This window comes from Pelecanus crispus, chromosome 15, assembly GCF_030463565.1.
Source record: "Pelecanus crispus isolate bPelCri1 chromosome 15, bPelCri1.pri, whole genome shotgun sequence".
In the NCBI taxonomy this organism is placed as follows: Eukaryota; Metazoa; Chordata; class Aves; order Pelecaniformes; family Pelecanidae; genus Pelecanus; species Pelecanus crispus.
The window spans coordinates 5,414,124-5,558,302 of NC_134657.1; the positions used below are offsets into that span (position 1 = coordinate 5,414,124).

The 144,179-nt window shown below is 46.0% G+C and overlaps 3 protein-coding genes across 3 annotated transcripts; all 3 read right to left on the minus strand.

Annotated features, from left to right (window-relative positions):
* Positions 1–3,403: 3,403 nt before the first annotated feature.
* Positions 3,404–24,944, minus strand: PIK3CD (phosphatidylinositol-4,5-bisphosphate 3-kinase catalytic subunit delta). The gene is made up of 24 exons (XM_075721511.1): positions 24,716–24,944; positions 24,051–24,124; positions 23,517–23,680; positions 21,788–22,016; positions 21,116–21,345; positions 20,080–20,259; positions 19,271–19,420; positions 18,861–18,950; positions 17,396–17,617; positions 14,146–14,242; positions 13,620–13,750; positions 12,612–12,671; positions 12,231–12,398; positions 11,272–11,393; positions 10,956–11,099; positions 10,144–10,243; positions 9,084–9,262; positions 8,778–8,881; positions 8,077–8,155; positions 7,654–7,821; positions 6,738–6,861; positions 4,848–4,993; positions 4,463–4,595; positions 3,404–3,871 (listed from the first exon to the last, which is right to left on the minus strand). The coding sequence occupies exons 3-24, from the start codon at positions 23,655–23,657 to the stop codon at positions 3,734–3,736; spliced, it is 3,135 nt and encodes a 1,044-aa protein (XP_075577626.1). The 5' UTR covers positions 23,658–23,680; positions 24,051–24,124; positions 24,716–24,944; the 3' UTR covers positions 3,404–3,733.
* Positions 24,945–61,752: 36,808 nt separating this feature from the next.
* TMEM201 (transmembrane protein 201) lies at positions 61,753–91,895 on the minus strand. The gene is made up of 11 exons (XM_075721520.1): positions 91,792–91,895; positions 85,263–85,383; positions 84,428–84,622; positions 82,340–82,516; positions 81,339–81,730; positions 80,663–80,866; positions 69,963–70,180; positions 68,256–68,327; positions 67,096–67,386; positions 66,477–66,608; positions 61,753–66,041 (listed from the first exon to the last, which is right to left on the minus strand). The coding sequence occupies exons 1-11, from the start codon at positions 91,893–91,895 to the stop codon at positions 65,944–65,946; spliced, it is 2,004 nt and encodes a 667-aa protein (XP_075577635.1). The 3' UTR covers positions 61,753–65,943.
* A 5,333-nt stretch (positions 91,896–97,228) lies between these two features.
* On the minus strand, positions 97,229–115,779 carry SLC25A33 (solute carrier family 25 member 33). The gene is made up of 7 exons (XM_075721531.1): positions 115,730–115,779; positions 106,464–106,643; positions 102,621–102,698; positions 101,024–101,124; positions 99,821–99,887; positions 98,203–98,486; positions 97,229–97,524 (listed from the first exon to the last, which is right to left on the minus strand). Exons 1-7 carry the CDS (start codon positions 115,777–115,779, stop codon positions 97,322–97,324), a joined length of 963 nt encoding a protein of 320 aa, XP_075577646.1. The 3' UTR covers positions 97,229–97,321.
* Between the last annotated feature and the right edge of the window lie 28,400 nt (positions 115,780–144,179).

A 144,179-nucleotide genomic window follows, 5' to 3' on the forward strand; every position in this document is an offset into this window, starting at 1 on the left:
TTTTTAATTGGATGTAAGAGATACAAGCATCTTCCTACTTCTAATTTAAATTGTGACACCCAGCACCCTCCTAGCCTGTGAAGCATGAGGCTATATAATCTGGCACAGGAAAGGAAAAAATATCCTTATACTACTTAAAACAGCTAAAAAAAGTCTGATGGTTTACTCTCATAATTTGTTGACCAGTTCAGTTTCATAATACTCTACTTCTAATTGCAAATATGGATTCACCGTTTTAAGATTTAATTTGAAACCTGAGATCACTAGCTGCTGTTCAGTTCCAGAAAACAGTGAGTAATATTCTAGACTCGGGAGAACCACATCAGCACAAGTCATTTCTAGCATCCTGCGGAGAGCTCCCCTCACAGAGGACAGTACTCAAAGACTACAGAAGTCTCTTCTGCTCTGGTCTCTAGAAGCAGCAGCAGGTCTGGAGTGCTGGCTCCAGTCGAGCTGGTGGTTTGTTTCCTGCAGGTCAGTTTGTAGGCGCTTACCCGCTGCTGTTTTCCTAGTGTTGTGGTCAAATGCACAGCTACGGGAAGACACAAGGCTAGCTTTCGGTTCTAGCTAACTAAGTAGGGTCTGTAACAGACAGTACAGCAAAAACAATTACTTGCTGCAAACATACTTCCAGTACTACTTGCTATTAACCAGTACGCTGAAGAACTGTTACAAGGACTGTGTTAGTAAGTAATTTGGATCACTTGGAAGAGTACAGGCCACTCTATCTTGCAGTATTCTGGCCACGTCTCAGTCACATCATTTGAAAGGTGTAGAAAAACAGGATCTCCAAGGGTTATCTGGAGTTAAAATTAGTTGTTTTCTGTAGCACTGCTGCTTCTAGTAACTGGTGCTCTACGAGAGGCAATCTGGTTTATATTAATATATACAAAACAGTATAGCATAGCATAACATCTTTTATGAAAAGAAACAATAAGTACTTTAAATCAGAATTTAAATTAGCAACAGCGTAACACTAAATCATAATCTGCTTGTAGCTGTTTGTATTTCAAGGTAATGAGGGAAAGGTTTATTAAAGGTGTTTCATCATCTTCCGCTCACTGACCAGTATTACCTACTACTATTCCTTTCTGCTTAAGGTAGAAGTTACTTTTTTAAGGCAGTGTTAACTCAGCTATGCAGCTGATGAATAAGAAATATATTTGAACTTGTCCTCTTAAAAAAAAAAAAAAAAAAAAAAAAAGGCCATAAACAGCCAGGATAGGGCAGCATTCTTTCAATTTTAATGTACAGGGGTACCTGATCTTAAAGTATTAAAAAGAGCTGGAAGTCAGGAATGAGTGGTACCTACATAGAATCATAGAATAGAATCATAGAATCGTTTAGGTTGGAAAAGACCTTTAAGATTATCCAGTCCAACCATTAACCTACACTACCAAGTCCACACTAAACCAATCAAGGGTAGACCAGAGTAAACCATGTCCCCAAGTGCCACCTCTGCCCGTTTTTTGAACACTTCCAGGGATGGTGACTCCACCACCTCTCTGGGCAGCCTGTTCCAATGCTTGACCACCCTTTCCGTAAAGAAATTTTTCCTAATATCCAACCTAAACCTCCCCTGGCGCAGCCTGAGCCCATTTCCTCTCGTCCTATTGCTAACTACATGGGAGAAGAGACCAACCCCCACCTCACTACAGCCTCCTGTCAGGGAGTTGTAGAGAGCGATAAGGTCTCCCCTCAGCCTCCATGCTGGATGCAAAAATACTATGAAGTCAAATTTACCCCAAGACAGGGAAGATTTATTAAGAATAAACAGGCCAGTTCGGTCTCTGTCCTAAACTTGCTGGTTTTGTGGGAATTTTAAACCAGACATGAAATCTAAATTTACATGAGAGTAGTCTGTCATTTGAGAATACGTGGATCTCTTGTCACTTGAGAAACAGGATCAGAAATGCCTGTATTTTTTTTTTTTTTAACCTACATAGTAAGTAGAAGAGTTTAAAAACCAGTAACAGTTCTGTGCATAAAAGAAAATTGCTCAACCTAGTCAAGGGCATACAAATAAAATGTAGCATTCAACTCCAGGGGTGTCTTGAAAATTAGACTATGCTATTCTTTAAAAGGCAGGAACAATAGCACCTCCTGGAACCTGATGCTGTGGAGAACGTTGGGGAATGGAAAGAAGCACCCCAGGGAACTGCCAAGGGAAGCGGGTACTGACCACGCTCGTCCGCCTATCTTCCACCGTGACCCCCAGGCAGCCTGCCTGCGCACCTCGCTCTGCTCGTGTGAGGCACCGCGCGGTAGCAGTGACTCCTGTTCATCTGTCCCTGCGCAACACCAGTGCTCAGAACTGCTCACCAGGTGAGGACACCAGCTGGAGACAAAAATATGACACATGAGTAGAAATACGTGACCGATTACAGCACCTTGTGGGAGATGGGACAGCTTCTGCTTGGGAAGGAGACAGAGGCAGCAGTGAGAACGGGAGGAGGCTGGAGGAGACAGTTTGTCCTGATTTAGGTACCAGCACAGATGACTGCAGCTCGCTCTTTGGCTGAACCCCCTACAGACACACAGCCCTTGCACAGCAGCGCTAATAACAGACGAGGAGTCGCGTACCGTGGTTGAGAGGAGGAAGAGTGTGGAAAGGAACAGGGAATAAATTTGTAAGGAGAGCCGAGATGCAGCTTAGGCTAAGCGAGTGTTTCAGTGTTAAACCCACTCAGCTGGCACTCCTCTGGCCTTCCCCAGGAAGGCAAGCTGGCCGTGTACCTTAGGCACAGAACGGTACCGTCCATCCCAGCTGACGCTGGAATTACGGTGCTGTATCCCAGGGATTGCACAGGCAGAGGCCAGTGCCCTGCGTGCACACGTCACAGGGAAACCAGGTGGCAAAGCAGCTCTAACGTACCCCAGCAGGAGGCACGGGTAGCAACCAACATTACATGCCAAGCTTGAAAACGCAGTCTTACTGTTTGCAGGCTTAAAACCAGAATAAACGCAGAAACTCAGGAATTGCTTGAGGCTCAACTAAAGTCCAACTTAGGAAAGCAAACAAAAAGACCTAACCCACTGGCCAATCCAAGCCTGTTCTTGTGGCATCAGTTTTTTGGCAGCAACGGAAGGGTTCCAGTTCAGTTTCAGAACACACTGGCCTCTGTGGCAGACAGAAAGGAATCTGACAGCATGGATATTTTTACCCTGTCACAATGCAGAGTAAAACAATTTGTCCACGTCTGCTTCAGTGGTGACTTAAGCTGGCCTACCTTGGTACACACAGGGTAGGAGGAGCGATCACGTGCTGAAGTTAATGCCTCTGAGCTGTAATGGTAGGGACCTAGAAGATGGGCTATAGTACAAGAGCTCCAGGGCTAGTACGTTCTCAGTGTTGAGCTAAGTTTTCAATAAAATAGACACATTAACACACTGGAAGGATGTTACAAATGCCTGAACTCTTCCATTAGAAGATGTATTTGAAGCTTAACAAGTTCTTAAGGATACAGTACATCTACCTACCTTTCACTGTATGCAGTAATTTTATTGCCTCATGTCTCTCCCTTGTCCCCCAGAGATCTAGAGCAGACATGATTATGCAGCTGATGACAGTCCAACAATTTTTCAGTCATGCAGAAATGTCTGATCTCTGGGAACACAGGTGCAGGATCTTTGACATGGCAACGTTCATCAGTCTTTAAAAACCTGTGTACAATTGCTGGACTCAGTGCAGGTATTACATTCTCTTGGGGCAAGTGTGCAGGCTGACGTTGCTCTACTGTCTGTTATCTTTGGATACGTTGTGTGCCAGCCAGTTCACTTTGGTTTTCCAGCTCTCTCGTAGGGCTTCATTAAACTTCAGTCTGAAGTGCTTCAGTGCCTCCTCATCTGTTTTCCCAAGAGCTAGGGAATCCTGAAGGTAAGAGGCAGAAATCAGCGTAGCCTCACTGGAAGTGCAACTAAACAATTAACTGCTCGACTACCAAGATGTTTGCTCACTAAGAAATCACTCCACTGAAAGGAGCACCAAGTAGGCAATAAGTAGCCATTAATTGTTTTTAATAGTTACTGTAGCTGCACGAGGTTTTTTTCATTCTGATAAATGCATGCATCCTACTCTTACATTGAGCGTAGGGAAACAGGAGGGGTTTTAGTGCTCTTGTACAAAGCTGCTGTCTTCCAGTTGGCCAGGCCTCGGTGGTTATAATTTAAGAGGCAAGCTGGGAACAGGAAATGATACGCAACCAAAGAGCTCTGTCTCCTTCCCCGCAAGCTGGTTCTAAAGGGTACCTACTGCCTTTGCGCTGAAGAATATGAAGTTATTTCCTGAGCACCAGTATCTGGCATTTCTGATGTCCTGCACATGAATGCTGGGTGTCTACTCATGACTTTTGGAGCTCATTTGCTTCTAAGAGCATGCCCTCCCACACTGCTCTCCTCTTCCTCACTGAGCTACAAGATCAGGTATTTGGTTTTAACCATATCTGGGCTGTGCTTCTCTTACCTTTAGGTACTGAATGTCTTTATTGCAGCTGAGTTCTGGCAGGCCGGCAGCTTTCATCAGTGCAAACAAGTGCAAGAAGAGAAGACCATGGCGCCTCAGAATCATGTAGGCTTTTTCACAATAACCCCTGAATCTGTTCAGAAAGGAAGATGAGGCAAAGGAATGAAGACTGCAGGCTATGTCAGTTTATAAAGCAAGACCGCGTATTAGTCTGAATCCTGCTGTCTGCACTGATGGCTACCACGCTCTTTCACCTTCTCTAACAGGTAGATAATATTTACTTTCATGTGTATAGACAGCTATAGGCTACATATCATTGCTGGAAATAAATTCTGGAAATTCAGAGCTCGAAAAGCTTAGGTCGGGTTTAACTGCTAACACTTACCTTTCGAACTTCTCACTGTTGTTAGTTTTTCCTTGCTGGATGACATGCACAAAGTCGTAGGTTAAGATGAAAGGAACTCGTTCTCTATTAATACCAAATTTAGTCTTGAAATTCCCCAAAAAGTGACCAAAATCAATGTGGAACAGCTGAAAATAAGGAAGAAAAAAATTGTTTTCAGAATAGTATCTATTTTAGCTGATCAATGCTGAGTCCTCTTCACAGTTCCTGTATTCAAAAGGTACTGCCCACAGGATTTTAGGAGGGACGCAAATGACCCCTACCATGGCACTGCTTTGGGAAAAGAGGCAATATTTACTTGCCAAGATGTTCTCTAGTGTAATTAGGTGTTGGAGAGGACAGAAAGGGTACTTACCTCTTCAATACTTGGTGTATCTGAAGAAATGTCTGGTTTTGTAAAGCCTTAGTGTGTCACCAATAGAAGCAGAAAGAGAACTAAAACGGGCACCCGACCAGGGCAGTCTGCAGCCCCAGACAGCGCATGGAAAGGTGTCCTGTTTTGACGCTGCTACAAAATATTACGTGCTCAGGTAAGGAGCTTTATTTTCCCCCTCCTTTGCCCCCCCCAGATACCAAGCACAGTGAAGTCGTTGCCCCACTGGTGCAGTGACGGGAGGGAGGATCGTGCACAGAACCTTGCACGCTGGGGCAGTTCTGCAGAGCTGTGAGCCCCAGCAGCGCAAGCCCCAAGGCTGGATACCGCAGGGCATCAGCTCCCTCAAGCGGACAAATCACTGAGCGGCCTCTGCGCCGCAGAAACGCGTTTGTAAGCTCCCTGCCCAGCATTTTTTTTTAATGGGGAGAAGAGGCAGCACTAAGTAAGGGCTGCTGCTCGTGACAGCCCGGGGAGGGAGGTTAGCGTCTCCTTAACAAACGACACCGTGCCTCTGTCCCTGCTGTGACCCCCAAGCAAAGGCACTACTGGGTTTCTCTGACCATGACTGCTTGATTTAGGGAAAGAAGATGTAGAGGAGTGGGATGCTACGCAGAAACGGTGCAGGCAGGCAGCTGCGCATACCTGAGAGACACGAGTCTCAAAAGAGCAGCAGTCAATTTCTTACTTTCAAGTATTAACTAGCTGACTTCACTGGACCTGCAGGAGACTCACCTTGCACCATCTAGCACACAGTTGTTTTAGGCTTCGTAGAAGTCACAATTAAATGAGAAAGATAGCTTAGACTTCCCCTTTTACCAAAATTTTACTGATGTAGTTTAGTACATGTCCTGTTAGCAAAGGTTTGGGGTTTTTTTTTCCCCTAGTTTTGCCCTTTGCCTTCCAAACAGTGCATGAGAAGATATAAACTCTGGTAGCTATTCTTGTGGAATAGAGAAGTAAAGGAATCAGTACAGGTATCAATGTGAAATTAAAACCACGCTGATCATTTGCATTCAATTGGGGGGGAGTACCAAAACAAAAAACCACCACCAAAAAAAGCCCAACACAACAAACACTTTTTTCCAGGAGGAAGACTATAAATCAGCTTGGGTAAGTAACGGAGGATCTTACCTAGCAACTACAAGCAATTTGTGACTCTGCTGAAGCCAAGTAAGTCTCCAGACTGATAAGTACAGTGCTTGAGTTTGCATCTGCAGACAATTTTAGGTCTGAGAGGTATGAAGTGCTCCACTGTAATTTCAAAGTGGATATTAACAGCGGCAGCCGATGGCTTACAGAAAGTAATTCCAATTATAGAACTGTATTTACCCTCTTAATGATAGAAGCTATTGAGAATATTTGTCCGGTCTGCCTCCCGGCTGGAAGGTGAGGTACGTTCCTTAGCCGTAAGATTGCACCGGGATGTGTCTGTCCATTGCTAAGTAGCATTCCTGCCCCTCTTCCAGTACTTCAACAGCAACAGTGAATCCCCATACCTGTCCAGTTTCCCGGATCATGATGTTATCACTGTGCCGGTCACCTATCCCCAGCACGTACGTTGCCACGCAGTACCCAGCACAGGAAAGAGTGAACTCCTCTATAGCTTGTTCTAATGCATCACTAAAGAGGGTAAGAAAAAGATGGAAAGAGAATTTTACTTTGAACACCAGTACTTTATCACTGGGAAAGTTGTTTTTATAGCTTCCCCCATGCAAACCTGCAGAAGAAGGGAAGGGAATCACGTGTTTGAATTTCTGTAGTGCTCTCCAGAGGCAGTATTCCCATCCATGCTTTGCAATAACGACTGTCTGTAATTGGAGAGGTCCGGATAAGGTTGTGTCCACAATCTCAACAAAAATGGTTTAGTCTGAACTAAATTAACTCATTTCTAGCTCTCCACAGATCTAAAAGACAAAGTGGGCTCCTAGAATGACTCCTGTCGGTGCCCTGCCACACCAGAGTAGCACTGATGCATTGCTGCTGTTTCTGCATCTAGTAAAATCCCAGGCTATGCAGCTTTTGTGCTGCTTTCTTTTTTCACCTCCCAGTTTTGGCATTACTCCTTCTGCCCCCTCTTCCAGCTGCCATCATGCTGACTACCCATCTCTGGAGAAAGTAATAGGACCAATGGGAAGAGCAAGGTTTGGATCCAGCCTGTGGACAGTGCTACCTTAAGCTATCAAAGATCAAAAAAGCTTTGCAAACAGTAACCCAGATGCCTCCATTTCTGCTCAAGACCCACACAGATCCACATGATGCCTTCCAGAGTGCCAGGCAGTGAAGCAGCCATAGATATTGTGGGACAGCTTGGAAATACGCGTAACTGAAGGAAAAAAAATTGACTAAAGCAGAAGTGTCTCCAGATGGAAGGAAGCAGTAAAGCAGCACTGAGTAAAAGGTAAGCCCACTTACCCTGGGTTCTTGGATTTTAGCCAGTTCAGCAGTGCATCCTTGTTGAAGGCTGCAGTGGCCACCATGTTGCTCTTGTTCAGCTGGATGTTGGCAATGGTGTCTGAATGCATGACTACTTCTATCAGTCCAGTCTTGTCTCCTGTGGAGAGGCAGCCATAAGGGGTCATCCTGCAGAGATGAAAGAAACCCTTCCACTGAAATCTTGCCCAGAACTGGGTCGTGTTGACTTTTAAGCTTTCCCTTGTCTGCCATACCTACTCCATACCTACTCTGTATTTCTATTCCTCAGTACCACAAAACCTGACTAGCTGCTCACAGAATACTAGGTAGACCTGTCGGGGACAAAATGAGCTTGCAGACAAAATGGCCTCACCACACATGATTCATCACTGCAGTAGGACAAACTGCGTGCACATTACTCACCTCAGGTCCAGGCCCTCCTGCTTCCACAGGATGTCCATCAACTGGATCATCTGCAGCGTCAGCATGTCCTGACGAAGATCTGTGCAGCATTACAAAGGAAAAAAGGGTCATAAGTACCTCCCATTCTCCCCTCCTCTTGTGCTCTGCAAGCAGCACTTGTTCTGCCCCTGCAGCAGGCTGCTAGAGGGGCCTGTGCCTTGTTTGTCACTTGCTAGGTCCAGCTAGTAAAGAGCATCAGACAGAGCAATGTTTACTAGCGCAGCAATAGTGTGAAGCCACCATGTTAGATACCTTAACTCGGACATGATTATGCTAATGGCAGTATAAGCCACTTCACTTTGCCAAAGCTCTTCCCATAGCAGTCAATGTAGCACTTTAGAAAACGTCTGTCTGGACACCAGTGAGCAGCAGCCACTCCAACCCTACAGAGCTTGGCCTGCTGTAGCTCTTCCAGACCTCACATCAGTTTCCTTTTCACTGTGCAAGGGTATGCAGCTGTTATTGTGCTGAAATCTTAATGAAGAGGGCAGCAAGTGAAATACAGAGGAGACTTTATTATATCTCCAGATTACTGACAAAAAACTCAAACACTTTGATGGTCCTCATTTATAAAAATCTTAATGGTCCATATTTAGGCCCATTCACCACAATAAATATTTGAAACTATTATGCCTATGAAAACATATCCTTTAAAGACTTACCATCTCCATTTTTAAAAATAATACCCACTCCGCCTGTCTCTTCATTATTAAACACAATCCATAAAGGTTTCATTTTGGAGTCCATAAAGGTGCATTGATCCACACTAGAGGAAACAAAAATATTACCGTCAGTGTTTCCATCTATTAAAAAAGTGGCCATCTAAGCTGCCAATTCAACAGCATCCACAAATGCCAACAGACTGGTGACTTCCATGAGAAAAGAGGATCTTGGGGTAACCAGAAGCCTGGCTCTACCGCTGAGCAAAGCCTGTGGCACAGATTAAGAGGTGCAGCTATCTTCCTTACCAAACTTCAGCGAGGATAATGTTGGGGTTCAGGGGGGACTGGAGGTGGGAAAGTGCTTCAAGGTAAGTTTCCTGCTTCATGCACACATGCATCAGCTCCTTGGTTTGAGGCTTGGTGGCCTTCTGAGAACTCACTTTAACAAAGTCATTCAGAGCTTTCATCTTGTTGAGTGCTTCTCCCTGAAAAAAGGGAGGGGTGGAACAGGGTTAACAAATAGGAAATGCTTTGAGAAAGTTTAAAAACTATTAAAATCTACCATGAAATGTAAACCTTGGTTGTATCTCTTACCTTCTCTTCAACTTGTGGCAATTTCACACATTGCAGCAAAACAAATTTAGCAGTATCTGCTTGAGGGAGATCCATAATCATTTATGGATATTCTGCTGGGCACGAATGCATTGCAAGGTAGTGACTGCAGTCCTAAATACCAGGAATAACGCACATTATCGAGCACCCAAAGGAAGAAGTGAGGTGCACTGGCTAGAAAAGTGAGGATGAGACCTACAGCCCCTGCCCTGCAATGCTTTTGGGGAGTTCTGGTTATGCAAAAGTGCCTCTCAGTCTTGAAAACAGAAGCAGCACTGGTTTGTGGGCACATCTTAGATATGACTCCATGTATACATGAGTCCCCCACTTCTGAATTAGGTAGAATGATCCTTGAAAGATAATAGAGAAGTTTTAGAGAGTGGGTAAATAGCAGGATTACCTCCACACAGCAACTGAAGGAAAGAGTACAGTGCTCTGAATCAGACAGCCAGTTGTGATCAGCTCCTACTAAATGGCAACTAATTCAACTCATCTAATAACAGCAGTGGCCTTTGAACATTTCAAACCATTCTAGACACATAGCGTAGCCTGGGATGCGTGTGGGTGAGTAAGAGATGAGCAAAGTCACATGTGATGAGGAACTCCAGGCTCTTAAATAAGATATGCCAAAAACAATATAGCAGTTGAAAGGCTTTTTTTGCATTACTGATAACAGTAAGTTGGAGAAGCTAACAGCTGAGAACCAGCTCCAAGCAAGAGGGAAGTCAACCTTGTGGCTAAAAGCAATTTTTACCTGTTTCATCAAAACTTTCATATGGTGGGTACTGCCTCTGCAGTATGCTTCCAGGATCAGGCCAAACCTCAAGGCGACTGCAGGAACATGCATTTCTGACCTAGGGGAAGAAGGGAGGTTAAAGCAATTCTGACTCACTGCAGCGAGTGACTAATTCTGCCATTCATGCAAGCACAAGGGCGGGGGGAGCGGGGAGAGGAGGGTGCAGAATATTAGCTGCTGTTTAGATTCTTTCTGTGTACTGGAGAGGGGAACCTGCCCCAGAAGGTGATGTAGGAAAAAAACATTGCTTGAAGTGATAAGACATCTTTCTGGATGACTAAATTGCTATCCCCTCCTTTGAGAACATTACTTAAGGAGCAAGAACAGTTCAGAGCCTATGGCTCAGAACTGGCAGGTGGCCACTGATGTCCAAAGTAAATTTCAACTCACAGGTGTGTGTGTGTGTATATATATATATATATATTTATATATATAAAATTCTGAAAACAGAACCTAAGCCAAACACCAACACCAAAACAAAAGAAAAAATAACAAACAAACAAAGATTGTGTGTCCTCCTGGAATAATCTTTATTCAGTTGCCCAAGTAAAAAACAGCAGTTCCTGGGTTTTGATAATCACAGCAGGAAATCTCACCAATGTTTTGATGGAAGACACTAGCTAAAGGACAGCCAACAGCCTTTAAATAAATACCCTGGCACCTATACATACAGACATGCTTGCTGTCTCACTTCACAGAGCAATGAGGAAACCAGTAAATGCTGGTTTCACTTGATTACTGAGAAAAAGCCCAAAACATTTGCTCTTTACCTCAGATGCCAGAAGAGGAAGTGGCCGATCTTGCGGTTGGATAATGCCCTGTCCAGCAGGAACTTGGTTAATTCACAGTCTAAATAGGATTCATACTTAAGCACCTGGACAAGCTGTAGCAGGTATTGGAATAATTCATGATCCCTGTGGACAGAAAGGAAAAAAAATAAAAGAAAACCTTATCTACTGCAACAAGCAGTATCTACTTGCAAAAACTGTAAAGACAAGACTGTCAGCCTTGTTCACGGGCCCCCCTGCAGCAGCCCTAAACATGAACAGAAAGGGGTTCTGCATAGCCCTACTGGTGAACACTTACGTCAGCTTCTTCAATGAGTTGATAGCAAAGGAACCAACATAACGGTCGGGAAAGCTAAAATCCAGCAGCTCCAAGGCATTCAGCACAGGCAGCTCTGGCCAGGTCTGAAGCAGGGAAATCATCTGTAAGGGCGGGGGGGAGGGAGAAAAGAAAAAAAAAAAAAAAAAAAAGGAACAAGATTTTTATGACAATGGATAAAAAAATCTAAAAGTCTACTGATAGACGAGCAGCTCCCTTGTAGGGGGTAAACCCTCTATTTAAGTCACTATTTATAGATGCCTCAGAGCAAGTTTGCAGACACCAGCTCACAAAACATCAGTCTAAACTTTCTAGGACGGCTGACAGGAGGAGCCATCCAAGTCCACAGCAGGGTTACATTTGCTGTACCACAATTAGTGGAAAAAGCTCTTTGGGAAAAGCACTTTTCTGCAGCATACTAATGTAGACTAGAAAGGGACTTCTAGAAGGTCCTGTCAAAGCTCTTGAAGTAAGCACAGCTGCTCACGAGCAGCACAGAGACCATCCCTACCTGCTGGCTGACATTCTCAGTGGAACAGATTCACCAACCCCCCCGCAAGGCAGCTTGTGTTGGTCTCCCACTATCAGTTAAGAATACCCAATCTAGATCCTATTCCTGACATAAATTAAACAGATTTTTTTTTTCTTGCCTCCAGCTTCTAGACGGAATAAGCAAGACCTTGTAGGGACAGCACACAGAGCTAAACAGAGCCCACAAGAGCCAACCCTCACCTCATCTGGGTACTACCCAGCGTATGTGCACAGCGACCAGGTTGAGAACAGCAAAAATCTTTCTCAGCCTCAGTGATGCCAAACCTACCTGCACAGGGGCACTGCAAAACATCCCCTGCTAAGCAGGCCTCCCAGACACCACATGGGAATGTGGACACTGTAAGACGGATCAAAAGGGGAGCCTTGGCTGCCAACCCCAGCATCCTCACCTGGGCAACATCGTCATGCTTGTTCCATTTGGTGATGATAAGCAGCTTTGCCAAAGCTTGTGGGTGCTGGTCACGGATATCGTATCTCATCTTCCACACCAGGTCTTTCTCATGCTCGTACAGTTCAGTGTGGCTCCTCCGCTCCAGTATCTCCTTCAGTTGCAGCTTCTGCTCATGGGAATCACAGGGAAGAGCATACACAGGGCTCAGCCTCAACCCAGAGGACTTGCTCAGCCCAGAGAGACCCTGTAGGACTGTGGCAAGACCCAATTTGCTGAAAAAAGCTGGTTGGGGTTAAGGCAGAAACATATAACTTGATCTATGAAACCAGGCTTGCACACAGCCTACACGTGGCTGAAAAACTGATGCCAGAAGACTCACCTCCTCAGGATCTTCTGGTGCAGCGCGGGGTGGTTCTCCAGTCCTCCCCAACTCCAGCAGCTGGGACACAAATAAAGAGTCTGAGAAAGGCTCCTCATTTCCTCTGTACTTCTAGCTCACCAACACTTCAGGCATTTGTGCTGCATTAGAGATCAGTCACTGGGCACCTCTGGAGAAGGGAATCACGCCTCTCATGGCCCGAGTGTAGGTAATGTACTCAGAGGCGTACCTAACCGGTGTACCCCTCTGCTCAGAGGTGTAACCTAACTGCCCGTAGAGCCCCTTCCCTGGTAGTAACAAGACTGAAGGCATGAGTCCTTCCCCCTGAAAGGGCACATCTGCACACCCATACAGTTTGTGAACAGGGGCTCTGGGTCACCGAGCTCCAGGCTGACACGAGCCATTCCAGATTCTTAGAACTGGCGTGTGTTTGGCAAGCAGGCAGCGCTGCACACTGGCACGATCTGTTAAAGGTTCTGAGCCAGAACATGCATCATGGGAGAGCATGCGAGTATGTCCCTGGCAGAGCAGATCTCCTCTCCTTCCTGTAACAGGCACATTTCTTCCTCCACTTGAAGTGTTTGGCCAGTTGCAGCGACAGATGGAAAATCCCCATACCACATGGCATGTTATCACTCTGTGCTGAAAGGCAGGGAGCTGTCTACTTTCACTCATTTCCTCTTTTATTCCTCTTCCTTCCTATAGCCTAATGCTGCCTGCAGTTTGAAAGTCCTCAGTTAAACACTTTTTATTTAAACAAATGCTCACCTATGAGAGCAGCTTTACCTCAGTAATTCACAGGACTTCACAGCTTGGAAAAGTATTCACTCAAAGGTCAATTAGTTAAGAGAAAAAGTCAAATTTTCAATTAACAATATCTATTCATCAAGTTTGCTTGTACCCGGTCCCTGTCGACAGCCGCCCAAGAGATGGTGACGCTGTATGCTCCTGCACCAGCAAAGCTAGGGAATTTCTGTGCCTCCCAAAAAAAGCGTACATGACCCCTACCTGCTCAAATGATGGGTAATACACAGGATGCGATGCAACGCTGGGGAAGCAGATGACCAAGGCTGCTGCACTTTCTGTGTTCGGGTTGCATTGTACCGTGCCCATGGGGTTCAGAAGTTCCCCCTTCTCATCTGAAAAGCAAAGTGCGTAAATCAATGAACCCTAATCTTCTGAAGCAATGGTCCAGAAAGCAGAGCACAGACTGCTTCCAGCTCTGTCACCGGACATTGCCTGGCCCTAGCAGCTCCCTTCATTCTCCTGACCTCTCACGAGCAAAGTATACATGACATCTTCAGGACAGCAGCGACCTCTTATGTCATATGTGCAATGCCAAGCAAAACAAGGCCTTCATCTTGGCAGGGCTCTAGATGCCATCGCAATACAGAACGGTAATCGTACCGGGTCTGCTAGTCCGAACGATTACAGCCCCTCCTACAAACTAGCGGGCAGCAATGCAGAGTGCAGGGCGTCTCCTGTCATTGTGGTGGAGACTAAAGACACAAACCAAAACTATCTCCTGACATACCTGGAAAGGAGGACCACATGTGCAAGCAGCACTCCCCTGTTTTCAGCTGGTCCTTATAGTCAAAGAGCATGACATTCACCCAGGCAATTGGGCAGTCCTGCAAAGCAAAGAAAGCAGCTCATTTGGGAGCTGTAACTGCAAAAGCTGGATGAAGGTAAGAGAAGAACTAACAAGAAAGTGAGATATCCCCATGCAAAACAAACCCCTCACAATAACCAGGAATAAGACGTTAGCTAATCTTGGTCTTTTCCAAATCTGCAAATTGCTACACAGAATGCTACAGGCAGGTAACTTCCCATTCGAGGGTATGTAGGCACCCCCTCACCAAAGAACTGCTGTAAAGAACATACCACCCCAGGTAGCCATGCCTGTCTGCTTAGTTTTTAAGTTCTCCTAAACCAGAGTGCAAGATGGCATCAAATTCAGATATTTGCCAAAACCTGGGGTCTTTTGTGTAGTGCTGAATGGCACCAAACACCCCCCACAAATACATCTAAAACTTCATCACCCAGTATTTTGCGTAGCTGAAGAATCTCTTAAGTTTCCGGCAAGGCCTTACAGCTCTACACTTGATGTTTGAAGGAGCTTTGACATATATACTTCATATATTTCACAGTTTGAGAAGAGGGAGGAGAACCTTAATTTTGAAATAGGGAACACAGAGTTAGCACAACTTCAGAAAACTAGGCAAAGAATACTAGATATATCTGATAGGGGGAAGAAAAGGCTTGGCTCCTTTGTACGATAATAAACACTATCTACAGAAATCAAACTTTACACTGCCAGTCCCCCCTCATACCGCCCAAAACAAAACCCACAAGCCCAACCCAGTCACACAAGCCAGTCTCATTTTGGAGGTGGGGAACTCCAGCAAGTAAAGCAACTGGGACATAGCCAAGAAAGAGAACCTGTCTCCCTGCTCTAACCCAGTTCCCCACCACCAGAACAGACAGACATATTATTCCACAAGTGACCTAAGATTTCCTGCAGTCAGGTTGCCCAAATGGAACAGTTTACTTCATATAGCAGTTTCAGCAACACCAGCATTTCACTCAGCTGCGCAGAAAACACCAAGGCTTAAGCACACACTTAAAAAATGGACTTGCAAGGAGGTGGTGAGGCAAAATTCTAGTGAGACACACCCGCAAACTGTAATATTTGAAGGGAACCACAGTGACACATCTTCTTGTTCCACTGAAACATTCTAGAGAATGTATCGGGCTTACCCCGAAGGTACACCAAAGGACTTGGTGGAGATAGCAAAGTCAGCGTTTTCCCCTAATGCGACAAAATGAATCACTTCCAAATGGCCTCTTCACAAACCTTCGAGTTGATTCGATTAGACTAAGTATCTTCAGTAAAATCCCATTTGAGACATCAGCTTCTAGATCATAGGGAAAAGCCAAACAAAATACCACCACCAGCAATAACCTTTTCTAACAGAGTAAATGACATCAGACCACGGCACAGAGCCTGCCAAAACGCGAGGCAAGATTGTTGGTGGATAAGGTCCAGCAAAGCAACGATTCATCACTGTAAGGACAGAAATATCTCCTGCATGACTTACAGAAACATTGAAAGCCAACCCTCTGGGTGACATTAACCCTCTGACTCATCTCAGTCTGCAAGCATGCCTGTTTTTGCGGTGGTAAACGAGTTAGTCCCACCTATCTGCTCTGGACAGTCTGCACAGACAAACAACACGCATGTAATTAACCTCCGAGTACCATAAGCAAAGCAAGCAAAAAGATTATTAATAAAAAACAAAAATCAGGGCCCACTGTGACTGTAACCTCCTCTTACCAATCATTTTAAATGAGATCTGGGCACCTTACGCAGAGCTGCAGCTGACCATGTGGAAAAATCCGCTTCTGCAAAGCTCAGCTCCAGCAAATACCGTGATTTTATATCAAGAGCTCACCAGAACGCACCCACCTTTCCCCAATACCAGAACACACATGAACAAGATCCTCTTAACAACTCAGCTAACCAGGCTGGTTTTGTTTTGTCAATCAGAATAGCAAGATTTCCTTGTGACTGCTTCAAAACTGAAAATCCTTCCAGTGTGACCACAAAAACGCAGGCTGTGAATGAATCAGAAATTCTGTTCAACAAAAGCCTCCAGCAGCAGTTGGAGTTCTGTTATTGTTAAGTAAAGAAACAACAATAAAAAGGTTGATCCCGGTCCTGGCCTCCAAATGTTTCCAGTCTGAAGTCTCCAACCCAGAAAACTGGTCCACACAAGCAGGACTCGTGGGTTGCCTGTTGCTCCCCAGACATTAATGCACTGTAACCCTGAGAACCCTATTGCTGTCAACACAACAAAGCTCAGTGAACCTCCCAGCAGTGAAAAGGAGCTAGCAGAACTGAGACTAAAATCTTCTGTGATCACATTTATCAGTCCCTCATTTCTCTGCACTCTAGCAAAGATGGCATGACTAATCCTCTGTTTAAAGCATGGTAACTGTTTTTATGGCTGCAGAAACAATAATTTGCAGAGGAATAAATGCATTTGTTGCTCATAAAGAAAACTCTTCACATGCAAAGAGCTAGAGGCATCATGCTTAAGTTACAACACTGGGAAACCAGCAATTCAATTACAGACTGCACTTAAATCTGCTTTTAGTTACTGAATTACTAATGGACTAGAAGTTTTGGGATAGTGATGAGGGAAGTGAGAAATATCACTACATCTCTGATTCAGAAGCTCAAAACAAGAGCTTCCAAAGCGATTTAGCACTTTCCATCCTCAGTTTGCAGCATCTGAACAGTAACCTTGAGGATTGTGCACTTTCATTTTTACCTTATCTAAAGCTTTGCTGTAACCAGTGTTTATATTCCTCATTTTCTTCCCCCTTCTTAGCTGTTAATTTGGTCCATGGGGGATTTGCAGGAAAGAACTTACTAGAAAGAAGATGCAACACAGAAGATGGTTTAACCTCAACTACAAAACAAGGAAGTTGCGGAACAGCAAAACAGAGACACTAACACAAATGATTCCTCATGTGCATCCTGATACTGGGTATGCTTCTTAATGGTCTTTCTGGACAAGAAATTACATTTAAACAACCTTTCCTAGAGGCAGCCATTCCTCAGTTTCCTATTCCTGTTGAAGACGTTACTGGCCATCACTCTGTAAGCTCTTTTATTAATAAAGTCTTCTGAAAGCAAAGGGCATTTGGTTCAGAATGGTGTTGCGTGCCCTCCAGCACTGGCAAGCCCAGCTCAGTCCCACACTGGCTTTACTTACAGCTTTTTTGGACTTCTTCTTGGTGGAACGTGCCTTCTTTGCCTTCTCGATGACAGCATAGAGGGCAAAGCAGAGCCGCGCCATACGGGGAAGATCACAGATGTTAATATCAAAATCCAGCCTCTGCTTCCACACTGGCTCTGAGCACACATTCACTTCAGAGCTCGACACTGTCTTGCACAGCATCTCATTGCCATGAAAGAGACCTGCTTGCACCACCAGCTAAGGGAAGGAGAGATAAGACAATACCATGAATCCACAGGGACTTGACCTGTTTGCTGAAGACACATGATTAGAAGAGCAATGGGACAGGGCATCCACTCCCCTGAACAGGATGCCCTACTCCTTCCCAATTCATTGAGACATTAAGTTCCTTAATCTTCCTCTTCACTCAGCTTCAGTAAGGGCATTGTTATCTTTTTACTTCATGCGGGCTTGCAAGAGCTGCTTAATCATTGCAAAATGCTTGGGCAATCCAGTGGTAAGAGTACTACAGGTTTCATCCTGTAAACCTAGGCAATGTAAATATTCACCAAACCTTGCCCACCAGTTTGCTGCAAAAACTCAGGAACCTGTCACGCTGAGAAAGCAGGGCAGACACCAAGAGCTCGGCAAATGCTTATGCCAAAGAGGAGGCAAATCAACATCACAGGAGAAGGGCACGTGCAAACAGCTGTGCCCCAAAACAGGCCTGCAGTGCAGTGCCAATGGCGAGCCGTCTGCGGGCGCACATTTGCCTGGAAATCTACACTGCTCTTGCAGTCTGCCAGATTGCTGTCCAGCTGATAGGCCAAGCTCATCCCCAACTTTACCTCTTGTCACAGTATTGCTGGCTAGTCTGAGTCACAGGAGTCCTCCCCAGGAGAAGCTCCCTGCAAATGATGGGGCACTGGGCAGAAGAAATGACTAATTCATCACCTGCCTTTATAAAGCCTCGCCCTGCAGAACACTAGTATATGCGATATATACTTGCCCCGTTTCCTTCCTTTCCCAGAGGGCAGCCATTCCCCTTCTCCTCATTCGCCTGCTCCCTGCTTCATGGCAAACACCTTGCAAATCCCAGGGCTTTGCTACATCATGCTTTACCAGTCACCGCCTCTCCCATCATTCTCTCTTCTCAGACCTGAATTTCCTCTCCTCTGCTTTTTGCAGACTTCCCTGCCTCTCGGCACCACTGTCAAGCGGTATCACTACAGAGCAGCAGCTCTGCTTGCTACTCAGAAACTTTTGCAGGGGAGTGTTTCTAAGAATGCATTGCTCCGTTGCTGGGCTGCTGGCTAGCAAGTTCCCTTCCCCTTCCTGTTGTGCTGCAGTTTAGAAACTGCCCAAAGGCTGAACGAAGCACAGTGGAGGATCAGATGAGAACAAGCTGTTGGCTGCTGCTTTCCTCACCACACAAACAAGACAGATGCAACTGGGAAAGCCAAAACACAAAACCAAAACCCCAAACTGAGTCAGTACCTACCTTCATTCTCTCATCTGCATTGACTTTGCTGCCTTGCACCAGCTCAATGTAGAAAGGCTGCTCTAAGGACCAGAGAGAACCATAGTTTGGCTAGAAAGAGAAAAGGGTTCCGATCAGAAATAGATGCAACAAAGACTTCTCAAGCCAGCACCAGACCTCATCTCTCATCACGTGCTTTTTGCTCCAACAGAAAAGAGCACTGCATCGCAGATGGGCAGCATGAAGTCTGTGACGATGAGGGAAGTTTGGGGGGGGCTGGAAGGCTGACTGGACATTCCCAGCTCTTAGATCCTGGCTAGGAACCTGTCCTGAGAAAAGCAGGGAGAACCAGCTGCTGTCCCAGACAAGATCAGCATCTCCATCAATGGATATGCCGAGGGTGACCCCGCTGGGTCACTGTCCCCTTTTACCTTTTTCTTAGGGAGTGGGGGAGGCTTGGCAGCCATCTTCGGGGGGCTGGCAATACAGTTGGCTTGCTCGTCTCTCATAGCAATGATAGTGGAGGAGTGTACCATGGTCAGGTGGGGCGTCAGGCCCCGGTGCAGGCAGCTGCGAATATACTGCAAAGAGAGGGCAGAGTCAGCACGGACAAAACAGAGCCAGGCAGGCAAGAGCAGTCAAGCAAATCAGAACTGGCTGAAGCAGAAACAAGTGGGAAGAGGAGCAGGGAAAGGACACAGCAACAATCAAAACTCAGTTTTAATTTATCTCCTCTTGCTTTATAGAGCTGCAACTCACTGGACTCATGTTGCCAGAACTGAGAATATGAAGTGCCTTTTATAGCTGGCATTTCATCAACTGACTCAAATGGCTGCATTAAGGGAAAACACTGAGAAGGATTCAGCACTCCCAACAGCAGCTTGCCCTGCCAGGGGAACACAGGATACAGGATTACTTGCCCAACTTTCAGCAAGAGAACCCCCAGCCCGCCATGCAAGCAAACAGACATTTCCAGAACCATGATCTATAAATGCATTTACACAGCATTTGGTACCCAGGGACGGGCTTAGATCACAAGCCCCCAAAAACGTAAGGATCTGTTAGGTTGCTAGAAGTATCCTTTGCCCTAAGTAGCATCCAGGTCCTGCCATTGATGTGTTGCATTCCTGTAAAATGCACTGCCTCCTTGACAGAGGATAACACTTCTCAGTCCACCCTCCCAGCAAGGGGACGCCATATGGGAACAGACTCATTGAGAAAAGCAAGACACAAGGCTCACCTGGAACTGGTACAGGGGGTGGTTCCCATAGAGATATTCACATTTCCCATTCACCTGCAGGGTGTAGTCCTCTGGGTTCTCCACTGTCTCATGGCGGAAGACAGTAGCCTGCTTCTTGATAGCATAGCTCATTAATGTGATGGGGAACTCCTTTGGGGAGATCTGGAAAGTGAAGCTCTCCTGCAATCCCAACAACACAGCATACACTGTCAAACACCAGCAAAGGGCTGAGATCAGCACAAGGAGCAGCAGTAGCTCAGTGGATAGGTAACGACATTCCTGCTGCTGACAACAGAGAAGGGTAGGAAGGCAGCATTACCCCCACACACACACATATTAGCAAATAAGTAGGGATGCTTGCCAAACTGGGCAGGAGCATGTTTCAGCAGCGCAAGCGCAAGGCTGGAAAACAGGAACTTCAAGTCCAGTTTAAGCAGAATCACCAGTTCACATGGTTGCTAGTTATTAAAAATCTTCCCACTGTCATTCCACCAGCAAGGCAGAGGGTGGCTAGGGTCACCATGCTCAAACACACTGCTCTGGAAGGCCCTTCTCCTACGGGGGTGGCTCCTGCTTCATGCCCAAGGCACAACATGCAAAAATCACATTAACCAAGGGTAGCAGGCAAGAACAGGGGCCCATGGGCAACTCAGACCGACGCCTGCAAGCAGTGTATGCTGAGCATGAGCCGAGCAGACTCTTGGGCTTCAAAAGGAAAGGCACATATTGGATTCTGTGCTCCTCTCCTACCCAAAACCAAAAAGCCTTCCACCACCACATGTGCATGCAGCAACCTCAGCTACCAGCTAACCAGTACACCCAACGCATGTTCAAGAAGGGGAACAGCTCCCTTGGTTGGAGGCTCAGTCTCCCTCCCAACCATCTCCACAGGCAAAGGAATCTGGAGAATGAAGATGAACACTGAACACATGGAAACACTGTCCACACACACATTATTCTGTCTCCAAATGCCCAAAGGTTCCCAAAGGGAAAGCACAAACCAGTTAAACATTGTCACAGAAATTTTGTGCTTTACCCCGCCAGACTGAAACTTGACATTGACAAAAATGTTCTTGGTGGGGGTATGTAGAGGGCCAGTCCCAAGGCCTTTGGCCATAGGCTCCAGCTGCAAGGGGAAGTTGTACTCCATCCAAGCTGCCCAGCTGAGCTGCTGCCGCTTTGCTGCTCTCTCCTCACAGAACTGGCACATTTTGGTGCGAAAATCGTTCACCTCTGGATCCTGAACAGAGTCAAACTCATGCAAACCTAAGTGGAGAGTAAGAGAGAAAGACTAAGCATCTGCACCCAGTGGGGGAAATCAGCCTTTGATAATCAAGTGTCTGTGAAACAGTCTTCCTAAACACATGCTTAGTATTTGGCCAAAAGGACAAGGGTCAGCCAAGCTACTAATGATTGCTTATTTACTATGTACAACTGCACGGACTCCATTACTGTAGCCCTCTGCCAGCAGGAAAGATCACCCTTCTTGGGTCTGCAGACACACTGGTCCCTTACCAGATCAAAGATCACCCTTCTTGGGTCTGCAGACACACTGTTCCCTTCCCAGATCAGAGACCAACTTGCTAATTTCATCTCCTGCATAAGCAGGGCTCCATCACTGTTCCATACGTAGCCAGGCTGTCTGGGACAGAAGCACATTTCACCTACAGCCAACACCCCTGCCGATGCCCATGATAGGGGAACTGACCTTTTCCAATGAGCAGGCTGATCTGAGAGTTAATAACCTTCTTGACTCTGTCTCCTTCTCGAGCCACGAGCCGCAGTACCGGTAGGAAGGGCTGGATGTCACAAAGCCGCCGTTGCTCATCCTCCAACTCTTGCTGTTCTGCTGTCTGGTTGATGCACGTGAAGACATAGGCCTCGGGATCACTGAGCATGTGGTACAGCGGCTCATACTGAGCATGCCTCCACACCACCTGCGCCAGACCAACAGCAGGGTGAAACTACCGCTGCACGGCCAGAACCTCGTCTTCCTCTTACTGTCACCCCACAACTTCACTCTCCCAAGATACACCATTTAGCGAAGGCAATGCACAGCCAAGCCCTCTCACAGCATTCCTGGGCCTGCAATCACAGGCTGCTTTTCGGCCAAGTCTGGTGGCTCCAACTCGTGCTGAACTGCTGGATAGATTTATCTGCAAATGCCTTTAACTGACTTTTTTTTTTTTTTCGTGCTTGCCATTTGTTTCAGGTAAAGTAAATCCCTCAACCTCAGTATTTAAATACCTCCCACCTAAATACCTCACAGTAAGTACCTGCTGACTGCTAGCCTTGTGAAAGAGAGGTATTACTCCCACTGGAAGCAAAATTGGGATAAGTAACTCGCTCCCAGTAATGTGAAATCTGTGACAAGAGCCAAGAACTTTTCTGAAGTCTTCTCAACACTATCCAGTTCCCAGAGATCCTTCGCTCCCAGTGGACGGCACTGCCACATGACTGTTCATATTCCATTTCTTCACTCTCATCCTAAGCGCCTGCTATAGGAGACAAAACTCCGGAATAAATGGGCCTCTGGGCTGAGCCAGCATGCCTACTGGCTGCAAAACACAGACTTGTAACTTAACAGCTGGAACCAATCAGCTCTACTTAACGGGGTTTTTTTTGTTGGGTTTGGGTTTTTTTACCTGAAAATTGCAGCATGAGAAAACTTGGAATAATCTGGCACTGTGCTTCTGTCCCTTGTGATCTGTGACTCATCTAGGCCAGGTTGCTGCTGCAAAGAAAACCTTTCCCACTGTTTTCCTTCACTCTCCCCTGCCCCTGCTTCCCGCCCAGGGAAATGAGGAAGCAGCTACATTTTGTTTACATGTGGTTTCACTACAGCATTTTATTCCTCAAATGAAGCACTAAGAAAAATCCTCTCTATCATTCCTGTTCCAAATTTTCAGTATTCAGTTTCTGTGAGGCAAGAGAAGGCTGGGCTTGCATCCTGAATACTTTTGAGTCAGTCCAGCATTTGTATTTGACTATTTGGGGGTGACTTCTCTTACTTGCATATGCATACACAAGAGCTTTCGTAATGAAAAATCCAGCGTGGGGACTGGTTGGGTCAGGTGAGCAGTAATTGAACACACAGTCCATGAACCCTGCGTGGCCAACTCAAATCTGCCCTCGCTCCGTAGTTACTCTAATTCTCACCCCAAGGTTGGACAAGTACCCAGAGGATCAAGCCTGACACCACTGGCACCAGCACCCTGCTGCTGGCAGTCTCAGCGGCTGGATGTGAGTTTAATGCGTTGCAGAGGCTGTCACGAAGGAGGGGCTCTCACAGTGAGCCACGAAGAGCTGCCTGAGAGCAATGCCGAAGAAACCCAACTTGCACTGAGTTAAGCCCCAACACATTTCCCCAGATGCTCCCCAAAAACAGACTCCTTGTTCCAGGAATTGCAGATCAGACTGTGGAACAAGGCTGTTACCTGCTTGATGGTGCCCAAGCTGGCATTGCAGGACACAGAGAGGTTTAAATATATGCCTGTGGGCAGCAGAAAGTCCACCTGGATGTTTTGGTTTTCCCCCTTGGACCAGAATTCCATAGGGCAGTAGATGCCTGGGGGCATCCTGCTCACTTCTTAGCTACCACCTGCAAGAAAAGGGAAAAAAGTCTGTTGCTGTTGACTACATAGTATCTCCCCAGATCTGTGCTGGGCTCTGTAGAAAGTTAATGTGCAAAAGGACCCAAAGAAAGGAAGGTTAGCATATCCTCATAGCTCAGGAAAATATGCACCTTAGTCAAATTTCCAGTCCAGTGCCTTTAAGCCACAGAGGCATTCTTGCTATAGAACTCGCTTCTATTTCAATGCAACCCTTTCTTAATCTCTTCTAGACCGGGATTAACATCTACATCTGTATTTGACAAAGAATTTAAAGAATTATCTTCACTTGAGAACAAAGGCACTTGTCCCGATAGCTCATCTACGACCAAGCAGCCAACAGAAACAGTGAGTCCCTACCCCTGGCTTTGTAAGGCAATCCTCAGGCCACATGCTCCAAGCTCCACTTTGTTTTTCCAGAGCTCAGTTCCAGTCTGTAAGAGGGAGAAAGAGATGTTGCTGGTTCTGAGTATGCATGCATTTTTATACACACAAACAAATAATACTCCACTGTATAGCCCCCTTCTGCAAGTACAGGAAAAATGAAATCTAAGGTTGAGGCAATCAAAATAGGTTTGTTAATTCCATCTGCATCCTTTCACTTGGCAGGGCTCTACAAATTATTCTCAGTACATCCAAAGAACACAAATAAGACAATAATAATCTGAATGCTATCAGGTACAAACTGTTGTTTTCAAACACAGGATAAGCGCATACATGAACAGCTAAAACAAAAGGCATTCAGCAGAAGCCTATCGTATGGTTTCTTTCTTAAAGACATGCAATACCAAAGGCAGAGAAACCCTCACGCTCCATCCATTTGCCTGCAAGCGAAATAATGCAGCACCATAAAACTGGATCCAGTTTCCCACACAGATGACAGGCGGCAGAGTGTGGTGTCCCCATGAGCAAGAAGAGCTTGGAGCTGTTAGCACTAGCTCCTAGCAAGACACGGGTAAGTGGCTCTAACTCCCTTCAACCACCTCAGCAGAGAAACCAGCTCACCTAAATTCCCTCTCACTTACCAGGCCGTTTTTCCATCAGGTCAGCAGAAAAACATGCCAGTAGTACAGCCTGGAAGGCGCTCACATAGCCATGGCTCGTAGCTGCTGTGGAAACCAAGGCTTCAGCCTCCTGCCAGTCTGACTTTTTGCTGGTTCTAAATTCAGCCCTGTACGTGTCCTGGGCAATTCTAACAGTATCACTTACCCTCAGCCCATGAAACCGGTACAAAATTTGCTCATTCACAACTTAAAAATATGTCTTTGCAGCTGTCAGACAGTGTACAAACTTAGAAAGATACTGAGCAACACGCTGCTGAAGATTTGGGTCTCCCAAATCATGAAGTCCTGCTGGCAGCTTCTCATGGGCCAGCCCTATGCTTCAGTACGACAAGAAGCCCAGCACCTTATCTGCCCGTGCCTGGGAGCACAACACTTCCCCATCAGCAGTGAGGTAAGGATTCCCAGAAATATGAGCTATGTTTTATCTGTCCTGCTTCCTCAGAGCACATGCTGTATCACACAGAGACCGGATACAGAGACCACAAAACCACCCATGTGCCTTAAGAGGGAGGGGAGTAAAAAGGGGAGGAGGCAAGGTTTACAAGTTTGAATAAAGCAAAACAACCTTGCCTCATCTTCTGCTCATTATCAATAAAACCAGCAAGTTTGTAGAATATCTGCTACCTCAGCCTTTCCCAATGGTAACAAAAGCAGCAAACTACCACGACTCTGCTGACCAGCAGAGATGGAAGACACAACAACGGCTGAACTGCTTCTTTCTGCTGAGGATTTCTACCTGATGCCACATCCCAGCAGATATGAAGTACCTGAAGTACCTGTCTAAGCTATCAGCACTACAATGTCAACTTCAAGATGCTCAATACCTGGTCTTTCCAAACTCACTGATTATATCCTGATGTAGAGGGATTTTTCCAACAGAACCTGGAGTGGATATGCCAAAGGAAAAATAGCTCTGGACTTGCACTGCCTCTGATACTTTGTTTACCAAGCCTCTCCCCTTCCCATTGCTAAATTCAGAATGCTCTACTGGTTGGACCTCAGATCTGATCCAGTGTGACAGTTTTTACATGAAGCAAGCTCTGCACAGATTAACACTCCTGCACCACCCCACTTTCATCTTCCCTTTTGCCTTGGGAAATTAGAACAAGAGTTCTCCAGGCTGTAACTTAACTTGCACTATCTTGACCTCATGAGTAAAAGTAATTACAATTCCCTTTTGCTCTGGGTCATTTTGCCATTTGTGAACAGCCAAATGCAGCATCACTCCTTTTTGCCAGGATTTATGCTACTGGGGTTGTTTGAGATATACTCTTTGTCTTTCACTGCAGCGGTCTTTAAAAAAAGAATTCCCTACCGCAGCTGTCAATTTTTAAAAGCCCCAGAATCAACTCAGACTTTCACCCTGGTGGGTAGACAGATTGTTGTTAAAAATCCCATATTGTGGTAGGGTTCTGACCTGTAGATCTGGTAGCCCGAGGTTCAAGTTAATCAACCCACCACACTTGACAGAAATTAGTTCACTGCACAACTTGCGTATCTCTCAAAGCTAGGGCAAGCAAGGGTGAGAGAAGTTTGTGTTTTAGTGGGATGCAAACCCACAGAACCAACTTCAAGCAAGTACATACGCTTTCAAAGACCCCTGCTTATCAACACCGGGCTGCAGCCACCCACTTTCTACCGTAAGACGCCCCCAGTCCTCACTCTTCCAACTGCAATACACCCCAAAACATAGAATCATAGAATGGTTTGAGTTGGCAGGGACCTTAAAGGTCATCCAGTTCCAGCCCCCTGCCATGGGCAGGGACACCTTCCACTAGGCCAAGTTGCTCAAAGCCCCATCCAACCTGGCCTTGAACACTTCCAGGGATGGGGCATCCACAGCTTCTCTGGGCAACCTCTTCCAGTGCCTCACCACCCTCATAGTGAAGAACTGCTTCCTTACATCTAATCTAAATCTACCCTCTTTCAGTTTAAAGCCATTACCCCTTGTCCTATCGCTACATACCCTCGTAAAAAGTCCCTCTCCAGCTTTCTTATAGGCTCCCTTCAGGTACTGCAAGGCTGCTATAAGGTCTCTCTTGCTAGAATACTTCCACATTCCCCCACCTACATCTTCCTATAATACTTCTTCCTTCCCCACCAGCCACATCTCCCACAACCCTCAAACACTTGCTTCAAGTGCAAGGCAGGCACGCTGCTGCCTTCCGACTCCAAGAATGCCAGACAGTTTAGCAGGACAGGATGCCCATGGTGCTTGGCACCCCAGGGCCTAAGCAGCAGAACAGGCAACCAGAATGCACAAAGCTCTTGGTCTACAGCTGATGCTACATACATTCCATCCAAGAGAGATAGACGTCAAGACTGACCAGCCAGCTGATCTGTTTGGGTGGCCAAACAAGTCATAACAAGGTGTACACCCAAGTCAGGGACGTGGCCCTCCTGCGGGCGAAGTATATTGCTCTGTGAACTTCATGCAGCCCCTGAACTGGAGGTACGCACAGAACATTTGAAGAAACGTCAGGGCCTCAAACACCTCCTCATTCATCTCAGGCAGCAATTTTTTTCTGGGCCTGCTTCTACACAAGCCTACCTAAAAACCGCCCCGTGGTTTGTACGTGCTTGGGCAGGACACCTAAGAGCACAAGCTGTGAAGGCTGTGAGTGACAGGCTGTCTACAAGCCCTGCAAGCGCACTGACTCCAGGAAAGGGTATCGCACAGGCAGGAGTTGCCGGGGCAGCATCTCGCTGGCAGTGCCGCTGGCACATGAAAACAAGATGCAGTTTGCTCAAAACATTATTCTGTTGTTTCCCAAGACGCGCACGGCCTCAGCTGCCCTAAAGAAAGAACCACTCTTTCTATCCCACAGGGAAGCAGTAATGGAAGCTCTTCTCCCAAAAGAAGCAAGCACACTTGATGGGAACCTCAGATCTTGCTAAGAAAATGTGAGGAGTGACCAGCCCCAACCCAACAGGAGAGCCCAGCAGTGGGACAAGCAGCGTGCGGACTGGCTGATGTACAGCATGGGCTGTGACTACCATCTGTGCGGGGCCATCACAGCTGCATCTTTCAGTCTGCAGATAAACAAGCTCTCAAACTGCACAGCACAGTATCGCTTTAGACTTCTCAGAGCGTGTAAGAGGAAGAGAAATGCATGCTGTCACACAACACAGGTCCCAAAGCATCAAGCACACGCCCAACAATAGATTTCCATGGATCCAAACATGAAGCTATTCCCCACAATTCCCACAGAATTCAAGTATACTCCCCTTTTCATATGTAATCCTGCACTATGAAATATTTTTGTAAGGGGAAAGTGAAAATCTGTGCAAGACAGACTTTCTCAGGAAACTAGGAATGAAATACACATTGACCCATTCCATACTGCCCCCGCCTCTGGTTCAGACCAGTCCAACAAGCAGCAAAACCTCCTAGTAGTGGACAATTGCTCCATAATCCCTCAGTAATTCTGAGATGTGGAGTCATTTCCTAGAGGAGCAATCAGGAAAGATGCATCCACTGGTACCAATCACTTCCTTGCCAAGAGTCATATTTTACAATGCCCAGACCTCTTCATCACCGGGTAGAAAAAGAGGTGGAAGAAGATAATCACGAGACAAAATACCACGTTTCAGACAAAGGCAAGTCCTCAACTTCCTCTCCCTGCTTTGCCTCAATTCATTATTCTGCAGGAAGGCTACAGACTGCTTTGCCCTCCTTAAGGCTTCTCCTTGCATTAATTAGCGTGAAGGTAATAAATATCTATCCTTCCCAAAGAGAAGAGATGACCAAGGCAGAGCTGACAGGCACATGGGACTACTCCATGCACCAGCCTGCCAGGACAGAACATAAAACCCCAAAGTTACTGGATGCCATATAACAAATATAGGCACAGCATCAGTAATAGGAGGTACCACATGTTTTGAGTTCGCACACCCTGAGGAATACACAGTTACACATAAAGGCAAATTTATGCAGAGTGTAACAGACACATTTGAAAGTACCCAGTCAATATTTAACAAGCCAGCAGTCAACATAAAACACACTAACACAAATCTCCTGTTATGAAGTTTATCAACCACAGCTCTGGTGTTTACAACATACAACTGCTATTGAGAGAAAAAAAAACAAAAAGAAAAAGCAAAAAAAAAAAAAGCAGCAAAATAGCAAGATTACACATGGAGTAGCGTTCCACAAACCTCTGTGAGGCTGCAGCGTTAGACAGACACGGAAGCTCTAACGCCCACAAACTGATTACAAAATTACTAAACCCCAGGACTACAAAAATACCTTTCAAGTTTATAAGAAATGAGTGGCGCAGAGCTCACAGGTGATGCGTGTAGCGTGGGAGACAGCAGGAAGTCACTTTCATTGCAGGCATCGACTTAGCTGGGGGAGGAGACCACGGGAATTTTTATGTACACACGTGCTTGACATGTCTTTACCACATAGTCAATAATACACTTAGTAGATCTGAATCAACCCCAAGCTTTCACAGGCACAGGCCCATTTCAGTGACCGTTCTGAAGGTGTTTTAAGCTTGGGCTTGCTTTTTTGGTAGGGGTCACGGGGTAAAACAGGTCTGCTGTACACTGCAGGCAAGTCATTTGAGCATTGACAGACTGAAAAATTAACCCAACAAATTCCCCTCCAAGAACAGCCTGGGAAAACTCCCGTAGCAGGTAAGCAAGCCTCCAGAGACACACAAGCAAGTCAAACTGTGACTGTATGTGGGAGTTTTGCAGGGGACTCCCCCCTTGCTGTGCTAGCTGGATACTCGCACCCAGGTGCCAGCCACTTAATCACACAGAAAAAAACATGCTGTATCTGCTTCCCTTGTGGCATAATGTAAAAAATTCCTGATTCAGGTTCCAGTCCATTACATGGATGCAACCAACAGAAGCTCTTAAGAAGACTGGCCTTTACAGCTCTGCCTGCTGACAAGTATTGACAACCTAGCTCTTTATCCATCTAAAAATGAACACAAGCTGGTGAGAGGTGCTAGAAACACAGCCTCAGGGACTGCCGGCCTGCAGAGGTGCAAGTGTCTGCTGTGCTGCCCCGTTCACCCCAGCTGAGCAGGGACCTCCAACGCAGCTCAGACTTGATGCTCTAGCCAGCCTGCAGGATCCACAGCAAGCTGGACTGAGAACTCGCAGCCATCCCCTGCAGACTGCCACCAAGAGTGACTCTGAGCCCGGACATTCAGCTAGCAGCAGCCTTTTATGCCAGAAGGACAGCTTTGCTGCCCTCTTGGATACCTGCTAACATTCATTTTAGAGGTAGCATTAATAGGATAGATTTTGCTCTGGTGTCAACAAAAGTGTTTCCTTTACGACTTCCATTAAGCATTCTGTAAAATACGGATCGGTGTCTCAGCTGTGCTGTTAGGCCATCGCTGCTCTTTCAGTTCCTGTGACAGTGTTGCGCCTTCAGTATAGACCTGAGTTGCACCAGAGCTCTAACTGTCTCTGGTTCCTCCTTCAACACATACACACAAGTGTAGGACTTGGCCCATGAACTAGGCAGGAAAAAGCCAGGACCCCTTGAAATGGTATGAAAAGCATTCAAGTACTGAACGACCCCTAAAATCAATGCTTTTGTATCTGCGGGGTTCATTTCCTCAAACCCTAGTTTAGAATATTCTAATCTCCCTTATTTGGTTCACTGTAATAAGACTTCTACCTCTACCAAATATAAACAACAAGTAAAGGTTTTTGCATGTTATCAGCTTCTGTTTTCTACATTGATCTCTCACATTCTGCCACACAATTCCCTGCACCAATTCATTCATTCTTTCACCAGTAGTTCCATGCTCATCCAACCCTACACAGCAGACACATAGCTACATTGGTTCAATAATGCCTTATATTAGAGATTTCCAAGTCCCTGATTAATCACCTTTACTTTACACAAACCATTAGACTGAGACAGACATACAATTGAATCTGCCCAGGGTACCTGGGCAAGGGATGAAAATGCACACACCTAACTCTTCAGGCCTCTCAAACACTACAGAGCATCCCCATCCCTGCCAGAGGGGCTGATATAAACCAGCATTTACGTACTAAAACCAGCATCTTCCATGCATCAAGATGTCAGCAGAGAACCATGGATTTTTCCACCTTCCGAGGAAGCGTTCTAGCTATCTGGAGACTACAAGTATCAGGCTTTGAACAAACACTGGATCCAAAGAATCCCCTGGCTTGTGCCCTTCCCTTTATGAAATAAAGGCTCCTTTACTTTGAGCATTTATATTGCTCAATGCACGCCTTACACACACCCCGCCCCCCCCATAAAACAGGCTCACAGAGAAAAGTAATGGGAAGCAGAACTACACTAATGTAATCTGAACTGGAGCTAACCTTGTTTGTGTGCAGGGCTAATGATGAAAGGGGCTGTCAGCAAGGGAAGAGATAGGAAAGCAGAACGTACACCTGGTGATAAAAACAGGCTGCAGTTCTGTGGGGCTCCCAGCTCCAGAGCCACTAGAGAAGGAGCATCAGAGGGATATACCATCATTCAAGCTCAGCAGGACCTTTGATCCAACCACAAGTAATAGCCAGAGGGAGGGAAAGAGGAGCTTAGGTAAAGCAACTTAAGAGAAATGGAAATGTAAAGTCATACCTCATTCTGGAAGTAAAACAGTATCACTAGAGAGAGGCAGAGGAACATCAGGGAGTAAAAAAAGCATCTGATGGGAGGAGAACCTTGCTCTGGTGGAAACTTTCGAGCAGCCCTTTAGGCAAGTTCAGAGTCAATCAACTGTGCACTGTCTGAGGAAGCATCTAGTGGGAAACAGTATATTTAGTGGTTAAAGCATGAGCTTGAAAACTGACAACCTGCAAAGTTCCATTCCCAACCCCGACAATTGTTTGATGCATGACTTCAAACAGCTAACTCCTCCGTGTTTCAGTTTTCTCATACGCACAAGTATATCTCACGAAGGACGCCGCAATTCTTAAACGCTGGCAAAGTGATTTGGGATCTTTGCACTCTTTGCTGTTACTGCTAACACAGGCATAGCCTGGGAGTTGGAGAACATTGTGATAAATGAAAGCTTCTAGCTGAAGAAGTTGCTGAAATTAAGTCTTTTGCAACTGGTTCCATGAGCGGGCAATGCCAGAAACCCAAGCAGAGCTTGCTGATGAAAACAAAAACCAAGCCATACATTTGTAATGACCTTCCACCACTCCATTCAACTTCCTTTACTTTCAGGTTCCCATCTCAAGCGCGTACAGCACACCGTACTTAGGTGTTAAGAGACTCTCTTTAGAGAGCTCTCAAAGACCGTCACACCCTGCCAAAACACACAATCCAAAGCTAACCCATAGTAGAAACACACACTGCTGTTAGCAACAAACCTAGGCAGCACAACTCCAACGTCAAAGGCGGCACGGATGGCAAGATGCTGCCAAGCATGCACAAATCTCTGGGTGACTCCTCATCGCAGCGACAAGGTGCTGGGTGCCAAACCTTCCGGGTAAAGACCTGGCAGAAATCCTAGCAGGACAAGACCCCGCCAGCACCCCGTGCAGCCGCTCAGCAAGCGACACGACACGACACGAGCGGTTACCGTCCGGTTCCTGGCCAAAAAAGACAGACCGCTGCCGTCCGCCCGCCTTGGAAACTGAGAGGGGTGCTGCTGCCAGCACATCTATTCCTGGGGGGGGGGAGGGGGACGCGGCTTCAAGGGCCGCCCCCCAAAGCAGCTACAATCGACGCTCGCACATTACCGAGTCTTAAAATATCCAATTTTTGTAAAGCAGAAGCGCTGCTTCTGAACGAAGAACGCAGCCCGCCGAAGGAGCCCGCGGAGTAACGGGGATCTGCCCAAACGGCACAGGGGCACGGGCGGGGGGCGGGCACCCCCCCCCCCCGCCGCCGGCACCGCGCCGAGACCCCCGGGGCCGCGGCGGGGGGTGCGCGGCGGCCCCGGCCCGGCGTGGGGACAGGCGGCCGCTCCCCGGGGCCCCGCCGCCCCCCGCCGCCCCCCGGCCCCGTCCCGGCGCTCACCTGCGCTGCTCGCCCGCGGCGGCCGGGCTCTCCGGCTCCCCGGCTGCCGGCCCGGCCCCGGCCCCGCCCAGGCACCGCCTGCGAAGGGCCGCCCGCCGGCGAGGCCCGCACCGCCCACCCGTGCCCGTGCCCCGCGCACCGGTCACCCTGCGCCGGGCCGCGGTCACGGCGCGGGAGCGGCCCCGGCCCCGCCCCCGCCCCCCATCGGCCCCGCAGGGGGATCCCGGGGGACCGCGGGGCCTGCGGGCACCGAGCCCCGGGAGCCGCCCCTCGCCACGCACGGGGCCCCCCGGCTGCGCCACGCGGGCCGGAGCCTGGGCAGCCCCGGCTGGGGCAGCGCCGGCGGGGGCAGCCCAGCGCGGGAGAGGATGCAGGGCGGGCCACGCAACGCCCGCGGGAGAAGGCGATCCTGGCAGCCGGGCACAGAAAATGTCCACAGCGTTCCGCGGCTGCCGCCGTCCTGACGCAGCTGACATCACGCGCGCAGCAGGGCCGCGCTGCTGGTAACGCCAGGCAACGGCTCCGTTACCGGCGGAGCTGAGGGACTAACACGCTCCTGAAGGCAGGCCCTAAATCCCCACCGATGTGCAAACCCACGCACACAGGAGAGCTGGAAGGCTTTGGGATTCACTCCTTCCCCGGAAGGGGCTCCTTTGACAACCCCAGTCACGCGACTGTTCTTTCTTCATCCGGAAAAGTTTTGTGCAATTAAGGATGGGGAGGACCCCAAATCCCAAAGGAGAGTCAAGTGATTTGGGGGGCTGAGAAGAATGATTTAATGATTCCTAGTTTTACTTTCATTAAAAAATAATGCAGCCACCAAGCCAGGAAACATGAAATTAATTATTACTCTACCCTGAACTGGCTTAGTGGTGGACCTGGTAGTGTTAGGTTAATGGTTGGACTGGATGGTCTTAAAGGTCTTTTCCAACCTAAATGACTCTACGGTTCTAAGAAATGCCTCCGAGGCAGGCAACGTGCCCATGGGGCCAGGGTAGGAGCAGGGTAGCGAGAGGTTGTAACACGCCTGGTGCTTCCCTACCACTTGCTAATCATGGGAGACGGAGGAGCCAAGCAGCCCTTTACGTGCTGGAAACCAAGGACATACAGGCTACCTACCCATTTTTTTTCTCCCCCAACCTGTGGCACGAGTCCGTTGGCTGCGGGCGAAGCCCACCCAGGCACCAAAGCGTTGTGCAAGGGCCCATCCCAAGGCGCCTCAAGGGTCGGCCACTTCTCAGACGCCCCATGGGGCTGCCAGCACCTTTTTGCCCACAGCATCTCTCCGACTTGGCACAGGAAACCAGGGGTTCCAAAGCAGCAGCAGATGGGGATAAGAAACGTTTCCAGCGTTCAAAGACGACCACTCTCCTCTGTCTCATTAAATTTTCAGCAGCAATTAGATACCCAAAGATCATTTGCTCATTTGAAAAATCTCTCTCTTTTCACACGTCTCCTCTCACACTTGAAAAGTGCCCACTGTACTTCGGGTCATGAATTATAAGAGACTGTCAACCTGGATTTGCGCTTTTAATTATTTCACTCCCACACATGGAAACAAACAATCTCGGTATAGGACACGGTTAGTGTCAGTGCGCTGCCCCGACTGGTCCTGCAATTTTACGACTCCCAGAATCACCATTTTTCCTAAAGCTTCTACTGCTGGAGGCATGTGATTAAGGTATAAATTCTTCTTTTTTCCATATTATAATCCAAGAAAAGCTCATTATTCTTGCAATCTGACTCATTTTTTTCCCTGAACATTACTAGTTGGCAACACAGGTACCTTACTATCAGTACAAAATGTGGCTGTTGAAACATTTGTTCTTCAACTCCATTTGAATCTACTATCACATCGCTAATGTGACCTTTTAAAGCTCAGAAACTGTCTATTTTAAATCATAGGCCCTGACATGCGTTGAAGATATTTTTAACAGACTGTTTACAGGAATTCTGGTTTCTGTTCTGCTATTTTTTTCCTTTTCAACAGCTTTTCTACTCACTGTCTCCAAGTTTCACATATAGGACTGTACTGAACACTTATAGGACATTTGCCTGCATGGCCTGTGAGAAATTGGACAACAGAAACCACAGGAAAGGGAAAACAGAACTGAAAGCGGGAAAAATAATTGCAACCTGCTAGATTTAAGATCCAAGACCTCCAGGAAGAAGGGAAAGGTTAGTTAGTTGTTTTTCCTCTGTGTTATTGAGAACAAAACAGTGCTAATGGGTTTGAAGAAAACACCTGTAAAAAGGGCTAGTGGCATCCACGTAGCATTATTTAAAATGCATCCAATATTAGGCATGTGCTAGGCCTGCCAGTTCAAAAGAACCATCTCCACGCCATGCCAATCTGGTATAAATTTACCCAGAGTTGTTCATAAAGCTCTGAAAGGTTAATTTTGTATTCTCAGCTCTTAGGTTCTCTTGCCACGCAGTGGGCATGTGCTCCATGTCCCTTATTCTGGTGAATTTGCCAGAAACATGATTTCATGCTCCCGCTGAGTCACGGGTCAGCCTCGTCCTGCTTGGCGAACGATGCAGACCCCAGCCTAGTATTCATGGCTGTCGCACCGTGGCCCAAGTTTTATGCAGGCCTCATTAGGAGAGTGCAGAGGAGAGAAGAACAGTCACTTTTTCTATAATCGCAGGGGCTGATCTCTGCCATGGGGACATGGCAGCTCTGCCCCCAGTTAGGACCCCTGCAATAATAACAAATAGGGTACAGTGCTGCAACTACAGCTTCACTCCAAGCTAAGCATCAGGCAAAGGAGAAAAATTGGTATCCAAAACTGATGTGGACATAGTTGTTGGGTAACACAAACTGACTTTCATTCAAAAAATTAGTATTTGCCATGCATAAATGAATGCACTTGAAAACAAGAAGGGATATTCTCTCAGACTGCGTTATAAAGGACATGAACTGCAGACTCCCCAGGGTTACCATAAAACTGTAGACAGTAGAAAGACAAATGGACAGGAGGAAAGGGATGACAAGTTTTCAGACATTCTGCATCACAAAACTGCTGGCTCAAGGTACGAGTCTTTGCAGGATAAGGAGTGCCCAGAGCCCACAGGAGAGGGGGGAGACTCCCTGCAGATGGGGATAAAAATCCCGCAGTGCTTTGCCAGGGTTGGGGGCTGCTGTCTATTATATATTTACCAAAGCCAAATCTAAAGTGTGATTTTCTTTTCATCTTTTGGCTGTACCCTAGTTACAATGACTACTGACATGAATACCTTGGTTTTATGTCCCTTTTCTTCAACAAAGAGCTTTTCCGAGCCCTTAGTCTTAATTATCAGTCTTGAAAGCTCCACCTCTTGGCATTTATCCTCACATCTTTTTTCAGGTTGTTTCCTCTTTTCACTGCTCCAGGCACACCATTCTTGCACATCTGCTTACCGTCTTGGCATCCCTTTACACAACGGACATGGTTGGAAACACTGGCTGTGCAGCTCCTAACCATCTCCCTTCCAAACCCTTTCTCTACGCTCGTTTGCTGCATGAGAAATTTAGCCAATGCTCATAGCCTAGATGAGACAGCTGGTCAGCTTTCGGAGGAAAAAGGAACGGGGAGTAAGAGGAGGAGGATGACAACAAGCAAGTAATGTAACCACAGTGCCTTGGTATTTACAGGATCGCCCGGCAAGAACGCTTTCAACTGCCAGTGGAGCACCTGGAGAGAAAAACACCCTGCCTGCCCTCCTGGGTCCTGAGCCACATAGATGTTGGCAATTTTAGTAAATAGTAATATTTATGAAGCTGTATTCCCTACTTCTACAGACAAGGCTAGAAGTAGCCTCTCCTACCCTCCACTTACTGGAGTATGAGGTAAACAAACAAACAAACAAACAACCCCCACCAAACTCACCACATTTAATCGCACCACAAAGCAAACAGGAAGCCAGAGCAGTTTTAGGAGAGTTGAAACTATTTGCTCCATGTGGTTAACACTACCAAACAGGCGGGAAACCGCGTTTTTGCTTCAGCTATGCAGTTGGTCTGCAAATACGGCTGGTAACTTGCTCTTATTTAAAAGTCAAAAGAGTTTTTTTTGGCAACAAGATCTGAAATAGGATGGCAGCCGCATGTAGCGTGCACACTGATCCACACCAGCTATCACAGAGGTGAGTAGCAGAGTTCATCTGTGTAAGTACAGCCACAGGAGACATCCTTTACTGAGAAATGCCTATGGCCAAACCAAACACTACTTTTGAGATTTGAAGATCACTGCTTCTTTTTTGCATCTTACAGGAAGGCTCTCTGTGCTATAGCATAATGCTACATTGCTACAGGCTTTGCATTCTTTGTTGGGATTTGTTTAAATACATATACACAGTTGGGGCCCCTAGGCTCTCTTGCAAGCAAGCAATGTGCACACTGAAGGGAAGGTAGGATACTAGGATAAACTGTAATAAGTATTTTGACTGCACCATACAGCCTCCAACTACTGTACAGATTCATTTTCATATTTTGAACTTTCCAATTCTCCATCTTCAAATTGCCAGAGCTGCCCCAGCCTTACCAATTATGGTGAACTTCATAAACAGCTTAATACTGCTGTATTTACAGATGTTTATTCAAGTAGGACACAACATGAAAGATGAGGGAAAGACCAGACCTTCATCACTTCACAAAATCAGTGCTAGTGTTCTAAGGAAAGCGCTGACAAACCTAAACCAACTGCAGATCCAAAACCTCCTAAACTTTGCTGGAGGAATTCAGATATGAATTCACAATTTTAATGCAAGCCCCGTATGATTATTCATACAGCAGTCAGCAGTGGGGTAGGAGGTTAGCGATAACATGCACAGACTGCTCAACTAGCCAGAAGTATTATTAAAGCAAACACTCATCCCAGGGAAACCAAGCTCTGATCTAGCATTGCGAGTGCGACAGCACCAACCTAATTTGCCATAAATTTGCGTTTGATGGGAATATACCACTACTAATAATAAATAGTAAATGTTGTTAATATATTCAGAATACATACACTGCTATCTGTACTGCTTAAAAAACTTAAATAGTATGTACTGTAAACTCTGCATGCACATGCTTTTCCTCCTTTGTTCTTGACATGCAAGAAAATCAAAGCACAGAAATGAATTGGCCAAAAGTTACATAGGAGGATGGTGGAAAAATCAGGTTAGATCTCTGGTGTCCTCACTAAAGGACTTGTTTTATTAGGATAATGTAAATTTACTTGGTAGAACATCTATATGTTCAGTGAGGAGAAGAAGAAAGAACAAGAAGAAAAGTGGAGGAAATGGAGACTTAAAAAACCCAATTAAGTCCAGAATAATTCTAGCAGGCTGGGAGGTGACTGGGCAAAGGACAGCAAATGCATCGGGACCCATGACTGGTAAAGAGACGATGGACAACAACCACCCAGGAAACAGCTGCAAGGAAGATGATCCCACAGTTCCTACGGTAATGCTGGCTCCTGCCAGGGCTGAGGAAGGGAAGGAAGGAGGCTGTGAGGGCGCAAAGAGAATTTCCCTGGGCAGAGCAGCGCAGTCAGGAAACATCTATTTTCTGCAGCCAGCGGTGCAAGGACTGCAGGGCAGTAGCCCCTGACATGGGTCTCTGGTGAGAACAGAAACTAGAAAAAGGCTGTGTTGAATAAAACTGAGAGGAGAAATTCACCACAACACCTTCTTAAAATGAAGACTAAAACTACCACCTCTCTCAAGAGGTCACTATCACACATCTCGGGTTCCACTTTCCCCCAGCTCAAGTCCCACAAAAATGGCATGTCCCCTGCTAAGGACAAGGTGAGGGACAAACACCAGGCAGGGATATTTAGGGGAACAAAACCCAAAGGATCACAAGCACGTTTACGAACTTTACCCAGTATGGCTTGCATTAACCTGGGGGGACCACAGATACAGGGACAAGGGCCTGACTGAGCACCCAGCTCTTTGCTGCCCTGGGCTGACCACCTCCTTGCATGGCTGACTTGTCACATCCTGAAGCACACATCCTTAACCAGCCCTGAAACAGATGCTGTTTTTCTCAAGCAACCTTCCCAGGAGAAGGATATTTCTCTGAAGAAAAACGCAGCAGTTATTTCATAGCTTGGACTTTGGGACAGTTGAGTGCACAGTAGTTAGAACAAGAACTGTTTGTCTTTCAAGAACAAGGCCACAGTTTGCTTGTTGATACTGTCACAAGAGGTATTTCAGAGGAGAAAGCCATGACAAAGCCTCAGCATGTTTTTCTCTTCGTTTGCTGGACATGCATTCAAACAAAAAAAATCTCACTAAGCAAAATCTTTCCGTGAGCTGTATAGGAGGTGATGGTGAATTATTAGGGGGTGGGATTCAAGGACCTGAGCAGCCTGTTTTGTTCGAAGAGCCTCTGAACTAGTGTCAAGCCCTGAAGGGCAGAGAGAAGGGAGAATGATGACAAAGATACTCAGCTCACTGAAGTACAGAATGGCGTACTTCGGTGTCCTTGCCCAGACAAAAACACTGTTTTATTCGTATGGCTACACATTTAAATGAAGGATATTGCAGACTTGAGAACAATGCATTCCTCCACGATTTCCCCAGAAATGCTTGCAGAGGAAAAATAAGCAACGAGAACTGACCTGAGTTAGCTGCGGCAAGCAGCTGAGATTCCTATCTTGATCATCAGCAACACCACAGGACTTCTAAAGGAGAAAAATCCCTGGAGGCAGTTCTCCTTAGGAGGTTATCAAAATGAACCAGGAGGCTTCGTTTGATACCTCCTTGGCTGTTTCTTCATCAGAATTTCAAAGTTACAACCTCTGCTCGTGCCAAAGTACCACGTTAAGGAAAAAGCAAGTTCTCTTAATTGTTGGTGTTGCAAGCAGCACGACATCCCAGAGAACGGAGTGGAAGGTATTAGTCAAATGTTAGATGGGAGGAGATGCTACTGACCCAGTTCTGCAAGATACATGAAGCTACAGCTATGTCAGGGATACAGTTTGAGTTACTGACTGCAAAAATGTAAGACAAAACAGTTTGGGGAAAAAGGACAAAACCAAACCAACACCTCCCCACCACCACCAAAATTACACATGCTGCTCCAAAAACCCAAGACTTAATGCTTGCAAGGACAAGACCTGGAGTAAGGTACTCACGTTCTACTCCTCACACTGGCACCGATGCCATGGCCTTTAATAAATCGTTTCACCTGTTTCTCTGCGTGCAGAATACAGATAATATTACTTCCGTGTTTCACAGGGCATTTTGTGAAGCTTTGCTGTTTGTACAAGTCATTTGAGGTCTTTAACTGGTGGTGCTACAGAAGTTCAAAGCATCAGCATCTCAACACAAAATATCATTTACTACTTTGTCACTTCAAAATATAATTGCATACATACACACAGCATTTCCCCTCACACGCAAGGAATAGCTCTCAAAACTTCACTTCTGTTGAAGATGGTTTTTTGATACAAAAACAAAGAATGTCAAGCACAAATGGCCAGAAGCTACATCCCTTTTCTGACTATCGATTCTTCAGGAGGGACAAACAACTTTCCTTTCATTTTTTTGCAATACCATTTCTTGGGAGTACTTTTTGCAGAAAGTGAGTGATCTATAAAACCACAAATTTCCATTATGAGTTGTAACTGCCTGTTTAACTAAACCACGCTATTTAATCTTGAAATTACTGTTAGGGGATTCTGGATCCTTTTCTTTGCTACCAGAAGAAAAGCAGTACCCAGTCTTCCCACACTCAGAAGTACAGTTTAAGTTCACATGAGTGCTGGGTTCTCAAAAAAAATATAAAACTAGATCTCAGTGATAAAGTCAGAGCACTAACAAAAAAGTCCTTCATCCAGTTTGGGAATTTTGGGGGTCCTTATTAATTGTTTCCAGTAAGACCGGATCTTGCAAACTTTTGTGTGGGTGGCTGGCTGCACGCTGCAGACAGACAGATGCAGGTGCCTGCCTGCACTAAATATTTTGCACAAACTCATGAGTTTGTTATATTTGGGTGGGTTTTGTTTGTTTAGTTTTATTTGATGTTTAAAGTGTGTATTCCAAACTAAGCAACATTCAGAACCCAAATACACTCGCTGCATAAAAAACAGAATATATGTATCATATTACAAAATGAGGCAGATGCCAGTGACAAATGTTTTAAGAATCTTTTAGCAGCCACCTGAAAAATCACTTAAGAGTCAGAAATAAGTAGCAAAGGCCATTGCATGAGTCATCAATGACAACAAGGAGAAAAGGAATGTGAAGGGATTTTTTTTTCTTTTTTTCTAAAACAAGAGATGGCTTTGGCTGAAAGAAAATGATTATTTTTAATGTCACCAGAGTAAAATTTCCATTTGTGAACAGGGGAATTTCCACCTGAGACATATTGATGAAAAATCATTTACATAGCTGGAGGTAAAACTACAACTTTTACCCTGGGAACAGTGTTGAAGGAAAAACAAACTCTTTTCAGTAGCAGGAAGGTGCAAAATTTTTGTCCTCAAATTTTGGTCCAGAAATAGATAATGTTTGTTTTCATTAAGTCTTTAAAAATACTTACAAAGAAAAGAAGATGTGTTTCACAGAAGCAAACATTCCAGCCAGCCTAAACAGAACTGGGACTGGGAAACTGTACCAGACAAGTATTAACTATGTTAAGCACTTATACTATATGCTACAAGGGTGAGCACGCCTCAAAAAAAAACCCCAAAAGCTTCACTGTTTATTATTATTATTGTATCATCATTTAAAATGTGGCAGCAGTCAGTATTTGAGTGAGGCTGGGTGTCCCCTCACATCAGCAGGATGCACTTAAGCACCTAAATTTGCTGCCTCAAAGGATTTTTGCAGGTCTCACCCTGCCCCTTTCCATGACACTGGCCACACTACAAACTCGCTGCCTTAGTTTCCCTTTCAGGACAGTGGGAACAGCAACGTTTAGTATTGGATCACTTAAGAGATTAGCATCCCCCCCCGAGCCCCTGTCTTTATAGCTGGCTTTTCTGCTATCCCCACAAAAAGGAGAAAAACAGAGACTACCACCAACTAGCAAAGTCTTTAAAATCGGCCACCTAAAACCAGAGAGAGAGGGGTCTCTGGTGGGGAAGAGCCTTCAGGAAAGTTCTCCACCAGCCCAAACCCAAAACCATCTGCCCCAGCACAGAAATCAGCAGCAAGGCACAGCCTGAGGGCCGATTTCAGCCAGCCCTTGGGATGGGGCCCCTGGCACACGCTTTGGTCGGCAAGAGCTGCTCAGCGCTAGGCTGGCATCCAGTAGCCTGCTACGTTTTAATGCACGGGTAGGAATGGACATCTCTGACAAAGCCCAGGTGTTTTGCAAGCCTGGCTGAGTGGGGATACAGTCCTTCCGCAGCACCCCTAGGAATAAGCCTTCTTCCTACTAGAATGCTTAGGACTGGCATCACCCCTCACATCCAGTCTCTTCCCCGGATAAACGAGGCGCCCTTCCTACAGCAGGCAACAGTCAGCCTCACATTGCCACGCTGGGCGGAGAGGTGCTGCCTGTGAGCACACACGACGCGTTGCACGCACATACAGAACAAGAGGTGAACTATATGCAAAACAGCAAGGCAAATGCACCTTCTGTGCGTCTTAAGATAGGCATCGTATCGAAGCTATTGACAAAAGCCCCAGCTCACTCCCACGTGTGCATCTTGTACCACATCCTTTTGGGTCACCTGGAATTTTCATCATCAATGGTTGCAGCCTTTGCTTCTTTTCTCTGGGACTTGAGAAAAAAAAGGCACGTTCTTCTGTGAAAATTGTATGGCATTATGATTTGCAGACTGGGTTTTGCACATACAAGACATGCCACTTCTTTCTGAGCATACGTCGTCCGGGTCCTCATCCCAATGGCTGCCTTTCACAAACCAAAGCACTGCACTCCTGGTAGCTCTCCTTCCCTCAACACCCATGAAACAATTTATTTATTTGTTCATTTTAAATCCTTTTCCTTCAAGTTTCCAGGAAGACCATGCTGCTCATTTGTCAGGGTTTATTTCAAGGAAAATACTTGAATATTTGAAAATAAAGACAGGGGAAAAAAAGTCCCACTCATTTAACTGGTGCTTTAGCTGAGTCTAGCACATTAAATTAGTCATCAGCTCCTAAACAGATAATAAAACTGTCCATATTGGTAAACAACACTGACTTTTCAAATTCAATTATTAAATCAATGGAATGACGGCAGTTTCCATGTGCAGACAGTCTTAATTGCTTACTAGAAGAGTTTGCAGTCTTATCTTCATATTTGTACATTTTACAGCCCTGAGTAATGAGGCTTCATCTAAGTGATTTTTCCATTTTAACAGAAGGACAGCGTTATAACACAAATTACCCCTGCTTACACACCTTTGCACATACAACTGCTCAGTCCCTTGGTTGGAGAATCGTGAAGATCTTAGACTGAATTTGATACAACTTTATTTCCACTAGCTCCTCAACAACCAGCTTCTGTATTAGTGACAAGCATGCAGCAACTCACCTCCCCTCTCTTTTAAACAGGAAAAATTTCAGTCTTATCCAGACTGCCTGGAAGCTCCTTTACTAAACTGTCTCTGCTGTAAGCCTGTTGTGCACCATCACAAAGACCTGAAGTCCAGCTTTACCCTAAGAGGAATAAATCATCAAACAAAAGCAGCCATAAAGCACATGCAGCCTGTGGTGCTGGTGGGGGCTCAGCAAGGTGACAAATTTGCATTGAATTTCCTATTTTATTTCCTCGTTACCTGCAACAGGAGAAACCTCAGCCTCTCATTTCCTTCCTCCCACCCACTTTCTGTTTAGTGTTTTGAGTGACTGGTGGAAATTAGCTACAGTCAGGAGCCAGATTTTCAATTTGCTCTTTTTCTAAAGGCCATGGGTAGAAAGACGCAAAGCTGTGTCTCCTGGATGAAATGAGAAAACGACAGAGGTAAGGAGAGGACAGTAACAGACACACGTGCCTAGCAGAGCTCCCAGGCAGGAAGAGGCATGATGCTTGGATCCCTACAGGAAGAAACCAGGGGCACACCACTGTCAAAAAGGAGATGGATTGTGCCACTGCGTTCATGCACAACTTTGGCAAGGTAATGCTTTCAGAATGAGGCTTAGAAATTTAATGGAAAAATTTAGTGAGATCTGTGCAGCCTCTTTCCATAAGCACCAGCTTCATAGGTATGTGCTATTATGTACAGCACGGTAATACTGCCAAAGCACACTACCAAGCCACACTGCTTTACGTGACTTTGAGAATGAAATTATCTGGAGTTCCCACTGGAGATAGCAAGAAACATGGAAACCACTTGAAAACAGACCGAATACAGCCGTTTGCTAGAGTACCGCAAGAGGGGATGTAGCTTGTTTCCAAAGACCTGACCATAAAACCCTACTTCTGGAAAGAAAAGTTTTGAAAGACTGCAACAAGAAACAAGGCACCAGAAAAGGGAACTATTCCACTTAGGTTAGTGTCGGTAAAGAGTCTCTCTTCACCATCATTTCAAACTGCTGTATTCTCAGCCAAAGAACAGCCCTCTCATGATGGGGAACAGCAGGAAACTTTGCTTGCTTTGCTCTGAGAGCTCAGAGATGCCAGGTCTTGAGGTAGATGCTTTGCTAGGAAGCACTGGCTTCAACACTGTCCGAAGAGCTTATGGGCACTGAACGTCCTGTAGCGTGAAGCCTGCCATGCTTTGCAAGCTGGGCAATCCCAGCACTGTCGCTACGGTGCGGATGCACATGGCTTGCAACGTTGCAAACTGCATCAGCAACTGTCTCGGGCTGGAGGCTGGAGAAGGGCGGTGGAGGGCACAAGACAGACACGACTGACAATGCCTCTTGTTGTGGTTATCATAGAATGCTTTGGGTTGGAAGGGACCTTTAGAGACCATCTAGCCCAACCCCCCTGCATGGAGCAGGGACATCTTCAACTAGATGAGGTTGCTAGATCTACTAGCGAGATGCGTGGCTCACCAGCGAGATGCCCAACAGGTTAACAAGCCTCCTGCAGACGTATGGCACGGCACCCCAGCCAACCCCTAATGGCAGCATTTCCTGCCTGCTGCTGCGACGGCCACACACCACCCACCTGCTCATCTGTCAGGTTCCTCTGGGACGCTCTGGGGAGCCAAAATGCTCGCTCAACTCTCTCAAGAAAAGTTTGCAAAGAAAAGGGGCCTTCAAAGACATTTCCTCCCCACCACCAAAAGCCCCCAACAAAAATACACCTAGCTACTACACATGTGATTCCTTCTGTGGCAAAAGCAAAAGAAACTTTGACACTAAAAATATATCCTTCCTCCTCCTCAGACTTCTCCTTTTACAGAAGCATTTCTCTTTCTGTGCCATTTCCCAGCCTGTCACTTGTCTCTTTTACTAGCTCCCACCCTGGAGCCAGATGAATGCCCTCTCAAAACACAGAGCTCCTGATGATGCTATATGGGCTCTTAATGTCGTGCGATTACAACCTGTAAGCACCTGCTTACAGACCATTCAGTGCTAACAGGTCATGCCCTGACTATTCCTCCATGCACATTATTTATTTACTATCCTTCTCTTCCTTCAACACTTTATTGATTGCTGCCGTTTACTCCTGTGCACTCTGCTTGCGCATCCCCTGCGTTGGGAGGTCATATGCAGCAGTGGGGGAATGGAGGCTTAGCACCACTTTCCATTCCTGTTCCTGAATCACCAGTCAGTCTTTTCCCTGCAGCCAGATAAATATCCACATAGCAAACTTTAAGATTCAAGTAGCTCCCTCAGATCAGCAAATGACAAAACCCAAACCAACCAACCCCTCAAAACCCGCACCTGATCTATTTTTCACCGCTGAATCAGAACCAGCAAAAGCCCACAGAGATTTGAAATGTATTTTGCCAAGAGGAGAGATGCACAAGTACATGCATCTGATCTCATTCACCAGAATGGCCGAGCTCTTGTCCCCCATGGCGCCTGTCTTTACTGAACCTTTGTCTTCTCTTATCTCTGACAGCGGGACACCACCAGCACGTTTGGTGATAACCAATTACTCAGCACTGGGAATTGGTCAATCCAGAGCATCACAGCATTTTTCCCTACTCCTCTTCCTGACCCTCCTGTGTGGGGTCCAGCTGACCACAGGAGGGCAGGCAGCTGAAAGTCTGCTCAATTTACAAATGACAAAAAATAGCACGTGAAATCCCGCTATGTTGCAAAAAAGTAAAGATGAGGACACCTGACAAACTTGCACAGGAAAGAGAGCTCACAGAGCAAAGCCTTCCCCTTCAGGCACTTTAGAGGTAGCAAAATGGCCAGCCATGGGACAATCAAACATTGATTAATTTTTTTTATCACATTCTTGATGGCCAGTGTTTCCAGCTCATCCACAGATGGTTGTGCCTGCTACCTTGGCTGTACTTTGGAGACCTTGTAGCTACAAGCTGGCATGGGTAAACACACATCCTGGCAGTTCTGCCCACATGTGAATTAGCAAAGACTGAATGAGCCCACTAAACAGCACTCCTGTCACCCAGGTCCAGGGGAAAGCAGTCTTCTTCCATGCTGGCAGCATCAGGAGAAGACACTGGGTGTGAACTGGCCGGCAGTACTCCCCACTTACTCCCTTGGGATCAGTCTTACAGCAGAAAATTAAAACCAGTCACACTGCTTCTCTTATGTTGCAAAAAAAATAGAGGAAGAGGCCATTAAAAAAAAAAAAAGCAGCATAACTGATTCTGAAAACAATGTTTTTCTCTGCTCTGAATGAGGAGTCAGCAGCTCTGATTGCATGTGTGCAAATTCCCCCAAAGTTTCCCTGAAACTTTCCATTACAGAGAGGCAGCTGAGCTCTAGTAAAGACAGCCATTAAGTTTATGCTGATACTTGTTTATTTACTTTAATTAAGAAATCTGTTAGATTTTATCACGGGTGACTGAATCACCCTCTACTACATATATGTAGTTGACTCTCCCCGAAGGAAAGGAGCACATCAGCAGTTCTACAGACTGCAAGTGCTCAGAAGTCATCTGGCTGTAACGGGGCTTCTCTCTGCAGTGCTTTCCTCCCCTTTTTAGCTGGTTGCCTTAAGTGAAAAACAGTGCCCTGGTGGGAGGACTGGGAACTGCCAAACGACAGCCCGTTTCCTTTAATGTACAAGGCAGTTATAGCTTTTATGCTACCTGTGTGCATCACGCAGGTATACCAAAAAAAAAAAAAAAATCTCCTTAGGTAATATAGAAAAAGATCTCTGCAAGAGACTGCAGAGAGTGAGGTGAGAGACCAGTCAGATGCAGGTCTCCAGGAGGAGAGAGCATCTGCTAAATTCTAGACAGAGGTGCCTCGAAGATTTGTTGTGGGAAACAAATCCAAGAGGATAACAACCCTAGGACTTCATCTGGAAGACATGGACAGGCATCACCATGAAATAATCAGTGACAAAATGACATCCAGCACACAGTAGAGACGCACTGTTAAATTTTATTAATGACATCCTTGTATCACAGTAGACAGCTCTGCCCACAAATCAGAGACCACAGCATTACAGTGCAAAAATCATTCGTGTGCTTGCTAGTGCCTCTGGAGGGAACTGTAAAAAGGAGGAGAAAATTGAATCCTAATGGAAGCCTGTTGCTGTCACCTGGGAACCTGGACTAGCCAGCATCCTGGCCAGTTCCTTTACAGCCCTGGTACCAATTCATACACGGAAAAACCAGGCAATCCTTCTCGACAAACATTTGCACAAGCTGTTCTTGCCTCTCCTTATATCACTGGTACAACTGGTAACATCTGTTGAAAAGCCACGAAAATGGCATTTAATCTGCAGAAGCCTTTGGTGGAAGCCAAGAGTGGGCAACTTAAATGAGATGTCCTCTCCCTCCTTGCCCTGCCCTAATGTGCGTGCAAAGCTCATACGTTAATTAAAGGGGTGCCTTACTCAATTCCCCTTCCTTTTCTATCTCCAGTGAAGTCCTATCTTTCCATGCTTCGCAGCTGTTTTTCTCCTCCTCCCTGCCCACTTGCCTGCTGTTGCCTTGCTAATTATTTTTACAAGGCTCAATAATTGATGCAATCTTTCCCATTTTTCATCTCCTTCCTACAGCACTGTCTGGCAAGCAAGGAACTCCACAAGCAGCTGTGCTCAGCTGGCTGCCCATCCGCCTCCTGCGGAGAGGAACCATTGCCAGAACAAGACTTTGCAACCTAATCCTCTATTTACCTTTCTCTAGACTCTGAAACTGTTATCCAGAGAAGCAGCGTTTGAAGTCACTTAGCAACATGTTAGCAAACCAAGGGTCTGATGTCACCAACAAAAACAGCATCTCAGAAACACCCATTTGTGTCATGCCTTGAACCAGTTATCTGCAGCCACCTAGCTCCATTCCTCAAATATTTTTGCTTCTAGAGAATTTATCTTTTGACTCACTGGCAGACAAGGCAGCAACACAGTGATTTCAGATTAAAAATAATCTCCCATTCTGCCACAACCATACTGACTAGAGCACAGGACTCCTTGTGCCTCTCTCTAAAGCGCGTGGCATTGAACAAGGACACAGATCGGACACTAAAGTGAACGTGATATTGGTCCTATATGGTAGAGCAGCTCCCTCAACCCTACAAGTTATTAATCTACTGAAGACGAATTACGGATTTAACTAGAGTAGTCTCACTCATGTTAAGTCTGGGAGGCTGGAAAAATGTTTTCAAATAACATCGTCAACCAGAGTCCTGTTCGGGAGAGGACTCTGCTACAGGTTTGACTCAAGCAGGACACCTCATGGTGCAGCTCCCTCATCCCGATGATATCCTAGAAACAGCTTTCTTCACATTTTGCCTTTTACCAATCATCAAACAGACCATTTCCCCCTCTCAAAACAGAGGGGAGAAAACATAGCAGTAAATACAGGAATTACACTGACAGCAGAGTTCCTAATGCAACTTCTTTGTTTTCTATGAATGCTGTCAGGCATCTGAAAAACGGAAGTCATGGCTCTCAAGAATTTTCAGTTCTTTGCAAACCGTTAGCAATTGCTGTGCGGCTCACAGTTTGGGAATCACTTCTCTGAGCAGTTCACTATCGTCCAGCCCACTGCCCAAGGTCACGGGAAGGTAGGGCAATTCATAACTGTTGCACTTCAAATTAGATGCGTGCTCATTTCACACGCTAAGCAAACCTAGACTGCATGGTTTTTTTAAAGCATAAAATCCCAAATTCTGCTGGAATCAGCACTGCTGGTTTGCCTTTCAGTTTATTCTGATACTGACTACACCTGACTGATTATTGCAAGATGCCCAAGTACAGAACAAATTCTAGTTTTGTCCATTCAAGAGCAGCTGAAGAAGACAACTGCCAAAGAGGAAAATTAACGGACAGTTCTGCTGCAGTCACGCAACACTGAGCAACGCATTTCTGAGGAGCACACGCGTACCACAGCACCACCTCCTCAGAGAGCCACTCCTGTGGTACACGACGACAGGATCACACCCGGAGAAACACATAAGCACGTAGTGCCTTTTCCAGAGCCTGCACCCAGACCCTTTGCAAGTGTCGCCAGAGGCTTCTTCCAGCCTACTAACCTCCACCCCCTGTCCTCCTTGCTGCTTGCAGCTTGTTGTTTCAAAGAGTAGTGGTGTGAAAAAACAGGAAGCCATGCAGAAAAGAGAAAGAATACAGATTCAGGCATGAAACTGCAGCAGCAACAGCTCCCCCAACACGCACCCCACCCCCTCTTCCCTTCCCACCCCCTTACCACAGGCCACGTTCTCGATGAGAAACGCTGTACTTGCTCTTGACGGGAAACTGGTTACGGAGTTGCATGGCCAGAGAGCCACTGAGGGAGGGGAAATCCAGCAGCATGAAGGGAAACGCGTCTCACTAGACTCTGCTGCTCTTGGGGGCGGGGGAGAGGTGGGAGTGCAGTTGATATTAAGAGAGCCAGACTAAACCCACAGGTATCAGAGGTTCCTGGAGTGCCTGCTACACTTCACTATCAACGCGAGTTCTATAGCACATGCTATCCACTCCGGTGTGGCGGAAAAGGCAGGACCGAGCGCAACGAGCTCCCATTATTGCATTCTCTTCTTTAGGAGGTTGTGCTGATGGGGAGGGCGGGGTGTGACCTCTGACGCCGCAGCGGCCCTGAGTCTTGCAGCCAGGTTCTGGAAACGCTGCAGGAGCAAGGTAGGGAGAGGGCCTGTTCCAGATCTACATGGGGCTCTGCAGCCTCCCTGCCACGATCAGAGAGATGCCAAACTGACTGCAACTGGCAACCGCCCTCCAATACAGAGAATAATGACCAAGGGACTTTGGGGAAGGGAGAACAGATGGGAGAGGGTGCAGCACACCCAGAGCACCTCAGGGAACGGGAGCGGTACCTTACCCGCCTCCAGACAATGCAGGAAGCATCATTTCCCATACATGCCCCTCTCAGAGCTCCCTTGTTGCTCTCACTGGGAATTGGGATTGCTCCTTGTCTCCTCTCCTCTTCTCCCGTGTTACTTATCCCTTGCTAAGGCAGCTGGCTTCTCCACCACCACTGTCAGCCACCACTTTGAGCTGACTAATTTCAAGAAGTTCAACAAATTTTGCTGCAATTCTTGTAGGCCAAAGAGGGATTTTTGAAGGGAGATGCAAGACCAAATTGTTGCCCATTTGTCCCTTTTGCAGCCTCTGCAGTAGGCCACTCACAGCTATTAGCTTGCTTTATAAAGCACTGCTCTCTTTGTAGCTTGGACAGGGTATTCTTGGTCCCTCATGCACAGGAAAAGTCCTAAGGCTGGACTAGCTTTAGGAGGTAACACAAGACTAACTCTTGCTCTGAAGGTCCCAGGGCCAAGGAGTAAAAGGAACAGGTCAAAACAGAACACTACTCCACAGGCAGCTCTGCATCCATTTTACACTCTAAACTTCAAGGAAATGTAACACCCTTATCCCCAAGAGTTCAGATTTGCAGCTTCCAGTATCTACTGAGGACCATTCTACAGACTCTTTGAGCTTTATCTATGACCTGCTGCATTCAAACAGCTCTTAGCGCCATTTTTATGCCCACATATAACTTGTTTAAGGAATAAGGATTCTATCTATTGAAGAGGGACAGTGGATCAGCTTGTCTACAGCTCTCAGCATTCACAGCTCTCCCAACTCACCCTCTGTTGGCAACTTCTGACAGAAAAGTTTCTATTTTGCAGGACTCTTCATTGCTCACACCCTTATCTTTTCAGTCTGCTACATAAGGCTGAGAGATTAAAAGGGTGGAGATGAGGAAACAACAGTTAGGGGCAAAAACACTAGTAGGGGACAGAAAGGTCAAGCAAACCCCTGACAAACAAGCAAACACCCTGGCTTCCATTTCATATAAAGTATTTCCAACTTTATCTCCACAAGTAACCACATCTATTTTTATGTCAACCAACTAACTGGATAAAACAAAAGGAAAAGAAGCAATGTCACAGGAACCCTGGTGATGTTGAAAGCAAGGGAAAAAGACAAACACAAAACCCAGCTTGGCTGGTACTGCTGGAGACCGGTGCTCAGAATTTAAAGTGAATGCAGATAGGATAAGCGTGCACAACCCAAGCCATAGTGGGTAACAGTTCATAATATGAAGCCGCCTAGCACATCCCATAGGGAGTGACAGCTCAGGATCAGTCACGGGCCTTAACACGTTAAGATATCAGCAGGCATCTCCCTACACTGTACTTACCTTGGATTTTGTCAACTGAAATTCTTTTACATCTGTACTAATTCAGCACTGTGCACAGGTGAATAGTCCTTCTTTTCTACTGTTAAGAACACATAAAACCATTTTTTTAATTGCTAAAACCAAAAGGGGAAGGAGTGAAGACACATGTGAGGCAGCGCAATGGAAAAGAATTAAAACAGTCTGATATCTACTGGTGGGAAAGGGGAATACAGAACTTCCTTAGGCATTTGCAAAGCCTCCGTATTGCTATGCTGTGGTTTATTTATAAAACCTATAAGAATGTTGCCTGAAGGCTATAACTTGAAGAAAAATAAGCAGAGGTCAAGTTTTCTAAATGCAGTCACAAACCCAAGAGAAAGAGGCTTACCAGTAAGACCCTCTGCTGTTAGAGGGATGCAGAACACAGGAGAGGCCCAAATACTTCTGAGCAGCTAAAAAAGCCATGCAAACCACGAACAATCCCCTTTGGTTTAAATGCAGCCTACACTGCAGTTTTCTGTTCCATCCACAGCAGTAAGGGGGGAAGTGGGGTGTGTGTGCCTGAATGAGACCGAGGGGGATTCCCAGCACCTCCTTTTGTTGGCAGAGCTAGGCTTCTAGCTTCCTAGGCTCTTAGGTTTTTTGTTTTGTCTTTTTGAAGAACTGATGAGGAGGGATGCTCCTACAAGCAGTGATTCAGAGCAGGGCCTTCATCTAAATGCTCTGAATCATTCTTTGGAAGAGACCATCTCTGCTGACAATTGAAGGAGCCTCTGGAGAAGGCAGACAGCTAGAAGAGATGATTAACTCTTCTGTGGTATTCACATCAAGACATCCACACAAGAGACCTAACTATTGGCTATTTGGACTGTGGCTCATTATCCAAACCTGCTCAAAAAAAGGACAAAGCAGGTGCAGTAAGGAGCACGAGAGGAGGAAGAACAAGGCCCCTTACAATGTGGTCTGCAATCCAAATACTTGGACCACAGACAGTTCAGCCATTGCCTCCTGGTATTCTTACAAGGAATACAATAAACTCCACCTACCTGTGATTGGACCTGCCCATAGGCCCCATCACATCACCTTAAGAAAAATTAATCAAACCCAGCATGACGGGGGATGCTGCCAGGAGAGGGCAAGCAGGAGAAACCACTGCAGGTGAAAATGGCAGTTGAATTCATTCCCATATCCACTTGCAGACTTTTAGACTCTCCCTTTGACATTGCTCTACCGTGTATTTATTGTTTCATTTTCCAGAGGGGATGGAGGAGCAGAGGTCTTTCATTAAAGACCCATTTCAGCCTCGTTAATGACGATCCCTTGCTGGCACAAACGCACCATCTAGTGGCAACCACAAATGGAAAAGCTGTGGAACCAGGGAAGCTCTGGCAAACACATCACTCGTACCGATTTACACAGGCTGCTAAAAGTAGCGAAGGACCAACATGACACATGAACCCACCAGAGACAGAAGACAAAGCTCTTTACTCTTCTGCGTGTCCTCAAAAGCTTGATACACCTGTACGTTTTTTTAAGAGTGATGAAAATCAAGAGCTGAACCAACATACAATTCCTGCGTCTATAATCACCTTGTATAATTTCACAACATTATCAGTATTTCTGGATGCACAGAACTCCTGTGCCCATTTATTCACAATGTTCGTCTTAAAATAGGATTTAACGGGAAACTTGAGATGACTTTGTTATGCTTTGCCTGATCTATTGTATTCTGTTTCACAGTCTCTGCTGCCTACGGGACATTCAACGTTTCATGCATCACATACAGCTTTATCCATTGCACAAAGGCACTAGCACACTACTGAACTTAGTTTTGCCTGCCTTATGATTCCACAGCACAGCTACTGTGCAACCAGAGCCTTGCAGATACAATGAAGCCTACAGTAGTTCTACCCTGATGAAAGGGATAGTTTAATTAACACAGTTTGTTTCTCTGTAAAGGTTGCAGGAGCAACTAGTACTATATGTAGCCACACATATTCACACAAGTAGTAGGGAAACGTATACATGTCCCAGGCACTGGACCAGGAGAGTCTTTTTTTTACTGTAGCACTGCCACTATTGCTTCAGACCTTTGCCACTTAATCCTAAGAAATATCTCTTTCAACAAGAAGCGGTGCTCAAAGATCAGGAAAGAGAATTTATCCTAGGACTTGGAAGTCTGATTTCTAATACACAGTACTACCTTTCAGGATTTAGCCCCATCCATATGTATTTCCTGTTCTTCAGAAACCTAACCTACAAACAAAGCTCTTGCTATGTATTTGTAATTATATAGAACTTAAAATGTCATTTCTAATGTCTCTACTGCAGTTGTTGAATTAAAAAAAAAAAACCAAAACACCAGAGGCTTATGTACTGACCACAGTTTCCTTTTCTAGACACTAAACATTTTTTGGATAGAAATGCCAGGGGCCTGAATGCTGTAGCTGTGAAGACTATTACACAGAAGTCTGCTGGTAAACCACAGTTATAATCAAATACATCCAGAAAAGTAAAAAACTAGAACTGCTTCAGGAAATCCTGCAGACTTTAAAAAAAAAAAAACACACACCACTAAACCAACCCAACCACAAACCAAAAAAACCCCACCCCCCAAACACTGAGAACATCCCCCTCCCCCAAACTCTTTAAAAGCCAAAGTTAATTAGGAAGATCATTCATTTCCTCAGAGAATCACACCCAAAGATGAAGGAAAAGACAGTCTTTGAAGGATGTCAAACATGCAAAAGAACTTCCAGCTACTAAATCAGTTAAGACAGGGGATTAGTAACAAATTAGCTGATCCCAAATTTAAGTGCAACTGTAGAAGTCCAAACTGAAACACTTTTAAATGCTTGATATTCAAAAATCTCGAGGGTATCACGTGTCCAGGACCCAAATTCAGTAGTTAGTTTGGAAAACCTTGGGCCACATGTAGCTAACAACACCCACTGTGCTCATCATCCCTTGTGTGCAAATGGATGCCTCAGACACTAGAGTCACAGAGTCATCTGAAATTTAAAACAACCACCAAAAAAAGGCCCCAAAACACAACAGTAAAGTCCACTTTTGAGTGTGACATGGCTATTTCTTGCTACGCGCAGGATTACATGAGCTGGACACCACATGCAGTAAAGCGCTTGCTTAGCTTCAAGTTGCTGTAAACAGTTGTAAATACAAACCATCTTTTTTTTCTGCCTATCTCAGCTGGGTCCTGGCCCAGGACTGAAGCTTGTAGCTGCGACCACAACACACGCCGAGTAGAAATTGCCAACAAATACCCCCTCTGAACCCAGAGCCGACGCTGCCGAGTGCCTTCTGAGCCACGCGCACACAGGCTCCCAGAAAGCCACCTGGACTCTCTTCGGCCTATAAAATTCACTGTATACACTCATAATCTCCTCATAATCTTATTTTCAAGGGGAATAACGGGGGCAGGAGCGATCTTTACTTAGAGGCACACAAAGCGGTGCTATGTACGCATTTGGTGGGAGTAGAGGCTAGCCAGCACCGCAGCGGGGAAGGCGCAGAGCTCCCCTCACGCAGCGCGGCGCGAGGGAGCCGTCACGGAACAGGCCGCCTCAGGAATACGGCCCTGCCATCGCTCAGCCCAGGCCGTCCCCTGCCAGGCAGGGTCGCAGGCAGCTTGGCTCCACAAGCAATCCCTGCTTCGGGGCTGCTCTCCACACAGAGGCACGCACCTCACAGAAGCCAAAAGCTAGCAGGGGCCCGTGGGCTCGGGCGGGCACAGGTCCCCGGAGCAGGGACAGCCTCCCGGCCCCACCACGGCCCACGGCCGCCAGCTGCACCTGCGAAGCAGCTTCTGGCTCTCGTTAGCAGAGACAAGCTGCAGCTGGATGTGCTCCCGCTGCCTGGGCAGGCTGAGGGGAGGGCACCGTGCCCCCAGCTGACCCTGGGCCTCTGGGGAACATCAGCTTACCCCAGGAAAACTAACTGGCCCTTCAGAAACTGGAGCGGCTGTTGCCCCTCTCCAAGAGAGGGTGTTCCACATAAAAAAAACCAAAAAACAACAACAACAAAAAAAAAAACCCAGAGAAGCCTTTTCAAAAAGGCCCTTCTTGGGCCCTGGCCTTGCAGCCTGCACTGGGCATAAACTGCAGCCTTTGCTGCATTCATCGAATCGTTTAGGTTGGAAAAGCCCTTTAAGATCACCCAGTCCAACCATTAACCTACACTGCCAAGTCCACACTAAACCAGTTAAGGGGAGAGTAGCAATTTCACATTTCCTGGCTTGGTGGCTGGATTATTTTTTAATGAAAGTAAAAACTAGGAATCATTAAGGTTGGAAAGGATCTCTAAGATCATCAGCCCAACCATCAACCCAACACCCCCATGCCCACTAAACCATGTCCCCAAGTGCCACATCTACCTGTTTTTTGAATGCTTCCAGGGATGGTGCCTCCCCCACCTCTCTGGGCAGCCTGTTCCAATGCTTGATCACTCTTTCTGTGAAGAAATTTTTCCTAATATCCAATCTAAACCTCCCCTGATGCAACTTGAGGCCATTTCCTCTTGTCCTATCACTTGTCACTTGAGAGAAGAGACCAACACCCCCCTCACTACAGCCTCCTGTCAGGCAATTGCAGAGAGTGCAGAAGGCACAATTAAGATGACCCAGACTGGGACGGAGACGCCTGCCGAGAGCCTGCAGCCCACAGGTGACAGAAAACCAGTAAAAAGCACCAAGAGCAGCACGCAGAAATCCTTACGCACGTAACCAACCGCCTGCACCACTTGTCACCTCGCCAAAGGAACTGCAATGGATTTAGCACAACTCTTGGCAAAAACGAGGCAAGTTGAGACTAGGAAGGAGAAGCATAGGTGTTCGGCTTAAACTGAGCCTGGGGAAGGCAGGCATTTCCTGAAGTGTATGACTGTTTATGATTTTCTTCCCCAGTACCTAAATCAGTGATCAGAAGTTATACTAACTGGCAATAAATTCAATTATATAAAAATTCCCTGAATCAAGACTGTTTTGCCTGCAATAGGGCCACCTGGCACTCAGGGCCGCGGCCCACCACAGGGTTTCTAAGGAGACCCCATGCACTGGGCTTTTACCTGGGAAAAAGAAAACCAGAAAATCCCGTACTTTGTGGGGATGGGGTGTGATGGAGCCAGTGAGTGAGGGTGCCTGTCCCAGCGGCACTACAGCTAAGGCCATCGAGAAAACCCTGAGCAAGTCTCCAAGACTTGATTTCCTTCTACTTCTAGCTCTGGAGATCCATGGATGAAAGTCGTCCCCCTCCCCAAAAGCAGACACTTTCACTCCTCACAAGTTATGTACACACTAGAGTAGAAAGGAGATACTATCAGGGCCCAGGTCCATCTTACTAAGACTGGCTACACCATACTCCAAAAGCTCGATGGCACAATTAGTTTATGCCTGAAGACATGATGAGTCCACACATGAGCTAAAAGTTCAGGCATAAGCACACAACCGGTTCATGCATGAGAGCAAAGTTAGTTTATGCATGTGCGAACAATTATAAATTATAAACAATTAGTTAATGCACGAGTACACAATGAATTTCATGTGTGACTGTGGACATTTTCACCCTTTACACATTACTTAAAATGGAATAGGAAGAAGAAACATCAAAAGAAGAAATACTGGGTCTGTTTGTACCAACACCAGCTATACCATGCCCTGAAGGCAATTCTATTTGAACCAAAACAATTATGCAAGAAAAGAGATTGATCTGTTCTTTGTATGCACACCTCCATTCATTATTTTAGAATAAAAAGGGAGTCCATCAGAAGAAAACAGTTATTACTCTTTCAAGCTCTAAAGTCTGTTTTACAGAAAAGACAATTATCAGCTGAAACATCATCAGATTCAATAATGTGCGCACGGTGCTTAGCTGATAAAACAACGTGTGAGAATCACACACAAAGAAAGTCAGACTTTCAGAAACCCTCTTTTCATAATTTTGCGCACAGTGGAATTAACGGGAGTGCAGAGGTCAAACCAAAATACCCAAAATTCAGCAGCTGTAGTTTCACATGCATGTATTGTTCACAAATGCTCTAAACCACAGCAGGGACTTAAAAACTTTGCCAAAACAGAACAGAACCATGTATTATTTAAAATGAAAACGCTAGAAGAATCTGTTTCAATTACATACAGACTTACCACCAGCTTCGAAATGCAACAGTTCTTAGGTACTTGCATTCCACTTTGGGCACTGAACTGATTTTATAACCAAAGTTCAAAAACAATTTTTCAAAGTATAGCAAGTGGTTTAGTGTTCAGGATTACTAGGAGCTACATGAAAAATGAGACAAAAAAGAAAACAAAAAGCAACCTGAAAAATCGTAAAACTGCAGTATCTTTAATACGTTGGCATCCTGTAAGAACAGCAGTAAAGTTGTTGCCCCAGCTAAATCTAACAGTATTTCCAGCATTGTTTGTATCATATTGCTCGAATTTAAAGATGACATTCAGAATCACTTTGTAAGCATAAGAAAGTATAAACCAACAACTATAAAGCTGGATTTAAGTTGCACCTTCTTTCCAGGATCACCAAGAAAGCATCAAAATACTTTAAGTACTTTCTGAAGCCACAACTCTTAGGAAGTGCTATTTATTAAACATGCCATAAAATACAACATACAACGAGTGCTGCGCTGCACATAACAGTATTTGAACCCTCCTCTCCCTTAAACTTAAAGCACAGCTCTTACTAGAAGCCTATTTTGTCTCTGAACGCTTCTTCTGAGGGAAAAGCATAGAAGCTACTCCCTCGGAAATTAAAAGGGGAAGAGACCCTTACACAGCAATTATAGCATCATTTACAAAAAACGTATTAACAATGAACGTATGTAAACATATATAACAAGCAACAATAAAATAATAACCCTTTACTGTATGAAAAATCCCACATAGACTCACTTCAAATACAAAACCACAAGATTCCCAGTATTACTCCAAAGATCTTTGGGGTCTGTGTTTTGTTGTTGCTTCACACCCCACACCCCACACCCCCCCCATTGATTTTTCATAAACCTGGAAAGAAAAGCTCCAAAATGAGTTTAAGGACACTTGAAAAAACAATTTCCCTGCACGAACCGAGTTTCACTTTTGCAAGGACTAGCATCTCCAGGACTCTCTCTAGGTACTTCCAGACTGAAGAGGACACAAGATTCTCCGCAGCTGCTCAAGTCCCGCAGCTGCCTCCCGGGCTTGCCTGAAGGCTCAGACAAGAAAATCCCCCCACCCCCAAACGCAAGCTGACAAGGCAGTCAGCTCTCACTCCTCACAGCACAGAGGAGAGGAGCGAGCCGGCACGTCTTGGTCACTGCAACGGGAGCTTCTCACAGCGATCCTCCTCCAGGCTTTTTAAGTCGCTTTCTCAGAAGCCGGCCGAGCCGCAGCAGCACCCCGAGCCCCGCCAAGCAGCAGAGCGCCCGTCCCGCGGCAGCGCCGCTCGCCTCGGGGGCTTCCTGAGGAGGAGGAGGAGGAGGAGGGCTCTCGGGGGCTTCCTGAGGAGGAGGATGAGGAGGAGGGCTCTCGGGGGTTCCTTAGGAGGAGGGCGGCAGCTTGGCCCCCCCCGCGTCCAGGTCGGCGGGGCGCAGAGCCGCCCTGGCGCCGGGCAGCGGCCATGCGGGCAGCCCCCGCGGCGGCCCCAGGAAGGCGGGCGGGCCCCAGCCGGGCAGCTCGGGGCAGCGGCAGCCCCCGGGCAGCGGCAGCGCGGCGCAGGGACCCTGCGGGGCGCCGGGGAGCGGCGGCAGCGGCCAGGGCAGGGCGGGCGGCGCGGCGGGGGCCGGCGGCGGCGGCGGCGGCGGGGGGGGGGGCGCGGCGCGGGCGGCGGCGGCGGCGGCGGTAGTCGCCCCCCGGGAACATGTCCTGGAAGGCGGGGTCCAGCGCCCAGTCGCCGCCGCGGCGAGGCGGGCCGGCGCGGCGGGGCAGGCGGCGGAAGCAGGGGTTGAGGCTGAGGTTGTGGCGGACGCTGTTCTGCCAGCCCTTGGCGCCGCCGCGGTAGTAGGGGAAGCGGCCGGCGATGTAGGCGTAGATGCCGCTGAGGGGCAGCCGCTGCTCGGGGCTGGCGCGGATGGCCATGGCGATCAGCGCCACGTAGGAGTAGGGCGGCTTCTGCAGGGCCTCCGCCGCGCCCGGGCTGCCCGCCGCCGCCCGCGGCTCGCCGGGGTCCGCCTCCCCCATGGCCCCCGCGCTCCCGGCGCCGCCGCGCCCTCTAAACCCCCCCCCCTTCCCCCCCCCCGGGCCGTCGGGGGTCGCGGGCGGGTCAGGACGGCGCTTTGGGCTCGCAAACCCAAATATTGAGGGGGAGCGGGGCGAGGGGGAGCGGCCCCGGCGGCTCTTTGCACGGCAGCGAGCACAGCCGCGGGCCCGGGCAGCACGGCCGCGGCGGGGGCGGCCTCGGCGCAGCTGAGCGCTGAACTCCGGTTCACCCGCGGGAAAGGCAGCCGAACGCCTGGCATCTTACCGGCACGCCGACTGCTGCCAGGTGCGAGGGCAGCCGGCACTGAGGCCGCAGGCGGCAGCACGGCGGGCCCAGCCGGTGCCCCGGTGCCACGGCCGGGGGTGGCTGAGCAGATCCTTGCAGGCACCGAGCAACGGCGGAGGATCCTTGCAGGCACCGAGCAACGGCGGAGGATCCTTGCAGGCACCGAGCAACGGTGCAGGAGCGGGCCCCGTGCTGCAGCCAGCTCGGTTTTTATCAGCGTCGCGTTCGGGCGAGCACCACAGTTCGCCGAATGCTTCGCGATACACCCGTATGCGGAGAAGTGGTGGGGCGACGGATGCCTGCCTCTGCCAGTAATTTAATTAAAACACACGTCCTTCTTTGAAAAGTGTTTCTTTGATTGCCCTTAATTAAGTAAAGCAAAAAAAGAAAAAAAACCCCACCACCAACCCTTAATTAAAAAAAATCATGACTCACTAGTCTGGAAGGAATCAGTTCCTCTTTCCCAAAAGCTGTACAGCGCTAAGAAACAGAAGGAAAACATTAATGACTATCAGGCTGCTGTTCTCACTTCACAAAAACCACCAGCAGTAGCTCACAGCGGTGGGTCAAACAGTGCTGTCATGTCTCACGTTTAAAAAACACTGTATGGGTCTTTGAACAGCAAACCTTCACTGGGCTAGATGGAAATATTTAAATTATTAAGAACGAAACATCCCTACTGGTTATAAGAAATCTGCCCACAGCAGGAGAAGGAAGCTCTTTGATGGGGCACAGAAAGACTAAACTGTATGACCACAGTTTAGTTCTTTTTCTGCTAGCCCTGTGTAATGGAAAAGAAAGTAAATAGAACACCACTGCTGAAAATAAAAACAGACTGCAGAACCAAACAGGTCTCTACCACCGAAAGAAGAGGGGGGAGAAGGGAGGACTGTCTGAGAAGTGCATGCCCTCCTGCAGAGCAATACACAGAACTTCTCCAGGTATTTAAAGACAAGATAGAATATGTTTCCAGCTCTTAAAACGCATTAGCAGCACATTTTAACAAAGTAAAACATGAGTCATAAAAGTATAAATGGAGGAAAACGAAGCCTTTGAAGCCCGGGCTTAGAAAGCCTATGTCTAAAAGCTTATGTCACCTGTCTCTTAATTTACATTACAGAATAAAAATATAAATTAAAGACTATAACACATAAAAACAAAATCTTGGAAAGATTCTCAGCCCCCATCTCACATAGGAAAAAAATCCCTGAAGTGCCAAATGAACACAAATCGTAAGCCGTGCGTGTAACCGGGCCACCCTGACACTGTGACTGCGCGTATCTTGGGATGACTTCTGGGGCTTCACTGAAGGTCCCTTACATGTGCCCAGTCCTTACACATCTAAATAATCCTCTTGGCTTTCTTGCTGACACATGCACACTTGGAAGATGACTGGATCAGGACCAAAGCACCTGCATTCTGTACCTCCCTTACACCCCTCCTCCCCGTCTACCAACGTACTGAAAATCCAGACAAAATGCAATAGCGCTGGTGTTACCATGCGACCCTACAGCCCTCAGCTGAGGTCGGGTTCTCTGGAAGCAGGTACGTAAGTGACGGTCCCTGTCCCACAGGAGACCAAGGTCCCTGTGGGGGTGCAGCTGCATCCAGGGAGAAGTTCAGAACATCAGTTAATGGCAGGAGATGACTCCCCTTTTAATTAGCGGAAAGCCTTCAAAGCACAACAAGGTATTTCCCCTTCCACTTCCATCTCCAAATCGTGTCCATGAGCTTCTCCTTGCTCCGGGGAAGCTCACAAAGCTTTGTGCTTTCTCTTAGTTCTTGCTAGCTTTAAAAGAGCGAGGAGATCAAAGTTAATTTGGCCACACACACAAGCACAAATAATGTCTCCCTTTCCCCCAAAAAAGATTCAGCTCCCCAAGAAACAGAATCACACTGAGGTGAAAACTATCTGTTTTTATTTTTTAAAGAAAAATATTCCTCTTTAAACACAAAGCATGAACTAAAAACCTCTGAGGAACAGCTTCTCCTCCCTTGGAGCGCGTTTAACTAAACTGTACAGTGTTAGAGCTCCCCGAACGAGTACACACACATGACATACAGTATTTCTTTCACAGGAAATAAGGTTTAGGACTCAAAATTGTCCTCCTCACCCTCTCTAGATACCAAAAGTACTTTGTCCCTTACTCCCACCACAGGACACAGTGATGATAATTTCTGGATGCAACATATATTAAAAAAAGAAAGACAGAAAAAAAAGTATTGGCCTAATTGGCCCTTTCTAGCCTTCTAACAAATGTCTGTGAAAGAGGTTAAGACCATAGTTATTTCCAGGAATGGCGCTTGGAAGAAAAAATATAGCAGCATCCACAAGCAACACAAGCCCTTGATTCCAGCTGCCCTGTTTTAAGGAACCCAGTCAGTTCAGCAGTGTCTTACACTCCCAAGAAGAGGGAGTAGGAATAAAACACTCACAGGCCAAATTTGTTGCTTGAGTGGACAGCCTAAAATTCAGTGAATCTGGCCTACATATGCCAGCAACGAGGTTTTTTCCACACTGCCACAGTGACCAATTCCACATCTAAAATTTTATGTAAAAAGGTATGATGACCTTCAGAAATCAGCAACTAATTCTACCAATTCTTTCTATCCCATCAAATAGATACGTGCATAATATGTTGTCACATCTGCCAAACTACTCAGACTGCGGAAATGGAACCAGACTCTAGAATCCATATTCTTCCTAATTCGGAACAGCAAAATCATCGCAAGTCTCTGCAAGGTCTCAGAACATGTCTAACAAGTCCATAATCCAAAGAAAAAGTACCTGGGCATTTTCAAGGGAAGGCAGGCAATGGAAAAGGTCTGGAAATGGAGCTCATTTGTATCCCACGTGACTGTTAATTGTTGGTATTATTAAGTAACACTCAAATCTTTATCAGACCATTTTGTAAAGATCTTTTCCATTCCATACACTCCAACAGTTTTTACAGTAGGAAAAATATTAGAAAAATAAAATGTCACCCCTGAACAACGCTGTATGAAGATCATCATCATCAGTCACAAAGATTTTTACAGGGGGACCAGATAATCTTTTGTTTCCTCCAAACCAGCTTCATATAGAAAACAGCAGAAAGAGAGACACAGTATCTAAGAGCTAGATTAAGGCCAACGATATAAAGACAAACATGGGCTCAGATCTTTTGAAATGATGAAACCCTCCAAATGTTTTTACACATATGCATGCACACGCGCGCACACACACACATACACACGTATACTTGTGTGTACTAGTCAAGCAAAGGCTTTACAACTGTGAAAGCACCACTGGAGAGTGTTCTAGCACCAGAATGAGAAAGTTGGTTGTCTTCCCTCTTCAGCAATAAAATCCAAAGTCTTTATATTGCTTTGGACAAGGTCACCAAATACCCTTCCAAGAACAGTTTCGATGAGCAGATTCAGAAGTGCAGTGACAGGTTAAAGCGTTCCTGTTCTGGAATACGGGCAAGAAGAGGTGTGTTGAGAGGCTGCAGCTCCTTGGTTGCTGGAAAGGAGGAGAAAATTTGTATTGCAATCTGGTAGAGACAGAGACCAACTTGGGACTCCAGGTGAGTGCGATGGTAAAATTCAGTGCAGACCGGGAGGTGAAAGTGGAAAGTTTGCATACATGAAGTCACAGTGCACATCTGTTGGCATAATAAAGACAAGGAAACCCACAGTATTCTCTGGCAGGCTTGTCTCTGCATAGGAAGCCCCTGGGTACGCTGGAAGTCAGGACAAGGATCCATGAATGGGATGTCACACACTGCACCAGGACATCATCACACTCGAACAGCAGAGGTCTAAATAGAAGCTTGTAAGTTGGTCTGCTAGCATCTTGCCTATACACATGCTTAAGTGAGCCTGCAGAAGTCTATAAAAGGGACAAAAATCTCTTAACAGCAAGGTTATGGGTCCAGTTTGGCTACAAGTAACAATTCATGCAAGTTACAAAAGAATTAATCGTCAACCTGCAGCACATCTTTCTGCTGCGGGTCTCTATCGTGGATCTGGGCCCTGGTATACGAGGTGCTGGCTGCGCAGCCCCTGACCAACGCTCTAAAGAGGCTGGGAGAAAGATGCAGAGTCAGCAATGACATCTCCACAGCCTCTCAGATCAGCACACGTGGACAGAGGTCCGTCCTCTGCCTGTAAGATGCAGAGTAGGCAACGAGGAGGCCTCACTAACAAGGGAGGATGGGGAGGAGCGGCTGGAAGTGGGCTACTAAAACAATGCAGGAAGAAACGGGAGAGACAAAGAGAGACTTAATTTTTCAGTGCTTGAATCACCAGCAGTAAAGCCACATTTAATCTGTCATATAGCATGCTGGTTAGAGTCTGGCTATCACTCACATGATGTACTAAGTGAGGCGGCTGTAGGAACTCAATTAACACATGCAAGAAAAAAAAAAGTGAAGTGAAAGGAAGGGTGATCATCACTCTGAGGTGTGAATTTGAGGTTCAGAGCAGAGAATTATCAGCAGAGATACACTTCGTTTCTGTGCACATGCAAGAGTACAATAGAACAGCAGAACTGAAAGGGAGGAAAAGACAGAGTAAGCGTAACGCTGTAATTCAAGATGCACACACAGGACAATGGGTGAGGGAGAGGAAAAAAAAAAAGAAGTTTGAGGTAAAGGAGCCCAAAGGAAAAGACAGTAGAAGAACTCTTAATAGAGTCAGTCCTGCTTCAGGAAATACATAGCTAATGTCAGTTGGCTCTCTTTTCACCAGGTATCCTTGACATGTCGGTAAATCTTCTCTCTGCACTTGGGATTTAGCAATCAAAACATAAAGATCTTTTTTTTCCTAAGATGTACTAAATGATTTTGAGTATTCAGCACAATACTCTCAATGGCCCCTGAATTCTAAGCAATGCTGAAGACTCACCCAGAAGCAGAAATGCCCAAATTATAAACTGCTTTTGAAAATCTAGGGCTGCTTCCTTTGGGTTAGAAAAGAAGAATCTATCCAGAAGGCTGAATTGCCCAGAAGCAGGTTTGGCATTTCTCACTGAGAGCACCTTGGCATTTAACTAAGAAATACCTTAGATGGTTACTTAGCAAGTCCCAGTATCAGATTGGGGCGTCATGTTTCTGGACAAACATATATAATCAGACAGCTCCTCACGTATCTTCTAATAGAATAGATTTGTGCGATTTACAGCAAGAACAAGCTACGCCACTCGCTGCTTCAGTGAAAACACCAGCAGTCAGAGTTGTGAGCTGAAGCCCTTTGACTATGGTGCAAATCACGTAGGGATCCTTCCTTATTACAGAATTAATTGTATCAGAACTAATGCCTCCTGGGTAAAGCAAAGCTCAGGCTTCCTCTTTCTAATGCAAACCACAAAAGGATGTCTGCCTGGGGTTTGTGCATACCTACAGCAACAGTGCTGGTTGGAGGTACGTACAGACAGCAGTTTCCAAGAACCAGCATGACCAGAATGGCAACTGGTGAAAGCGGTCTCAGGGTACAGCCCCGGTGGAAGCACATGGACTTACAAGATGCAAGAATATGACAGAGCAGCCAAAGTCACCCATGCCCCTAGGCAAGCTTAAGGCAACTAAAGAAAATTCACTGATAATTTAGAGGAGAGTGCTAAAGGGAAGAGAGAAGAGGAACCACTGGGCAAAGAGGCTGGGAATGCCATTGCAGTAGCCAAAGCCCAGCACCAGCTACTAAGCCATCCCTCTTCTCCAGCTCATTTGTTCTAATTCTCCTCATTTTACCAGCACCGTCAGCATGAGGTTAATATGCCAGAAAGAAGAGCTGGGGATAGGTTCCTAAAAAAGTAGCTTACGCATTTTCAGGCTTGTGTTTCAGGTCAGTTCCTTTGAAAGAAAGCACATGGGCCATTTGACTGGCCTCTTGCTTTGAACTGGAGCTTTCTGGGAATGCTGCCTGCCACGTCTAGGGACAATCCTGTGATACGTTCTACCTGGAAGTGATGGCAGCTGCTACCTGGGTTCCTTGTCATGACAGTTGAGCATACAGTAGTTTTTTAAAAGACAGCATGCACCAGTGGCATGGCCATTAGACATGAAGCTGTGGTTGAATTCTTCTTGTCTCCTCAGAAGCAGGTGGAACCAGAAAGAAAGGGAGTGTTGGCACAAATCAACGCAGGCTCCGGTAGACATAGGCTGATGTGAAGATAGCATTGAGAGTCAGACTCACGGCTAGCAGACCTCGGAGAGCGGAGTTACCAAAATGACCTTTGTAGAAGAGGACAACACAAAGAAAAAAAAGGAATAGTAGAAAGAGATATTAAAGAATTGATGAGATAAATAACGGCGAACATACGTTGTGCTCTTTCTCTCTCTTTGCCCAGTGTTTTCACCATGAGCAGAAATTGCTGAAGCACTTTTCCTGTCAGGAGAGATTTCACTGCGCTCTTTGGTTCTATTTTCATCTCATCGCTCTTCTCAACACCCACATCCCCACCCCTTTCCTTCCGTCTCAGTTTAGCACTGTCCAAAGAACAGGAATAGCCTTATTAAGGTCTTAGAATAGCAGGCAGAGGATCCCTTTTGCTACTACTTATTTATTTGAGCTCAAGATCAGATCACTACTACAGCACAGGAAAGATCTCGGTTACCCTCACAGAAATGCTCACACATACATGAAGCACTCACATGACTTGCACCTACCTCTCCAGCCTGCCAAATCTTCCCCTTTGGTAGTTGTGTCTACCACACAGGTAGATGAGTGTGATGAGTGATCCTCCTTTTTGATGGAATTATCACTGCAAATACTCCCTCCTTCCATAGCAGATCTCATATCTGCAAGGAGAAAAAGATACAGAAATTCAGAAGGCACCAGTGGAAGCCAAGAATAGCCAGACTAGAGCTAGACATGAGCAATGAATGGTTGCCTGGTAAAATCATGAAAGGATTAAGGACAGGAGCTGGAAACAAAAGGCAAATTTCACTGCTGTGCAGCAGAAGTTGCCTGCACGTTTGTTTTGTACACTGTGCATACCAGCATCACCACATCCGTGGTTAAAGGAGTTATCTGAACACGGGTGAAGGCAGTGGCAGTAGTTTCCCGGGGGCACCACTAAGTGAGAAAAGGACGTGTTTTGGCAGACAGGCTCTCCAGGCCAGTGGATTCTTAAGGGAGCTTTGGTAGCCTAACAGTCCATCACCACCTGGGTTTTTCCTGAAGGTTTCCCATCTATTGTGCAGCCTAGATGATGCACAGCTTTGCTTGCAAGCCAACTCCTTCCCATAAACTCATTTCCAGGAGTGCAGCAGGCCGCCAGCATACCATGCATTCCCCGCTCGCTGAGGTTCTTCTTTGGAAAGGAGGACAACTCGGTGGCAAAGATGTTGCTGTCTGAGTGCGTGTGCTCCTCTGAGCTAGTTGGGGTGAGCAGAACCTCATTCTGAGATGGGAAAAGCAGCAGCTTCTGTCCTTTCAGGTTCAGGCGGGCAGGGCTGATGAGCGGCCGGCGGTACCGCAAGGAACCCGAGCTGGAAGTCACAGAGCCAGCCACCGACGGTGCTGGAGAGGGGATGCGGGAGGGAGCACAGCTGCCGGACAGCAGGGAGAAGTGGTCTGAAATGGAAACATCCCCGAAGAGAAAATAATGAGATTGTAATTCCAATACAACAGGCACAGTTTTCTTTAACAATTCTACAAGAAAAGGGAACGGGAGTTGCAAATGTCCAGCATATCTTGTACTAAAATTCTTTATTCATTCCAGTTCCCACACTGCGAAACATGGAGAAATTCCACATGCACTTCGGTATGCTCAGGAATGACTTAGACTAGAGATGGGTTTATCAGGAGTCGGGTGAGCTTTCTCTCTGCTCAGTTGGGTCCATTCAAGAGAGCCTGCATTACACACGTGTTTTGCAGGTAATTAACTGTTCTGGCATGTCCTTTAAAGGCTGTTGGGAAAGCGTGTCAGGACACGAGGAGGTTTGCACAATGGCTTTAGCCCAGGCTGTGACTGCATTTCCAGCAGCAGACACTTAAGCAGGACAAACAGCCAAAGGATCCATTTGGGGTCAGGAGGGCAACAGACAGGTCAATGGAGGACACAGGAGCAAAAGGGCAGAGCAGACAGGGTAGCCAAATTAGCAGTTCCTTGGGCAGGGGAAGGAAAGTGAAACAAAAAGGCTGCCCTAGGAACAGTCTGAAGTCTCCTATCAAAGCAGTCTCACCTCAGCTTAGAGCAGGGAAGGGATCCTTGCTTTGTCTCACTGATTTCACTGTGAGTTCTCCCAGGGAGAAGGACATCCAACACATATACCATTTTAGTTTAATGCAATCCCACTCTTAGTTGGAACTCCAACTAACAGCAAAACTGACATTTTCGCTGGGATGTGATCTGGGATGAAAGAATTAAACTTGGATCACGTGTTTCAACCCAATCACTGCAAATCCTGCAGACGGTTGCTCTGGAAGGCCAAGTGCATTACCTGATGTAGGAGATTCCTTGGACTGAGATGACTGCGAGGCTGGTCGACTTCCACTGAACAAGTAGCCAGAATCTGAAAAGCAAAAATGAAACAGATTGAAACCAGCTGGCTCAGCTACTGGAGGTCTATCCTTCAGAAATGAAACTGCATCATCTTGTCATCAATCTCAGAAGGGGACAGGTGGTAAATGTAGGCAGGAAAAATGTCCCTGTTTTCCTGGGCAGGCTATATGCCAGCATCACAATAATCCACTTTTCCCAGCTGCAGCAGAACTGATCTGTCCAGCAGGCTCCAAAAACAACCCTGTGACTGTATCACAGCCTGGCTTGCCTCTACTTTAAAAGGAAGAAGGTGAAGACACAGTTGTATCTTTTTCTCATGAAAAGAGCCTTAAGGGCAGATCATAGGGTGAGATAAATTCCCATCTAGCTGTCAGAGAGGTAGCCATAATAATGAGGCAGAAAAAAAACCCCCAAAGCCCACCCCCCAAAAAACCCAATGAAAAGTACTGAATTCAGGAAAAAGAAGTGCTACAAATGAAACCTTAGAGCTAAAATCAATTATTTTTCTTAGGCACTCGATTTACATAATTATAGGCAAACAGCTTTGGAAGTTGAAAACCTTGCTGTTTGCAAAAAATATCCAGCCCCGACAGCATGCTCTCTCCAGCCTGTCTGGCTTTGCACCTCAGCAAAAGCAAGCACAGACCTCAGGAGGGTGGCTTCGCGCAGGGGGAATCCAGTGGTCTGGTGCACTTGCCCCTGCCCTGCCCGTGGCAGCCAGGTAACTAGAAAGGCACAGGCTGTGCCAAAAGCTGCCACGCTGCTGAAAGGTTTGCATGGCTGATCTTTCTCGTGCTCTTAGTGGATCTGGCAAAACTGCTGGCAGCGTGAGCTAGAGAAATGTCAAATGAACTAAAAAATCCCTGCAAGGCTGCTCTCTCTGCTGCAGTGTTACCCTAGAAACTGCCCCATTCCGGCCTCTGACCTTCTGGTAATCAGTTAGTGACAAGGGAAAGCTCAGCTTTCCTTGGAAGAAGAATAGCATTTGAATGCTATTTCCCGTCTGCTAGCTTCAAGCACAGCAAAACTGAGGGCTTATTGAGTTACTGGGAGAGAGTCTTTCCTTAGGCCTATAAACCTTCCCTAGATCACAGAGAGCCCTTAAAAACAAGGGGAAATGGGGGCTCTAAAGCAGCTTCAATAGTTGTGCTAATGCATATCAAATCCAGACTTCGGGAAGAGCCTGCCTTCAGCTCTGCTCCCTTCAGCTGTAGCAAGAAAAGCAAACTACGCAAAGCAGCCAGAAGGAAGGGAGCGATTGCTCTTGCTAGATCAGTTGTCCTAATGCTCCCAATCACTTCCAAAAGCTGCTCTTCTCCATTCCCACGTCCAACTGCTCCTTCTGTCTTTCTCCCACGCACAGCCTTGTAGCTTGTGCCATACTGCCACGGATGTCTGGAGAAGCCTCTGGATTTCAGTAAACATACAGCAGGCAAGCACTCAGTGAGATTTTTTATTTCACCAAGATGGCAATGGTATGCTGCATAATTTCTTAATGCCAAAAACCAAATTACCAATGCTGGGTGCTCCTCTGTGCCACAGGAGCAGCAATCCCTAAACAGAACTATAACACGTGGATACCTCACAGCCCATTTCCACTGCACTGCCATTTCCATCGGGCCAGAAAAGTTGCACGCACACTTACCCGCTCTGGCCAAGGAGGGGATGGTACCCAGCGAGAGTGCCCTGTTGAGACGACCAGGAAGAGAGGAAGAAGAAGTTCTGCGTGGGGATCTGAGGAGCTGTTGGTTTGTCAGCTGGAGAATACTGGGTGGTGTTGGGACAAAGAAAGACGTAGCAGAGGAAGGGAAGCCAGTCCCAGTGCTGCTGGGAAAGAGAGTAATCGAATCCCCAGAAAGGTACCTGCAAATGACACACACGACAGACATTTAGCAATGAGTACATTCCAGTAACTCACACTCGCAGTTGTACTTGCATGAACGCTTGCTTTGCTATCAGGTTCGTACCAATTTTTCAGTGCAGCAGTGCCAGATGCAGAATGCTTAGGAGTTTATGGGAATGTTCCTACACCTTTGAAACTGGGGAAGGAAGAGCTGCTCAACCTTTCTTAAATTATTGTGCACCAACCTGTCCCACATTACAGGCTGGAAAAATGGTGGAACAGTTTAGGAACTCAGGTGCAAATAGACATAGTACCTTGGTTCCCTCCCTGGATGAGAAAATTACCCGGAGACCACCAGAATGCTTTACAAACTCCAGATACACATAGGACCAACAACAGAGTACATCTTATGTTTGTTATGTGCACATGCAAACAACATGCTTAGAAATGTCATGACTGGGAAGCAAGTAGTTGTCTACTACTCTTTTTGTCTTTGGAAACCAGAAGCAACATTTTAACTCTGATGCCAGTATAGAGTGAAGTATTTTTATGGGTACCCAGATAAAGATTTAGGCACAAGAGCTCTGTTTTAAAACTAACATTCAAACCTCTTTAACACATTTGCCTTTATTATACTTCTGCGAGGTAAGGAAGACTCACTACCCTCACTTGACAGATGGGACAGAGAAGCAAAAAGAAACTAAGTGACTTGCTGAGGGTCACATAAAAAGACACACACATGGCTTTTCAAATCCTAAATTGAGCCCTAAACCATTACACACTCCTTTCTCTGCATGTCGTAATTAGCCACAAATATGCACTAGTGTAGCCATTCAGAGGGAACTGTGCTCCTGTAGCATACTCTCCAAGAAGCGTCTTGCTTCTAATGCGTAAAAACAATCTCTAGTATAGTGTGTGGAAAAGATTTAAATTGGCAATAATAATGACAATTGTATTTCTAGGCCTGTGAGTTGTTTTCAGTGGGTTCTTTCCAAGTGAAGGAGGGAAGCTGTAGAACAGCGTGTCCAGCTTGAGAACACAAGATGAGAGGTAACAGACAAAACACACTAAGGGTACCTGTACCAGTTAGCTTGATTTTTAAGTACTACAGACATAAAGTTACTTCTATTCCACTGGTAAAATAACTGTATGAGAGAACTTTGTATTTTAAGCAGTTTTTGCAACTAGGACTGCCACAGTATTTCACGCTCAATTACTATATGCAAATAAACTATGCAATTAATTTCTGATACCCCCATTTTATCATAGAATCATAGAATGCTTTGGGTTGGAAGGGACCTTGAGAGATCATCGAGCCCAACCCCCCTGCAGTAAGCAGTTATCACCTACCTTTGCAATGGTTTAAAATTTAAAAATCAACCTAAGCTGAACCACCTGTCAAAAATTTACTCCTGTTTTTACCTTCTTTCTATTCCTCCTTGCAATCACATACTAATCTTAGTCTATGTATGCAGTTTAGTCGACTACATTGCATCAGAAGTGAGGAGTCAGCTTTGGAGTCTCACTTCTGTCCTCATACCATCAAAATGAACATTCTAAGAGCGTTGCAATGTTGAAAGTATAGTAATTTTGTATTTTTTTTAACAATTGAATAAAATACATGAAAGAAAGTCTAGAATATGAACAAGATCTCCCAAGGATCTCCTGTAAGATTTTTGTTTAGTTAGAAACAGGTAATACTCTTGTCAAACAAATCATGATGAAGTATTAACAAAGTATGAAGTGTATGTATTTTAAAATGGAGATACCAGACTTTGCAGCATATAATCAAGCTGCAACATTTGGAGGTTTAATCTCACCGAGACAGATGAGAGCAGCAACATGGCTTTTCTTCTGTCAGAGGAAAGCCAGTAGTAAATCAGAGCATGAAGGAATGTATGTATCTCAATCTTGCGCTGTGAGGTGATTTATGCATGTGCCATTCTCTCTTGGAGATTAAAGAGGTGATGCAGCAATATTATGCAGCGCTAGCATGTCCAGAAGAAGCAGTCTAGAGTTAAGATTACAATTTAAAGTATCTTATAAAACTACTTATCTGCTAGAACGAGGCAGACATCAACAATCCCGACCAGCTTAATCAGGCTGAACAACATCTGAGCCAACCAGCTTCCTGGTGCTTGCAAGCAGGACATGCCTTTAACAGCGGCAAGGAACTCGTCAGTCTTGCAGCAGAAACTGCCCAACCTCTTCAGGTTCCAGAGGACCTGGGAAGGGTGTCATGCTTCGCAAATGTGCAGAGTCCTTTAGTGCACATACATATACACATTTGCCCCACCAGACAAACAGATGTGAATAGCAGATGTACATGTTCATCTCAGCTTTGTAAGAGAAAACGAATGGGAAAGGAAATTAAAAGTGCAGCTCAGGACTATGATATGAATCATATCAGAAAGAGCGATACCTACCACTCACTGTGCCATGTCTGTGAAGGGCCAAATCAGAGCATCGCCTGTGAAGAACATAGCTCTTTTTTCCTAACTTTGCACCTTTTGTATCTTTGGGCTAAAGGATCCAACTTTATGCAGCTCCTTGCTGCGCTGGAAAACAGCTTATCTGGCTTATTGGATTTTGGCAGTTTTTCATTTAATGGGCTGGAAGATACTGCAATCATTTATCACTCATAACCACAATCTGTTTCCTGGGATTTTTGGATCGGACTTCATGGGCTCTGCTGCTCAACAGCCCCACTTCTTCTCAACCTCACCAAGTTAGTGCAGTCAGATCCTCTGGGCAGCTGGTGAATCATTTGTCATTGCACCACCCAGAAAAGGAATTTTTCTGGTTAGCAAAGAAGAGCCGAAGAATTTTAAGCACAGCATATTAATGCCTTAGGATTGAATGCTGACCAAAGAATGGCTTAAATATTGATCTGCTCTGAACAAAGTAAATTCATGCAACGTGCAAAATCCTGTTCCTTTTCCACGTGCTCTTCTCTTTAGTGTTTGCCACTGTCATGTTAAGAGGGCTAGATGCTGCTAAAAAGCAGGGTGCTGTCGTGGGAATGCGCTTCATGCCTGAGAATGGTCAGCTGAACTAAAACTTCTTTCAGAAGCAGATGAAAAAAGGTGAGGAGATCAAGAGGACCATAAGGCAGGAAGCAGCCACATCACAGCCCTGGGATGGAGCAGCGCAGCTGTGTCTTTGCTCTTGGACTACTGCATTGCTCCAAGCCATTTGTGATAATAGTGGGTCTGGTAACAGTGAAAAAGTAACCAAAAAAGGAAGGAGGACAAAAAAAAAAAAAAAAAAAAAAAAAAGGCTCTGGAGTCAGATAGTTTGTGGAAATAGTCAGGGCCCGGAAGCCGTTTATTTCAAAACTTGTTATTGTGAACATCAAAAATTGGGTATCTTAATTAATGTTTACAATGATCACAGCGGTACTAGACAGTTGGGCACAACTCTGCTACACGGATACTTGAAAAATAAGTAAACAGAGGTTAAAGAAGAGTATTTATTACATGGCGTGGGACCGTACACTGTCCTGAAGAAACACCTCCTGCCAGCAGAGCCTCCCCTCCTCTGTCCCAATACCTCCCTCTTATCCAAAGACAACACCATATGCGTGTGCCTCTTCAATTCACATTTTAACCAGAGATGCTGCATCACCCCTGGGATAGAGAGAGAGATGGGAGAGCATGGGTCAGGTCAGACTACAGGGCTGCAGATGGACCCACTCCTACTATCAGATAATTCAGTACATGAAGTAAGAAGGTAACGTGGTCACAGTCCGGCAGCTTGCTGTATGTGCCCAGCTTCATCTGCCTGGAGGCAGCTGGGGAACCATGTGTCAGTCATGGGGTAAAACATTTCCTCTGGACTTAAGGTCCCATCATAATTTAGCTATGAGTTAATCCACATGTAACTGCACCATTTTCTCCAGGCAGCATGGGTGCTGCTGCCCAGACTGCAGAAGTAGCTCACTACGGCCTTACTGCTGGCTGCGAGATAAGTTTCTGTGAGCTGACATGCACCCACTTGTCTGGTCTGCTGCATCACATCAGTCAGTGCCATAACCTGTGCCTCCAGTCAAGTTGAGAGGATCAGGAGTAAAGAGCAATACAGTGAATAAAAAGCAGGCACAGGGAGAGGGGAGAACAAGGCTAAAAGAGGGCACGGGTCTCAGACACATTAAAATTTTGATATGTGACTTAGAGAGCTAGAAACTTTAGCTGCCAAGACTAAGAATTCTTTTCTCCTATATGTTGCCCTGCTTTGGATGAAAAAGAAGGGTTGAATTATAGCTGAAAACGCTCCAGCTGCCAGGTCCTGCACTAACACCTTCTAGAGTACAGACAGATGTTTGGCATCAATTTTGCCTTCCCTCCTAGCTGGTGGCACAAAGGGGAGGGGTGTATATGCACATTCCATGTCTACAAAAATCCAGACTCGCTGGCATGACAAAAACGTTCAGAGGACCTCTTCCCTGCCTGCGTACTTGATAGCTTTGGTCCCAAATGAGGCTTTACAGGGGGTGACTCAAGGTGCACTTCAGGACTGAGTACCGTCCCTTTCATGTGAGAGCATCTGCTGTGGCTCAAAGAGGCCCCAAGCGTACTTGCAGGTGACGGCACACCTGGAATGAACTGGCAGGTTAGATGTGACAGCACACAATTTCAACAGCATGTCTTTAAAAACTGAAGCAAAGCCGTACACCACAGCTCCCTGCTTTCACAAGTGGAGTCAGTCTGGAGCAATCATCCGGCTATTAATTATATTAATTTTTATAAGAGTATAAATAGTTTGCCCACAATACAGCAATACATACTTTCTATAGTAGCTAAGCATGATTATTAGCTTCACATAACTTCAGCGTACTTGAAAAACATTCACCAAGCCAAAATAAAACACCACTACACCCTTTTTATATTCCCCTCTTGTCCTCACCCTTTGACGCACCCAAGCTCACGCTAGGGTGTGCAAAGCACAGATGTAGGAAAGGAGGAGTTAATAGAAAGGACAGAACGGGATATAAATATAGCGTATTTAGAATTGTAAAGGGCCACAAAGGCGTCAGTTTGCATGCACTGATGTCAGTGAGGGCTTCAGGAAAACCAGAAGTAGCAGCAGCAGAGACACTTACTTGGTTGCTAGCTCTGGATCCTTCCACAACCCCCCGATAGTCTGCAGAGTTGATCGGCAATGTAAGAGGGCAGCCCAATTATCCTCTTATTCCCAGCCACACTCACTGGTGGCAAACGAAGGACAAAAGCACTGGCCTGGCAGACATACAGGCGCTGCTGTCCCAAGTTGCAACTGCATCAGCTCCACTGAAGCAGAGCAACATAGTGTTGTCAAAAATCTTGTCCAGGAAAAGGCACTTAATGAACCCACATTGGCCCCTTTACACACCCAGCTCTGCCAGGCAGGGTACAAGGTGCTTTTGAGTTGGCAGATCAGCCATGGCCACTGTGAGAGCCAGCGTCAGCCACTTTGGGCTGGAGCAGGTTTGATTTCAAGTGACACACCCCCCCACTAACAAACCCTCACCACCTCAGCTCTGTTCTGCAGTACCATCCTCTGGGCCGGACACCAGCACATGGCCAGTGTAAAATTAGCACCTGAAATTAGAGGGTTTGGGGCTAAAATCCTCTAGTACTGTTAAGATGTTTGCATGCTCTGGCCTGCATGGCTGGGAGAATCCTCAGGCAACAAAGCTGCATCTGGTGACCACAGGTTACCACATGTTCCTCTGTGGCCTGAAATAAGAGTCCAGCTGAGTGAAAACAAGAAGCTCAAAGCACTGATCAAGTGGTTCTGGATGATTTTTGTGTCAGCCCTGTCAGCCAGTTACTAGCCCTTTCTTAGCTATTATCCCCCGCAGCAGAAGGGAACGTATGCCCATGTGTCGTACAAAATAGCACCTCAGCTTCATGAGGACGGTGGCACTGTGCTCAGAGGCTGGACTTGCACCAAAACACCTGAGCGGGAAGCATACGTTTCCTCCTGCTGAACTCACTGTGGGGGAAGCAACCAGGCGGAGTGAGATGGCATATCTAACTGCTGAGCTATTTCCTAACTGAACCTCAAGTGAAAAATGCAAAGTTGGCAAAGCACCTTCCATACAGAACCTACAGCACGGCATAGTGTTCAGAATAGTCTATTTGGCATTGAAATCGGGTATTGCAGGAACAGTCTCAGTAAAGGCAGTGGTGGTTTAACTATTGTTTTTTTTCCAGAAATAGCCAACAGTAAAATACTGCTAACCGATCTTCTTCAGGCCTACTTGTCTAAGGAGACACAATTGGTACAGCTCGAATGCCAGCAGTTTATAAATCAGAACACCTCTGGAAAAAACACCTTTCTCCTCCTTTCTTCCCTCTCCTCCAAAAGATCAACCATCCTCTATCACCAGCAAAAGCACGTGAGACAAGCAGAAAGAGAGGAGACTGTCAGCATCAGAGTCTCTAAAAGCCCAAAAATTCAATTGCTGCAAGTTTGGTTTTGAGGCTCTGAGGTTTTTTGTTGTTTTAGAAGAAGCAGCAGCACAGACATGCTGAGGCACCAAGAAGTGAGAAAATCAGCTGACACCTGAGCAAAGACAAAAGCTTCTTTGGCATTAAAATTGAACCACGCTTCGATTATGTGTTTTGTTATTTTGTTTCGCCTTTGAAATTTTTCCAATTATGAGTTCAAAAGTTCTTCAATTATAAGTTGTGGACACAGCACCACAGAGACCAGGGCTTCAGCTGTACAGCTTGGCTATACAAGGAAGTAGCTTTCCGATGTTCTGATATATAACATTAGTGCAACTTGTAAACATACTTCATTTGTATTAATCTGCATAAAGTGAAGACAAATGGATTTCTTGCTTGCATGTCAATTGCAGTTAACATATCTCTCAGATTAAAAGATTTTAAACTCCTTCAGTATAGATTTGCACTTGCTGTGCAAACAGAGCTAAAATATTTCTTAACAGTATTATTCAGGCTTCACAGTGTAAACCCCGCTCCTCCCCACAGTTCTACCAAATGCCTCTTCCTGATACCTAGCGTGCATCCCCCCCATCCCATCACAGCACCACACAGGGAAGAAGACAGGAGAATAAAAGAAAAGATCAGGCACAGGAAAACAACGTAACACTTAACAGCAAAATATCATAAAAGGTGCCAGACCCCAGGGGGCTCAAAGATGCGGCATGTTTAAATTGAAAGGAAAAAACCAAAAGTGCTGCTAAAAAGAAGGGAGGAAAACAGCTGCTCAGAAGAGATAGGAGGCCATGTGAAACAGGACTAAGTGAAACTTAATACAGCCTTGACTTTCAGCTCCTGAAAGCAAAACATCTGAAGATGTTTTGAAGATGGCACCTTTAGAGGCTGCCACTTAGTTTCCTTGCTACTGGGCAAGAAAATTTGGACAGATTCATTTTATTTTTATTAAAAAAAGAAAGGATATTGCCATTACAAATCAGGCATGACATTACCATGACCACCCCCACACATTTTAACAGTCTGTCAGCTGCTCACTCCCCTCCTCCTTCTATCCTTCTAAACGCGAGATTCCTCCCATCCCTTGGGCACACTGACAGCAGAGCAGCACGAGGAACTGCTCGCCTCTGCCACGCCAGGTGGCTGCAAGCTCACGTGCTAGAAGGTATCAGGAACTTTCAATCCAACTTCTATAGGTAAGTGCTGAAGACAATCCCAGCTAAATCAGTCTCTTCCTACATTTAACTTTATGGGGAAAACTTGAAAGTACTGAAGCAGGAAGAAGGGAGGAAGAAAAAAAAAAAAAAAAGTCTAGATGTCTTATTTCCCTTAATGGAGATAATAGCTCAAGGTTTCCTGGGTCTTCTGTGCAGCTTGTTTAGAGAACGGCAGAGCTGGCACTGGATTTGGTTCCAGTGTCCTTGTCATCAGGTGGCTTTGTCCACCCCACTTTTAACAGCAGATGGGCTGCAGAGCAACAGTGTTGGAAGGGCCGCTGCAGCGGGGAGCTTTCCGGGGGGGAAAACATTATGGCCATCGCTGCAGTGAAAGGAAAGCTGAGCAGACGGTGATAGCACATCCATACACAAAACTGTCCCCCACTTTCTCCCTGCCACTTCCTGTCCTTTCACCGGCCTACTACCATCTGTCTTAACATGGCTCCCTGCTCCAACAGGCTGACAGGTACAGAAAAAAGACTGGATTTTTAAGGAACGTTTCCTACTAAATCTCCTAGTGGAGAGTAGGAAAGAGGCACCAAAGCGACTGTGAAAGTCTAACCCAGCACCGAGGACCCTGCACACTTCTGCTGGCTTTTTTTACTGTTTTGATGAAGTCACATGGCTTCTTGGAGTATTTAGTTTGAAACAATTCTCTAAATTCAATAAGGTGTCCTAGTGGAAAATGGGACATAACGGTTATTATTTCGCACTTTGAAAGTCTGAGGTTGGAACAAGAAACAACCTGTGACTGTGAGCTGGAAGACAAAGGGTTTGGGTCAGGATTGATAAACGACAGGAACACGGAAGAGCAGAACCAGACTTTGCAGATGCTGGGTTCCTTTTGTAGACAAGTAAGTGAACAACCCTCAGAGCAGCATTGTTCACAAGCACCAGAAAGGAGAAAGGTATTCTGTTTGCTTGGAGGTGGATATTACAGTTATCTGAAGGCACCAGAAAAATTTCTAAAGGAGAGCACAGATGGGGAACAGGTTTGCGCGTCCCCTTCCCATGCCAGTTGTTAAGTTACAGGCACACGGTCCTTCAGCCGGGAGCTGTACCTTCCCATGGCACGCTTGGCTTGTTGTTAACGAATCTCTACAGAGCTTTTGTTAGTGCTACCTTTCTGCTTTCACAATGAATACCGGTTTGAAGAACAGTAACTATAAAAAAATCTTTTGTTTCGTTTAAAAAAGCTTGTATAATTTCACCAGCATCTGCAGCATCCAGCAGCGTCTGATTCTTTCAGCAGGAGATGCAGATACTTCATAGTGAGAGCTCCATTCTGATTATTTTAGAGTTTATACACAGAGATCAAGACACCCAATTAACTTATACCAGACTATTAGTGTGGCAAGTTCCAAGAGAACATAGCAGACCTTCTGTAGCAATGCTATTACCTCTTGAAAGACCCAAATCTGAATGAGAAACTCAGTGGAGTGCCTTGCAAAAAACAGCGCAGCATAATCAGCCTGCTTATCCTAAGAGGCCCCAACAAGTTAATCCTACAAAAATCCAAGCAGCTGAAAGCTCCTTCCTCCCCACACAGTAACATCCAGTCATCCCAGCTTTCAGCGGAGGACTGGCAGGCACTCAGCTCAAAGTCACAATTTCCAGACCCCTTTCTTCAGCAGCATTAGCACCAATGCCAGACTTCAAAAAAGAACCCCTCTAAGTAACAAGAAAAATCCATCTCTATTACCATGTGGTCCCACAGCAGAGGCTCCCACCCCTTCCTACAGCGCATCCTCCTAATCTGTGTTCTCAACGATCAGGAAAACATTGACTGAATAAGTAGTAATGTACAATGAAAGCTGATCATATACCATAGCATGTGGTTGTTAGTCCCGTATTTCTTCTCTACCTAAGGCTACAGGAGTGGAACAACATACGCATTTTTATCCAGTTGTGCTTTTACACAGATACTTCTCGGGGGGTGGTGGGGGTGGTGGGTAAAAAACCCAAAGAAAACCGGCATAGAAAGCATCAGCCACCGGTAGATTTGAAAATTTAGCCTAAAACAACCAAATGCTTTCAGATATTCAATCAAGACACCCTGAGCTACATAACCTTTTAAAGCACCCTTTTAAATAAATAATTGAAGTTCCAGTCAAAAGCACTTAAGGACGCCTCTCCATTTAAAATAGGAGTTGTAGGAGAATGGCAGAGCGAGAGAGCATGCAGTTAAGTGATGCTACACAGTGGAAGGCAAGAAGAACCAGGTTATGGACCACACATGGTCCCCTCCTCGCATGCCTGTACACCATGCAGTGTTACTACAGCACACGTTTTGAGGACTCAGAATCCAGAGGCAAGTTCCCATCAGTTCGAAATTAAAATGACCAGCACCATTAGAAAACTGAAGGCAGCCCGGGCCCCATGGAGGATCAAGGCAGAGGATTCCTCTGTGACTGGCTAAGGACGGACAGGAGAAGCCCGAATCTCTTTGGCTGGAGGAGCAGAATGGGGAGTAGGCTGCATTTATGGAGCAGTTTGTGAAGCAGCTGCTGGAAGAACTGGCTTTGGGGAAGTTGGGTATTTGCACTGCTGACGTAGGATTCAGGAGGAAGGGAGAATGGAGACAGCAGAAGTAGCTTCCTTGGCTAGCACCAGCAGTGGAAATGCTCCAAGCAGCTAGCACAGTGGGAAGCAAGGATGTGGAAAAAAAGGAAAAAAAAAAATATAAAGGAAGAAAGATCTTCACTGCTAATCTAATTTAAAAAAAAAAAAAAGGAAAAAGAGGAAGGGAAAATAAAAAGAGGAGAGAAAAGCACCAGTCGCAAAGAGTTCACAAGGCTTTTTTTCCTCCTTCCCCCAGCGTCACTGCTCTGGCTCTGACCTTCGGGGCCGGTATCTCCGATGGCCCGTTGATTTCCGCGTAGCCACTGCTGCAGTGAAGCCCACCAAGCAGCACAAGGATGTGGTGCCAAATTTGGCTGTGTCTAGCCAGTTGGGTGTTTCCGTCTTCAGGTACCTCTCAGCTAAATGCAGACTCATCACTACAAACCACAAGACTGAAGCAAACGCATCAATTCTCCGGAGCCTGCAATGCCAAAAAGAAACCCAACAAGACACAAGGTAAGAGTTTAAACACCAACAAACCCCCTCGGTCCTGAGGAAGGAGAGGGAAGGTGGGGAGGGTACACAGACTGAGCAGTTTATGTACTATCTCTTACTACGGCTATATCATCTGCAGCCCTTCCCACTGCTGTGTTAAGTACTGGAATCGGTCAGTTCCATTCTCAACCAGATTACAGAGCTGCACAGGGAGCTTTTCATTCACAATAATTCAAGTTTAAATTGAACGAACCAAGGCACAGATCCAAAGCAAGCTCTGCTGTCTCCAGCCAGCCAGCTGGCAACCTAAAGAATAACAAGGAGAACTGTGCCACCCAGTACTGTTTGCCATTCTGACAAATGTTTACCCCCTGGCTCACTGTGTCAAGACAGGGCAAAAGATCTCCAACATAACGCAGTTTTCCTTTAAGTGAAACAGAAGAAAAGAGGACACCCACCTGATCCGCCCAGCTAAGAACATGGCCAACAGGCAGGTGAACAGTCCAAGGACAGCGACAGCCATCTGGTGATTCTTCCCGTAAGCCCACGCGTCACTCAGGTTCTCCACCATCTGTTCTGGGAGCAGGCGGAGCAGCTCCCGCCAGCCTGCCACCGTCACCGAAGTGTCATTTTCCAAGTCTGCATGCAAGCTTGTGCCAGTCCTGTTCCGAACAGACGCTGGACCAGAGGAGACAGGAGCAGGGACTGCTGCACTGAGTGAGAAGGGGTCGCCTGACCCGTACAAAGCCATCAGAACCAGGAACGCACAGCTGAGGAAGGCCAAGAACCGCAGAAATATCACCTGAGCTGGTGTGGTTATGGAAGCAGAAGAGGAGGATGTACACAAATTCTGCAGAGGAAGGGAGAAACGCCTTGTCAGAAGCTGAATGAAGTGTAATAAGGTTTTGAAATGGTGCTTTATGAAACACTTCCAGACTGTATGGTTTACTCGACAGTTTTGCTCAAGTCTCTGTACTGGGCTGACACCGCATGGGATGGTGTAGACTAGCAAAGAGCAACAGCAGAACTATGAGCAGAAGCCAAGGTCAGGCAGGGCAGTGAGGCAAGGAGAAGGTCATAATTCACTTCCCATTGTTCTTACTTCTTTTTCCTCCCCTGTACTCTGTAGTTTCCTGCACTGTATTCATAAATTGGCTTCCCTACCTCCCCTTTTCTGCCTGTCCCACCATCTTCCTTCCACTCTATTCTTATGATTACATTAGCCTTACCTTCTGGCAATTACACTGAATGACACCAGCAAGAGGAAAACCTCGAACTAACATCAGGAGCATCTGTGGCAACTATCCTGTGCTCTTCTAAACTTCTGCCACGCACCCAAGCTCGCAGAGTTAGAGCGCCCCAAGGCTGCTGCCTTCCTTTCCCAGCAGCAAACCCAGATGCAGAGGTACCCAGTTCTCTGCACTTCCCCCTAAATTCCCTCATCTCTTCCCCCACGTACCTGAGTATAGGTCTTGTCTGTCTCACGGCGTTTGAAATGGTGGCTGAGCAGCAGCGCCCGGAGCTGCCGATTCTGGTGCTTTATGTAATACTCCACAGCAGCCTGGCATGGACGGCACAGCTTGTACGTCTGCTCCAGATGGTGCTTATACACCTCAATCTCCTCATCGTATTTGCCCTGGTGAGAGAACAGGAGAGGAAAAGTAGGTGAGAACTGCAGGTCCCTCACCAGTTATCATGCTCGCTACTGACAAGCGAGCAAGGCATGCTTCCAGTCTCCAGAGGAACAGCCCCCTGAAACCAGGCCTCAACAGTGACCAAGCTGGAGGCCAGCCATACAACCAACTTCACATACAGCTGACCCAGCCTCCATGTTCCAGAAGAGACAAAGCAGCCGTTGGAGAAGGTTCCTGTGGCCCAATTTTGGGATGTTGAATTCCTGTGGCCCAATTTTACTGTCTTTGTCGAGACCTTGTGAACTCAACACAGAAGACGAGACAAAAAACTAGAATTGCTCTTCTCCTCCTCAAATGAGGGGGCACAAAAGACCTGTCGCCCCTTCACACCACTGCGCTGGAGAAAGATACAAGCTCCTTCCAAAACTCAGTGCCAGACTCGAAGGCTGTCACTGTTTGAAGGCCCTGGTGAGATGAGCTCCATAAATCATTAATACCACTTGTAAAAACAGTGAGTAGGGCCAAAGGTACATTTTTCAGCATCACTACAGTGGACATATCACTTATCACAGAGGCTTCTAGGGCTCTTCCATCTCCACTCCTAGCCTCTATCAAGATCCTTGTACCAAAAGCATACAGCTTCTTTGGGAGAGGGAAGTAGAAAGATGCATTGTAGCTGCCAGAGGGCTTGCTGCAGCACTTTCATAGGTTCCATCTGCCATAATCAAGAAGGAATCACATGGGAGAGACCAGTAGCAGCAGACTCACCCCTTACTGGACGGGCCAGCAATGCTGAGAGAGGCCACTGCTGTCACTGACACATATCTAACCATGTTGGATAACACAGTCCCATGTTTCTTAGCTGGCACAGACACTGCAGTTCACTGAATGCCTAAAAAGGGGCCAAAGGCTGCCGTTACTTGAGCAAGTGGATAAGTCTGGCAAGAGGCAGGGACTAGAAATAAAGCTGAGAAAAGGGAATCAGCCGAAGATGTTCTCATTAAGCATGATCAAATTTAAACCTGTTCCCTGACAGTAATCCTGATTAAACTCATTACAATTACACAAAGCAGACTGGATTAGGCAACCCAGAGGATGAATGCATCCCACTATAGCGCAGTCTTACAACCCCAAGGCTTGACCATGGTTGAAAGCTAAGGAGTGCAGCACTAAATTCTCTGCATGAAACTCCAGGGAGCCATAAAACTGTGAAGGAGAAACCCCACTATCCTATCCTCCATGCATATTAAGTAATGGGAAGGCCAAGAAGTTGCTCAGCAGGAAATCCTGCTGCTGTAACTGCAAAATTTTGCCTTTGCCCCTAGGAGGCCTTTGCCCTCCTAGGCACAAATGCCTAACCAGGGAGATGATGTGGCTGCACAAGATTCCTCTCCCACTTCACTAGTAAAAGCAGAGCAGCACAGCCAAGGCCTCAGGAAAAACAAAATCTATTAAGGCTTCAAGGTGACTAGTGGGCTGTTGGGCCTACCAGATCCTGCAAGCTCAGCTCATCAATGGTAAGCACTGGAGTTGTAAGCTGATCTCAGCCACATGCATGCTTGGTTTTGGGCTCAAGCTTCAACTTATGGTGTCCATCTAGAACAGGTCATTACCTTCTGGCTTTGGAGTAAGATTAGGTAAACTTGCAACACTAATCAGAAACCTTCTCTGCACTGGAGTGCCACATAGTGCTTCTGAAGACTACGGGAGCATCATTCCATAGCAAACTGAAAAATTCCTCTCTCCTGATTACTAGGCTGCAGCATGGTACCATTTGCAAAGCCAGACAAAATAAATTATTACAGAGCAAATTAATCAGATCAGGAATTAAACAGAGCAGGAACAGCAGATACATGCATGGAATGCCTTGGACAAACATTCTCCTGTGATGCCAGTCCCTAACCAACACTTACCTCCTCCCTTGGTGAGAATGAAGCCAGCTGTTTGATCTTCGTGGTTTGATGGTTGTTGCATTTCTTGCAAAGCAGAATTTGGCTGCTCACCCACTGTTGCGGTTTGGTAGGATCACAGAAAGTCGTAGCACCCGACACAACATGGTTAAGGTGCTCCATGTACTGAGCAGGTATGGGCTTGTTGTAGTCTCCATTCTGACAAGAAGCAAAAAGGGAAGCAGAAGGAAAAGCAAGCATGAGATCATAAAATCAAAGCTAGGTATCCTCTGGTTGATAACAAGATCCCCCAAGCTCTGTCAGGAGCTCTGCATTCCATGCATTCACCTGCGTAACAAAAGAAATAAGTAAAAAAAAGAGACAACATGCTTCAAATCTTCTCTCCCATCCACTGTTCTGTACACCTATTGCCAGCAGTTGGTGGTGGTGGATTTTGGCTTAAGACAGGCTTTGTTATTTAATACCCTAAATAAAGCAATTCAGCTGTTCCAAAACACAAAACCAGAGAAGAATTGTTCCGTATATTAAAAAAAAGATTCTTAAAAGATGTTGGTGAAAATGTCAAGGCCTTTTCTGCCCCTTGAAGCAAGAGAGGAAAATTTGTCTTTATCGTTCTCTGTCAGCACATCCCAGTACAGCAGATTCTTTCTCAAACTTATCAGGCGATCAGCTGCTGAGTTCACAGGTGCTCAGCACAGAGCTGCCAGCTGTCAAACTCCTGGATATTCATCTGCACTGGGCCTGGATCATCTTAAATGAGGAGCAGGGTTTTCCTGCAAGCACTGTTCTGCAGGGCATGCACCGTCCCAGCCACCCTTCCAGCAATTCATCACAGTACCTCTTGGAACCCGTTGTACTGTTCACAGTTGGGGCAGTCCCAGCAGTTGCGATTCCCATATGGCACTACCGTGTCCTGATTGCAGAACCAGCAGTTCACTGTCACGTGTGTGGGCTTCTTCCTGTTAGGAAAAGAAATGTGTCAGGCATCAACACTGAATTCAGTTGATATAGAGGAAAGCAATGGTTTTCAAACAGTGAAATGCAAGAGATGCTGGAATAACAATCAATCTTCCCATTCAGTATGTTTAATGGTATGACTCAGAGCTCTCATTTTAGCAATAAAAAGATGTACTATTAAAAGTAGAAATAAATTTCTGCCTGATGCTTGTATCTCTTTGTGCTAGTACCATGGACATGCCAGAACTTTAATAACAGTCTTGTGAAACTTGCAATACTTCACTGTTTTTCAGAGGCATATTTGGGGGTGCAAGTCCTCTCCATCATCAGCAGCATTAATATACACGAAGGGTGCAGTAGAGTTGCTGCTTAATACACAAGATTCTGGGAAACAGAAGTTAGGATCGACAAGAACTGCATGTGATGGTACTCAAAAACCTAGGAAATGGGCTCATGGTTACAATTTTATCTGCCCCGCTTGGTAGAAAATTTTTCAATGACAAGGGCATATCAAATTATCCCAAGGTTCAGGCACTGTAAATAGCTCTTTCTTCACAGCTTTAGATACGTTAAGAAGGAACTGAGGAATCAAAATGTCTTCTCCAGTCTTTATGCACTGGAACTGAAGAGACAAAGACTAATGACCTGGATCCATGAGCACCTTGGTTTTTTTAAAACAATCCTGTTAAAACAATAGTCGCTACAAGAGAAACAGCTGTGACATGGCCCCATTGCAACAGGTTGTGGCAGAAGTTTGAGCAAAGAGCTTCAGTGGCCTGGCCCTTGAGCCTGCCTGCTAAAGAAGTCTGCATTTGTCTTAAAAGTTGGTGCAATACCCAAGAAAAGGTTCCTGGCAGGTCAAGGCAACACAGCCCGGCTGTCCGGGTTTACCAGAACCCATCCCAATCACACCTGCAAGGGAGGGCAGCTGTCCCTGCAAAGACCAGGCAAGGACTCGCTGTGGCAGCTATGCAGACAGATGGACCCAGCTGCCACTAAGCCCTGTTTGCTGCCTAACTCCACCAAGCAAGCAGCGTGCCTCCCGCTCGACAGCTTCTGAAGCAGCGGTGAAAGCAGCTGAGCAGGGAGGCTCACTGAGGGGCTGGAAAGCAAGTAACAGTAGCCAAAGTGCTCACCAGTCGAGAGCAGCTTCTCTTCTTCCTGCTCTAGCAAACATTCTCTGCTGCTACAAATATTCTATAGAGAAACATCTTCTGAATGCTGCAGAAATGTTGTATGGCACCCTGCAACCAAACGGGCAGGGGGTTCTCCCCTTAGTTAAGCAGCCCTCACCTTTGTAGCTGGACGCTACAATTAAGATTCTTCCCCACACCCATTTCCACAGACCATGTCTTGAAACTTGGTTCACAAAATATCAAACCCTCAAGCGATGCTTGGGCCTCCTGTTTAAGTTCTAATGATGAGAATAAGCTTGAAACGAAGCACCAGAAAGAAGCCTAAAAAGCCAGAGTGCACAGAGGATTCCCTGCCAGATGCTGAAAGAAAATGGCTGGAACTACTAGGGTGACAGATTCTCATCTCAAAATAGATGCATACGCCCACACCCCTCTTAAAATCAATATTCACTGCTCAACTTCGTTCATTGCCAAGGGGGCTCAAAACAGTAAGTGATCTGAGTTAAAAATACCACCATTGGAACTGACAGGCAAAAAAAAAGTTTAAACCAGACAGAAATCTAGGTACCTAGTCCAAGTTACCCATGAGCTACCACTGTCCAAAAGCCAAGCAAACCACATGTCAAAGCAGCCATACGAAGGATGGACAGCAACACCTGTTGGTGCCAGCTTCACCTCACTATCCTAGGTGTAAAAGTTATGAAAACGTAGTGCATAGGCTTCAGCAAGTTAACCACCAAAATACAAATCCAACTGCACCTCAAGCATAGGCTTTGATAGCAAGCACAATCTAAACTCCACCCTCTGACGCAGGCTGTTGCACAGGTCCCAGGTTCTGTAGAAGGTGCTACAATCCCACCCTAACGCCACTGTGGCACCATCCTCCGGCACCCATGGAAATGAGACACGCCACACTCTGGTCTGTACCTACCAGCAGTCTCTAACTTCCATGACAGGACAGAGTAGGTAGAAGCACTAATTTCATGGATAACAGGGAAGTGGAAAGCGCAGGCCAAAAAGATTAGTAAAGCATGCATGCTATAAAGCAAATAAAGAACCAATGCCAAACCCTGTTTGAGAACTTGCCAATATCAGAGACCAAACCCTTAGTACGCTCGAGGCCCGCCCATCTTTTCCAAACAGGATTCCATTTGCCACCCTTGAGGCTGAGGAAGTGCTACCAAGGGTTGAACAGCAGCCCTTCATTCTCATAGTGTATGCAAAAGAAATTGCTAAATCCTGGATTATTTAGAATAAAAAGCAATAATCCTTCCTTCTGTGAACCTGTAATCTGTTGCCATAGAAATAGGTACAAAAAAAGTCCTAAGTTCCCAACCTGGTGGATGCAAAAAGAAGGGCGGGGGGGGGCGGGGAGCGGGAAGGTCATTTGAGGCAAGAACATGTAGGTAGGGTGCTAATTTTCTAGTAACTGGGCAGGACTTTAAAAACAAAAAACAAGTACTGCACTTGGAAAGACTCTCAAACATGGATTAAATGGATTTAATTACTTTGGAACTATATATACCTTAACAGAATTCAGGCAGCAGCTGAACGTAATAAGCTAAAGCACACATTGCTTCTGAAGTCAGACATTCTGTTATGAAAAGATGGACAACACAAAACCCATATAAGCATTTACCACGTGCTCAATCCCTTGCAAAACACTAGGCAAATCATCCCTACAGACTTTATAATCTAACACAGTATTAACTTGAATTAGATTCGCTGGACAAAGAACCTCCTTGCAAAATTAAAACCTGAGCAGCAAGAAGTGATTGAATTACTGCACAGAGAGATTCCATTAACAGCTGACTTGCTGTGCTAACTCAGTATGCAGCCTGCAGACCCAAACAAGCTAGGAAAAATTCCCAGGTTTGGACAAACTGTTTTGCAGGCAGAAGATCTTTGCTTAAGACAACACTGGGGGGACACACCTGAAGTAAATTCAGTTATGAGATCAATACCTAAATGTCTGATACTGCTCAGACAATACGAGAAAATGTTCCTTTGTGAGAGGCTATCAGACTCCTTTATTTTGCTAACAAGCTTTCTGTGCTGTACATAGAGCTTGCAAAAATCAGACTGCATGTATACCCATTGACAAACACCGTTTAGCAACTAGTTTGTGTCTCTCATGTAACGTAAGAAGGAATTTATGTTCCTTCCAAATCCCAAAACTCTCCACTATTCCCCATTTATACATAAATTTAAGGTCACGCTTAAGTCCACACTTTTAACAGATTGCCAGAACAACAGTCTCCCTGATAAGCGCAGGTCAAATCAGTTAGCTGATAATAATAAACTGGATTTCTAAATATTTTTATTTACATCTATTCCCCCCCTCCTTTACTGCTAGGTCTGAGGATGAAGATGTTTGGTTTTCTGTATTCTTAAGAGAGGCCCCAGGTGGCTGTGCAGTTCTTCACTGGGTTACCCTCATCCTCTGCCAAGGATTAAAAGAAAAAACAATTCTCCAATAAAAGGATTTAAAGCAACGCTCTTCATTCTGGCACAACTAGATTACAAAGCAATTATACAAACGGCTATACCAGCAAAAACACACTAGGAAGAGGAGCTCTTTTGCACAGATCTGTTTTGATCAGAACAACATGTGACAGCAGTTTGACAAAACCAAGCTGCCAAAGCCCCAAAGCATGGAGCAAGCCCACGGCACAGTAAGGTCAGCATGACTGAGTTGACAGGAGCTCACTGGACCTGGTACCGGGATCAGCTCACAGTTAGGGAAGCTCCGGGGTGGCAGCTCACTGCCAAGTTGTGCCCGTGTCCATCCCCTGTCAGTAACGGGGTCTGCCAGCGCAGACCCAATGCTACACCCCATTTTCTAACATGAGAAAAAACACATCACAGCCGTCCAGATTCCAGCAGGCAAACTATATCATAGATGCGTTTGCTCAGAACTAGCAGCTGTAGACAGGGTTGAAGATTTAGCCGCAAGACCGCATTTCTAGTACAGCGTCACAGGTTATAATGCAGCCTTATCCTTTCCCAAGAGCCACACTTTGCGTCTTCTTAACAGGGAAAAAGGTGCCCGGCGGACCCAGGCAGGGACGCAGACCCCCAGCCATAACCCGCCCCTGTGCTGTCCCCCTCAAAGGCTGTCTTCTGTCAAACAGCAGCTTTAGGGAGGTAGCAACTTTTAATACTCTGGAGAATACCGGCTATGAGGACAGGATGCTCCAGAAAAGGTGCCTCTTTTTGCCACCTCAGCGTCTGTGACAGGCTTCTCAACTAAATGAACCAGCTGCACGGCAGTTCCTGAGTTCCTACCGGCCTCTTTTAGAGTGAGCGACGGCTAATCTTGACTCTACTTATAGGAGGAGCAGCCTCTGCCATCACTGCCCCAAAGAGTCCCAAGGAAGAGATCCTCACGGGGCACCGTATCGGTACTGACAAGTCAGTAGCTCACAATCAGGAGGGGCACAGAAGGTGAAGGAAATGTGGCTACGGCACACTGAACTCGCAACCAGACTTCCAATGCCATGCAACAAGCAAGTAGCCAAGCGGTGATCTTGAAAGAAAGACCACAGAACATATGAGAGTTTTCCTATCTGGCCCAAACTCACAAGGTTTAAGGAGTTCCTGTGCATATCTGGACATAAAATCTTTCTTCTCCCTGACACAAAAAGCACAGTCTTAGATGCTGGCACAGTTACAGCAGTGTAACTCCACGTGTTGCCAGTTATTCCAGAACCACCTTCTGCTAGGTTGTTCTGATATATTTTATTTCCCTTTTTATAGGGGGTGGTAAAGGCACCTTGCTAGACATGTAAGCACATTCACGCTGAAAATGGAGCAAAGCAAGGCTGTATCATAACATTAACACCAAAGGCAAAGGCAGCATCATGTCTGTGTTTGGATCAGTCCCTTATAAAGCTGTCCTCCTTGATGACTTTGGAAGATTCATTTAACTAAGGCAAAATAAGAAATCGGGTAACAACAGAATAGTATTGAGAAACACAAATGTGTAGCCCCAAAGAATTATCAAGGTCGCCTCCTGAAAATATTTACAGCTCACCAGCAGTTTTCAAAGGCTTGGGAAGAAATGCTTTCCGTTCCAGAGACCTCTTGATGAACTTAAGCAGAACAAATCCAATCTCTTCCCTCAAAAGACACGTTAGCCTCAACTGGGTCAAAGAAATGCTGCCTGCTTCACTGGGGATTGCTTTAGGCCACTAGTATCTCTTAGCTGCCCTAAATATGCCACAGAAATGGCAAGTCTTGTATATAGGCTAATATACCACTGACCATTTATATGGTTATACGAACAGCAACTGTTCAGAGCAAACCGTAAGTATTTTATTGTGGATGTAGAAAAATGCTTCTATTTCAAAGCGTAAACCTGAAGTGAACCTTAACGTAACGAGCCCTTGGGACTGAGTGCCTTTCACTCCAGTGACAGATGAGCAGACTGCTCAAGCCTGTTCTGTTGTACAGTCTAAGGTGCCTCTTATTCCACAGATTCCTACATTCATTTCAAGCTATGCTAGATTAAAAACTATTAAATTAAGCTTAATTCCTTTTATGAAATCCGTATCCTGACTTCTCTCCTGATGCTTTTCAAACCTTGTTTTCAACTGATCTGTTTAAGTTTGTTCTAAGGTCAGAAACGTTGCACGCAAGAAACAAACGGCCAAAGAATTTTGGTCACTAACTAATAACTCGGACTTCTATGTAATCTTCCCGAGTTTTAGCACTGCACTAACCACACGGCACTCTCCCACCGCTCCCCCCGCAGTCATGCTTTCACCTCCAAATCAACCAACACAGGAAGCAAAAAAATTCTCTTTCCCTGGCTCAATCACTTCGGAAAACAAGAGGAAAGCCCCGAGCCCAGGCAAGCTGTAAGGCCGCCAGCAAGAAGGCCAGCCGCTCGACGGCGGGCTGGAGGGGGGGCCGGTGCACATCTCCAGGCGCAGCCCCCGCGGCACGCAGCCCCTTCGCCTTCAGCGCGGGCACACAAAGGGACGAAGCCCTTCCGAGGGGTACGGCGAACCGTGCCCAGCCATTCCCCGCCGCTCTGCTGCGGCTGACAATGGGGGGAGCGCGCCTCCCGGCCCCACCACAGGCACACCGCCACGCCGAGCCCCAGCCCGGAGCCCCGGCCTCCGCCCGCGCCCTCCACGCCCCGCCGAGGCCGCTCCCCGCCCCCCCCCCTCCCCGGACACCGAGCCCCAGGCGGGGCCCGCCCGCCGCCGCGGCCCGCACCCGCCCGGCCATCGTCCGCCGCCCCGCCGGGCGCGGCCCGGCCCCTACCTCCGCACGATGCGGCAGAGCAGCAGCCCGGCGGCGGCGGCGCAGACGGTGACGCCCAGCCCGGCGGCGGGGCAGCGGGCCAGCAGCGCCCCGGCTCCCTCCATGCCGCTCCCCCGCACGGGGCCGCCGCCGCCGTCGCTGTGACCTCGGCGGCGCCGCCGCTTTGTACGCGGCGCGGCGGCCGCCCCTCCCCGCTGCCGCCGCTCCGCCCCTCCGCCGCGGCGGGGGCGGCCGGCGTGAGTCACGGCGCGGGGAGCGCGGCGCCAAAGGCCGGAGTCGTGCGGCGGAGCCGTGAGTCAGCGCCGCAAAGGCCGAGATCGTGGCCGCGGGGGCGGCCCGCCGGGCTCCCTGCCCTTCCGGCGGGCGAGGGAGGGAGGGAGGTAGGGAGGGAGGGAGGGCGGGAAGCCCGTCGTGCCTGGCCTGGCCTGGCCTGGCCTGGCGAGGGAGGGAGGGAAGGAGGGAGGCCCGTCGTGCCTGGCCTGGCCTGGCCTGGCGAGGGAGGGAGGGAAGGAGGGAGGCCCGTCGTGCCTGGCCTGGCCTGGCGAGGGAGGGAGGGAGGGAGGGAGGGAGGCCTGTCGTGCCTGGCCTGGCGAGGGAGGGAGGCAGGCAGGCCGGCCCGTTGTGCCCGGCCTGGCGAGGGAGCGAGGGAAGGAGGCAAGGAGGCAGGCAGGCAGGCAGGCCCGTCGTGCCCGGCCTGGCGAGGGCGGGAAGGAGGGAAGGAGGCAGGCAGGCCCGTCGTGCCCGGCCTGGCCAGGGAGGGCGGGAGGGAGGGAGGCCCGTCGTGCCTGGCCTGGCGCCGAGTTCAACCAGCTTTTTTTTTTTTTTTTTTTTTCCCCCGCCCCCCCTCCCCCTTTCTTTTCCTAAATTTAGACGCGGGACTTACAAAATCAGCTCCAGCCCTTTTGGGTGCCGGCCCTGCCGTAACGAGAGACCGAGAGGCCCCGGCCAAGGGTGGCTGCGGCAGCCGGGGGCTTGCAGCGCTGCAGGCCCCAGCCTGGCGACAGGCTCCTAAAAACTGCACCTCCGCCCAAGAGGATCTCCCCCCACGGGCCGCTTGCACAGACGAAAACTGGAAAGAACGGGGTCTACAACAAGGCAGAGAACTGGCAGCTAAATTGAACATGCATTTTTGAGGAAAACGGATAGCTGTTTGGAGAATGAAGGAATCGAAACGGGGGCAGAGGAAGAAGAGGGAGTTCCAAGAGACTAGATTCTCCATCAGGATGTACTTTCCTACCAAACCACCTAGTTGTTTGGGGAAAATGGAAGATCCCTCCAATTACACTGCTGTACCCTCCCCACTGATTTTAGAGCACAGGTTATCGCCCTTTTGCGGTCCCTGATCAACTGTACCCAGTAAACCATGTGCTGCAAGTAACATCGCATTCAGCCAAGGGACAGTATGGCAAGTGGAGCGGGAATTAAAGCACGGGGCTCTGTGCGCAGTTTGTTACCTGCGAGCCAGAAGTTGAAGACTGCCACTCTAGACTTCCCCTCTCTGGATACATTGATAAACAATACAATTTTGCAGAAAGCCTCTCAGATCTCTGCTGGGAGCGGTTCCCAGGTCAGACTTGTTCAGAAGCTCTCCCCTAGAAAGCAAAGTAACACCCATTTACGCTCTGCCCCTCTCAGCACGCAGGGGTGGGATTCACTGTTCTTACAGAACTGGAAGCAGTTGGTGGTTTGACAGTTGTGCCCTGCTTTTACATGAAGGTAAGAGGCAAGACCTCTCCAAAATACAAGACTGACCCTGCCTCAAATTGCATAGCTGCTTTCCTGGTTAAACAAAACAAAAAAAACCCACTCTCAGCACAACAGACAGAACTCCTTAAAATTCAGGAGAACCAAGTTGTGTCAACATCATGTTTTTAAAAAGCCACAAATGGAGATTTGTACTGGAAGTAAGCTGTACTTCTAAGCTTGTCTTAACTGTGGTCTTAACTGTTCCATTTCTATCTCCACAGATTTAACCATGGACATTAATTACATGGAATAACAGTGACTATTTCCTCTTGATAAATGCGAGGGGGACACCATTTTTCCATCTCTCTTCCATTGTTTAGCTCAATTATTTAGGGATTATGAGACCAAATGATAGGGAAAGGAGGAAGAACAACCCAGTCATTTGGCACATCAAGCCCTCCTGCAAGTCCTCTAGGACTTCCATACTTGAGCGCTTGTCCATTTTTTCTACAGAGGTCCCTCCCTTCCTATCAACTATATTTGTAATAGCAGTCCAACCACAGATACGTTGTTTACCAAAAGTTTCCTCCTTAAAGGAGCTAATGAAGAACTTGTGCAGAACAACTATAAATCATGGTGAAGGGCACAATCACAATACAAGCATGTATCACAACCATCAGTAAATGCAGATAATTTTTAGGGATATCAAGGCAACCATGGATACCTCAAGGGAGGCAGTCAGTCTTACAGTGTAAGGACTCGAGACATCTTCAAATGCCTAAGAAATGCTTCCAAAGCTACATTAACCAACATGAGTAGCTCATACTATTGTAGCAACAGTGTGTTTATAATTTCAATTTAACTGTTAATTTATCAATGGGAACAGATTTGGTCCTGGTAAAGTTAATGGAAGCTTTGTGGTCACTTCAGATACGACCATAGTTTCATCACCTTACTGATCATTAAGCTACAAAGGGTCTAGTAATGAAGCCTAAACCTGGAGGGAAACAGCCCAGGAAATTCTAGCCAGCAACAAATTTACCTACCTTCCATAAAATTGACTTTCTGTGGAAGTCGAAAAAGTGGAACGAACAGTGAAAAATGCTTTTAGTGTTTCTTTCACAGCCAGAGAAAGGTTGGTTATTTTTAAATTCAGATATCCCTTTGGAAAAAAACCCTTCAAATTCTTCCCTCTGGTAATAGGCTTATTCCATACTTGGTGACACCAATGGCATTGCTCACAGAGCATCACCTAAAAATGTTAACTCTTTGCAGGGTTAGGGAATCAAGGGTTAGTGAATTTTAAAAATTCTAGTAGACAGAGGAAGGAAAAAGGAGTAAATTATATTGATTCAGAAATCCTGTTAGCTCCCAGTATAGCTTATTAACCCCCTATCAAATTAAGACTAATTCTGTCAGGGTTGGTAGCAAAGCTTAAAGAACAAAACCAAAAATCCAGCAGAATTCCCGATTTTCCATCAGATTCAGGTGGAACAAAAATTTGCTCACTTTCTCTTGCCTTCTCTCTTACCAGGTCCCAAACTCCTCAAAAGGGTTTGAGTTCCCTCCCCTCATTCTCAAAAGATGTCAGCAGTCTACACCTCTGACTAACATTTTAAGAGTGAGCTAGGGTACTGTAAGTACAGATGAATACTAATTTAAGAAAGCAAATCTCAGAAAACGTTTCAAAGTAGCAGCACAAGTGTCCTAGTTCTCAAAAATAGAAACAGCACTGTATGACAGTTTTGACTCTCTATAAAGAGACAAAAGCTTTTGCTGCTCATCGTCTCCATAAAAAAAGCCATGCCAGTTTTCAGTTACTCAACTGTTTCCTATTTTAGCTTAGGGGTAACGTGATATGTTCTTTTCAGTAAGACATAATAGAAATCAGTTATTTTTGCAGTTTTGCCTCATAATGAGGTATACACACATTCTACCCTCTTTGCACTGTGCTTCTCCATCACATTGATGTCAAATATGACCTCAAGTACCAGTCATCGGCTAGGCTCTAATGAGAACAAGCGTGAAGGTTTGCATCCAGTTATCAACCTGTTATATTTCTGCAACAAAATACTAGTCTGAAAACTTTATCTTATAAAAGACAGCCCTACTCACTACTAGGCTGTTTCTTAATGCTTTCCATGATCCTTCCAAGTCCGAACGCCACCTCCGCTCTGTATGCTCCTTGAAGTCAAAGATGTCCGTAAAGACTTGTTTATGCTCAAGACCTCAACACCTGCTCAAATCATGAGAAGCTCATTGTTCAGTTCAACAGCAGGGAAGGCTGAAGCTGGGCTCAAATGCTGTAGTGTTTGTCTCAGCTGCCAAAGCAAATGACACTAATGAATAGGAGAGCATAGTATGGCCAAAGCAAAACACAAATCTTCCTGCTTGAGTTCTAAAATATTTTATCCTGCACTATCAGTAATTACTCATATACAACACTTTAATCGCAAGGGACTGCTGCAATACAAGTGGTAAAGAGACTACTAAAATTAAAAGCATATTCTAATATCTCTGAAAGGACTAGCCTCAAGTATGCAGGATATTTGATTTATAACTGAAAGGTAAGAACTGTATCATGACTACTGTTGAAGAATACCCCTTTGATATCGTGTTTTTGAAGGGGAAGGCAGATATTGTATCTGTATGAAACAGGAGAGCTGTTCAACAGGCTGCACTAAGCTGCCGAATCCTTATTTCCTTCGGTAAGAAATCAAGTAATGAATAAAGAAACTCTTTACATAGACTGTGGATTTTTTTTGGTGTTAACTCCAGTGACATGTCCATGAGATAACACAGTATCTCATTCCCATCAGAAGCACTGCTCTACAAGGACATCAAATCAAGAGGGGCATATTCCTGAGCATCACATTGTAAAGCAGAATCCAGAACTGCATTTACAGTCTACAGTGTTTGGGACCTATCTTATCCTCTCCTTCCACTCTCCAGACCCCTAGCATTGAAGCTTAAGAAAAACATAACACAAAAAAAGCCCCGTAGTAGTAAAAGGCTGAGGTCAGGATACATGACCAAGTTAATTGCATCTCATGGAATTTCTGCAGGGCAGCCAGGCCACAATCAGTGACTGTCCTTATGCTCTCAGTCCTTCACAAAAGCAAGGTCTGAAAGCCAAGTCACAACAGGTCTGTTTACACACACTAGCATAAGTATGTATCCCAAATGCATAGGTGCACACAGTACTGTAATTAAATTTTTACTGAAAGTCTCCCACAATCATATTCCAGCCAGTGTAAGTGGCTTTTCTAAGAGATTCTGGTGTGCATATTTCATACCATCAAAACAGAGAAACGCACTACAAGATTGCCCTACTTGAACACTCCAGGATGTTCACACAGCAATGAATGATGCAGCCTGAATAAACCAGAAGAACTCTCAAAGTTATTTGGGCATTAGGCCATTACAGTGCTAAAAAGTGACACGACTCCAGCGGTAAGACGACAGAGTTTCAAATTTCCAAACCAGTTCTTCTCCTGTTTTAATACAGTTTTAATGAACATCAGTCCAAGAGATCACTTGATAGTATGAGGTACATTCCTTGACCACATATGGCTGTGCTTAAGGAAAAGGACAAACATATACTTAAATTAAATAGTGTAATTTAATTTAGTAGCAGTTTAATTATCATTAAGTTAAAAAAAAGTTATAATTAACTGTTAACGTTAATGACTTGAGGCCTTTCAGAATGCATGAATCCAAAAGGAAATATCCAGCAGGTGGTCACAGTTTTTGCACCAGCACTGCCACCTGCATCAGTCTCTTAAAGAACTATTTGTTCAACGAAGAAATTGGTCTACAGTCTGTAACAGGAGTCTTGGCTCTGCTACTTTGCATGGTCTTCTAACAGATACACAATTAACTCATAGGTGGACAACACAATGGCTGTGTTTGGTATCTGCCGGATGAGTTGGGCAAAGAGTCCTCTATAGAAGGCGAGATAGCCTTCTTCACGTGCTACCAGACGTGCTGTCTGAATGAAAGACTTGTATTTAGTGCCTTCTTCTCGCAGCCGTGTCCGTATGACCTCTGCAGAAAAGTAAAACAGAGCCCAAAGTTAACAAGACTTGAACCTTCCCATTGAGAAACATGCCATTACCAGTAAAGAGTATGCAAAACCCAGGGACATGAAAGCCTTCCTGTACCAACTGCCTGCCAGTACTTTCAGCCATGGGATCCTGTATGCATTGCCCTTCAGGCAAGAAGCAAAGTTAAAGATGAGTTCCCTTTCATGTGGAATAAATTGATTATTTGCTCATTGAAGCTACTACAGAACTAAATACTTCCCTGATGCTCACATAATCAATATCGCTCTTTCTATATAACCATGATAAAATCCACATCTACCCAAAAAGGGTAACACTGCTCAGCCTACAAGTGTTTCCCACCACTTGATCACAGAATCCCAAAGGCTGTGGGTACTCAGCTAGATGAGGCTACTAGTGAGAGCAGAAGCATTAGGCATTCCATTTCTTTTTGGCATTTTTTGAGTTGTTTTTAAACTAGGAAGTCCCAGTCACCAGCTATGTGGCTAACTAGGAATGGTGGGACCAGTACTGAAAATGCCAACGCATATGCACACGCCACAGCAACGTGCATTTGGCCATTCAAACAACCAAGAATTTTACAGCCCTAAACCCCATCATCCCTCTTGGATTACAGGCAACAGCTGTTCTACTGCAGTCATAAATGGAAAAGTTAACATACCATGTGGATAAGCAATGCAAGAGGCACAGCCCTTGGAAACAGCAGCAGCAAACATCAGTCCAAAGAAGTTTGTCGAGTTCCTTTCGGTCCCATTAGGAGGAGAAGGGGGCAGTTGGACTTCCTTTAGGTGCTTTTTTAAACTTTCATAAATAGCAAAGCAGATAATGGTCTCAGAAATCCCAGCATAGGAGGCAGTCAGGCCCCTATAAAAGCCACGGACACCTTCTGTCTGGTAAACGTATCTAGCGCACTGCAAAGCATTCATTGGTTTTGAACCCCTGACTCTAAAAAAAAAAGCAGAACAGAGCATATAATGAGCCCAGAAAAAGAATTAATATTCAAAAAACCTCATGGCTTTCAATAGTTTTTAACACTACAGAAATGGTTCTCTGCTAAGTTTTACTCCAAAAATCTTCTAGGAAAGTGCATAGAGCAGGACTATCATGCTAAGAGGGCACACTTGGCTTTGCTAATTCACTAATACATACTCGTAATAATTATTTCAGCTCAAGTTTCTATCCAGTCTGTCACAGTTCACACCAATGCTTTAAAAGACAATAAGCATTGAAGAGACACTGTTTTGTCTTAAACTAGTAATCCCATTTAAAGCCATCTTCAGCAGGCCAAGAGACAGAGGTCTGCTACATGAGAAATGATCCTTCATTTTAGGAGGCAGCACTTGGTTCAAAGGTGCCACCCTGTGAAGTGCTGGAATTAAGTCTTATAAATCATTTCTAAAAGTTGTGGTGCCTTAAAGGATCCTTCCTATCTGACCTAACATGTCCTTGCAAGAAGGAAATTCTAAGCAGTCACATTATTAGCAGAGTCCCTCGTTGCTTCGATATCCACCAGTGACTGTGAATCACTCAACTAAAAGGTATTACTGTCAAATTCCCTCTCTGTCTTCAGGAGGTATAGTAATACAATGCTGAAGGAAGCAAAAGAACATTAAACCACTGCAACAGATTCTTATTGCCTCTAGAACATTTTACAAAACTAAACTACTGTGGCTTCATTACAATTTAAGAACATCCCCCTTTCTGTTTACAGCTACCTAGCCATGCATCAGTAACCTTGCTCTGTTGCAGTAACACACAGATCTGTGGGGTCTAGGATCAGTACCAGCGAGGTTGCCAAATGGGACACAGACTGCAACCTCGTGCTCAGCCTCCCACATGAGTTCTTCTGACCTCTCCAAAGCCTCTATTATTGCTGTATCAAAGCATTTCAGTCCTTGATATATTCATCCTCAACATCAACCCCTGAAGTACAGAAGAGTCTCTAAGCAGGAATCTAAGAGAAAATTAATGCTATGCCCAACTTACTTAAGATTTACAGTGAAACCAGAAACTGAACCTAACTCAGCACTCAAGGCAACTTTCACATCGTTCTCAATAGTAACTGTGCATCAAACTGAAGTAGGACACACAGAATGTTAACCTTTAGTCTGACCAGGCAGAAGCATGGTGGCTTGAAAGGTGGAAGTGAGAGTCAGGGAAACAACTGGGCAAGATCTATCAAGGTACAAAGAGCCATGAGTGAAAATGTGAAAGTTCAGTTCTCCAGAGGCTCCCTTAGCCACTCAGTGGCACCCAACCTCCCTCAATCAGTTACTTACTTCCGTTCCAGTTGCATTCTGGTTTTCACCATCCATATAGGATTCATCAAGGAATTTGTGATAAAGGCTGAAAAAGAGAAAAGAAAACAAAAAGTAAAGCTGCATCCAGGCCGGTGTATTGCCATGGCAAACATGAACTTTATACACTGTGCAGTGAGACAGTTCTAGTTACCAGCTCTATCTAGAGGTTTCAAAAGACATGCAGGTGTGTAGTTTACAATCTCTCTCTTACCAGAAAACCATCTCATGTTAAACTTCAGGAGGTGTCGATCAATGGCCTTGGAATTTCTTAAAGGATTTCTTCCTTTTGGCACCTATTTTAATATGTACTTCGTATGTACTAAAGACTGCTGTAGACAAGATACCTTACTTACTGACTGGGTTCTAGAATAATAGATAAAAGGAAGCCAGTGGGGAAAACACACATGTATTAGTCTTTTGTTTTCCCCAAGGCTCTAGGTGGTGCCATTGAGCCATCTCATTAACAGAATCCACTCATAATTAAGGGGTTAGTTTGGGAAAGATTATTTTTAATGATTACTCTGGTGACTGATGCTTGAACTAGTGGAGCTCTTCGGCAGTATTCTTCCTACAAGAAGAAACTATTTTCCCCATCCTTTTAGGAAAAATACAACATCCTAAAACAATTTGGCTAAAACAGTATCAAAAGTTTGCTGGTGTCTACTAATATTTTTCTTCTTACATTCAGAGACATTACCATAGCACTGCAGTTGGAAAAAAGTTCATCCCAAGTCAGTAAACAACAATCTGGAAATATTTCAACGTGTTGGACAGGAAAACAGTTCCTCTGTAGACAAGGTAAGTTAAGAGCTAACAAACTCCTGTTTTCTGGCACGTACATCCTCAAACCAAGTGTACATTTTCAGAATGCACCACATACTGACCTCTGTACTCATTCATATACCACAATTATCCAAAGCTGTCAGCCAAGACTGGTGTGCTAGCCTAGGTCCTGTACAGACAGACTGAAAGTCCAGTCCTTGCCATTCTGTTTGTTTCCTAACTATTGAGACGGATAGAAGTCGTCTTGTAGCAACAACAACTTGGAATAAATACTTTAAAGAATTAACGTGCATCTCAGAGCCACACAGATACCAATGCATCTATTGCCTGCTATTGGCGAGGGGCTGGACACTGGGGTATTGCTGCAGACCATACGGAAGATGAATTACAAATACATACCTGCAGAACCCGCAGAACAGATGTGCACAATGTTGCTGTTGGGCACAAAAATGCCATTAAATCGCTCTTTGGCTTTGGAGTAGCATGCAAAATAGACAGCTCTGTGGGGGGAAAGAAAAGAAAAAAAAAAAAAAGAGAAGAAAAGCAATGCAATACACACAACATCAAATTAGACACATTCTTTACCCCACCCCCCCGAAAAACAAGACTTTCCAAAGAGGCCTGCACATGACTGCTTCCATCTACAAGGACACAGGATTTTTTTTTTCCTCCTTACACTACAGTGCCACTATCTGACTTGACACCCACAGGGTAGAAATATTTTACTTTCGCACCAAGTCTGACATGGAAGGCAACATGGTCTTGCAGACAAAGCAAGTTAGATTGGATACCTACACCAGCTCCGGCATTAAACATACTTTGTAAACTTGCGAATGTCACTTTCCCACCTGGAGCCTATGTTTTCCATAAATTTGTTCAGCACTGTAACTGTGTTAGCAGCACTTCATGCTTTAAACACTTAACCCTGGACTCAAATGAAAAAGTTTTACACACCTCAAATCCCTACGTAACGCGTAGGAATAGAGGATGCTCAGCTGATCTGCAACAGTCGGTATGATGAGTAAGAAGCTATCTGAACCAAACAGGTTCACATCACAGCTCCTTGAAGTGAACTGCTAGAAAAAGATGGATATTGGTGGCTACAATTTGAGAATTTCCATAAAGTACCTTACTCCAATCTTATGGAAGACTATGAAGGAACAAAAAGACAGCATGAGTGAGTTGCATGAAAAAGCAAGCAGTCTTGGATTCAGATCCCTGCTGCAAAGATTACCTGTACAGAAACAGGATTCCCCACTTCCGAGGGGAACATCCTACCTACTAGCCAAGAGGACAGAGAGGGAGTACACCACTCTCCAAATTCCTTTTTATCTGGTTCAATTTCAGCCAGAGAACATCTGCCAATTTCCCCACTGCTAACAAGTTTTAACATTTGCTAGGCACAAAGATCTTCAGTCCTGCCAAGAATAGAACAGTCACAGGATACAGACAAACTTTGTAGCTACTTTTGTTGTTGCTGTTTTAAAAAAAAAAAAGGATACACACCCCCCCTTCAGGGTTATGTGGCAGCAATGCATGTCTTTCCCCCTCAGCTGCAGTTTTTCATTTGAGAAGAATTTAGGCAATCAAGGACCAGATAGGTACTCCTCTCCCCTGGCATCTAGCTCCTACTCAGTGTTTGGCAAGCACTTTTATGTACGCGCAGGGAGGTAGCAGATCATATTAGAAAAATGCAAATATTAATCCTACAGATTTTGCTGCACTACTTTCTCTTGTTTTCTCAAGCACATGATAAGTGGCTTTTGCAATGACTTGGAATTTAAGTGCCTTATTTAAGCTGCACCTTCCAGTGTTATACAAGTGTACAGCAGATTTTTACAAGTATTTCTTGGTACGTATACCATGCAGTATACTTGCACAGATCTGTTTACAGATGGGATAACTTCATGACCTCTTCTTTTGAATCACAAATGCACTACAACGTTTGGGTTGTTACCTTAAATGCGTCTTTTAGCAATATAGTTTAGGTATTTACCTTGATGGTGCAACTCCAACCAAGTTTGGACCCAGCCCTCGGAAGAGTGACCTTGGTCCTTCTTTTTCCAGAATTGACCTTAAAATAAAAACAAATGGGGGGGGGGAAGATAGCATTTGGGTTAAAAGTTATGCTTCTTGTTCTGTCAGACAGTCAGTCAAAAGAACTGTACAAAAGTAATGAGTATTAATTGTGAAGCTGTTAGCTTTTAAGCTACATAATATACTTCAAAATTAGCAGAATTATACACTACTGAATAAAAGTCACTATACCATAAAACTTCAGTGCACTACAGGCAAATGTGTGTCATACGGCACAAGGTTATAATTCCCATTCTTTGAAAGCTATCAGGAATTGACTTAAAGTTTTCATGGAGCATCCAGTGATAGCTGACTCTGATAAACAAAGAATATTTTTGGCATTCTCTGTATCTAAGCAATTCAGGAGTTGGCTTCCTATATAGAGACATGAAGAAAATAAATCCTTTTTCCTTTCCCAGAGTGAAAGTTGAATGTGACAACCGTACTACAAGCTACGCCTCCCCAGGTAGTTCAGGGATATCTGGTTTAGAGGGCATTCAAAAGAGTTCACATCATCTTTCCCAAGTAGACTACAACTACAGAGCTACTGCTGTGAATCACTGTCAGGACTGGACTTTATGATCAGGTCAAAAGCATGAAGATCACCTTTTCCCAAGTAAACTACAACTGCAGAGGTACCGCTGTGAATCACTGTCAGGACAGGACTTTATGATCAGGTCTAAAGCATAAGTGATGCTTTCCTGCAGTTCTGCAATTGCAACAGCCCGGGTTTCCAAAGCCATTTCTACCCATGTTCCCTCACACCCTAGAAGGCACACTGGGCGAGAACTTCTCAGAAGAAGATAAACTGTTTGGACAGCTTCCCCTGCAGCTGCCAAGTTCCGTACAACACCTTGCTGAAGTGCCTCATTAAAAGACTTATGTTAAAAATTCCTTGCACTACTAACAGCAGACATATTTACAAGGACTGAAACAACAGCCAAACACTAGTGAACAGCCAAGTATTTACCGGTGAAAGCCAGGTACAGTCCAGTAATCACTGGTATTTCAGTGCACAATCTGCTAGACAGGAGTCCTCTTAACTGAACTCACTACGCGAAAACCACACAAGAAAATCCAGATAACACCAGGCTCCACGGATAGTTCACGTGCACCTGTTGGAACTGCCAATTTTTTAGAATTTGCTTTCTAGGTCATCAGCACCATTGAGAATGTTCCCCACAGATTCCAAACCCAAGCTCATTAGACAGAAGAAGATATAGGAGCTTCTGAAACACTTTTTCTGCAGCAGAGTTGAACTTTTCTTGTAAACTCCAGGGCTGAGTGTCTCCAAGGAGACAGATCCACCAACTACTTGTTCTTTGTCACTTAACAGTCACGACTGCAGATTCCAGCTGGGGTGACTCATCAGAATCTTAAATGGATTAGACAAAAACAGCCTGTCCTTCTGGAGTGCTTTCTATTCGGCAGCAGGCTTAACCTGCCCTCCTGAGTACCTACTTTCTATTTACAGCAGTTAAGGGGTTTTCATACTCAACACTTTTAACTCTTACAGAGCAATTTTATATGTAGGGCTCTAATGGTTGCTTCTTTAGCCATACAATTTTCCCAAACCAGAAGGCCCAAGTCATATCCAGTTTGGCAATGCATGCGTGACCAGGATTGAGAAAGGAATGGAGGAGTTAAAGCAAGACACCTAACTTCACTTCCTTCATCATACATTTGTATTTTACCAGAAAGATCATAATCAATAGCATTATCTGTTTTTCATAGATGCTACCTGCAAGGGAATGACAGCATAAATACTTTGCTCTCACTTCTCAATCCTCTGAAGTAAGCAGGTCGAAAACCTGGTGATACATGCAGCTGAGCAATTCCTGAAGTGAAATTAAATCAAGATCATAGTCACCAAATTTAATGGGTTTAATAAATATGTTAAAAGGTTGACCCAATTTTAAACCATTTCCTCTCTCCCTTTAAAAAAAAAAAAAAAAAAAAAAAAGACAACCCCAGAAAAAGATGGGCCAAGAGGATGAATAAAGAGCCTTGTGCCTTGAAGTTACTTCCTTTAGTTAGAGCTGCCTAAAGTTCCATCCTGCAAGGTGAAAAGATAGCAAGGGAAAGGAGATGAAAATCAAAGGCAACTGGCACCACCTCACATTTTCAGTCACGAATTGCTCTAGACTCACCTCTGAATAGACAAAGAAATGTTTGGCAGGGGAAAGAAGCACTGTTTACAATACAGAAACTCAAGTCCCAGAATGACTCTAGCCAGAGTTCTGCAGAGAATTTGAATTAGCACTGTACTGTTATATAACTGTGCAGCTTCTCCCCAGGCAATCTGCCAAGCCTGTTGGCCTTACATAAAATCATTCAACTTGCTTTGCTAGTCACTATTTTCTTTGGCATTTCTGCTACCTGATCTAAACAGGACCTCTCTGCGTCACCCTGGGGTGCCCAATGATCCAAATAAACTCCATCCATTTGCATGAGGTCCGAACCATAAGTTTACGGTGCTTTGATATGAAAAACAGTAGTAGAGATTTGGACTTCAGAGTTGCTGGTAAAAGTGTTCAGCAGTTGTAAGCGAGATGATTTCACATTTCCTCTTCTTTACAAATACACATCTGAAAAGGGAACAGCTGGAGCATCAACTGCTGCAGCCTGAAGCACACAGAAGGCTTCTATCATAAGTAATAAAGGTGTAGATAGGATTGATACATAATAATAACTGGCAAAGACAACATCTAATAGCAAACAGAGGAGAGCTCATTAAGTGAGCTATAGCTGACGAAAAGATAAAAGCTTCCAAGACCCCAATTAGATATTATAGTGAGACTGCTTTTGCAAAAAGTGTCCTTCCCCCACTCCCATAAGTTTCAGTTATAGATCATCCACACAAGAGTGCAGACAAGCGTAACTTAAAATATACGGGAACAGAGAATTCTGGAGGTCATGTGGTTCAAATGAATGCTCGAAGCAGGGGCAGCTTCAAAGACAGATCAGGGGTTGACATGCATCCTTAAGTGCAGAGAATCAGAAACCTTGTTACAATGCTGGTCCATTAAGGTGAAAAGGCTACAGGCTCTCACTTTTATAGGATGCTCCAAAGAGAGAGCCCTTCAAGAGAGGAATTAAAACTTCCCTCCATCAAACAGCTAAATAGCATGGGCAGCAATAGCAACAAGTATCTCTACTAGTTGCTCAAAGCAAACTGGGAATGGCTCCAGGAAAAAGAAAAAGACAGCATATGTGGCTTATTCAGTCCTTCAATCATTTGCTAACAATTGGCCCCAGATAGCAAGGATTACCTGTTCCAATGCTCAAAGGAGACAGTAAGCATGATTATTCCAAATAGGAGACAAAGACCACACTTCTCAGTGTTGAAAAACAGAAAAAGCCCTTTCCTGCGATAGTTCCCACAAGCTAAGGCATATCAAGAGTTTACAGTATGTCGGGTGTATTGATCCCTAGCAAGTCATAACTACCGAGAAGCCTGAATGTGAGGAGACAGCTTAAAAATAACACTTCCAGACACTTACTCAAATCAATTAACTTTGGAAAGTTTCTAAGTAGTGGAAACAAATCTCTGTGGAAGTTCAAATGAACGCTCAGGAGTCCTGAATATGTATGTGTTTTTAAAAGAATAATTTATCTTTCTACTGCTGAAGGCAGAAGTCCAACTGACATGAATCCTCCCAGTGCAAGTCTGGAGCAAAATTTGCATTCTGTGTTTGCATGGAGTTGAAACTCAGATCACTGGTGTCAAGCAACACTGAATGACAGGAGGAGCAGTACTCACTTGAGAACACTAAAGAGCCCAGGTGATACTGATGTTGGCCTGACCATTCCTTCACCACTGATGGTCCCCAGCTGGACTTGCGGATAGTAGACAGCCCGGAAGGCCAGCTTTGAAGATTGGAGCCTAGTCTTTATTACCTCTAAGGGACACGTAAAGATGGCACCAACCGTTCCGCCGCATCTGTAAAATACAATTTAAACAGAAGACAGAGTCAGGAAAACACAGCTGCACAGACATGTCAAATCACAGCACAGTGTATAAATAAAATCTGAAGAGTTGTCTCCAGTTGCTCCGCATTGTGGACATCTTATTAGGAAGCAGGGCAGTTTTGGCACTGGGCACGGGAGACTGTTCCCAAGCCCTGGGGGAGGGGAGAGAAGGTTGAGAAACTGTTGTAATGATCATGTGTAGTGATGAGATTGGTAAACACAAAGATGATACCCAGCACTAACAAAAAAAAATCCCTGACTGACCATCTGCTGGTCCCGTGTTCTGCCAGGACTTGGAATTCTGCCTGTAAAAACTTCAGAGGCATCCGTGTTTCAGAGGTCATTGTCCTAAAACAGACAAATCCTTGGATGGTTTTTTCTTATGGGAAGCAGGAAGCTGGCAGATGAGAACAAGCCACTGGGGATTAGGACACTATAGACTGAAAACACAGCACTATAATTCCTCACCATTTCAGTTATTAAGATTCAAACAGCTGTCTACAGAAGTAGCAAATATCAAAACCGCAACAAGTTAGGCCCTCCTAAAAACAGTAGATATCAACTGCCTTTGAGGGTGGGGGGAAGGAAGCTGCAAGGATGAGAGGGAGGGTGGGAAAACAGCATAACAGGACAGAAAGACTACTAAAGAACAGAACTCCCTCACTTTGATAACAGAAGGACAAAAATAAGATACTATACACCCACACATATGTGTGTGCATGTATACATACACATATACATATATTTAAAAGTATATATATAAAAAACCCCATAAATTATCCTATAATAGGCATATATTCATCTTAAAGTAGTCAGACTGAGCTTCAGAAAAAGCACACTGGGCCAAGAATATAAGGTGTATGAGTCCTAATTTTAATTTTAATCAGTGATCTGGAAAAGTCAAACCATTTCTCTCTCTGCTGCTGTTCCTCTTTGGTAATTGAATGTCCCTTCTGTCAAACTTCACAATTAAACATAACGCTGAGGTTGGCTAGAAGGCACTATATCTAAATATTATTAATCCAACATGTTGGAATTTAGGAAGACTTAACTAAAGATTTCAGTTTTTTTCCCAGGATGTTACAACAACTGAACCTACTGACTAGGAAATATTTTCTTTGTTTACACAAGTGTCAAAGCATGTGATTCCTTCAAAAATCTGTGTTTGCGATTTTCCTTAGAAAACACCATGAGTCAACAACTTAATTCTCTTTGATGTTAATATGAAATTGTAATTTAAGCAGTTTTCCATGAAAGGGAGATGAATTATATATAAAAAAAATTCCTATCCTTTGTCTTGTGCATAAAAAAAAAAAGCATTGCTTGCTAGAGCCATAAGAAATTTGCATGCACTAATTTGGAACACAGATCCATAAAAGGAGATTAATAAAGGTACTAGTGCATATCTTCTAAAGCCTGAACTATTTTACTAGGAGACTCTTCTTTTAAACACAAAGAAAATAGTAATTAAAGAAGAGCAGAAAAATCCAAGCTGTAGATACATACTAGTTTATAAATGCTTTATCCAGTACAGCTTATTTTCCTTGCTGAAACAGCAGGTCTTATATCAAAAAGCAAACATTCCTTGCCAAAACCCTGAAGCCCCTGCACTTGCACTAACAGCCTGGCCACCCTGGCTGTACAACCACAAAAATTAAGGTTCTTTAGAAGGTTCAAAAGGACACCTCAGAGCACATGGCTGGGGAATACAACTTCCTCACTACAGTTTCATGTTCTGCAAGATTCTGTCCAAGTACATGATCCCAAACACTATGCTTTTCAGATACAAATACATCCAACAGAAGAACCTGTGTTTTCACTGAGACTGGCAATATGATTTAACAGCGTGCTTCAGTGAGTTTCTCCTTTCAGTTCTTACTTCCTCCTCCTCCCTGCTGAAAGGGGAAAAAAACCTAAACTAGAGACAATCCATACATCCAAAGTGACAGATACTATAAGAAAGAGCTTTGCCTTCATCCCTTTTAAACCACTTCCGCTTTGACTCTTGAATAAAGTCACAGCGTTTTTCATGGAAGTAGGTACATACCAGCTGAAGTCGTGTCATTTGGCTCAAAAATGACAGTGTTCATGGAGACCTTATCAGGCCTCTGATTGTTTTGTGTACTGAACCAGGGCCTGGACACAAGCCTTCTGGTGTGTCAACACTACTCTGGAGGACATCGCTTCAGTTTATCCTTCTCTGTTTTGTCAGATGCATCTCACGCTGCTCACATTTCTCTGAAATTAGATCTTGGGGGGAAAAAGAGAGGTCAGGAATGGCTTCTCCAGCAAAACCTTTCCTGTTCCCACAGCTCACACTTATAACTCGGAGCAGGAAGTGTTTTGAGGATCCCTCTTGCAGATCCCCTCTGCCACCTCTCCTACTACGTATATCCAATACAGACACAAGTATGTATAATTAACACCTGACTAATCAACATACTCAAGAGAAATTGTAAGTCTGTGGGAACTCCATGAAGAGAATTTGATTGCCTTAATTCCCAATTCATTTATCTACCAACACTCTACTACTGTGTACTCCGTCTACAGTCCTCATTTATTTCACATCTATGACCATTAAAACAATACTTTCACAGTAACAATTCATAAATTCAGAACACTGAAAATCCATTTGCCATTTCTGAACTACCAGCTGCTCAGTCTAGAGTGACATCTTGCTATACAATTTTTTAGCCTCTCTGGCATATTCCCTCTTGCATCAGCTGTCTTCTTGCCCACTCCTTGCTTTTCATCCTTTTAGCCTGACAATGCCGTTAATTTATGCAGCCTTTAATATTTAAGTACTTCTGGTAATGCATATGCAATCCTCTGATATTCAACACAATGAGTTAATATCTGCATCATCAGTTTTAACAGCTCAGAGTCTATGCTGTCAGTGTGACATTTAAGAAAAAAAGCATGATCTAACAGAGCAATTCTCAGAATGTCAACAGGGTGCATACATTATGTCCCAAATATAAATACACACCAGATAGTTCAATTAAGGACTTTGATGGAGTACTGGGCAGCGTTTTCAGATGAGCTGATCTTCCTCCACATGGGAATATTATGCATCATACCCTGGTGTGGCTCTATTCCCTGGAAAGATGGCTGAAAAATAACACACTGTGCATAAAAGAAACACTTTATATTCCTAGGGTGTCCCAAATGCCTACATTTGGGAAGAGAGGAAAAACAACCAGTCTTCCTCAGCTACCATAAAGAGCCATAAACCCTGAAAGATTCAGACTATGGATATAAAGTTCCAGATAAGTTTCATTTGGGAACATCTTACGCTGCAATCAAGGCAAAACCGCAAAGTCTTCATACTGGTTTGAGTCGGGGGGTTTTTTGCTACATGAGTGCAGAACATGCCTAGCACAGTTCAGAGATGTTAAGCAGCGTTTACTGCACTAGCCTCTTGCAAAAATCCCCAAATGACGTCTAAATCTGTCCTTAGTCAAAAGATAGAAGCCTCCCCAGAAACAAAACACTATGGTAGAGTATCTTCCACAGGTCACATGGGAAGCATAAAGGGGTTCCCAGCTATGCTGTGCATGTACCACAGATAGAAAATCTCTTCCATGTGAGACACCCAACAATTCATCAACTTTGGCCTGTCACTTACTGCCAGAAAAAACGTATTTGTACTCCAGGCTTCGACTGCCTCCTCTAGTTACATGATGGGCCAGGCATAGATTACCATTAGAGCAGTAAAATACAGTTCTCTGCTTTGTGGTGTCCAAACAAAGGAACTAAGGAAACTCTTGGTCTAAAAAGATGAAACATACTTTGCGTTTATGGAGACACATAATGTACTAAACATTAAGAGCTGCAGAAAAATTATTTACGTCCATAAAAAGAAAATACTGTTTAAAAAATATGCCAAGGATGTAAATCTCAAAACCCAATTCCAATTTTTCTCTTGCTGCCAGCTTTCTATCCTTACAAAGTCCACTCCCGATATACCAATGACTTGCATTTGAAATAAACTCTCCGCACCCACTAGCACAATTGATATAGATGCCAAGGACCTTAATTAAGGGTAGGACTTACTTAATCTGTCCTAGATTTAATCACTGAGCAATATTCTTAATATGAGTAACAACACAATGCTGAATGTTAAGGGAAGTTCTGCAAAACAAAAACAAACAAAAAAAAAGTATCCAAACCTTTAGTGATCTTTCAGTAGAGTACCACTGACTTCACCAAGATCATGAGCAAAGGTGATGAGCTGCTTGGTTAGAGGAATCATAACTGATAACCCAGCCTGACACATTTTGCTGTGTGAACATTTGAAATTACCTCTTCCTCCCCAAAGGACAGCAACTACTCTCAACATTTAACAGTGAATTTTTGACAGACAGGAGCCAAGTGAAACACTTGCAAGAGAAGTATTAGTGCAGATAGGCTGGCAACTATACTTAATGGGCCACTTTAGGAACAAGTTGACAGGTATACGTCAATTCATGCTTCATACCTGCACATATGGCTTTAAACATCAAAATACACCTTGGGAAATCATTTGGTGCTACTGACTGGACCCCTCTGATAGATTCAGAAGCCTGTAGAGCTCGCCAAACACAGCTGCAAGACTCCAAATTCAGTGGGACAGCCAGGGATAGAGTTAAACCATGGCACCAACAGTGCAGAGTATTACCTGTTTTCCTGGTTGCTGACATAGGATCATGCCCATGAAGGCAGATAAGGAAATCCCAAAGTGAGCAGTATATTCACAGCAAGTGTGACAAGTTTTAAATGAGATTGTATTTGCAATAGGAATTTCAGTCTGTTTTTCTAAAACGTGCCACATGCTCTAGCACAACGTGCATAGCATAAACAGCAAAGCAGGTTGTATCTTGGGTATTTCGTTACTGCATCATCAAGACTAAACAAAACAAGTTGCTGCATTCTCAGGTGCCATAGGAAATTGAGTACCAAAACAATACAGACGGTTCCTAATGCCTTAATTTTGAGTTATTAAGCATTCAATAAACTTCCAGCTAATCATGTTATCATCAGGTATAGGTATTCCTGTAAACACTGTGTTCCTTGAGCTGATACGCTGTTAGTGAATGACACAATGCACATGAGAACCTGAACTACGCAGAGGGCTGGAAGACAGTCGATCTCATCAACTCCAGCTGTCCTGGACCACACACAGTATAGCAGATACGTATACTTCAGGCGAAGACTGCTTCTCTCCATTTTACAAATGGAAACATTATCTCCCAAATGGATTGTCAGCATTAGCACAACGCTTAACAATTAACATCTGTGGGAGCAGTATACCAGTCCCCTTCCCCACAACGCGCTTAGTTACTAATCCAGGGAATAACTTTTCTTTAGTTCTGTGACCTGTACTAGACATTCAGGCAAACCCAGCTCAAATTCAACACTTTAAACAAGGCTCCCAGCAACCCAGTGCATGAAACACCCCTCGGCTGCAACTGAGACAATCAACCTATGCCATGGAGACAGGTGTCACCATGACCTCAATTCAAAGCAGCTGGATGTCACCAACCATCCCAAAGTACGCTTCCAACTCTTTTACAGGTAGCTTAAGCAAGCTTTGGTATCTAAAGTTGCTTTTCAGAGCCATAGGAGCAAGGGAGTTACGCACTAAGGCCTCAATACCCAGACAGAAAAAATGTCACAAGCATGGTTTTATTCAAACAAATGGTCCCCCCATTTTGAACCAAACTAGTAAATAAAATATATCACATAGTACCTATATGAAACCAAGATAAATAAGTTTGTTCCCAGTTTTTGCTCTTTGCCAGTTCTATGAAGGGCACTGCAGCCTCTAAATACGACTTCTTAGGAAATCCCTGTGGTAAACAGTATTACTCCAGCTGGAAAGACAACATGGAGTAACCTCTGCTGCAGCCTAGTCCACAGTTCTTCCCAAACAAAAATAAGCAACAACTGCATTGACTTCAGCAGGCAAGCAGGAACCCAGACTTGTAAACATGCTCACATCTGTTGTGCAACTTAGGCATCATTCTCTTTGCTGCTTCTGAAATCTTCCCTGCCCTCAGAGTCATCTTCCCATCAAAATGCCAAGACCCTTTGGTCTGCTGTTACTATTGTAAGCCTTAAAAGGAACTGACAGAAACACAGTCTGCCTGCCTATAGTAAGTCGGCTGATAGGAAGCCATCTCTTTCAACAACCCAAGAACACTTTCTAATATTCAAGTGCATTTCATCACTCCTAGCCTCTGAAGTACTAAACACTTCTATTCTGGCCATTAAGATTATCTGAGGCTGGCCTGCCTTTTTTGTGCACACATAAGGATACTGTATTACATCATCTTAAACAGACACCGCACCCCATCCTCACCTGCACAGGAAGCTATCGTAATACCAATAATGTCTATCAAAATTATTTCAAGTGAATGGGCTGCTCCTGCTTTACCTGCAAAAAATACTTTACACTTGAAAAAGGTTAGCATCTTACACAACTTATAAAGTATCCTGAACTTCCAACACTTTATTCTGCTGGAGGGGTAATTTTATCCAGGGTCCTGGTTCTGCAAACAGCTTTATGTCACGATACAACCCATATATTATAATAGGGTTCTCTGAAAGAAAGCGAAGAGGTAAAGGTATCTGAAGGACTAATGAAGGGCTTTAACAGAAACTATTACTCAAGCACTAACACACTAACAATTCTTTCTAAAATTCCTTTCATGATCTAATAGATGTAGCAAAATATTATCACAACTGAGCTCCTTTAATCAGATTTTATTGAGCAGGCATCCTTTACCACTGCTACTACTAAAAACCGAAATGCCTAAGGGAGGCACAGCACAGAGCCTCATCTCTAATATGATGTGGGTTTCTAGCTCGCCTATCAGCTGGCTGCTCCAACACCCCTCCAAACACATCACCTATTTCCTACTACATTTCTTACATGTAGAGAAAAGTGTTTTAATAAGCTTGGGCAATGGTTCAAAACTGATGCTCCATTTCTTGTTCTATCCAGCGAGCCATAAGAAGTCTGCATTTCTCACTTGAAAAGCAGAGATAATAGCATTAGTAGACACGTACACGCAGAGGATATGGAAGTGCAGGGCCTTGAACAGGGAACCGCTCGGAAATAAACTGTTTGGATGGTGGGGGTGTGTGGTGGACCAAACACTTTAGCATTGGCAAGTGCACGAGAAGACTAAATTTGCTGTCTCATATTCCTTTCTGTAACATCACAGCAAGATGACAGTACACTTTTCCGTGTCTCTGTAAATAACAAGATATACAGAACAACAATCAGGTGCAGCAATGCACATTTAAAGGGCTGTATACCCTAAAAGACCATCTCTTTCCTCTGTGCTGAATTTTCATTGCTGCTTTAGAAACAGATCAATCTTATTCTACCAGAGTGGTCAGGGGGATATTCCCTGCTGTGTTTCCATTCTTTCCCCCCAATGCTCTCTCAAAACCAGATCAGACCTGGTGACTTCCTAGGCATGCTGCAGAAAATGGTTGTTTACCAGGATCCTTAGAGAAGGCAGAGGATACGTTAAATGAGTAAGGAAGATGCTGATCACCCAGCACTAGATTAAACACTGATAAGTTTAAAATTCCTATTTATTTTTAGTCTGCCGAGTTATGTGAGGACACCTAGGGTTCTGGACAGGCACTGTTACTATCCAAACAAGCTGCGCGTGCACATCCAGGCCCAGTGTCTGTCACAGGCTCCAGGTACTACTCTAATGCAAGCGGGGGAGGCAGGGGAAAGAAGAGGACTTAAAACAACACAGAGTATCCAAGCCAGCAGAAGGAGGGCAGTGTCTTTTAAAAACTTAGCTTTGTTTGGTTTAATATTATATTAAATGAACTTACTGCTCCGGGGATGTGTCAGAGGAGACAGAAGTCTCCTGTTTGGCAACAGAAGAAACAATGGTCTACTATTAAACAGATTTGAAGTAGCAATAGATTTCATGTTGGCTTCCTAACTATTGTCAGCTGACAAACGCTACAGAATATTCTACTACTTAGTTTAAGCCATTAAAAAAAGATTAAAACAAAAGAAGACTTCTGATAAGGACAGAAGTGCACACAACAGCACTTGCTATCTGCGTAACAGATTTTTTTTTTTTAATTATTTTTTAATTTACACCATAAAATGATCTTACTGGCCTACTACTGAAATTACTGCAGTCAGTTAATTAACAAGGCCTTTTGGGCGGGTTTTTGGTCGGTGGTTTGTGGCTTAGGGTGGGTGAGGTTGTTACTTCAAGCTTTTAACACAACAAAAATAAGAAGTTTACAACTCCTTGCAAGAACTTAGAAGAAGTGGCCTAGCGTACCAGCTCATTTACTCAGAATACCAGGACCTTCTCTAACTCTCTTTCCCCTCATCCCTTTTCGGAGTACTTGCTTTTCAGCATAATTACATGGATCAGGCAGTTACACAGCCTCCACTATCAACTGTCACCTACGCAGACCTTGTTAAAGTATTGCGCAAATACCTTCCTTCACAAAAATCAAGCTACGGTCCATCGGAAAGCATAACGCCTGCCGCCCGGACAGTGCTTTTTGGAGGACATCCCTCAGTTCCTGCTTGCTTCAGCAGGAGCCCCATACGAGGGCAGGATTTAGCGTTTCATTTAACGGAGCTGGATAGCACAGCCATGTAAGATTTTGAAATCATACACAGCTAAAGGCCACAGCAGCCCAGCTAACTGCCCAGCGCTGCCCTCGAGCCTCACCACGGTCCTTCCTTACCCCTCCTGCTGAGCTTGCTAAGGACCCACTCTCCGGCTCCGGAAGGCACGGCTTGGAGGGGCGGCTCGGGGCACGCAGGTTTCCGCGGGAGGCGGTGGGAGAGCGGCGAGCCGCGCCGGGCGCCCGCAGCCCCTTCCCGCGGCCGGCACGCCGAGGAGAGGCCGCCGCCCGCCCCGCCGCCAGCCCGCCCCTCACCCGAGGCGGCGGCCGGGCACCCCGGCGGGGCCACCGCGTCCCTCCCGGCGGGCGGCGGCCCCTCCAGCGCGGCCGTGACGCCGCGGCCCGGCGCCCAGGCCAGGCCGGGCCTCCCCCGCGCTCCGCACTCACCCCCCGGCGAAGAGGTGCAGCAGCGTGTTCTCCTGCGGGGCGCCCGCCATGGCGCTGCCGCCGGGCCAGGCTCCGGCTCCGGCTCGGCCAGCGGGCGCGGGAGGCGGAGGCCGGGCCGCGGCGCGCACGTGACGCCGGCGGGCGGTGCGTGATGCGTCACAGGGCCGCGCGTGGCGTCACGGCGCGCAGCACCGCCCCCGCCTGGGCGCGAGGGGAAGGCCGCGGCGCGAGCGGGAGCCGGGGTTAACGGCGGGCGGGGCCGCCTCGGGGCTGGCCGGCTCCTCGGGCCGTACGGCGTGGAACGGGAGGGCGGCTCGAGCCGCGGCGGGGTTGGAAACACAGAGCAGACCGGCCACGTGCCTCGGCACCATAAGCGCGGACGCCACGGAGAACTGACAGCCGCTGTGCGCACGGACACCTGGTCCTGTGCTGTCACCCGTACACAGTCCTGTGCTGTCACATGTACACCTGGTCCTGTGCTGTCACCCGTACACAGTCCTGTGCTGTCACCCCTACACCTGGTCCTGTGCTGTCACCCGTACACAGTCCTGTGCTGTCACCCCTACACCTGGTCCTGTGCTGTCACCCATACACCTGGTCCTGTGCTGTCACCCGTACACCTGGTCCTGTGCTAGCACCTGTACACAGTCCTGTGCTGTCACCCATACACCTGGTCCTGTGCTGTCATGTGTACACAGTCCTGTGCTATCACATGTACACCTGGTCCTGTGCTAGCACCTGTACACGGTCCTGTGCTGTCACCCGTACACCTGGTCCTGTGCTAGCACCTGTACACAGTCCTGTGCTAGCACCCATACACCTGGTCCTGTGCTGTCACCCGTACACCTGGTCCTGTGCTAGCACCTGTACACAGTCCTGTGCTGTCACCCATACACCTGGTCCTGTGCTGTCACCCGTACACAGTCCTGTGCTGTCACCCCTACACCTGGTCCTGTGCTAGCACCCGTACACAGTCCTGTGCTGTCACCCATACACCTGGTCCTGTGCTGTCACCCGTACACCTGGTCCTGTGCAAGCACCCGTACACAGTCCTGTGCTGTCACCCCTACACCTGGTCCTGTGCTGTCACCCGTACACCTGGTCCTGTGCTGTCACCCATACACCTGGTCCTGTGCAAGCACCTGTACACAGTCCTGTGCTGTCACCCATACACCTGGTCCTGTGCTGTCACCCGTACACAGTCCTGTGCTATCACATGTACACCTGGTCCTGTGCTAGCACCTGTACACAGTCCTGTGCTGTCACCCATACACCTGGTCCTGTGCTGTCACCCATACACCTGGTCCTGTGCAAGCACCTGTACACAGTCCTGTGCTGTCACCCATACACCTGGTCCTGTGCTGTCACCCGTACACAGTCCTGTGCTATCACATGTATACCTGGTCCTGTGCTGTCACCTGTACACAGTCCTGTGCTGTCACCCATACACCTGGTCCTGTGCTGTCACCCGTACACCTGGTCCTGTGCTGTCACCTGTACACAGCCCTGCGTTGTCACCCATACACCTGGTCCTGTGCTAGCACCCATACACCTGGTCCTGTGCTGTGACCCGTACACCTGGTCCTGTGCTGTCACCCGTACACCTGGTCCTGTGCTATCACATGTACACCTGGTCCTGTGCTGTCACCCATACACAGTCCTGTGCTAGCACTCGTACACCTGGTCCTGTGCTGTCACCCATACACAGTCCTGTGCTAGCACTCGTACACCTGGTCCTGTGCTGTCACCTGTACACCTGGTCCTGTGTAGCCCCTGTATCTCCCCGGAGCTCACAAAGCTGGTTCCTCAGCACGTATCTATGCTGTGTTTGAGCCAACGCTAAAGCTCAGGTTTGCTTGATTTGCTTTGCACCCACATTTTTCGGCGTACACCTGCACTCGGGTACAGATGTAAACCGGCACATAGAGAACAAAGCTCAGGCTGGGTCCTTTGTGGCGTGAGCCACAGGCATGCACAGCTCCAGTGCCGTAAATCCCGTCAGCCGTGGCAGCAATATCTCATTGCAGATACGCTGGCCTTTCAGGGTATGTTCTTGAACCGCACGCTGCAAGGGTGGGTGGGGTAGGCAGCTTATTTAAGCTGAGACCCTGCAAGAAGAGCGCAGATGGGCCAAACGGGCCAACGGCATGGACACACGGAAACGTATGAAAATGGTGCTGTGCTGTAGCCTGTGCTCTGGCACGTCTGAATGGTGGCACCCAGCGAGCAGTATGGAAATAGCCCTTCTCCCACCCTAGTCCCCAAGGATTCCAGAAATGTCAAGCTCTTGTTTATGCAAGTGGATCTTCTGTTTTTATATTAAGAACAGAGGAAGTGTCTCAGTTATTTAACTAATCCAACAAAACAAAACAAACAAAAACAACCTGCTGTTTACATACTCAAAGCCTGCAGCTTTCTTCCAGTCCTTTGACTGCCCTGGGGGAAAGCTCAGACATCTGCACTGCCGCGTAAGTGATCCATCCGCTGAGTATTTCTGAGAGGGGGCTCAACAATGATCTTTAGAAGATTTGTATTTAAGGGACACACAACATGAGGCTTTTAAAGTTCACACTCCCCTAAAGTCAGTGGAAGAACTTTGGCCCGGTGCAGTGATTTACACTCATCTGTAGGACAGATGCCATCAATTTATATGCTGTGGGTTAATTTCACAGCCAGGACATTTACGAATGTCTGGCTTTTAACATTAAAGTCAAAATCCTGAGGAAAACATTAAAACCTACAACAAGACCCTAGGTCTGCATATTTTCCGTATAGACAAGTTTTCTATTATCCTTGACAACAGGCTTGAACAAACAGCCTCCTAGCTTAAATTCAGATCCAGACATGAACTTTGCTCCTGCCTTATGGCACAAACCAAACTTCCCAGTCCTAACACTGCTAGGCACTGGCGTTTGAAATTTGGGTGTGCACATTCCCAGCATTTCGACTTCAGCCTACTCAGAGGGAAAGAAAATGGCTTAAGGCTTAAAAGCAAGAGATGAAGCAATACCTGGGTCCACACTGGGGTCAGTGCTGCTTGGGTGTGCCTGCCCTGGATCTTCCGTCTCCAAAGAACAGCCCTTCTAGACCTTTCTGCTTCTTTTTGAGGTGATGGTGATGATTCCTAAGGTGCTATAAAGAATGGTTGCCTGTAAATCATCTTGTGTGATGGCTGAAGTAATGATTTACTGAAGCAAAATCAGTCTAGTGGACAAGGGTGATGGGAACCCTTGTCTACAGAGTTTGCTGAAACTAGGGAATGAATACAGCATTAAGTGCAAATAAGATCTGAGGCAGTAACAGCTCTGACCACCTGGTCCCCATACATCCTGGGATCCTGAGGACCCCAAGTCATCATCGAGACTCCATAAAGTAACTCTTTGTAATGACCTAGAATATATACCAGAGATCCAGGCAGCACCATGGATTTGCTAGTTGTTAATATATCAAGGACGCGGGACCTGTTAAATAGTGAGATAAATGAAGAGTTTTCTCTAAAGTGTAATCCCAATGGATCATGCAAATGAATCTAAGAATAAAAAAATCTGGAGAGAAGATGACTCAGAAGAGAGCTGGTAACCACTGCAGGTTTATCAGAATGCAGATGACTCTATTAACATATCTCTTTTGTTTGCACGAGGTATTGATTCAACCACCATGTGATCTTTGGAGGCCCTCTTTGTTTATAGTGCCTCTCACCAGCCAAAAAAACCCACTGACCTTATCACAATGACAAAAACTTCCAGGTAGGTATAAGCATTGAGAAAACACATCTATGGCACGTGATAACATCAACACAACCAGAATTTGCTGTAAGGACCCCCTTGCTAAAGACTTCCAGCTCAACACAACAGTGGTACACACACAAACACACTGCAAATAGGTAGAGATTCACATGAGCACACTGCTGTGGTTTAACCCCAGCTGGCAGCTCAGCCCCACACAGCCACTCACTTACTCCCCCCCGGTGGGATGGGGGAGAGAATCAGAAGGGTAAAAGTGGGAAAACTTGTGGGTTGACATAAAGACAGTTTAATAGGTAAAGCAAAAGCTGTGCACGCAAGCAAAGCAAAGCAAGGAATTAATTCCCTACTTCCCGTGGGCAGGCAGCTGCTCAGCCATCTCCAGGAAAGCAGGGCTCCATCACGCGTAACGGTGACTCGGGAAGACAAACGCCATCACTCCGAACATCCCCCCCTTCCTTCTTCTTCCCCCAGCTTTGTGCTGAGCATGATGCCATATGGTTTGGGATATCCCTTGGGTCAGCTGTCCTGGCCGTGTCCCCTCCCAGCTCCTTGTGCCCCCCAGCCTGCTCGCTGCTGGGGTGAGAGGCAGAAAAGGCCTTGGCTCTGTGTCAGCACTGCTCAGCAACAACGAGAACACCCCTGTGCTATCAGCACTGTTTTCAGCACAAATCCAAACCACAGTCCCATACTAGCTACTGTGAAGGAAATGAACTCTATCCCAGCCTAAACCAGCACACACACCTATATACACAGTGAAAACTGGGCCAAATATTCTCATTTACACACATATCTAAACTACAACCGCACAAAGGTAGGACTACCAGCCTTCTGTATTTACACACACAGGGCCCTATTGCACAATAGTGTATACACATAGTTCAGTGGGGCTTGGCCAAGCGTTTTCCCACATGCCCAAACAAAAAAGCTCCCCTCACACATCAAAACCAGCCTGGAGCCCCAGTCTTACGCTCCCAGTTCCACAGAGGCAAAGCAGCCCTTCTCACAGTGCGCAAATGTGCACAGACACAACAGTTTGTGGAGAGGTATGCAGTGGCAGGAGGTTATTTCTAGCCCACCAGCAAACTTAGGAAAACAGCTCCTAGATCCAATGGGTTTGCATAGCCTGGGGAGGTGCCAGGCAGTCCTTCACAGTGTAGAAACAAGAAGCTTGACCTGAGTGACAGAAGAAAATCTGCTTCAAGCAGGGGGCAGAGGAATGGAAGGAGAAATAGGCCTTTGTAGACAACAGTGGAAGGGGTGTCTGTGACATGGGAGGGAGAGGAAGAAGGTGAGATGTTCAAGTAGGAAAGGTGTTGGTCAGCTGGTTTAGGGGCACAAAGATGTGGGGAAAGTTGATCCTGAGAGGATCTGACAGGCCAGAGTTGTGCCAGCTGTATGAAAAAGGATGGGAAGTTGCTATGGCAAGGGTGGTTGAGGAGGGAAGCTGTGCCTTCTGGGCACAAAGAAGGAGGGAAAAATCAGTTTTAATTAACTGGAGCATATAGGGTCCTTCGGAATGTGCACATGGGATGGGTGTCCTTTCCCTCTGTTTGTTTTATTCTGTTGCCACTTTTTCACTCTTTCCCTGCCCTTATGCTTTGCACGTGGAAGAATCTCTTGCAGCTGTCAGCTGGTAACTGGGCAGCGGGCTTTTCTGCCAGGCAAGGGGCCCGGCAGGAGCGAGGGCAGCTGCCGGACCGGAGGGAAGCGCCAGGGCCCTTGTCTTGGGTGGCAGCCCATGCGGGGGGCGTGCAGGAGGCGTAGGCTCGGGACGGCCACTCATCAAACAGCTTCCCAGAAAACCCTCCGGACAGGGTTTCTTGCCCGTGATCGGAGGCCTGGGGAAGGACGTGTCGAGAGCTGTGCTGTTTTTAAACTCAGCCATTTGGAGTCGGTTCACTGACTGGCATGGCAGGGTTCTGCGTGCGGGGAGGAGGTCACGTTACAATTCCAACGTCAGAGCTGTAGGGCCCGATTTCCCCTTTCTCTGTTTCCACGGGGGCTAGGCTGAGGTAGGACAGATGAAGGTCAGCCAACTTTACACTGTTTATAATTTTGGTCTAACGTACGCTCTGCATCCTACGGCCCCATACAAAAGCAAAGATGGGCAGCAATAGAACATGGCCGTAAGGGCAGACTGCAGCCCAGCACCTCCCCATCTGCCCCCTGTGCGAGATTTACAGGGCCTATGACGACTTCTTTAAATACTCAACTCTTACAGAAGCTTCTACGCTCACTTTATGCCCCTTGATGCTGCCAGAGAGACACGCAGCAGCCACTGCAGCTCGGTCCTTGAGCTCTCGTAATTCACGCGGAAGCTGTTTAGGAGATGTCTGACTGTGGGCAGCAGAACTGACAGAGTTGACTCCTCAGTCGTCGCATCTACAGCCCAGCAGAGCAACTTAAATGTTCATAGATTCCAGTTAAATTTAGTACATTGAAACAGCTAATGTAGGTTTCATAGGCAATTACCAAGACTGTCTAGCCATGAACACTTCTCTGTTTAGTCCTCTATTTGCTGTAGGGTATGAGACCACATATCCCAATTATTCCCCACTAAGAATGTTTAGGAACAAGTTGCAAGCTACTGAGAGCTTATATAATGTCAGTAAAGTAGCTACAAGCTATTGATGGACAGCACTGCCTCAAAAGAGTACTAATGAAAGGGGAGGACTCTACCATGACATAACACCACACTGGCTGGCATCAGTATTTTGAGTAAAGCCGTACCTTTCACTAAAGGCACTTCTGACCGTGAAGCTGTGTCCGCAGAGCCCTCTGGTGGAAGCACCAGCTGGGAGCACAGAAAGGTGGGGGGTTGGATTTTTTTTTTTTTTTTTCCCATCAGGCCAGCATTATCAACTTCTGAAAATGACACACGTTAGAGTGACAAAAGTGCGCTTCCATCCCCAAATCCGAGGTTAGCAGGGCCTTTGCTAGCTAAGTTCTTAGTTCCACAGAGGCAAAGCAGCCCTTCTCACGGTGTGCAAATGTGCACAAACAGAACAGTTTGTGGACAGGTATGCAGTGGCAGGAGGTTATTTCTAGCCCACCAGCAAACTTAGGAAAACTGCTCCTAGATCCAATGGGTTTGCATAGCTAGGTGATCAACAGCTTATGGTTTTCCATTTTACTAGGCGATCAGCTATCCCAGTGAAATTTACTGTTTACCCTATTTGCCATGGCCAGCAGCAGAGTAGCAGCAGCAAAAGACACTAATCTAATTGTCTTGCCAAGCTCATTAAGGAGTCTGTCACACGTGATTCCAGGTGGGTGCCTTGACTGGGCAACCTGAACATGCTCCAAGCTGCACGAGAAACCCATTTGCCTGGGGACCACCGCTGCGCCAAGACCAGCAACAGGTTACTGGCTCCAGACATTTAGGCCGCCTGCTTCTGCATTGGCTAGAAACTTATTCCTGGAGCACATTTTAGCCTAATTTGTACGGTGGGCCAGAGGATGTTGTATACATTCACTGGAGCAATGCGTAAGCTAAATTTGCACATCGTTCCTTAGCCGGTGATGGCTGTCTACCTGCTAGGCTAAAGGATATTTGCAGCCACGCTTGCCTCTACCTCTCATTCCCCAGCAGAGAGCACTCTAAGAGCAATGTTAGAAGCACAGCCACCTCAGAGCAGTGACGAGTTGGCATACAAGGTTTGATCTTTAACAGATCTTTGCGTGTTCTCTAACTGCAACTCCAGTTTGCCTCTCTATGCCTATCATCCCCCCTTGAAGATAACCTGTCTTGTGGCTTCTGTTCCTCTTCATGAAACACATCTCAAAGCGGGGATCAGTTCTAAAAAGCTCAGGCATCGATGACTTTTTCTGGAGCCCAGTAAAACAAAGCCATTGGCACTGCTTGAGCCCTCACTTTTTTCAGCCAGACATCAAAAGTATTACCCACTTCCTGGCTGTCATCACCTTTAATTTTCTTCGGTGAGGTGGAACGAGGAGGTATGTTTGCTTGTATCTGCTTGCCTCAACAGCTGTACAGATGGGTGTGCGCAGTGGGCTGCCTCTCCTTCCCCATCGTAATTTTCCAGTATTTATCTGAAATTGGGAAAAATATTGACTGTCCGATCTCCCACACTGCTTCATATGCCCAGTGGGATATTGTTAGAAAGTCAATCTCATTCTTGCTTCAACCATCCACTGAATTTGAGCTCTTAGGGTACCCCACACTACAGTGTGTCTGCTCTTCCATCACACAGTGCACTTCACCTATAGGCGCTGAAAGAAAGAGCACTGCAGAGTGTAGGTATTCAGTCCAGGAGATGCAGCTGCAGGCAGGGAAATCAAAGAGGAAGACAAGTTTTGTGGTTATGCTATAAGCATATCAAATCACCAGGAGACTGGGCCAGATCTGGGAAAGCACTATGTTCCAGACACTGTTTTTGTAGCATGTTGAGTATTTCTAGGGAATTTCATGAGGATAAATGCGCACAGAAGCATTGTGGCCTCCACAGATCAGACACCACAGGAGCCACATCAGGAGAAGTTCCTAAATTACTCCCTTGCCAGTACAGCATGAACCCAACCAGGAAAGGCTTGAGCTGGCTATTCCTGGGACTTGTTTTGTCTGGTGGCTTCCTACAAACTGGAGCAAGGACTCACCAACTTGTTCCACATCATTAGCAGCTGGCAGCTTCCCAACCATTACCAGCATACTCTGGATTTCACCCAGCAACTTTGAGATGAAAGACATTGCAGCACCACTGCACTCACTGTTTGAGGTCCCCATCCGGCTCCCACTGAAGTCAGTTACGCTTTTTCCACTGAATACAGCTGGAGCTGGGTCTGGCACTTGTGTAATGGTTCTGTCTCAAGTCCTCAGCTAGCTGAAATACTGGTAAAATAGTCCAACACAACAGATAGATGCCTGCGACTCAGCTATTTTCTGGCATTCAAATTAAAACCAGCACCACAGTCAAGCAAGAGCATGAGGCATTATGTTTCTTTCCTGAAAACACTGAAGGTCTGAACTTAGAGCAGCCGAAGCACCTGGTGAAAGGAATCTAGAAGCCTGCATTAAGCGGGTGTCTCTCAGGAGGCTGATACATGTGTGAAGCTCTGTTCTCTTTTCTAAAGTGCATCCCTGTCAGGAGCGTCATCAAAGAAATTTCTCTGGTGGTGATGAAGATACTGATAGCACTCAGCTGCCCTAAGAACGGCTGAGGTAATTGCTCATATTTTGGGGGGAGCCTTGGGAGAAATGTATGTCTAAAAAGGTATCCAAAGTCCAGGGGTGTAGGAGTATGCAGGGCATATATGTATTTTTACAAACATAGTGAGGAGACACCTCACCTGGCTATTCTGTCAGCAAATGTTGTTGAGAGTACTTTGAGCGATTTAATGAACGTCCTAAAGGCTGCAAAGTGTACACACATAATTTAAATTCCTTCCATCTCATTCTGCAATGAGCGATTATTGACTCGTCCTGTTTTACATGTGGAAAGCTGAAGCACAAAGACAGCAGCACAAAATGAGCAAGCAGAGATGAGGGCAGGGCAGAGACTGCCTTGCCCAAAGGTCAGCAGTTGTCTGTCATAACATGTACTGCCTCCCAGTCAGCTGTGCTCGGATGCTACAGATGGAGGGCCTGCTTTGTTACAAGACTTGGCCACTGTTACTAAACATCTTGTCATTGCTAAAATGGGCTTAATTCCACTTTCAGGGCCAAGACACCGAGAAGCAGCTACCATTTTAAATACTGTGTCATGCAACCACTGCAGGGCTGACCCAACACCAGGCAGGCTGGCAGTACAGGAACAAGAAGGGCATTCAAGGGAATGAGAAACTGGGTAAAATTAAAACTGGCAAAAGAAAATTATTTTTTCCACACTAACATGGAACTGGATTTAGGAGCTTGTGGTAAGAGTATGCCACCGAGGCCAAGAATTTACAGTCTTAGTTTTTCTCTCTAGAAGAATAGGAGGTGCAATCAGTCGGACTGAGTGACCGAGAGCCCTGAGAGTCCTTGGTTTTTGGGAGACTGTTAAAAGACTGCCTATGTACAGCCTGGCTCGGCGCTGACCGAGAGACAGGGTGGCCATTGACTGTGGGAAGACCAGCTCTGCTTCTGCTATGAACATAAGAACATCCTGGTGACTTGTAGCTAATGTTTACGCTATGGGCAAGGATGACCTGTAACATAATGCTGAGACACCTCAGTAGTTTTCCCTCTAAAGGGATACACGAAACTCCCGGGGGTCTGTGAGGAATACCAGGAGCCCATGAGACCCTTTTCCCAAGAGCCAGCATTACTGAAGTGCAGTGGGTGAGCAGAGTTCCTCCACCCTTGGCAGTTCAGTGAAAATATAGCCTATATAGCCAAATATAGGAAGAAAAAAAATCCCCATTTCTGGAGAATGAAAAGGGGAGCAATGGAAAAGAGTAGCAGCATCCCTCTCCGAGAACCCACTTCCCTCCATTCCCCTACCAAGCTTCTCTGCAGGCAAGACTAGGATTAATAGGAAACATATGGGAGGAGTGTCTGTGATCCAGGGCTCCAGGACGAGCCGCTGAAGCACTAAGGAGCTACCTGGACCCTGTTCAGGAGTGAGCTCAGGGATCAAACATCTCGTGAATGGGGAGTGGGCTGGGTGGGGAACTTAAAAGGTACAGGCTCCAGTTTGGTGCCTTCCCACCCTCCCAGGGCAGCACACCAGTCTGAGAGGAACATTCCAGTTCCGGCACAACAAAACGTGAGAGTCACTAACCCTACCCTGCATCTTCCACGCAACACCTTTTTCCCTCCCTACCCAAACTGAATTGCTAGAACTGGGCTCATAATAAGCCATTAGGGTTCCAGTGTGCTAGTCCATTCTGTTCTCAAGCTCTGAAGCCTTAAGGTGCTTCCATGAAGCTACATCTGCAAGCAACGGACTGATGGCAAAATCAAATGCCTTTCAACTTTGGCAGAGCTGAAGACTGAATTCAGAGGCTGTAGCTCAACCCCTCTGTGGAATTTGGTGGAGGCAGATTCCTCCACCTCACAGAGGACACAGCCAGGGCTCTCCTCTGTTTTACAGTGTGTATGTACACATAAACCCTTATACTTGTTTCTGCTCCATCTTTCTTTCACCCTCTTTCCTTCTCTTTGGATTTTCTTCCTTTTGTCCATCCCAAGAACAAAGCAACCATTATGAAAGCCCATCACTCTACACTTAAATAAAATCCAACTAAATATCTGACTTAAGAGGCAAGGGACAGCTGTAGAAGAACAACTGCACAGAGTGAAGGGGTCTGTCCTGGATACCAAAAAACTGGTCTGAAGTATCAAGGACAGACCCTTAAATAATGCAAACCAACAGTGCAGTTACACTGTCTTATACACCAACTATGAATCTTGTCTTTGGGTGAAAGAGAGGAAAAATGGCCACAACCCAGAATCACTGAATAATAATATCCCCAAAGATGCAGAAAGTTTGTATCCACATACAACCTTCACACTTCATGCCTTCACAATTCCCTGCATGTTGTCTACTCAGGGTGTGATCTGTTTGGACAGATGCTGAATCTCTCCAGAGTTTAGCAAGAGTGGACATTGGTCCTTGCTGGGATCTTAAGACAATGCTATAATACAAGGGAACAATATAATTGTTACACAGAAGAATTGGAGTTGCTTCCAATTTCAACCATAATACCACGGTGATGGACTGCATTACCTGCATGCTCTTGTCATCCTCCAACTGGAATTATAGCAGAAACCAAGTGGGGAAAATTTTCAATGTGACAGTGATCTGAATATCTCTGTTTCTCGTGTTTGTGCTTCTCTGCAGCTTAACTAACAAAATACCTGCAAGAATGAAATGAAATATGCTTAATCTCAGCAATACCTGTCACCACCCTGGATTTGCACATCATCACTTGATTCAATCTTTCCCTTAAAAATAAAGAGGGTTGTTTGTTTTTGTTTTTTTTTTTTTTTAAGAGGAAAAAATTAATTTAAGGATAGAATGCACAGAGGAGATGAGCTCAGTTACCAAATACTCTGCTGTTTTATTAGCTAACATCAGCATAAAGTGCTTTGCAAAATGGCTGCCCATCCCATCAGATTTATTACCTTCCATATGTGCTTTTTTATTATCGCTAGCTTAGCTTTAAACAATCCTTTCCAGCCTTTCCTGTATCTTGATTTTTGCTGTCCTCTCTCCAGAATTCAGTAACAAGGTTGTTACCAAGCACTTTCCACGCCTTACCGTACGAGGTTCATTGGGTTATTCCAGGACTACTTCCTTTACCTCATCCCTGATTCTGCCAGGAAGGCTGTGCATACACCCCCTGAAATTAATGAGGCTCTAGCTACAACGTTAAAGCTCTGCATGCCCCCCAGATTTACCTCAGTAAACCTTTCTGTCCAACATGGCTTTAAAAAGACTTGGCCTAATAGCCCAAGATTAGGATTAATTTTTATAGAAACAAGAGCAATAATTCCTACAACCTGAACATATTTTTTCCTGGGTTTGCTTTTTATTCAATGGATGTGGATTTTCATTTAAATATGCTCTGTAACGCTACAATCTGGATACAAGAGCAATGAGCCAACGTGGATCTTGCAACACAGCAGTAAACCCCACAAGGACTAAGTGTCCTATTGTTACAGCTTTATCAGCCCTGCATTTTTCTATAAATTTGACACTGTTGATCACCAGATCCTTCCAGAAAGCACACGCACCCCCATGCCCCCAGGAACTCCAGAATCAGCTGCAATGCCCTGAAATATCTCAGGATTTCTTTTGGGACCAAAGCTGGACCCAAGGATCTTCCTAAGCTCAGTCCTTTCCCCTTTTCCTGATGCTGAAGGGCTACCTCAGCATCACCACTGCAATGTGCTTCCTCAGTCACATCAAGTTCACTTAGCAATATTTACACAAGCAACCTTTTAAGCTGTGGATCCTGTATAAGCTGTGTTCATTTTGCTGACAACCACGACTCTCTGTGAGATGGGACTCTACGCTCACACTGTTGTGTGTGGTGCATGCAAGACTTCGGAGCTTTTGCTCTGCTGGGGCCACCAGCCTGGAATGTGCTTCCTCCTGAACTGTGTCCCACTGGCACTCTTTCTGCTTTAAATGAGCTCTTTTACTTTTGCTCCATTGTGTGTATGTGTGTGTTGTGCGTTTTAACCACATCCATGGCTATTTATTGCTCTTTTTGTGTGTCTTTGTCTCTTTGTAATATTATCGTGGGGCTAGGCTTATTTTACTTAATGAGGAATAGCTTCATGAATGCTCTGCAGCTTCCCACTCTCTTCCCAACCTGTGTGCTTTTGCAGAAGGATGGTTATTTAGAAAGAAAATGGTGTGCACTGTTATTGTAACTCCACATTTCAGCACAGCTGTTGGAATTGCTGGTGAACCAGCACAGACTGAAGTGTCCACAGCATAAAGACATCACCTGGCTCTATGTTTAATTTCCCATAAGCCAGAATAGATGGCATGGTAATAGAAGGGGTGGGCTAGCCATTGACCACAGGCATTCTGTAGGTAGATTTATGCTGCGGCTGCGGAAGGCCTGGATCCAGCCTGCTCTGCCTCTCTCCTGCAGGTGGTTAAGAAAAGAGCGAGAGAAGGAGAGAGGAAATTAACTCAACAGAGAACTTGAAATAAAAGTGTTTTATATCATCTCCTATAAAACAACCCATAAATCCCTGCCCTCCTGCTCCACCCCTCACATGTTTTTCATTTTGCTGGCTAGCTGAAAAACAGAGAAGTGTAGGGTACAAAGCACATATTCTTGGTGGGAGAGGCTCCCCCCTTCCCTACACACTTCCTACTCACACCTTGTCCCTATGCCTACAGCACTGCATTCTCTTCTGGTGAGTAATCAAAACATGGAGGAATTCAGCATCTGTCTACCATTTGCATAGCTCTAATTCCTCCCACTCAAGGATCTCTGCCCCTCTACCAGCATCCTCAGCTGTCTTTGCCCATTGCAGGGGAAAGGCACCCACTGGGGCAGAATTGCTGGGACTTCTCAGCCACCAGCGTAAACCCAGAGGTGACTGGAACACCAGACACCAGCAAGGCCGCCGGGCACACAGATCTGTCACTCCAGCGATGGCACAGAAGGTCACTACAGACAGCTGCCTACAGGCACCCAGAAGGGTTTAGGCAGTGTCTTGCACATACCACCCCTATGCTCGGAGAACTCGCAGCTCTTCAGAGACATTCATCCCCCTCAATGATGCAGCAGCCACTGAGGTTTCCTGAAGACAGCAACAGAGAATTTATTTCTGTCTTGGAATTCACTGACTCATTTAAGTAGCTTTTCAGAATAGTAAGTCTCTAATGCCTAAACATAACCTAAACATCCAAAGTACTGTATAAATGCTATTAATTACTTTCAGTAGAGTTGGATAAACAGAAATGCTAATGCTTCAATTCCAGCACCTACAGCTATGACAGTTTTGCCATTGGAGAGAAACTGCAGCTCAAGAAATTGTGAGATCCACATTCTCTAGAGAGTTAGAGGCCTGGTGTCCTCTGAAGCTCTCAGGAGTTGCAATGCTGTCTGTCATTGCTAGCACAGATGCTAGCATGGACACTTTCTTTGCTAACAAGAGAAATCACAGACAGCAACTAACTTCCAAGATCAGCTAGGTTTCATTCCTCTCCTCCCACCTCCACCCGCAAGCACTCCTCACCAGAAAGAATGACCTGGTGTAATTCCAGGAGCTGACCAAACAGAGTGAAAACGCCTGCCTGACTTGCACAGAAACATAGTCACCTTTTTTTTTTTTTTTTTTTAAACAAGATCTGGTAGAACAAGCTCCAGGCAGACGCCAAGAACATCTTGTTCAGAGGCAAGGATTTGGAGCAGGTTTATTCCCAATGTCCTCTCCCTCACTGGGTGGGGACTTACACCAGCTGATACCCATTTTCTCCAACCAGCTGGGGAGATACACTGTCAGTCCTGGACTGTGTCAGACTTCACTTCCAGCCCTTCTGGGAGGAGAGCTGGGTTTTGTTACCATGGCAGTTTGGCATGTAGCTAACCTGGTAGCGACTCTGTGTATACGAGAGCCACCCAGACAAATACAGTTCAGACCAAGGTTGCATGCGGGTGGAGGGAATGTACTTTAACAGCTCACTGTACAATGGCTTTTGCATTTTCCACTTTTCCCAGTGCTGCTGGGCCTCATTCTGGCTTTGGCACTGGTACCCAAACTGAACCATCTATGCGCTACACTGTGTAAACTGCCATCCTAACACTCAGCTTTTGTTGGCCTAGCAAGTAACCGGCTGGTGCTTCCCCTCAAAACCGCTTACACATTTGCTAACTTCAGACCTTGCCATAAATGCATTCAGCACACAGATCTGCTGGCAAACTGGGGAGTTCTCTAGGCTCTTCTTGGAATTCATGCCAGTCATCTCCAGAAGTGGTCCTTCAGCCCACGCTCTGTTTTCTAACATTGCTGGCCAAGCCAACCCGTAAGGGAAACGTTGGATGGGCCCTAAATGCCACTGCAGTTGTGATACCTTTTCATCTGATCCTTAGGATTCCACTGCAGTTTTAATCCCACTGTCAAGACCTACACGGTTCACAGTCTAAGGGGATAAGGCAGGTAAAAGAAGGAGAACTACCTCTATTTTATGGATGTGTAGAGATGCCTGCAGGAGTTGGCAAGCGTTTGATTGCAGGGTATACCAGTGTGTGATCTTATGGTATGTTGGCCCATTGCTAATCTGTGACTCCACAGCAAATGCCATCATTTGATGTAGTTCACGCTTCTTTGTCATCTCTGACTGAAACAATGAGGAAAGGCAAAGGATGAGAATGAGTTAAGAGGGAAGGGGAAGCAGCATAAGTAGATTTTAAAAAATAAATTAGTCACTGCATTCAAGGCAAACAGCAGCCTGTTGATCTATCCCACCCGAAGGGGACTGAAAAAGTGACCTCATGCTGCTTGTCAAATATAATCCCATCCCTCCCATGACTACCTAATGCTACAGCTCCATCTGTCTGGAAGCGAGTCCGTACTGCACCAGGGCCAGCTTTACCATAGAGACAGAACAGTACTAGTAATTTTTAATGACTGTGTATTATACAACCTACTCTGGTCAAGGCATTTTCCAGGAAATCTAGAAGCCGCAGACAAATACCAAGTCCTGCACTGTAACATGTACATGATGCAGAACGGTTATGTGCTTAGGTACAAGTTTATGTCATGCTGTACACACTGTGCAAAACCCCTTAATTTGTCTTGATACTGCTATTGTGGCTAAAGACCTAGTCACAGACCTGGATCCGCAGCGTGCTAGGTGCTGTGCAACCAAACAGGAGGCTCTCTGCCTCAGTTTTGTTGTTCAGCTTGCACATAACGCCCTTTGGTAACGCAATCCAGGCAGGCAGGGCAAATTGCAGCAACCATCCCGGCAGTAACTAATGCGCCCTGTGCATCTGATGAACTATGCAAGAACTGACCAGATTATTACTTGGGCAGGGAGGGTAGAGCTGCAGAAAGTCTTGGGCCCTCTTATCCAGGAGCACAGGCACAGAAGATAAGGAAGAAAGTCTGCCACTTTTTCCAGAGACTGCTGCTCTTTCCTTCCTCCCTCCCATTTCTGAGGCATCTAAAAATCCAGGGACAGCTTTCTGCTTCCCATTCAAGTCAAACTTTTGTCACAGCAAAGCAAGATGCAAGTCATGGCTGAGCCATGCTCATAGTACCCAGACTGCTTCCATGCAGAACAAGGTCATACTCTGTGCCCAGCTACTACACACATACCCGTATACCCAGCCACAGCGCTGGACCAACCTTGGCAGAGTCACGACCTGCCCTAGGGCTTTCTATTTCTTTTGCGTTAGATTCAAGAACGAACCCAAAAAGTAACCTATTACTGACTAAAGTCTAGCAAAGCTCTTAGGTGTAAGGGACCCAGATTGCTGCTCAGAGACTGTAAGGAGTATGCCAAGAGGCTGTACTGCCTTGAGGATCCTTGGGAAACAGCCGGTGTGTAAATCTTTCCCCTTGGATGTGATTCATGGAGCCATCCAGAGTCTCGTTAAAGCCTCAGACACGCAGCGAGGTGGCAGGCAGTAGCAGGTGGCTGGAGATGATGTTGCAGGAGGCCACCTGAAAGGACCAGGACACCACAGTGCCTCTACCTGGGTATAGTTTGTCGAGAGCTCTGAGCACAGGTTGAGCTTCAGCCAATTTGGCTTGCACAAGTAGCTTTTCACTGAGGATTTTATGGGGCTCCCTGGGACCATGGGCAGTGGCAGCCCCTCTCTCTCCCCGCCTCATCACCCTGACGCTAAGTTATTTTACAATTATTATCTGAAGTCAGTGTTTAGCTGTTGCCCAGGTAACAGCTCAAACATGCCTCACCTCATGGCCTCCCTGCAGCTTTGCATGGCTGCTGGAGTGCTGGGAAAAAGACTTAGTGCCAGGTGCTGAGGAAATGAGCTCTGCAGCCTCCCCAGGACATCCCAGAATATTGGAGAGCTTGGAGGAGAAACATCCCCAGCCAGATTCCTGGGCAGGCACCTCATTCAGCACACAGTGCCTGACAAAATCCACAGCACCCCCGCCACCCCTCACAACACCCTTCGGTTTCTCCAAACACGTGCACACCCATGAGGCAAATGCAGTCCAGCTCCCACCGGTACATCTCCCCTACCTGCAAGGCAGGCCCCACGACGCATCCTCTAGAAAGTATGTGTCCTCTGACACACAGTAGGAGTACTTACAGCCAAATATATAATCCTGCAGTACATACTCTGTCCTCCTGAGCCATGGCCTGAACTAAGATACATGAACTCAACACACACAGCCTTTCAGTCCACGCAAGGGGTTAAGGAGCTGGAATGAAGGCTGTGGCAGGCACTCAGCAATCCTGTACTGCTAATGCAGGCAACTCACTCTCTGAAGTCACAAGGAATATCATCTGCATAAAGCGGATAGTATCAAGCCTGGTGTCCCTGCTACAGCCTTTCTATCAAATGTGCTCATCTCCCAAGTCAAAACACAGCTCTTGCAGTGTTGAGGCTCAATCTGCTATCAGGAAGCAAAATAAACACATCTGCATGTTGCTTGGTATGACCAAAATGAGGGTGCTGCCAAAGCGGGGAATGGGACTTGCAGTGATGCTGCCTTGCATGTATTTCTGGCCTAATGGAAACAAATAGCAAGTCAGGTTACAAGCAATAACATGTAGGAGGTAGGTGCTGTGCCCCTGGTGCTGGAGGTCATTGTCGGAGTCGGGGTCAGAACACATGTCAAACAGGGAAACCATTGCCATTTAGCAATTTCAGTTCCTCTATGCCCATAAATATGCAGCAGGATCTTTTTTTTTTTTTTTTTTTCCCCTTTTGCTATATCTGTGGCAGCAGTTGCACTCTAGCTCACACTTCAGCTGGTGTCTGCAAACAGACACAGTTCCTGCCCAAGTTGTTACAGTTCAGTTAGGTGCTCTCTGGGTACTTTCAGCACCCCAAAAAAACTTTTCCTTTTTCTTTCTTCTCCTATTCCTCCTTTTCTGCACCCCAAGTCAATAAGTGAGGGATGAGTCCCTGAGCAACTCAGAGCTTATGTCTTTGGCACCCCACAGACTTACTGTGAGGTTACAGGACAGCCATACCAGATCCAGATTTGCCACCTAGCCACGTTGAGATCTGCATCTTTAAGTGTGGCAGCATTTCTGCAACTGATCATGTCTGATATGGGCCAGATCTCGCATCTTCTATGCATCAAAAGCACCTGTCAGGTGTTCTGGAGAAAAGTACACAGGAATCCAAGGTGACGCCTTCTGTACTGAATGAGTGGAAATCTTTCCCCAGCAGAAATAATCACTGCTTGGATGCTTGCTCCCAGTCAGGCACTGGCAAAGCAATCCTTGGGAATTCTTCAATAGTTTTAAATACCGTGAGATGATGGTGGTGTTCCAAAGTATATCTTTTTGAACTGTTATTCAATTCCTTTTACTGTCCCCCTGCTGGGAGCCTTGATATGAGAGAATGTTTAATGCCGTGAATGGGAGCGGTTTTCAGATTACCGAAGAGCTGAGTGATTTTTGCCAGGACAACAGCAATCAAGTTTGCTTCAGATTTTTCTTTGCTTTTTAAGACTAACATCAGAGTGGTGATGCAAGCTGTGTGGGCACTAGCACAGTGCAGGGAGCAAAGTACCAGTATCCCCTGCAGTTTTCCATGAAAGAGGAGATTTCTTATGCATGTCTGTCTTTTATTCCCTTTGGAAAGCAGGGGAAGCATTGAGTCAAGACTTCTGGAATCCTCGCAGCTCAACGACACAAGAAGAGCTGGAGTTGTCAGAAAACAACACTGCTAGAGCTAGAAAGTAATCAAATCCTGTACAATCTTGTTTATGCATTGTGGCAGAGACAGAATCTGCCCCTATTTCCTTTTGTTGATAGCCAAATGACCATCCCTCATGGCTGCAGCAGCTCCATCACCACAGCCGGCCAGTAGCAGCAGCACTGAGAACCTCTGGTGTGGCAAGGTAGAACTTGTTACATCTTGTTAGGGTTCATTGGGTATTTCCTCATAAGCATCACTGAAGGCAAGACTGCTTCATAGGTAGGAGAGATTCAGCGTGGTGCACACAAGATCTGAGAGAAGATTTACTGTCTGCATCATCCCAATCTTGTTCAGCTACAGGGGACCACGCCAGGAGCAGCAGGTATGACTGGGGCCGGTGCTGCCTTGCTGTGTGCACTGGAGGGCCATGCCCCCCTCTGTCAGACCGCCGAGACCAGCCAGAGGCTGGTACCAACCACCCTCAGGGACAGCACACGGGTTCTGCTCAGAGCTGTGGGTCCTGGCCCCACTATTCCCAAGCCTGCCCTTTCACTGTGCTTGGCTCGCTGTACCTCTTGCAACTGGACAGTCATATTTCAGCTAAGTCATCACTGACCCATTTTACCTCCTTTCTTTTTTTCCTCTGTTTTGGTCCTTTTCTCATTCAGCCCTTCTTGGGCTTGCTTAGAGCAAGAAGGTTTTATTTGGGGCTGGTTTCATTTGGATCCATACAAGAGGCCAGTTATATATGATGTGGCATAAGAGAAAAGGAGTGCCAGTGCTCCCTGTAACGGCACGCTTGCTCTACTTTTCTAAGGCCTGTAGAAGCTTAACTGCATCCAATAAATAATTAGGGACTTCTCAGGGACTGACTGGCAGTTCCACACTCCCTGCTGCTGGGACCCCAGCCTACCTACATGCCACAACCACATTGAGATGTTCCACATTCACAGTCAAGCAACAAAAAGTCTGTCCCGATTCCCCGTTCCTTCCGGGAATACTGTGGCCTTTGTGAGTTAGAGAGGTGCAATGCTGTAGAGCACTGAGCCAGCCTATGGAGTCAACCAGGCTTTCGCATGCTACTTCCTAAAGTTATGGTCCAGTGAGATTTCACATGGGTCTGACCAACGTTGGCACAAAATACATTTACAGCCAGTGCTCTGATGCAAGATGCAATCCTCTGTTGTGTCGTTCATCCACCACGTAACAGCCCCACAATATGCCAAGAGCGCTCTTAGCCCCCAAACAAAGCCCAGAAGTGGGAAGGAGTTCATGTAGCCTCCCTTAAACAGATACAGACAACTGGGCCTTAAGTGATTCCCTGTCCTTAGTCAAAATGCATATTATCACTCATATGCTGCATGGGGAAATACATCAGCTTTGCTTCTGACTGTATTTACTAGCAGAGGCTCGTGCTGCAGCTCTATCAGCATGGCTTTAACAGGCAGCTAATGCTTATTTGTTCTTCCTTTTTAGCTCAATCTTGCAGCAACCCGCCCCTGCCTCGCCAGTATCTCAGCCTGCCTCGCCAGCCCAAGCCCAGCCTCAGCTTGGATCTGTCCAGGTTAGCGAAGGTGAGTCTGTGATGTTTCAGGCCTCTTGCGCTCAATGGTGCATTGAAGCACATCAGGAAAGGATAAGGTCAGGTATTTCCTTTGGGCTGGGTGCCCAGTAGCTTTGGAGCAGGGGAGGAAGGGAGTTTCCAAGGCCCCTTCAGAAAGCAGGGCCAGTGCTACTCTGGCATGGCAGGAGGAGAGAAGTCTCTTTCCAAGTCCCCTCTGGAGCCCTGATCAAACACACTGGGGCACCCCCTTTGTGATAATAGATGAAACTGCTCCTCTCATGAACTTGGGTACCCAATGCCAAGTTTAGATACAGTCTAGACGCAGTAGCGTATTTATAACCTTGGCACATGACGTGGCAGGCAGTGGGGTATAAACAACATTCAAAAACGATGAGGCGCAAAGTTATTTATACATCACGGTGCTGAATGTAGGCTACCACAGCCCCAGGAGCAGAGGTCACAACTTACTGGAGATAGGAAGAAGCTGCCCTATCAGCGGGAGCAGGTGTCTTGAGAATGGGACACAACAGGATTTAAGATCACTGTCTAATCCCCTACCTGAGCTCCAGCAAGACACCAAACTGACCACATCTCACTGGTAAATTTGAGCTGCAGTAGGTTTTTCTTCAAGAATAAATTTGATTTTACCTGTTGCCACAAGAGATGAAAAGAGTGAGGAGCAGCTGAATGGCTCAGCTATTGTCTGAGATGTAGGCAAATCTCCATTCAATCACAACAGCAAAAATGTCCGTATTCAGCAGGTAATATTCACAATGAAACTCTACTGACAGTTTGACACCATCCAGTGGATTGAGCGGCAGCAACTCTCTCACAGGTCTAAGAACTGGTTAATTCATGACAGTAACAGAAGTCAGCATCTGTATTGCATCTTGAATACAAGAGAACATGAGTACAGTGAGCCTGCAGGCTGCTCAGGCTGTGAGGGAGTAAGGTATTACTGGATATACAGTCTCAGCAGCTCCTTGCAATTAATTCAATTTTATGCGACATAGATGCAGTCCACTGTCAAGTAAGGTTTGGATGACATTGTCCTGAGCTGACAATGTCAGCTAAAGATCTAGCTGAGGAAACAGAAGAGTTACAGAATGATTTGTTCCAGAATCTTAGCCTGTTTATGAATAAAACTGATCTAGTGGAAGGTTAATACCCATGGACCTCTTTGAGCTCTTGGGCTGAAGTGGGATGGAAGCACAATGTGTTATTATTTGCCTGGGAGTCTGAGCTTTCAGCCAGCTCTCTGGCTTCCTTGTGGAGACTGCACCCATAGAGTAGGCTCACAAGATGATTTTGATTCCATCTTGGCCTTAATGAAGGAATCGGATAGGGTTTTTAACTGCTTATACATCTCACCAGATAGGCTCTCTGGTACGTTATCAGAGTGTGGCTAAGTAATTTCTGGTGGCTATTAATGTCCCAAGCCTCTTAGAACATGGACACCCTGTGAGACAGGCTGGCTGAGACAGCCAGGCAAAGTGACAGGATCAGTCAATGATAACAGGGTGAAGGAAGTCTCCATGTCAAATCTTCCTTCAGCCCTTCAGGGAAAGGAGTGTCACATCAAGAGCTGGACATGACTGCTCTTCCCTCTCCTTTCTTCATCTTGCTACAAAGGGGTTTAGGTTACTGCCTCTAGGCGGGGAGAACCAGTTCTGCAGGTGATGGTGGGGGAGCCAAAGGGGAAGAGTAAGGTTGGACTCGTGTGGCAATAAATACGCATCTGTGTCCTTTGTGTGACTCGCATGTCATGAAACACCTCAACTTTCCACCTGGAAAAAACTTTTACAGACATAATTGGCTTTAATACTAGCTTGCACAAACACAGTACTTTCTCCCGAGAATCCCACGCACTGGGCAAACATCTGTCCTACAAAGCTCTGCCCTGAACACAGAGATGTCACTGTCACTCACAGGTAGAGATGGATTATCCAAGCAGAAAGTGTACTGCCCAAATGTTAGCTCATCCTAGAAGTCAGAGAAAGCTCAAAGAATCAAATCTTTTCACTAGGAAAACGTCCCTTCTCCCTAGCAGGTTTTTAAGCAGGCTGTTATTCCTAAGCCATGAGATTAGCCTTGCTCAGTTTCTCTCTAGTCATGAGCATGGGCCCCCAATTCTGTGCTGTACAACACTTAGATAAACCGTGTGGCAAACACCTCCCACTTAGAGATGTAGTTTTGCATGTCAACTTTGCAAGGGTTCAAAGCAGGAGACCATCTTTCATTATGTGCAATGGGAAGACTTTCAGCAAAACAAGATTCTCCCACACTGCAAGAATAAGAATGTGCCATTTCCCCATGCCGAGTCCTATTTCACACTGGCACGGATCCCAGGGCTCTCTGCTTTCAAGTATCTGCTGCCTTTTCTGTGAAGTGAAGGAGGGTATCAGCAGAGACTGGTTTCTGCAGCATCTACTCTTTGGAGGGAGAGGGACAGACAACACAGTCCAGAGACACTTATGGATCTTGGAAGCTCATTACTAGTAATCAGTGCAATGATTTGTCAGAATGGCCTCTTCCCTCTCTCATGGCCATCTGACCTGTGAGAAATTGTGTCAGCCCAGGCACTTGAGCTGGATTTAGACAGAGAAAGAAGTGGGTGGTGCAGTGAACCAGTGCCCATCTCAGTGGGCCAAATCCCTCGTCTGACAGCCATAAATGCAACTGTGAGGGGGAAGTGTCAGCGTGGGGGTGCTGAATCATCTCATCCCAGAACAAGCCTCTGAGAGGTCACCTCGTTCATTCTCCGGCACAAAGTGGGGAACAACTACATCAGCATCCTTCCTGGCAGCTTGCTCACTGCACCCTCCCAGCTGCAAAGAACCAAAGACTCTCCCTTCTGTTGAAAAAATGCTTGCACCCTTCTCAGGCTACTACCTAAGCACATGGTCCAAACATGTTCTGAATGCCCCATGCTACACCGCAAGCAACAACCCATCTGCACTTTTACATGTGAAGGCAAGAAAGTACTGTCTCCTTTATTGTTTCTTTTTTGACTTCCAGCATAACATTAACTAAAGTGTTGAGACTTTTCAGGTATGAAAAATAGGAAGGAGAAATGAGAGACAAATTTGGGGGGGGCAGGGAGAAATTATAAAAGATAATTATAAAGATCAACCTGTCTCACACCTCCTCCTCTTCCTCCCCTTGCCCTTTTCTATCCTTCTCAAGCAGCTGTAGGGCATTATTTGTTTTGTGCTGGAATGAGAGGATACCGCCAGGTCAGCAGGATGTATTGTCCATTTAGACACAAGGAGTATTATTTAGTCTAGAGACTCTCAAAGGAAATATCCATTTGCACGTGAAAAATCTCTGTAATTCCATTTGCTCTCTCCAGCGTCCCTGTATCTCTGCAACCTCCAAAATGCAATTGCTGCTTTCTCTATTCTGTGCTGGCTCTGGACTTCAGCCACTCTTTGTTCAGCTGAGCTCACAGTGAGTTTTTGCCTGCACCAGGCATGTTAAATAGCAGGTTGAAAGTTTTTCTATATCCCCAACAATTTTGCTCATAGATAATTTGCCAATGACTGGTTGAAAGGGAAAGTTTTCAAGCTTCTTTGGAAAGGAGACTTGGTGCTGCTCAGCCAGGCCAGTATCTACCCTCAGTGGAAGGTGCTGACATAGCATCGTGCCAGGAGACTTTGTAAAAATGGCCAGTAGATAGATGGGGGTGGGAGAGGAGGCAGTGCTGATCTTCTCTCAGTTTGAATTATGGAAATAGATTGACGTCTTTTCCTTTTTTTTTTTTTAATTCACTTCTGGGTTCTCTACCTGTACTCCACTCCTCTATATTAGTTTCCTTCATTGCAAAATTAGCTTAAAAATATCTAAGAAACTGAAATGGCCTGCAATACCATAACAGTTGAATGTCCGAGTATCATAAGTATATTGTATTTGTAGTGCCTCTATGAGGTGGGCCAGTGCATTGTTCCCAGGTGTGTGCAGAGAGCAAAGGTGCTTGGCCTAAGGTCATACTTAACATCTGTGAAGGTGAAAGGGGTTGAATCCAGGTCTCTCAAGTTGCAGAGGGAAAATAACAAAGGAGGGAGCAGATAGGGAGAAAGATTTCAACAAGCAAGACACATTTGCTTACTGAAACATCTCTAAACATCAGTTAGCTAAAACAGCAAACCCAGCATTTGCTTTAAGAGGACCAAAAAAAGCCCAGCTATTTTGTTCAGAATACCTGGTTTTCAAACTGTCACCTTCAAAATTTCCATGTTAGAATCTTACCCTCAACCCCTGCCCATCACACCCACAGTAACCTGCTGGATGACTGAGCGCAACTCCTTAATCTGCCAAGGAAATGAACACATCAGCCTGATGTGATCCGTATCCACTCCATTTTTCACTGACAGGATAGAGCTCAGCGGCACCCAAAAATACAAGGTGGTACGGCTACATGGATTACAACCAGGGAAAATTCAATTCATGCTAAGGTTTTCTCTTCTCACAGCAGTGAGGACATCTGGAAAGCTATGTGAATGTTGTACTTTACCTACAGAGGCTCTGCGTCTGGGGAAACCAGGCAGCCTTGTTGGAAAGGTGATTTCTCTATGGACCAGCCTGTAGCTCTGACTCCTCTCACAGAGCAATGATTGAGGGCACTCAAAGCCAGGAGGCAGACTGTTAAAGAACGGTGGCACAAAGGATACGATGGCAAAGCTGCAGCAGCCTCCCTCCAGGTGTCCGTTACACAAATTTTCCAGCCAGACAGTTGGCTCTGGTCTTTCCCTTTCTCCATGACTTGGGCATCCGTTGTTCCTGGAAACCCCGAGTAATGAACACCTGCTTCTATGTCACTTCTACTTTGCCATCAATACCAGATGGAAAGGGGGACTGGGAAGTCTGACAGCATGTCAAACGCATTTTCTCTGATTAGCAAACTGAGCAAGTTCATAATCAGGTAAAGCTGAGAGCACCAGTGCTCTTTAATGAGTGCAAGCCACAGGTACCTAAACACGATTCACATCTCCATGGGCTTGGATGAAGTGGGAGGCATAATAAAAGAAATCGGGGGAAGAGAGACTCCAAGAGGCTCCTGGACACAGAGGCAGATTTCAAAGACTTCTTCCCCTTCCAACCAGGAAGGGAAGTGGGAATGGCATCTTAAAACAGTTAGTAACCTAGCAGCAATTGCATAGAGAAAGAGTGGGCACAACAAAGACTCCCATTTTGATGTGCAGTTATGGTGCAGTACCAGTGTTCCCACACTGGGTAAGGGAGGCTGCCCCGTACAGACGGCTGCAGTGCATCTGGGGCCTTGTTTCTCTCCCTATAGGTCTCCTTTACTTCCGAGGAGAGTACTGGATGGGGTGCCCTAAACCACTAATATCTGGCTTCCTCCTCCACAGCCCTTTCCTGTGCAAGCATAAGTGACCTGCAAAACCCAAGCATGAATATGTGGGAATAAGGAGAAATGGCAGGCACCCAGGACACGCTGAGGAAGCCTGCGCATGCAATGGTCATGGCTTGCGTTCGCTGCTCCCAATCTCCAACATTCCTTCCTGGTGAGCAGATGAAGCACTAATCAAAACTTGAATCTGCAAAGACTGAGTAGGTTTATCTCCACTGCTCCTTCCCACTCCCTTAGCAGCAGGACAGCAACTGGCTTCAAGGCTTTAAAGATGACAGGACTGACAAAAGTATCCAGCCCCTTTGCATGGGGAGATGGAGGGGACAGTCCTAGCAGCTGCAGCAAGACCATGATGCCAAGTTTAGCTAGATTTCAACAGAGCTCTGTGCTAAGCCGTACAGTCTCCATTCAGCTGTCTCTGCAGCTGTGTTTAGGTTTCCCTCATTCCCATCCAGGAATATCAATGACACAACCAGCTCTCTCTGGGCTGTATTAAGTCCTTTCACCATGTACTGTAATGGTCTGCCCGTACCTGGAGAGTAACAAGCAGTCCTCCGTCCAGGGCCAGCCCTCACCGGCACCAACCCCTCAGCTCAGGCCCCATATGCCTAAAGGGGTGGCCCAGGCTTGCCTAAGAGCATCAGAGCCAGAACCTAGTTGTGTCCACACACGCTTTCCCTTCATCCTTTCCCAAAGCCTTCGCACTTCCCCAGGCTTACTGCTGGAGATCTGTGTCATTGTATTCCCTGTCTTGTTATTAAGATTTATCTTTTAATGAGCTTACTGAGATTTCTGTAGTGACGCACTTGCCCAGTGATGTCATCACCCTCACCACAGCTTCCAAGGCATTTTTGAGTCATTCTCTTGCCACACAAGCAGCGTTATTTGGCTGAATATTTGGCTGAAACACCTTCCCCTCCCAGAGTGGCAGACACTCAAGGACTGGCAGTGAACAGGCTCACATGCACTCGCCCGGTCCTGGTGTGAGAAAGCCTGCTGGGTTCGCAGCCATCTCTTGCCCACTCTGGGCTGGCAACGCTTGACTGGGTCCTTTCCTTCACTCCCTTGTTGTACTTTTAACCTGTGGTTCCCCATCTTTACCCTTATGATTAGGCCAAGTGCTATTCCTATTTGAACAGAAGTCTGTGCTAATTCTGAAGAGAAGAAACACTTCCCCCTACTCCTTCACTACCTAAGTTTGGCAGAAGTGAGCAGTACTCTCCAGTTTCTTTAGTACCTGAGCCTAACTGATGCTATCATCTTCTCACCACTGGATCACAGCCTGCATCCTTGTCCTTACTTCCATGCTGCCTTCTCCTTACCTCTTAATTGCTGCCAGCTCTGGTCTAATTCAAACAGAGCCCAGACAATATATTAAGCATAGAACTTATTTAATGTAAAGACATTAGTTTCTTAACATGCCCATTTAATTAATAGTAGAGCACAGAAATAAAAATGAGAAAAGCAAAAAAAGAAAGGAAGAAAAAAAATCCCAGTTCAAGCTTCAAATTTTTCTTGACTCAAAACATAACAAATTCAGAGCTATACTGGGCATTGTGATTCGCACTGCATTTCACACCATGCCTCCCAGATAACAGATTTCTCACGTCTGCATGCTACAGTTCTGACAGCTGGGCTAGGGAAGACTCTTCATTAACTGTTACCGTTAGTAGATTTATCACACAGGCACACCTAACAATGGCTCCAGATTGACATAAGTTAGGAAGCAGCTAGTCCTTCTCAGGAAACCATTAGGAACATCAGCATGTTAAATTACATGCCTTACCCTGGGCTTTCTTTAGAAGATTGCTGTTAGTCATTACCTCCAAAGCTAGACTGTAATCTCCATTGGATTCTGGCAACTCCATTGTCTTTTTCTATGGCCTTTCACACAACTTCACTACTACAAAGGGATCTAGATCTGTATTGATATAAAAAGCTAACAGGAAAGTAGCACCTATATGGTTACGCATTAGTTTTCAGGTCTGTAAGTACATTCCACTTATTTCACAGCCAGGAACTTCCAGGACATTGTACTAACTACATCGGCTCCACGGTTGGAGGAGAAACTCAGGTGCAAGATGTAGCTCAGGAACAAGGAGGAACATCATGTTTACAGTACTTAAGACTGATACATAATGCAGCACAAGTTCAGCAGCATGAAGAGATTGCTAGGGCATTCTTAGGAATGGGAAGGAAGGAAGTGATACGAACAAGCTAGACCCAACACACTTTCTTTTGTTAAAAATTCCTGAGAAATTCATACACGCACACAAGAAAGAGCTAATTCTCCTTTACACAACTACCTTTGTCTCCTAAAATCTTCCTATGAATTTTACAGCTAAACTTTGTACATTTCTCATTTTCAGCACTAGTTATCAGAAGCCATAGACAGTAAATTACACTGTAAAGCAAGAACACCTTTCTACACTATGGGCAATCTATCTATTTAGCCAGCTCTTGTGAACTTCAAACCACATATGGTCATGACACAACAGAACA

Excerpts from the sequence above, each read along its gene's own strand:
- PIK3CD (XM_075721511.1), bottom strand. The coding sequence starts at position 23,657 with ATGCCCCCAGGCATCTACTGCCCTATGGAATTCTGGTCCAAGGGGGAA. Across the intron at positions 21,346-21,787 it reads CAGCCTGCTCATTGGAAAAG|GTTTGCATGAGTTTGACTCT; the intron begins GTCAGTTCCCCT and ends CTCTCCACTTAG. Across the intron at positions 18,951-19,270 it reads CCCCACTCCCTAAGAAAAAG|CCAAACTATGGTTCTCTCTG; the intron begins GTAAAAGGGGAC and ends TTCTCTTTCTAG.
- TMEM201 (XM_075721520.1), bottom strand. The coding sequence starts at position 91,895 with ATGGAGGGAGCCGGGGCGCTGCTGGCCCGCTGCCCCGCCGCCGGGCTG. Across the intron at positions 82,517-84,427 it reads CATTCTCACCAAGGGAGGAG|GGCAAATACGATGAGGAGAT; the intron begins GTAAGTGTTGGT and ends TTCTCTCACCAG. Across the intron at positions 67,387-68,255 it reads CAAGGAATCTCCTACATCAG|ACCACTTCTCCCTGCTGTCC; the intron begins GTAATGCACTTG and ends TTTCCATTTCAG.
- SLC25A33 (XM_075721531.1), bottom strand. The coding sequence starts at position 115,779 with ATGGCGGGCGCCCCGCAGGAGAACACGCTGCTGCACCTCTTCGCCGGG. Across the intron at positions 101,125-102,620 it reads GTTGGAGTTGCACCATCAAG|AGCTGTCTATTTTGCATGCT; the intron begins GTAAATACCTAA and ends TTCCCCCCACAG. Across the intron at positions 99,888-101,023 it reads CTGTTCTGCGGGTTCTGCAG|CCTTTATCACAAATTCCTTG; the intron begins GTATGTATTTGT and ends TCTCTTTTTCAG.